The sequence below is a fragment of the Lissotriton helveticus genome, chromosome 4_1, assembly GCF_964261635.1.
Source record: "Lissotriton helveticus chromosome 4_1, aLisHel1.1, whole genome shotgun sequence".
Classification (NCBI taxonomy): Eukaryota; Metazoa; Chordata; class Amphibia; order Caudata; family Salamandridae; genus Lissotriton; species Lissotriton helveticus.
The window spans coordinates 1,043,774,618-1,043,918,796 of NC_136063.1; positions in this window are offsets into that span (position 1 = coordinate 1,043,774,618).

Sequence of the window (144,179 nt, forward strand, 5' to 3'; positions counted from 1 at the left end):
CATGTTGGCCCTAATTGCGACAGTCATTTGTTTCATACTGTCGTGTGCGCTGTTGCTGTTTTTTAATTAGGGGATGTGCCTTGTTCCTGTTAAAGAGTTTGTTTAGACACATCACCCTATTTTATACTCACCACCTTTTTGTATGTTGCACTGTGTTTCTACCACTTTTCACTAACCATCATAAATTGGCCAACAATTGGAGGTTCATATTTCACTGTGGACCGCACCCAGTACTTATGACTTACTGTGTGGCATGGGGTCTAGGCTATCTAAGGACGCGCCAGGCCACGGTGTGGACGGCCAAATGATAGGACGGATCACTTGGTTTGTTTGATGGTTATCCACAAATATTGTGTACTGGATTTGGTTGACCAGTTTGTGATCGAGTTTTAGATATCACCATTCTTGCTTCCTATACACGTGTCTCTCGTTCTTTTCCCTTCACCCTTTAGAATTTATTGTATGGTGACTGCAGCACCAACTGACATAGTGAAAGACTTGTCAGTTTGGCAAGTATTATGTTTGGCTTATAGACCTCCTAGGTTCTTGTTTGATATTCATTGCCAAAATCGTCCATGCATTGGGGGATAGGGCACTCGCAGGAGGGGTTGGGTCCAAGCTCTGCACCAAACCCCACATCCTGCACAACCAAAGGTTGTGTGCAGTGTAGAGCTGCTTGCCTGTGAGAGGTTGGCTTACTCAAGAGGTCGTATATGGGGCCGGGCCACAGAAGTGGGGTTGACTTCACGTATTGTAATAAAATATTATTTTATGTTCAAAAAGAAAAACTAGACATTAAATTGACATTATGGTTAGATTGAAAAGTTCAGCAACAAGTTAACATTTAAAGCTTAAAGAAACACTGAAATTCAGCACTTATAGTTATCTCAAGTAACTATAACTCATGCCTTAAAGTAGCTAAAAAACATGCCCCCGCCATGCACATTCTAGCCATCAGATATGTCATTTTAGATGTTGCAGTCATGCTATTAATAATGTCACAGAACATGTCATGAGTGATGTAATTTATAAGGAAATTAGCAATGCATGGCGAGGGTGCGAGTTATATTTACTTTAGGGCATGAGTTTTAGATAGATAGATAGATAGATAGATAGATAGATAGATAGATAGATAGATAGATAAATAAATAGATAGATTGTCAGAGAGAAATAGATGTGTATTTGCTATAAATTGCATTAAAGCCTTTTATCAGCGAACATATTTCACTTTGTTTTGTTGCATCAGTCATCTTCTGTGCATTGTCTTCAGCCATGGACCTCAGGGTTGAACATGACCTGCACCCAATCTCCCATTATCCCAGCCCGCTCTGTGCATGAATATTGTCTTGCACCTGCGTGACCAATTTCACTGTGCATTTGGTGTGCTACTGTGCTGCCACAGTGTGGACTTCAAAATATCGACCTGCATAAAGATTCACTCCAGGACCTCAACTTGCTGAAACTAAGATGTGGATTCAGAATGGTAAGTTTAGACTCCTCATGCATTCTTACTTTCATGATATTGTGTAAGTCAATATTTTGGAGCCTATGCTAATCCGGCTCTATAATATATAATAATATATATTGTAATGATCAATATTTCAATATACAAGAAACATGTGTTGGTTTGTGCAGGAAGGGTTGGCAAGGGCTGCATGTCCATTCCCCTGCACACCCAACCCCATCTGCTCCGTGTAAAAGACATGCGTGAACTCACAATTTGTAATGGGCTCTGGTGGCAGACCTGCACAAGTCCCTGCATCACTGATTCAGCTTTGTACAGCCTTGAGCAGTGCACTTCAAACTCTGGGCACACAATCTTGTCTGCAGCCTGTCTTGTGCCAGCCTCTGTGCCAACAAATCATGTATAGTGGACCACCAGTGAACAGCTGAGCACAAGGCTGGCCGAAGGATAGTTCCTTGACCAGCACTGAGGTTCACAGTCCATACTGTGCATAGTCTTTGTAATGCATTGTTCTACTATGATTCTTTTGCTGGTTTACCTTTTTTCTGCGGTACAGGAAAAAATATTGTTTTTTTCTAAATCACAGATCAACCCTTATATTGGCAGATATGTAAATTCCAAAGGAAAACTCAGTTTATTTTGCTGTATTTTTGGGGTAGTGGTGACTTCCCTGGGACATCCTACCTCGTGTAATGAAATGCTCCTGCCTCCCTCATAAACATTCTTTGTCATGTTTTGTCAAAATGCAGACTTAGGTGTCTGGCATCCCACAATGTCTATTGCCACAATGATTGTAAGTTGTTGCCAGCCAGTCTGATTGCCTGGCTCCTCAAATCCTCTGATGATGTTGGAGTCTGTGGAATCCACACTGGACAAAAAGAAAAAATTCTCTCTTACAATCAGTTTTATTTTAAAATATATTACGCTCAGAGGATTCACGGATCTGGATCCTCAAAGGAACTAATTGACATGATATCAAAGGTCTTTCTCAGTTTTACTCTTCGGAATCTGCCTAACCCTTTTCTGCAGTGCAAATTTTACAAAATCTACTGAGCTAAATTACAACAAACTAAGCAAAGACACTCCTCTGCGTAAACATTTAGCTTGATACCGCTTTCGAGGTAATTCCATTAGACAGGTTTTGCTGCAGCAGAGAGTGAATTGATTCTTTTCTTTATTCCTCCACCCCCAAATATATCTTCATGCAATTTGACATGCCAAAACGTAGGACCCGATTCACAGAACTAACTTAAGATAAAATCCTAAGCTTACTACCATTTTGGTATTCACAGAAGGCACCTACTCATTTTGGTATTCACAGAAGGCACTTACTCATTTCGGTATTCACAGAAGTTAGGAGTCCTAACTTTAGGACTTCTAAATGCCTTCTGTGGAGACCGAAAGTCTTAAAGTTAGGATTCTTTTCAGTTTAGGAGTAGTAAATTTAGGACTCCTAACTTTATGACTCCTAGATGCCGTCTGTGAATACCGAAAGTCTTAAAAATGTGATTTTTCTCAGTTTAGGAGTAGTAAAGTTAGGAGTCCTAACTTTAGGACTCCTAAACTGAGAAAAATCCTAACTTTAAGATTTTCGGTATTCACAGAAGGCATTTAGGAGTCCTAAAGTTGCAACCTCTCACCAGGTGACCCTGTGGGTAATATTGGTGAGAACAATCTGACAGCCCTATGCAGCAAATAGTTTTTAAAGATATGAGATGATGGCTCTCAGAGACCATAGCATGAACCACTAATGATGGAGCCGAGGTTGGTCTTGTTTGTGTTGAAGTCTAGGCATTAACTAGCCACTGTAAGGAAGATAAATACGACATGTTCACTGGGGCTTTTGTAATTCTGTAACAGAAACGTATGCTAGGCAAATATTATTCTATCCGAATTTTGAGCTCAGAATAGATGGTCTCAACTGTCCTAAACTCTATTTGGGCTTTAACCTGAAGTTTTTAAGGCTTATCAATCCTTAATGAGGAGAATTTGAATTTCCTTAAGAAGCACCAAATTTTATTTGTAACCATTTGTATCTTTGTGATTGCTTTTGTTTCATGCCTTCTACTTCAAAGGTTGAACCTATTTCGAAATTTGCATTTACAGTTCTGTTGTACTGTGTGTCATTGATATAATCATGACTTGCATAAATTCTGGACTAATTGTGAACTCATAATAAATCTACTAAACCTCATCCTCTGATTCCCAGCCAAATTAGTTGCACAAATGCAAATTTGTTTGATTGAATGTTGACTTTTTTTTGCCTCAATCAATCAGACAGTCCAGGTCTAAAAGAGAAGCAGGAGCTTCCCAAATTCCGCTCAGAAGCAGAAGATGGTTAGATTATTGACACAAAAGGAGTTAGAGGTGTCCCATTTAAAATTTTCCAAAGCTACAATCCCATCGTTGGGAGAAGGGTTAATGGAGTTCCAGCAGTAAAGGAGAGAGTTGTAGCAGCGGATGTGTGAGTATCAATAGGGTTGCGCATTGCAATTGCTTATGTTAAAAGTGTGGTGTTTTGTGGAGGTTGTGTGATAAGTTGTTGTGTGAGTATGGTGTTTACCGCAGAGAAGCTGAAGTGGTTATTGGGTGCCTCTTGGCCTAAGATCCCAGGATAGTATTAAAAAGTGTAGAAGACATATTTCATTTTTCTGCTGTATTTTGTGGTGCTAGTTGTGATACATTGTTATCAGCCCAATTGAGATAGGGATATTTCTTTGTGCGATAGTAAGGTGTTGTGGGTGCAGTGGATCCTTTGTGCGGGGATAAGCTTTTTATGGAAAGGGTAATTTCCAATATTATTTTTCGAATTATGATTTCGTCTATTCAGAAGTTCCTTTGCTGGAGCATTTGAATCATAAACTTGATACTAAAATATTGAAGATAGCTGTACATTTCTTTAAACCTACCATGACATTAGACACTGCATATGCCCTTAGACACAATTTTACTTGCAGTCTAACAGATATTGAGAACAAAATTGTGGATTCAGTGGAAGACAGAAGGAGAAACATAATGACTGGTTCTGCAAATCATGCTATTGCACCTAATTGGGCCAAAGATGAGATTGAGCATAAAATGGTACGAAATATGGCTCAGTTGGCATTAAATTGGCAGCACCAAGTAAAACTGTGCGTATGCACTAAGACATCAAAATTAGACACACATTTTGTGGGAAGGAGTGAATATATATGATCATATTTTTGAAACATGTGGGAACTGGGGATTGTATTTAGATGGAGAGAATCCCATTATTCCTGGAGTTTGTTTCATCTGTAGGAAAAATACTTATTATAGTTTACCCAGGAGATGATATGGGGCTAATTTTTCCCAAGATCTATCATGTGGGACATATTGATGACTCAGTAGGAGGAGAACATACCAGACCTAAAAAGGTGCAAGTGCTAGAGAAATTGTTGCACATATCTTTGGGGCAACTATTCCATCTGTAGAAGTGATACGAAATTTTCTTAAGATTAGAAAGCTGACAACTTAGGTTGATAAGTTATCTACTAATACAGCTTGAACATTTTTAGGTATAGATACTGAGATGGCTGCTATCAGATAAATGGTTTTGCAGAACACACTTGCATTCTCATTGCAAAGGAGGGTGGAGTCTGCAGGATGCTAAAGGTTCAGCAGTGTTGCACTTACATTCCTGACAAAAGTAAAGATTTGAAGAAGAATATTAAGAACATTACTGATCTGAAGAAAGATTTGAGCAGTGAGAAGTAACAGGTGCATGGGAAGCAATAGGGAATGAATTTACTGCTTTAGCAGATGGTTTCGAAACTTAGGGAATGGAATTGTAGGTAGCATCTTGAGACTCTAGTGATAAATGCTCGGTGTGGAGTATTCCTGCCTGTGATCTATAAGGGATACAAAGGATCAAGGCTGAGAGGGCAGTGAAGAGAAAGATAGCAGGCATAGAACTAGAAGACACATAGAGCAGATATAATGATGACATCAAATGTCTGGAGGAATCCAGATGAAAATGTATGAAGCCTATGACATTATGATTGGTCTATCTGAAAAAAGATCTTGATGTGATGGCTAGATTTGCCACCAGAGGGGAGATTGGAGCAGCATACATTTGGCTCCTCTCATACATGTCATAAAAGTGCATTATTTATGTGTACTTGACAACCAAACTGTGTGCTTTAACATTTTAATGAGAAATGTAACATGCAGTCTTTAATTAAAACCATCCTCACGCTAGAAGCATATTTCTTGATAGAAAAGAGAGATTCATTTATAAACATAACCACTAATGTTTTAAAAAGTAAGAAAGTAGTTCTCATTCACTTTTACGTTTGCATGGTTTGAATAACATGAAAGTTACTGAGAGTATAACTTTAAATAAATCCTGATTCATTAATAAAGTTTGCATTTATTTAGTTGTAAGTTAATTCATTACAATAAAACGTGCACATTTCATGTTCATTTCAATGTTAGCCTAACTAGGCCTATATTTCTTTAATGTGAAGATGCCTTTTTCTTTTTTGCTTGCAATAACCTTTTCTCTTGCAGGTGCCTTCTTGTGAATTCATTAGCAAGAGTTAGGAGAATTATGTACTTGTGATAGCCAGGCTGGGAAGAAAATCTTGGCAAGAACATGATGATCTAACATGTTACATAACTGCTTCCTGCTCATCCTGTAAAAGGAGTGACAAGTTGTTCAAGGCTGAGAACTGCTGTCTTAGCTGAGATGATGGGAATGAAGAGCCATGTTGTAAAGCACCTGAACACTGTTTTCTCATTGGATGAAAGTTGTGTGATCGAGATAACACCATCTGAATCTCATGTTTTTCGTATATCCTGGTGTTCACACAATTCACTGTAGAGCAGATTCATTGGACTTAAAGAGGTATAGACAACTCTGCTCCCTCATTCCTTTCTGAGTGTGGCTTTTTGTTAATATTTGTTCTCTTTTTGGAATAGTCCTACATATGTTTCTGTAATGCTGACACCTTTCCTTCATGCTCTGACTCTTTAGAGACTCATGTTTAGAACTTTCCCTATTCTAATTGAGAGTTTAGAGTAGATAGTCTCAACTGTCCTAAACTCTATTTAGACTTTAACCTGATTAATTTAAGGCTTATTCATGTTAATGAGGAGAATCGGAGTTTCCTTAAGGAGCACTGAATTTTATTTGTAACCATCTGTATATTGTTATTGCTTTGGTTTCATGCCTTCTACTTCAAAGGTTGAGCTAATTCCATAATCAGAATTTACCAATTGTAATTCTGTATGTCATTGATATAATCGTGACTTGCATAAATTCTGGAATGTAATGAATCTACTAAACCATATCCTCCAATTCCTCATCTTGTGTAGCCAAATTGGTTACACAAATGTTAATTTGTGCAGTTGAATGTTGACTACTTTTTGCCTCAATCAATCAGACGGTCCAGGTGGAAAGAGAAGCAGGATGCCCAAATTCTGCTCCAGCAATGGATGGATGTTACTAAACATAGCAGAAGGAAGAATCCAGTGAATTCTAGGAGAAGGGCTGAGCACCTCGTTGAAGGTCCATTTGCAGCACCCTATACACACTGGGTACAGACTATGGCAACAATGCATGGGTGCTGCATTGTACAGCACATATACAATGTGGGAAAAGCCTTAAAGCATAGTTTGTGTACCCCTTCCATTACAAAACCTATGCTTTAGAGAACACAAACACCTTGTTACCAGGGCCGGGAAGGCAAAGCCGGACCCGATGGTGGCCTGGGTCAAACGCCGTCCAGAGGCGGGAAACCTGCCCCCCCCCTCATTAGCATTATGGCTAGGCGGGGGAACCAGGATTGGCCCCCAAGCACAAGCACGAGCCCCCTCAATCAAGGGGCGAGTAGGCTAGGGAGGGGGGATAAAAGGGGCCAGCAGGGTCCAGGAAAACACATTCCACCTCCCGCCCTCGCAACGGGTAAACTAGAAGAATCGTGAGGATCATGCCGTGACCTACTCGGGAGCTTGAGGACTGCCACCGCTGAAGGACTGCCGCCGGAAGGATTGCCTTGAAGAAGCAGTGCCCGAGTCCGACACAATCACCGCCTGGATCCGACAGCCTGATCATTATTTTGGTTCCAGGCCTGACTGCAATTTTTGTTCAGCACACCAGCTGCACTATCCGGTTCAGCGAGAATCGAATGGGCAGGCAAAGGCCGATGAGAGCGGCGGGCTCCAAACGGCTTTCATGCCCCTTTTTGCTTGGACGAAAGGAAAACCATCCTGTAGCTGATCCGGGTGGAGAGAGGACTGCGGCGGCGGGGGGGGGGGCAATCAGGAGCAACACTGGCCTTAAAGGCACACAAGCCAAAAAAGGAAACTGACATCGCACGGCCCACGCAGCCAAAGGAGCATTGGAGGCTGAGGGGGAAAGCGTTTTTAAAGCCCACAGCAGCGGATTGCCGGAGAGAGCGGCGGTAAACACGTGCTGCGGTGAAGAACTGCTGGCAGCATTGGAGAATTTGTTTTTGGCTCTCAGCTGAGAAAGAAGTCCCCCGGTGACCGCCTAGAAGGAGTAAAAGACGCGAACAGCGCAGGGGGAACGATTGGACCTGTGACTTGCAGCTCGGGAGGATTTAACAAGGAGGACAACAGTGCGGGAACATTTTGGCGCTTTTTGCAATTGTGAACTTTTTGGGGACTATTTGCTTGATTCTATCTGGGTGGTTGGTCACACAAGTACGATGGATTGGGCCACTCAGCAGATCAGCTGGGGCTCAAATAAGCCTGGAGCAGCAGTAACAAGTCAGCTGGGCAGCAAAGCACCAAACCAGCAAAAAACAGAGGGCAGCATCAGTGTGTGCAGGAATGGCCAGCAAGCGGGGAGCAGCAGGGAGGAAAACCCAGCCCCTGGCCCACTTCAGGGAGAACCAGGAGCAACCGATGACGACGATAAAAGGAGAGAAGAGACGCGGACAAGACACGGGGCCCGAATTGGATGACGACTTGCAAGCCATGTTGGATTAGGCCAGGGCCCTGGTTGCCCGGAAGGGACAGAGCTGGGTGAACCAGCACACCAAGGATGGGGCTCTGGGGAAGGAGAAGAGGCCACAGTGTGCATCCCCAGCGCGGCCACTCCCTGATGAGGTTGGGGGTAAGGGGCCTGCATCTAAAACGGCGGCCCCTGCGAAGGCCAGGAAGGGAGCAGACCAGGGGGGAAAGAACCCCCTCCCCCCGAAGGCCATGAGCAGGAAGGCTGCATCACCGGGACAGGTGTCCAGCTCGGAAGCGGATGGGAGAAGCGATGACGAGGGGTCTGTAGCTAGCACGGCGGCCCCTCAGGAGAGACAAGGGAGACAAGGAAGATGGGGTGGTGGTGAGAATGGTAAGCATATCGCAACAAGCAAGCGAGGGCATGGGAGAGGGCAAAGGGCAGAGAGTACCCAAGGGCAAAACTTAAATATGGGCACTCAGCTAAGAGTAAACAATGTAGCAATGCAAGGACCGTGCCCACGCACCCCCGTGGCAGATGGGGACAGGACAAGGGTGGCAGGAGGTCCAGGGAGAGGCCCGGACTGTGGGGCAGCCCATCCTAAAGCATGGATGCCCTAGTGGCAATGGCCAGGGGTAGCCACCCCCATCACAGGGAACACACTATCGGGGACAGGGGGGCAAGGGGGCAGTCCGATGTCAGAACAAGGGGCAGACAAGAGAAGCCACACAAAAAAGGTGTCAAACAAGGAGTCAGGGGCAGCAAACTAGGCGCTGCAGGGGGAAGGGACAAGTACCGAGGCAAACCCACCAGAGGGTGTTGGGGCCACCAGGGGGGATAATTCACATACAAGCAAGACGGGCGAAGGGCCAGACACTAATAGTAAGTCGGCCAGTGAGTACCTGCGCCCCTCCCCGAGTGACTCCCTTCAACCACAAAGCTGCTAGGGCTGGCCAACCTCATCCCACTAACAGTGAATGAGAGGATATGGAGAAAGGAGTTCATAGACATCTTTTTTCTGCTTGAAGTGCGCCAGGCAGGCTTAGACCTAACAACACAGGACAAGAAAGACGATGACAGGAGGGCCACCCGTAAACCCAGGGTAGAAAGATCAATAGACAATTAGCTGAAAGCATTCAGAACACTAGCATGTGTATTCATAGAGAAATTCCCGGAAAGCACAGCAGCTCTGATCTTATATGAGCAAAAAGTACACGAGGTGCAGCAGCACTATCAGGGCAAGGCTTGGCTAAAATAAGACAAGGGTTTTAGGGAGAAGATGCAAGTGTGGCCAATCATGGGATGGGATTGTCAGGACATGTAGGGTTTCACGAAAAACATGGTAGCGGCCAGGGAGGGGGTCAGCACAAAAGAGAGTCATCTTCATCCCTACGGGAGTAAGGGCAAATTTGAGAGGCAAGGAAAAGATTCTAAGGGGAAGAACCAGACCAATAGCAAATCAAGTAAGCCATGTTGGAAACTGGACACAATGTAAGTGGGGGGGCGTCATGCAGATTCAAACATGCATGTGGGACATGCGTGTGAAACCATACCACCATACGCTGTAGATAGGCCACAGGACCATGAAAAACTGAGATAGAGGTGTACGGAGCGGGGGACAGATGCTACCAACACCCGTGAAAGCAAGCAGACTATCACATTTGCTAAAAGACTATCACACGATAACAGGCAGACAGCTGTTAGCTGAAGGCTTCACACAAGGTGTCCTGATTCCTTCACTAGGACCCAAGGGTGCCCGGGAAAACCTGAATCTGAAATCAGTGAGAAACAACCCTGGGGTGGCATGACAGAAGGTAGAGAAAGAAGTACAACTGGGGAGGGTGGCCGGCCTGTTCACTTCTCTCCCAATGAAAGATATGGTGGTATCACCGCTCGTCGTGGTGCCCAAAAAGGATCCGGGAAAATTCCGGCTGATCCATCACCTGTCGCACCCTGAGGGAGAGTCCATCAACAACTGATTAGAACAAGGGGCATGCACAGTAGCCTACGCATGGGTGTTTGATGCAGTGGATCTCATCAGACTAATAGTCGGACATAGAATCAGCATTCAGGTTGTTGCTGGTGCACCCAGACAGCTACCACCTGTTGGGTTTCAAACTAGAGGGGCAATACTACTATGACAAATGCTTACCAATGGGGTGCTCAATATCTTGCGTGCTCTTCAAGGCTTTCAGTAGCTTTCTGGAGTGGGAGCTGGGTTTGCGCTCTCCAAAGGGTGACCGGGTCCACTACCTAGATGATTTCCTCTTTATTGGGAGAGCAGGCATGGAGGGGGGCGCCAACCTTCTGAACAATTTCATAACACTGGCCCAGGAATTAGGAATCCCATTAGCACAGGATAAAACAGAGGGCCCAACCACAAAACTTTCCTTCCTGGGGATAGAACTGGACTCCATAGTCGGAACGTGCAGATTGCAGCCAGAGAAAGTAGCCGATTTGAGAGACACCATAGGAAGATTGAGGCAGCAAAAGAAAGTGAAGCTGGGCGAAATACAGCAGTTTCTAGGGAAATTGAATTTTTCCACTCGGGTGATCCCAGCGGGGTGAACCTTTGCTAGGCATCTGGCATTGTTGACCAGGGGCATGACACAGAAGCACCACAGGGTCTGCATCCCGCAAGGAGCGAGGACGGACCTGGGGCACTGTGCGAATTTCCTGTCAGAATTCAATGGCACCCTAATATGGCGAGACCCATGGGTGCAGGCAGATGAGTTAGAAATCTACACGACTCTGCAGGTGGTTTCAGTTTTGGAGCAATCCTCGGGACCGCATGGGCAGCGGGGGCCTGGCCAGCATCATGGTAGAGTGCTGGGCTTACCAAGAACATATCCTTATTGAAGTTGTTCCCAATAGTGTTGGCTTTCCACATCTGGCCACAGCATTAACTAAGAGGCAGATAATGCTATGGTCTGACAACCACGCATTTGTACAGGCAATTAACACAGGGTCAGCAAAATACCCAACGGTGGCAACTCTGCTGCAGAAAATAGTCACCTGCCAGCTAAGGGGCAATATCGCGCTTTGGGGTGAGCAACATCCCAGCGATAGACAACTCAGTGGCGGATATCATTTCTCGTTTTCTGTGGGAAAAATTCCAAGACCTTGCCCTGGACAAGAGAGATTACCCCAGTACCAGAGGAAGCGTGGTCATGGGTGGACCTGGGTTGAAGACACTGCTAAATAATGCACTGGCCGCTAAGATCGACAAACGGCACTGTAAGTGTTGGGAGACATTCATGGCCGGGGCAGGGATAGAAGGGGGCCAGTGGGTTACGCAGGAAGAAGTCCTAAGGTTCATTGAGTGGGCTTTCACGTCAGGTAGGACAAAAACCTGGGCTCAGGCACACTTAAACACAGTGGCCTACTACACAAAGATGGATGCAGGGGAGGACCCATCTAGGTCTTATCAATGCAGAATGGGAATTTTAGGTTGGGGCAGGTTGCAACAGGCAAAGAAAGACGCAAGGCGCCCCATCCACGTTAGCATGTTGCAGGGGATGCTGGGGACCTTGGCAGAGATATGCATCTTGAGGCATGAGACGACACTCTTTCGTGCAGCATTCACACAAGCTTTCTTTGGGGCCTACAGGGTCAGAGAGCTGGTAGCCCCATCAGCCAGTGACCAAGGACATAGAGACAGGCAGTGGGTGCATGGACATACTGCTGCAATGGTCCAAAATGGACCAGGCAGGAAGGGAAACCAGAATACACTGCATCAGGGATGCAGCCAACTGCCCGGTGTGCTTGCTACGAGAATACTTGGGTCCGTGGGAAGACAGCGATGGGCCTCTGTTCAAGCATAGGGATGGGTCATTCCTCAGCTGCATCCAGTTCATAACAGTGATGAGAAGGACCCTGGATGCGATGGGTCTCCCTGCCAAAGATCTTGGTTCCCACTGTTTTAGGATAGGGGGTGGCCACCACGGCTGCAGGACTGGGGTTGGGTAGTGAGCAGATCAAGGCAATAGGGCGCTGGGCATCCAGCGCTTTTAAGCGTTACGTACACCCCACAATGTACTGAGTCTGATTTCTCCTCCCCCCTCAGCCATTTAGGTCCGGATTATTCACGAAAGAAGGTGTGGATCATGGGGCACTCCTACGTGACATGGGCTGAGCACTGGGGGACAGCCAGATGCAAATTCGGTGGGATATAGCTGCGTGACACCAAAATGATCTGGTTGGGGTGCTCGGGAATGAAATGGGACCAACTGCTACCCATGGCATGAGAAGCATTGAGGCAAGGTGTCAGACCAGATGGGATGGTGGTCCGCCTGGGAGGAAATGACCTGGTGGCCTTAGGTAGGCGGGCTCTCTTAGAAAACATGCAGAAAAGCCTCAGGGCCTTGGCACGCCTGATACAGCCAGCCAAAGTAATTTTCTCAGAAATAATAGTGCAGAAAGCCTGCAGAGGGGCAGTGGACTTGGGGCCGGTGGAGAAGTCCACTCGAAACTCAATATTACCATGGCGAAGGTTTGTAGGGCCAATGGATGGGGGTTTGTTAGGCACAGATTCATAAACTTGAGATACCCGGGTTACCACCTGGAAGACGGGGTACACCTTACTGGGGTAGGAATGGACATATTCCTACTGAACATTGTAGGGGAGCTGGAACAGATGGGTTTCAAGTGAGAGCGAAGGGGAGGCCAGGTTAGGGGGAGCTCCTTCCGGTCAGGAACCGTAGGTAGCGTGGCAGTACAAATGCAAGGAAGGTAGTAAAAAGAAAGAACTTACTAAAAGATAGATGGAAGGGTCTCACAGGGTCCTTGGGATGCCTAACAGCAGGGGCACTGAGGGAACCAAGGGGCGGCGTGCCGCCATAGAAAGAGTAGATGTGATGCTCCTGCAGGATCCTTGGGATGCCTCACGGCAGGGGGACCGAGGGAGAAAGATGCAGGGACTCAGCCTCAGGTAAGTAGATGCTCAAGTAAGATCCTTGGGATGCCCCATGGCAGAGACCCCTGGTGAGCAGGAAGGGCCCACAAAAGGGCACAGGGTGAGCGGTACAGCACTTGCACCCCAGGCAGGTCCAGAAGGACAGTCTCCAAGTCGGTAGCAAGTTAAAGCCTAGACCCGTAAATCGGAGGCTCAGACAGGGGGTGCCTTCCCTCCCAGGAAATTGAGGAGGTTGGGTCCATACTGCGACTAAAATAAGGGTAAAGACCAGTAAATGTAAATGTGTAGCATGGGCAATAAATCAATCAGAGGCTCTGACCATGAACATTGAAAATGTATAAACATGTGATGTTAAATAAACTGAGACCTGTTATGGCACCAAAGCACGCTTGTCAGTGGTGATTTAATGAATTACAGGAACGCAGGTTGGTAGGAGGGGTATAGGAAAGGGGAGGGGGCAACTCACCACCTGGAAGGGGTTGCAACCCGGGCCGGGAAGGCGACACCGAACCCTATGGGGGCCTGGGTCAAACGCCGTTCGGAGGCGGGAAGCCTTACTCCCACATTAGTATTACGGCTAGGCAGGGGGAACCAGGATTGGCCCCTCAAGCACAAGCACGATCCCCCCCAATCAGAGGGTGAGTAGTCTAGGGAGAGGGGGGATAAAAGGGGCCAGCAGGGTCCAGGGAAACACATTCCACCTCCACCTCTCGCAGCGGGGAAGTTAGAAGAATCCCACCCACCCACACCTAAAAGAAAGCAGGCGGCACAGCCGCAAGGGTAGAGGGGAAGCAGGACAAATTCGAGGAAGGTAGTAAAAAGAGAGAATTTACTAAAAGATAGATGGAAGATTCTCACAGGGTCCTTGGGATGCCTAACGGCAGGGGCACTGAGGAAGCCAAGGGGTGGTGTGCCGCCATAGAAAGAGTAGATGTGATGCTCCCACAGGACTCTTGGGATGCCTTGCAGCAGGGGGAGATAGGGAGAAAGACACAGGGACTCAGGAAAAATAGAGTAGATGCTCAAGTAAGGTCCTTGGGATGCCGCACAGCAGGGACCCTTGGGAGCAGGGAGGGCCCACAAAAGGGCACAGGACGAGTAGGACGGCACTTGCAGCCCGGGCAAGTCCAGACGGACACCCTCCAAATTGGTACCAATTTAAAGCCTAGAACCGTAAATCGGAGGCCCAGACTGGGGGTCCCTCCCCTCCCGGGAAATTGAGGAGGCTGGGTCCATACTGCGAGCAAAACAAGGGCAAAGACCAGTAAATGTAAATGTGCAGCATGGGCAATAAAGCAATCAGAGGTTGTGACCATTACCGTTGAAAATGTATAAACATGTGATGTTAAATTAACTGCAACCTGTTATGGCACCAAAGCATGCTTGTCAGTGGTGATTTAAGGAATTACAGGAACGCAGATTGGTGGGAGGAAGGCAGGAAAATTGAGGGGGCGACTCGCCACCTGGAGGGGCAAGAGCTATGGCACTGCTTTGTTCTCTCCCTTTCAGATAACGCAGAGCAACAACTTTAGTTCTTAGTAAATGTGGCCATCATGGTCTAGAAAGATGGGCTAACTGAATGATAATACTAACAAATGTGTGATTGATAACCATGTTTCAAATTTTAAAACTCCCATGTTTTTCTAATACTATTCAAACTAACATGGACGAGAAAGAAAACTTTCCACTTCTCTGGTGCATGAGTTGCAATTGTGGCTGTGGGGGAGGGAAACCCTTACAAGGCTCCCTATGGGAGGAGGAAGGAAAAGTAGCATTAATCTGTGTACTTCTGTAAAAGAGCACTGCGTGCACATTTTCATAGCTAAGCAGGAGTAAAGTAGGAGTGATACAGGAGTGCCGTCTTTATGTTTAGTGCGATAACATTAGCAATAAAGGTAAATAAGCTAATGGAACAAGGGCGGGGATAAACACTATGGGCCCGATTCATAAAAGTAATCTGAGACGAAATCCTAACTTTACGACTTTCGGTCTTGACAAAAGGCATTTAGGAGTAGTAAAGTTAGGATTCCTAACTTTACTACTCCTAAATGCCTTTTGTGAATTCCTTAAGTCGTAAAGTTAGGATTTCGTCTCAGATCACTTTTGTAAATCGGGCCAATGGACTGGTAGTGGAGGGATTATGCTGAAGGCCTGATTCTATTGCTTGACCAAATGACAGCATAAGGTATGCAATGAAACTGCCTTGGCATAATTTAGGTTGAGTAAACTAATACAGCCATTCAGGTTGGAAGGCTGAAATATATAAAATACATTGTGTAGGGAATGGAATAATAAGTTAGGGATGTGTGATGAAAATGACCGAAGCCTTCTTGGTTTTTGTCCTGATATGCATATTATTTGCTAAGTTTATTATAATAATCATATTCATTCTGATATACTCTACATGTAGACAAGTACTACATAATAAATAACCATATAACATTTCAATCCGTGACTATGAGTATTGATTTAGTATATCGGCTGCATTCCATTCCATTAACACACTGAAGGTGCCAGGTTTACATGATTCCCAACACTTCCTGCCTTGCAGAACAGAACTCAGTATTAGGGAGGTGAAAGACACCTGCCTGTACTCCTTTTTGCTGGAAAAGGCAGTTTGCTTTCTGGGGCAAAAGGGGTTCAAACAGATTTCAACCATATAATTGTGGGGTGAACATAACAAGCCCTTTGTTTGTGGTAAAGTGTAGCATACTGTATTGGAATAAAACAAACGTAACCGAGCTGGGTTAGAAGATTAACTTTAAAAGATGCTGGTCCATTCTATGTAAAATATAGCACATACCCATTACTTTCACTAAATATTCATTTGGTGACAAAAGTCAATCTGGAAGACTGTTATATTTACAAGCTAGACCAATAAAATGTATTAAAATACAAAACCATATATCATATTCATAATACAACAGGATCAAAATTACCATTTTTTTTATTTATAAATCGGAAAATGGCTACCTTGCCTAGTGGCATTCTAGCATGACAGGGACACACGCATACGCACATGTCTTAAAGCAAAAGGCTTGCAGCAGTAAAGAAATATTAGAAGAAATGGTCAGTTGTTAGCAAATAAGTTTACCAGTCTCTGTTGTGTTCCAAAGGTGTGAAACCCCTACACGCCAGAGGCTTTAACCCTTCTTTTTGACGTAAGGTTTGGAACGATGCACACCACTGCACCCTGCAAAGGGGAGCCCTCGCTCATGGCGGCACAATGCTGACAGGGCAGCACGTGCATCTGTTAAGGGAATACTGCTTTGTATGCAGGATCCATGTTCTCCTTTCTAGCTTTAGTCTCTCCTCTTAAAAAGAGAGAGGCCCCAGAAGTTTGACTGACATGCGCATCAACTCTTGCAGCAGTAATGTTACATGGAGCCTACCCCCAGAAGAATTGATGGACTTATTCACTGAAGTTTTAAAAAATCGGCTCAATCCCATTTCGTGAAATTTCTCAGTCGCATCCTTTTAGTAAACAGGTGGTGTAGGCCTGACCCTTCTCCTCATTGCAAACAACCGAATTCCGAAAAGGTTGCTGTGTAGGGTTGGCGAGGGCAGGCACATTGTGCATGAAAACTCTTTTTATGTGTATCTCTGTGACGCATCTCAAATGATTTAGAAATACTTTTTGTATATAATATTTATTATATGTCTTAGCATGTGTATGAAACTTCCAATTTCTGTAGTATTGGAGCCTGGTGGGTACTGTAAGGTTGGCCTTCAGTTGTTCCAAACAGATAACGCAGATTTAGAATAATGAGACACACAGAGCCAGCAATAGATATAGGCAAAAAAACTTTGCAAAGTAAAAAGCATATTGTTATAAAAATGATTTGAAAATAACTTTTTGAAATGTAAATTTAAAAAATCAATGGTAGCATTTAACAGGGTAGATTTATACAGTAGCACCAATACAAATTTGGATTGTAGTTTATCATGTGTATTTTCCTCTAAAACACAACATTCCACTTTAGTTGACTGAAGTATCTATTTAAATTAAGCAAATGCCAGTACAGAAAAACCGTGAAACTGAAGCAACAATACGATGGAGAAAAAGGAAAAAGTACATGCAACGGAAGGAGTTGTTGACTCCACTAAATACCATCCAATACAAGCTGAAAATGTTAAACGAGTTCTCAGGAGAATATCCCAAAGTCATGTGACAAGCACTGAATTTCTCAGTTGTCGATTTTGGGTATCTTTTATGCTTTCTTCGGTTCTGTTTCCTTAAATTGGCTCCTTTATTCGATCCCACCCAACTGGTTTGCAGAGGAATAACCAATTTTGATTTTTCTGTCTTTATAGGCCAAGACCAACTCAATCCTACTTACACGACAAACTTAATTCCACCACAAGAATAAAGTGACTATAGCCCTATAGCCCACCGTAGTGGGCTATACCAGCCATTAAAGACCCGCTCAGCATTAAAAGCTTGAGACGAAGGCGAGGGGCTTTAACAAGGGAGCGGGACTTTAACACAGGTATAGTCCAGCTATGGAGATCTATAAGGCTATTGGAACATTCTGCCATTAGAGGGCAGAATGTTCTTACAAATAAAACAAAGCCTCACGAAGCCTGAGGGGATTGCAATCCCCTCAGGCTCTGTGAGACTTTTGTTCACAGCAACAGCTGTGAACCACTACATTGGAGTGTTGGAGCTCCAGGCTTCTACAGACCATTAAAAACCCAGAGAACTCCTTTGTTTTCAATGGCTCTCCCAACATTCCAATGTTCTAACATAGCATTATAGCTATACCAGCCATTAAAGGCCCGCTCCAGTGTTCGAGTTATGCCATTAACAAGAGAGCTGGACTTTAATTCGAGTATAACCCAGCTAGGGAGGGGTAAAAGGCTGTGAGAACATTCTGCTACTAGCAGGTAGAATGCTCTAACAAATAAAACAAATGCCTCACAGCGCCCACAGGTATTGAAATCCCCTCATGCTCTGTGAGGCATTTGTTCACAGCAACAGCTGTGAACAACAACTTTGGAATATTGGACCTCCGGGCTTCTACTGGCCATAAGAAGTCCAAAGCACTCCATTGTTTTCAATGGAGCCCCCACAATTCAAATGTTCCAATATATATTATATATACAGAATTATTGTACAATAGCAGGGTGATTTATTGTGTGATTTCCAGTGGTCACTAGAGTACTGTCCCGGTTATCCTGTCAGTTACCTAGAGTACACGGAGGAAAAAGAAAAAGAAAAATTAACAGCTTTCTGTGGTCATTCTGATAGCATGTGTTGCACTCACTCACCAACTTTACAAATCATACTAGTTCTAGTACGATATAGATTTTTTAGCTGCAGTGTGTTTTGCGTACTCTTCTGTATGATATGTCATGTTGTTTTCATGTATATAGCTCTAACTATCACTTACATGCCATGTAGCGCTTTCTCATGAGGCTTCCTTTAGGAAAAAACTGATTAGGCATCATAAAATTGTGGCTGATACTTGGTGTTTGAACAGTCGCGGCCCGTGCATGTAAGAGCAGTGGGGCCAGGTGGGGGGGGGGGGGGGGGTTTAGACGGACGATGATGAGGGAAAATTAAATAAATTATTAATTTCCCTTGTCATCGTAAGTCAAAATCCCCCCCTCCCCCTCAACCCCACTGTCCCACTGTTCTTACCTGCACTGGCCACAGCTGTGTTTGAATACGAGAGAGAATGTTCAGTGTTTAATTTATCAGTTCTGTCTTTAGGTTGGTTTGAAGGTGCCACTCATCTTAGGAGATCGTCATAGACCTTTATGCGTATGAAGGCCTCATGTGGTTTTGTGGTCTCGCTACAGGCACCATGTATCTTACAGCATGTAATCAAAGTGTGACTTCGAACCTCCCTTGGCTCCTGATTTGATATACATGCAAGCTTGCCATCCGGATTCTTGTGAAGTCTTGTCTGTTGTCCTCACTCTATCATTGCTCGCGCTCTCTGAGCTCCCGCTATGCTCCCATTCCACTGGGATCCAGCCCGCTGCAATCTGCCAGCGCCACAAACTGGCACTGCACTTTAATGCTGTCTGGTGTGCGAGGGAAATATTCTCCCTGGAGCTGCTGAAGGGCATCAACTGAAGTGCTTGGATGTAACAAGATGCACGGACCTGCTCACAACATAACAAGAGGAGTCCATATTTTAAATTATATTCTATCATATTTGGCCAACTTACAGGAGTGACTATTAAGGGTTTGCACCCAGGACATTACAACTCCTTCACCCTATCTGTGCTGTACCTAGAAAACATACCGTATCAGCTTTAGCAGACCATTCCAATTCTAATGTTCGAACATCTTAAAATTAATTTCTCTGAGGTTAATTTGTAATGGGATGGAATACATAAGGAACATTCATGCTAAAATGTCATAAGCTGAAAACACGACCCTTATTACGTCTTGAATCTTTAGAACCTGTTGTCTATGCTGAGGTTTGAAGTTCTCTCAGATATCTTACAAAGCGCCTCTTACTATCGAAATGTGTTACATAAATTATAAGGCTTTAAATACTTCTCTTAATCTGGGAATGTTTATAGAAGAATAGTCTATGAAACTTGGTGTCAGCATCTCAAATATTTGTACAAGTCTGGTCCGTGCAACTATGTGTTTGCTAGGACCTCCACAAATTACATGCCCAGCCCGGATTGACAAAGATAACCTGCTTGCTTTCATGAGTTCAAGCTGTATGACAGTCCGACACTGCACTGTCATGCTTCTCTACAGAAATGCGTCATCTGGTTGTTCAGCCGATCCACTGTTTTTACTGGATTTGATGCCTTTCTAAGATTTGTTACAAATATTTTACAAGTCCCACCACATGAAAATACTCAGCTTAGACTTGAGATTCAATGCCTTATGCCTTTGGGCTCATGTTTCCTCTGGTGATACAGTACAAATGTTTGTGTACATGGTGTGCGTGGGGGGAGAATGTCTGTGTATACCATGTGAGGAGCTCTCAAAAACTGCACAAGTGGCCAACCTTCGTTGTGTCACAGAGGTGCTCACTATAGGAAGCATGGCTTGAATTACTCCGCCTTTCACTTTTGGCTTAGCTGCTAACACGGGAACAGTGAGCACATTTGATCGCCAAGCAGAAAGCACCTTCCAGATACTGTCATTGTGAACACTGCGGCGTGATACTTTTCACGCTCTGGTGTCACAGCAGAGATTTTCCACCACGCAGGACTGAAGTCAGGTTGACAAATCACTCATCTTTCTTTATACCGCCTACCAAGAAATGTGATAAATGTATAAAAAAACAAAATACATATTTGGTGACTTAGAAGAGCCTCTGATAAGCAAACAGTTTATCTTCCTGCCTTGCCTTTTGTTTACTTCCATACAGGGTCAACAGAAGGGGTCAGCTTTAGTCCTTTAAATCTTCTCAATAAGGACATTGCACCTCGCATTGAACTTCTAAATAAGCATGAGAGCGCAATCCACAAGTTGTGGACTCTGTGATAGGCCTGAAGTCCAAGCTGCCTAGTACATAAAGACGGGAGCCAAGAGTCTGCAATCCTGTCAGAAGATGGTCGGACACTGATATGATCAGAGGGCTGCCCAGTATGGCTCTAGTTTGGTTTGCTGAGCCCGTAAAGCCCAAAGCCCTGCATGTGATGGGACTAAACTCTACACAGTGTTGGAAAAGATCAGTGACATTACCTTCCTTATTGATCCTCATCCTTATTGGTCCTCACATCCAAAACTAACACACAATGATCACTACGTAAAGATTGAAGCCCTGCTTCAGCTGTGCTGACATGGTCTTGCTTCATATGACAGATGTGGAAGAAAAAGAGGAAGGTGAGCCCCTTCTTTCATACCACTTTGGGAAAAATGATGGTGCAAGAGGAAGCAGTAATCCTCTCTTTTGTACCCACCTGAAACCAGAACATCAAAGGGACTATCACCAGGTGTTCCAGCAGTTCTCTGACCTGTTCCCTCCCTCCCTAAATATTTGTATCCATACAGGAGTAAAGGTACAGCCAAGGGCAAGCACTGCATTTAATTTTGAGGTGGGGGTGGCCTAATCTCTGCTGAGCTATGTAGAGATTAGTCTCCCCCATGGTGCCACGGTCTTCAATACAAAGGAGTAGGAGATCAACTTTAGGGCCTGGGAAAAAGCGAAACAGTTTTAGGAGACCCAAGACAGGACTCTGACACTGAGAACACTCTGAATCAGGGTGTTGAGGAGTCACAATAACACCTCATAGTGAGCCAAAGTCTCCACGCCTTCAACTAATCTTCTAAATCCAGTAGCATGAACCTTGCTAAATGACTCAACCCACTTGAACTAAAGTGGGAGAAGCTGCAACCATGGAAAAGTGGCTATCTGTTGCTGAGCAAAGAAAGAACAATGTGCAAGCTTATTTGGCACCACAAACTGGAACAAATATAGTGATTGGTACTCAAATGTCACTCAACACAGCACAGCTAAAGTAATTGATGCTCTGTATTCTGTGAAAGGAAGAGAGCAGAACTGCAACATATTTACAAAGATATGGAGCAGTTCAGCTCTCTCCTTGCGCTAGCGCACTTTGGGCTGCCTAGCACCTATGCAGACACTCTTGTGTCATGGCACAACAGTGCCTCTGTTAAGGTCAGGATAGTTTTTGTGCAGTAGGAGGCACATTTCTACACAAACATAATTTGCAGCATATTCCTCTTTGTAGTTAAGCTTGTAGTTAAGCTGAAGAATGTGGAACATGTGCAAACAGGAAGTAATAAGAGGAAATAAGGATATTTCTCATTGTTACACCAGCCTCTGGTAGGCACACCATTTTGGCGCAAACCCATGTTTACAATTCTTTGTAAATATAGCTTCTTGTCAAAATACATGGCAAACACAGGACAGGGATACTATGCTCAACGTTGATTTCTCTCTTTTTTTTAACAAAGCCAAGCAAATTGGGTTGTGTTTGGCTTTGTAAGTCCCAAAATAGATTTTGCGCCGGGACTGTGCTAAAAAAGTGAGGTACCCCAATTCAAAAATCTTAGTAAATCTGGACCTGGATTTATGGAGTTTCTATATGATAGTCAACCGATACATATGTCTTTCTGTATTAAAAATAAACACCTAGGGTCATATTTATGGACAAGTCACACAGTGTAGCACAGCAAATCCCCCTGTTGCACTGTACTGCGTGACAGGGCATAAATCCACCATATTTGAGGCAATACGGCACATTCCTGCCTTTTCCTCTGTGCTGGAGCTCTTTTGGCTGCCTAGCACTAATGCAGGTACCCATGCACCATGGTGCTATGGTGCCCGCATTGCAAGGATTGATTTTGTGCAGGGAGGGGTACCTCCTACACAAAAACAACCCCCTGAGGCTTTTTCCTCTTTCAATGCGTGCTGCAGAATGCAGCACACATAAAAAAAGGATAACATGAGGAGGAATAAACATATGCTCACCTGGGAAGGCATAGGTTCTTGGTGCATCCACAGGTCTACAACTTCTGGTAAATCTGGAAATGCATTAAAATCCATGGATGTTGCATTACTTGAGATTTATGAAGCCACTCAGGGCACACAAGGTGGCTTTGCTTGGCTTCATATATTTCATTTTTGATTAGCGTAACTCTTGCACCACGTTGCATGGTGCAAGAGTGACGCACAGGGGTTCATAAGTATACCCCTTAGAACTCTGCAAGGAGTACTGTCTGATAACAACAGAGGACATTCAGAGACAAAGACAGGTGGATGACATTGTCTTTATGCTCAGAGTAACTGTCAAAGAAATCCTCACTAGGCACCAGGGATTATTTTTTTACTGCATGGAAGCGACCCCTTGGGCAAGGGTCACTTCCAAGGGGGCAATAGTATTTTGGATGTTTTTCTGACCCCATGAGGGCAGATCGGCCTGTTTTTTTGGCCCTTCTGCCCACAGGAGGTTGCATAAATCCCGATTATGCACCGGGGATTATTTTTTTAATGCATGCAAGCGACACCTTGGGCAAGTGTTGCTTTCGAGGGGGCAATATTATTTTGGAAGCGACCACTTGGGCAAGGGTCACTTCCAAGGGGCCATTTAAATTTTGGATGTTTTTCTGCCCGTTTTTTGGGCATTTCAGCACCCGGGGGAGGATAAAACCCCACTAGGCACCAGGGATTTTGTTTGTTCTTGTATGAAAGCGACCCAAGGCTTTCATACATCAAAAAACAAGATCCTGGTCGCTTCCAAGGGCGTCAAATTAACTGGAGGATTTTTCTGCCCCCTCACCCCCCGGGCAGATCGACCCATTTCTTTGGCCTTTCTGCCCCCAGAGGAAGCAGAAACCCCTTTATGCACCAGGGTTTTTTGTTAATTGCAGATGGAAGCGACCCCTTGACCACGGGTTGCTTCCAAGGGGCTTAAGTTATGTTTATGTATTTTATGCCCCACCAGTTGGACAGATCTGCCTGTTTTTTGGGCCTTTCTGCCCCTAGGTGGGAGGGGGGGCAGAAAACCCAACTAGACACCGGGGATCTATTTCTTTTGGAAGGGGCACATTTCTGCCTTCGGTTTTCTCCCCGCCTGTGGACAGACCGGCCTGGCAGAAAACCCCACCAGATCCATTGGGCAAGAACACTCCCATTTTTCTCGCCCCTATTTGAAGGCCCATCTGTCAGATTGACCATTTAAGTAGTGACATAGCATGTTATAATCTTAATTGTTTTATTTCTTCTGAATTGCAATTTTAACATTTTATTTTTCCTTTTTATTCTAGTTCAAGGTTTTTGCTCTTTAGACTGATGTTCCAGGTTGCGGTTTTGTCACTGGTGGTTCTGCAGTTTGTGTAGTTGCATGTGTTAGGTAAGAAAATGTTATTGTACTATGTACTATTTACTCTAAATGAGTTTCATTTCCCTGCATGAATGTTTTTTGTAAATGGTGTAATAATAGCTGGATGTTTCTCTTCTGTTTTATTGAGTGTGAAAAAAGTTTTGCATTTGCGCTTGATGTGTATTTTGTGAGTAATTGGTTTTGTTTTTTCTTTCTAGTGGGATATCGTTGGTTTTTGCTGTGTCTCTCCAGAGTAGGGGCTGGTGAGTGTAGCTGTCTCTTGCAAGTGAATTGTGTAGTTTTTGAGTATATAGATCTTTGTGCTAAAGGCACACATTGTTTTTACTTACTTATTTTGCACAGTGTTGGTTGTTGTTGACTTGTTTCTGCAGTCTCTTTTCTTAGTAAGGATTATGGCTAGCTGTTGGATTACTGCTCAGCAGGTTGTTGGTATGCTTTTTGAGTCTTCCTCTGACCATGGTTCAGAGACTGACTGTGCATCTGAGGTAGAGGAGGGAGTGGAAGATTCAGGCAGTGAGTTTTCTGTTCACGAGGAATCATCGGAAGATGAAGCTACCCTCAGTGCAGATGAAGCTACTCTTAGTGTGGATGAAATGCCTGTTTTAGAGGAGGACATTGATGTGCCGATAGTGCAGCAAGAGGCATCTGGGCAGCAGCCTGGGCCTGCAAGGCTTCCTGTTGGAAGTGCTGACCTCTGAGTTGCTCCAGTCATGGTGCAGCGGCATTGCCAGACTTTACTGGTGTTTCAGGGTGTAGAGTGGATGCTGAAAACATTTTGCTGATAAATATTTTTCAGTTGTTTATGGACAATGTATTTTTATGGCAGAGATTGTTGAGCAGACAAATTTGTATGCTGAACAGTATTTGAGAGACAACAGTGCCAGCCTTAGGCCCCACTCTAGAGTCAACCGGTGGACGCCCGCAAATCTGGATGATTTGAAGAAGTTCTTGGGTTTAACTGTTTTGATGGGCTTGTTAAGGAAGCCAACAATGTCTTCATATTGGTCTACTAGTCCCTTGATGGCAAAACCTATATTTCCGGCAGTCATGAGTAGGGTTAGGTATTTGCTTCTGCTTTGGATTCTGCATTTTGTCGATAATGGTTTAGCGTTGCCACAAGATCACACTGATTGTGACCGTCTTGTTTAAGATTTGGCCTGTCATTGATCACTTTGTTGATCGATTTTCTGAGATCTATGCTCCAGGGAAAGAAATAGCAGTGGCTGAGTCTTTGGCCTTGTTCAAGGGCCGCTTTGTTTATAGGCAATACATTCCTAGTAATAGGGCACGCTGTGGAATTAAGATGTATATGCTGTGTGACAGTAGGACTGGATATGTCTCTAATTTCAGGGTGTACACTGGTAGGGATTCCAGGATTGACCCCACTGGTTTTCTGTCTACTTTTGGAGTGACTGAGAAAATTGTGCGGGAACTTGGTAGAGGACTATTTAACAAAGGTCACCATTTATATGTAGATAACTTCTACACTGGTGTGCAGTTGTTCAGGGAATTGGCCAAAGTGGACACTGTTGCTTGTGGCACAATCCGCTCTAACCGTAAAGGTTTCCCAAAAGAACTTGTTTGTCACAAGCTCATGCAGTGCTTTGCGTAGCGAGGAACTTCTAGCTGTGAAGTTTTTAGACAGGAGAGTTGTCTACTAGCTGAATACCATCCCTGATGAAAGTACTTCACCTGTCACTGTTTGGGGTCACGTTTCTGACGTGCACAAACCTGTGTGCATTTTAGACTATAATAGGCGCATGGGGGGTGTTGATAGAGTAGATCAGAGGTTGGAATCTTACACTGCTCTTTCTAAGGCTTACATTTAGTATAAGAAGTTGGCTATCCATCTTTTCCACTTGCAACCTTTAATGCTTTTGTTGTATTTAAGGACTGTTGTCCTGAGTCAAAGTTGACTTTTGCTAAGTTTCAGGAGTCTGAAATAGGCACACTTGCCTGTTTCTAGAGTTGGAGTGATGGAGGATGTGGCTAGATTAAACGATCACCACTTTCCTGATCACATTCCTCCCACGCCCTCAAAAGACTTTCCCAGTAGGAGATGTAGAGTCTGTTGGCAAGAGGTATGCGAAAGGAGACTCGTATGTACTGCCCCGTGTGTCCTTCTAACACTGTGTGTGCCTGATTGTTTTAGAATGTACCACAAGCATAAGAATTTTTGAGAGGGTCGATGAGTGGTAAAGTGAACTGCCTGGTCTGTATTGTTTTATATTTTTTGTTCAGTTTCAAGGTTGACATTTGTGCAATGTATTTAGTTTCAGATTTAGTGTTAGTAGATTTGTATCTATTTACAATGTATTTGTGATTTATTTCGTATTAAAAAACCCTAAATGTGATGGAGGTGTGTGTAGGCTGGCGCTTGGCTGGTGGTGTGCATGGAGTTGTGCTTGGCTTGCGGTGTGTGGGGTCTGGCGCTTGGCTGGCGGTATGCTTGGACTGGCGCTTGGCTGGCGCTGTGCACGGACTGGTGCTTGGCTGGTGGTGTGTGTGGACTGGTGCTCGGCTGGTGGTGTGAATAGACTGTCGCTTGGCTGCCAGTGTGTTTAGTCTGGCGCTTGGCTGGTGGTGTGCGTGGGTTGGCGCTTGGCTGGTGGTGTGGGTGACTTGCTGCTGGTCACTACACACACTGCTAGCCAAACACCAGTCCACACAATCATCATCTGGTGTGGTTGCTGTTTCAGGCATGTGGGTGTGTGAAAGTGATTGGCCCTTGAATGGCGCAGTCTGCTGGTGTGAGTGTTGTAATGTGATTGACCCGCAGCTGGCGGTGTGAATGGTTTTGTAAGTGTCACATGAATGAAAGGTGTATGAATGGCCTGTAAAGATGTTGGTGCCTTGTTGTGGCTTTACAGCTCACAAGTTGTGAGTCAATGGTTCAGTTTCTCTTCCTTTCAATTATGTTCAATGCAGAATGGACTAAAAACGTATTTTTCAAAAAATATAGCGAGCCCGGGGCCAAAACAAATGGTGCCCCCGAAAAAACAGGTAGTTTTGTGATAGGTAATTTGGAAGTCTCCACAATACGATTTTGGCCATTTCCTGTTGCAGCCAATCTGCCTACCCACACAAATGAGGTACCATTTCTATTGGGAGACGTGGGGAACGCTGGCTGGGAGGAAATTTGTGTCAGCCCAGTGATTTGAGGTTTGAAGGGGATTCTGGGTAAGGAAACGTTGGGGGATCCACACAAGCCAAACCACATTAGATTCCCCAGGGTGTCTAGTTTTCAGAAATGTGTGGGATTGGTACGTTTCCCTAGATGGCTCCCGAGCCCGGGGCCAAAAACCACCGGGACCCCTCTTGCAAAACCAGGTTGTTTTTGTGATAGGTATTTTTGATGTTTTCTCAATACGTTTTGGGCCCTTGCCTGTTGCGGGTACTTGACCCACCCACACAAGTGAGGTACCATTTATCTCGAAGGACTTTGGGAAATGCGGAGTGGGTGGAATTTTGTGGTTCCACACAGATTCCAGAACTTTCCACCACAGAAATTTGAGGAAATTGTGTTTTTATTGACGAATTTTAATGTTTGCAAGGGATTCTGGGTATCAGAACCTGGTGAGAGCCATACAAGTCACCCCATCCTGGATTCCCCTGGGTGTATAGTTTTCAGAAATGTATAGGTTTGCTAGGTTTCCTCAGGTGCCGACAGAGTTAGGGTTCAAAATTTAGTGCTAGGCACTTTGCAAAAAAAGGGTCCGTTGTTACTATGAAAATGTAGTGTGTCCATGTTGCGTTTTGGGATGTTTCCTGTCGCGGGCACTAGGTCTACCCACACAAGTGAGGTACCATTTTTCTCTGAGACTTTGGGGAATGCAGGGTGGGTGGAATTTTGTGGATGCACACAGTTTCCAGAACTTTCCACCACAGAAATGTGAGGAAAATCTTTTTTTCTTACAAAGTTTGAGGTTTGTATGGGATTCTGGGTAACAGAACCTGGTGAGAGCCAGACAAGTCACCCCATCCTCGTTTCCACTGGATGTCTAGTTTTAAAAAATGTATAGGTTTTCTAGGTTTCTCTAGGTGCTGGCTGAGCTAGGGTTCAAAATCTACTTTTCAAAAAAGGGGTCCTTTTTCACTGTACAAAATGTGGTGGGTCCATGTGGCGTTTTGGGCCGTTTCCTGTTGCGGGCACTTGGCCAACCCACACAAGGAGGTAACATTTTTATCAGAAGACTTGGGGGAATGCGGGGTGGGTGGAATTTTATGGATCCACGCAGATTCCAGAACTGTCCACTACAGGAATATGAGGAAAATGTGTTTTTTTAAACTAATTTTGAGGTTTGCGAGGGATTCTGGGTAACAGAACCTGGTGAGAGCCAGACAAGTCACCTCATCCTGGTTTCCACTGGATGTCTAGTTTCCAAAAATGTATAGGTTTTCTAGGTTTCCATAGGTGCCGCCAGAGCTAGGGTTCAAAATCTACTTTGCAAAAAGAGGGTACTTTTTCACTATGAAAATGTGGTGTGTCCATGTGGCATTTTGGGGCATTTTCTGTTGCCGGCACTAGGCCTACCCACACAAATGAGCTATAATTTTTCTCAGAAGACATTGGGGAATGCGAGGTAGGTAGAATTTTGTGGATCCACACAGATTCCAGGACTTTCCATCACAGAAATGTGAGTAAAATGTGTTTTTTGGACAAATGTTAAGGTTTGCAAGGGATTCTGGGTAAAAGAAACTGGTGAGAGCCAGACAAGTCAGTCCATCCTGGATTTCCCTGCGTGTCTAGTTTTAAAAATGTATAGGTCTTTTAGGTTTCCCTAGGTGCCGGCAAAGCTAGGGTTCAAAATCTACTTTGCAAAAAAAGGGTCCTTTTTCACTGTGATAATGTGGTGTCTCCACGTTGCATTTGGGCCGTTTCCTGTCAGGGGCACTAGGCCTACCCACACAAGTGAGGAACCATTTTTCTTGGAAGACTTGGGGATTGCGGAGGGGGTTGAATTGTGTGCATTCACGCAGATTCTAGAACTTTCCACTACGGAAATGTAAGAAGAATGTGTGTTTTTTTGTTTTTAAATGTTGACGTTTGCAAGGGATTCTGGGTAGCAAAACCTGGTGAGAGCCAGACAAGTCACCCCATTCTGGATTCCACTGGATGTCTAGGTTTAAAACAAACATTGATAGGTTTGCTAGGTATCCCTGATTTCCGGCAGAGCTAGCTGGTGTTCAAAATCTACAGCTAGGCACATTGTAAAAAAAGGGTCCATTTTCACTGTGAAAATGTGGTCTGTCGAAGTTGCATTTTGGGCCGTTTCCTGTCGTGGGCACTAGGGTACCCACACAAGTGAGGTACCATTTTTCTCTGAAGACTTTGGGGAATGCGGGGAGTGTGGAATTTTGTGGATCCGTGCATATTCCAGGACTTTCCACCACAGAAATGTGAGGAGAATGTGTTTTTTGGACAAATTTTGAGGTTTGTAAGGGATTCTGGGTAACAGAACTTGGTGAGATCCAGACAAGTCACCCCATTCTGGATTCCCCACGGTATCTAGTTTACAAAATTGTATAGATTTGATTTGCTAGGTCTCCCTAGGTGCCGGCAGAGGTAGGGTTCAAAATCTACTGCCAGGCACTTTGCAAAAAAAAGGTCAGTTTTCACTGTGAAAATGTGGTGTGTCCACATTGGGTTTTGGGCCGTTTCCTGTTGTGGGCACTAGTCCTTGCACACACAAGGGAGGTATCATTTTTCTTGGAAGACTTTGGGAAATGCGGAGTGGGTGTAATTTTGTGGATTCACGCAGATTCCAGAACGTTCCACCACTGAAATGTGAGGAAAATGTGGTTTTCTTGAAAACTTTTGAGATTTGCAAGGGATTCTGGGAAACAGACCCTGGTGACAGCCCAACAAGTCACCACATCCTGAATTACCCTGGGTGTCTATGTTTTAAAAATGTATAGGTTCTCTAGGTTTCCCTAGGTGCCGGCAGACCTAGGGTTGCAAAAAAAGGGTCCTTTTTCACTGTGCAAATTTGGTGTGTCCATGTTGTATTTTAGGCCGTTTCCTGTTGCGGGCACTAGGCCTACCCACACAATTGAGGTACAATTTTTCTCGGAAGACTTTGGGAAGTGCAGGCTGGTCAGAATTTTGTGGATCCACGCATATTCCAGAATTTCCCACAACAAAAATGTGAGGAAAATGTGTTTTCTTTACAAAGTTTGAGGTTTGCAAGGGATTCTGGGTGACAGAACCTGGTGAGAGCCAGACAAGTCACCCCATCCTGGTTTCCACTGGATGTCTAGCTTAAAAAAATGTATAGGTTCTCTAGGTTTCCCTAGGTGCCGGCAGACCTAGGGTTGCAAAAAAAGGGTCCTTTTTCACTGTGCAAATTTGGTGTGTCCATGTTGTATTTTAGGCCGTTTCCTGTTGCGGGCACTAGGCCTACTCACACAAGTGAGGCACCATTTTTCTCAGAATTTTGTGGATCTACGCAGATTCACGGACTTTCCACCAAAGAAATGTGAATAAAATGTGGGTTTTTTGACAAATGTTGAGGTTCGCAAGGGATTCTGGGAAAAAGACCCTGGTGAGAGCCAGACAAGTCAGCCCATCCTGGATTTCCCTGCGTGTCTAGTTTTAAAAAATGTATAGGTTTACTAGGTTTCCATAGGTGCAGGCAGAGCTAGGGTTCAAAATCTACAGCTAGGCACCTTGCAAAAAGAGGGTCCTTTTTCACTGTGAAAATGTGGTGTGTCCACGTTGCGTTTTGGGCCGTTTCCTGTCATGAGCACTTAGGCCTACCCAAACAAGTGAGGTACCATTTTTCTCGGAAGACTTTGGGGAATGCGGAGTGGTGGAATTGTGTGCATTCTTGCAGATTCCAGAACTTTCCACCACAGAAATGTAAGGGGAATATGTGTGTGTTTTTTTTTTAAAGTGACGTTTGCAAGGGATTCTGGGTAACAGAACATGGTGAGAGACAGACGAGTCACCCCATCCTGGATTTCACTGGGTGTCTAGTTTTAAAAAATGTATAGGTTTGCTAGGTTTCCCTTTTCTTGCAGAGCTAGTGTTCAAAATCCACAGCTAGGTACATTGTAAAAAAAAAGGGTCCGTTTTCACTGTGAGCACTAGGTGGCGTCGATGAGCAGAGCAGTGCCAGACCGAGATCAAGATTCAGAGAGAGCAGCGCCATGGAGGAGCCACGCATGCAGCTCTCTCCGCTCTACTAACCGCGTGCAACTCCGACCCCCCTCCTTCCCCTCCGCCGCAAGGGCAGCAGCGGCTGAGACAGAGACGGAGACGGGAGCACCGCGGGGGGCGAGCCACGAGCTGCGAGTACGAGCTGCGGCCGGCAATCTCTGGAAATCCTTGCGCCGTATCGTACAGCTCCATGAGCGGAGGCGAGGTGAGGAGCTGCGAGTGGGAGCTGCAGGAGATCCACCTGGGCTGAAACACCTGTGCGGAGACAGGGTGAAAGAGGGTGAAATAGTGCGGCGCGGGGCACCCGCCCATTGCATTCTGCTCCTTGCTCCTAGCTCCCACGCTCCCCTGCCCACCTGCAAGGCGTAAAGGAGTACGGCGCAAGAGATCAGACAACTAACATCCAGAGAGGCAGGCAGCCCTCAACTATCTTCGACCGTCAACCGTCTTTAGCTGCCCACCCGCCAAAATAAAGACCTCTAAAACCCCAATCAGAAAGAAATCCAAAGGTAGTCCTCCGAAAGGTAACACAAAGGAAACCAAAGTTGTGCCAAAGTTGTGCCTAACTGCTTAAAAAATCTGTCAACTGCCTCCAGCAGCCTCCAACAAACAACCCAAAACGGCATCACCATCAGCACCACTGCCAAAACCGCCAATCAATCGCCAACTGGGAGGAGGCGCAATGTTGAAAACACATACCAACACCCAGGAAAACTATTAGGGAAAAAAGGCAGCAAAGGACGCAAAGGACGAATCACCCGAAACCTGCCAATCACCCCAACCTAACCCATCGCACAGGGTGCCAAGCCAACAATGAGGTCCGGCAGGGTGAGGCGAGCGACAACTTCCACTACTAACACCAGGAAAAAGAAAACAAAGAACTCTAAGGTTCCAAATTAGCCGTTTGAGAACAATACCCAAACTCTGATCACTCCAACCACTCCGACTGGACGGGAGAATGTCTCTCGTACGGCTACTGCCGCCAACCCAGGAATGCCAGACATCCTGCTTGTAGACCTAGCTCAAGACTCAAGAGAGGTAGGAAAAGGGACTACTTGGAAGCAACCTCCACCCCAGGGGAAAAAAACATTTCCACCCAATATGTATTCAAAATTTTCCTTCATTAAAGACGCAGGTGCGTTACTCCACCTTAACATCAGCAACCAACCGAATCTTCCCTCCCCGTTACACCCCCAGCTATCAGAAGGCGCACCCGGATACCTTTCAGCCTCACCGGCCCTATCCGACATTGACACCGGCCTGCCCATTCTATCAACCGAACCAGGGGAGAGGAGACACAGCCCCTCAAACACGCCGACTAATTCAAATACAGGGTCCCCAAAAGACTTGACGGGACCATTATCATTTACTGTACCGCCCATAATCAACTCTGAAAAAACTACAGGGGGTCCCCCAGAAGAGGCCCTGCCAAAGGACGAAACCACGCTTTTACCAGCTCTACCAGCTTTACCAGCTTCCCAGTCTCCCCAAGAAAACTAAATGGAATTACCAGCAGATCCAGCCGGGATCCCCTTAGAGCCTGAAATTACAGTTCTTCATCGCCAGCATACAAGCCTCCCCCAGTCATAGGACCCCCTGCTTTTTCTCCCACAGTGTCAGATGTATTCCACTTCACAGGCCTCACGACTTCCCCACCTGAAGACAAAACTGACACAAAGGTAAACAATCCCCCCACAACCTCTGAAATCCTACTTTTTCAACCCCATTGATTGCAACCACGAACTCAATAAGTACAATCACAATCAGGAACGTAAAGACAACAAGAAAGAAACTGCCTACACACAGCATATGGCGAACCATTTACCCATCCGAAGCAGCTCAAATTACAAGCTCTCAAAGTCCACTCCGGTGGAACCCCACTCTGAAGTACCCTTACCCAAGCATTCCCCTACAACGACTAACACGGAGTGCGATCAAGACAACACAACTCTCAGAGGTACCAACCGCGCTTCCCTCACAAAGGAAGAATAGGAAAATCTTGTCACCACATACACATCTGAAGGAAGTGGCCCCACAAGGATCGGGAATTACTTCCAAAAAGCCTGACGCAAACACTCAGCCAAGCGAATCAGGATTATGGGCCTCCCTTTTAAACACCATGCAACTCTCCACCAAAGCTCTGGAATACCACTCTGACAAAATGGATATCCAGCTTACCCTCCTCAGTTGTCTTGCACTACACATTACCTGCATTGACAGCAAGCTCTCAGATATGAACAACTTTATCGAAAGGACCCAACGGGATGCAACCATACTTCCACCAAGCTGTACCTGCCACCTAATCGTGGAAAAAATCGCCACGCTACCCACAGTGATGAGTGACCTCCTCACCGACTTGAAAACCATAGGCTCCAGTTTGAAGTCCGAGACTGACAGCGCGAATACCAGCATCAGAGGACCAGCAGCCAACATCCAAACCGGCTCCAAGACGAGGACACACAAAGAAGCACAAGAATCAGCCACCCAAGACCTCAATCCACCCATCACCTGCAACTCTCTTAGCCTCAGCAAAAGGGAAAAGAACAAAGGGAGAAGCAATTAACCCGACGGACCAAACCCCCAAGAGGCTGGCAAAGACCTGGAACCCGGAACAAAAAGCTCCCACAAAGTACTCAACTCGTCTCCTTCAAAACCCCCAAGGAGTGTCGAGGTCAAGCATCTGGAATTAACGGCAGCAACCAACAGCCAGCTAAAAATGCAGGAAGCTACAACTTTAGAAGGCAAAGCTGAGCAGAGGAAACAAAGGAGGAAAGGGAAATACAAGAATTCACCTATAAAATCATACTTCCAAATTACATCAAACCCCCAGAATGGCCTTCTGCAGGAGCTTAAAGAATTCAGCATGCCAAAAAGCCAACAGCTGGATCAAGACTCAACCAGCACCCAGACATCAAGAAGCCCAGCACGAGTAGTAGAGGAGTCCCCCAAGGACCACAATCAACACCTAATAAATCTTCAGGAAAAAGCGACTTGCAGCCAAAAGCCTAGTACATATGGAAGCGACGACCCAAAAACGGGCAGACCCCCTCCAGTATGTGATACTAATCAACATCAACTCTCAACCGTACAACCAAATTTAGTTGCAACAACCGAGTCAATCACAACCCCCTTATCCAACATTGATGATCAACTTTACCACAGGGAGTGAACCCACGGAAACTAAAACAAAACAGAAAAAACCCAAATGAAACTCCAGACCGAAGAGCAAGGCCACAAGCACCTAGGCAGCAGCAATCCAGCAAACCAATGTCAACAAGCAACCTCACAAACAATCCTGTTTGTCCCTGAATACAAGTCCAAAGGTAGAAGGGGCATCCTAAATCGTGGCAATATTCTCCAAATTCTAAAAGCAACCAGAAGTCTGGCCGGGATTAAAACCCAAGACCTGCTGTCAGTAGAATTTGAAACCTTTAAGCATCTCTCGGACCAAGAGGCCACTAAGACCGAATGGGCAACACCCGAGCTAGCAGCAAGAATCCTCAGTGAAGATTTACAACTAGAAACTTGGGGGATCCGAGTGTACCAGCACCGACCAGTTGGGTACCCGACCCCGCTGCTCCAACACCAACTTCATTCCAACAAGAGGCCACCAAGTAGCCGGACTGAACGCAAACAAATCAGCACAGTCCTCAAGGGAGCCCGCAGCACCTCAGTCACAGGCCACGACGGACCCAGCCCCATAACCAGGAGGGGAAGGTGGCCAGAAGAAACCCACCCCCCAAACGACTGGTCTTGGATATCCAAAACTATACATTTACGAACTGACATTCCATGACCCAACCTTGAACAGGGAAACAAGGAAAGGAACTTAAAACTCTGCTCATGGAACATCAATGGCCTCTGGGCTAAAATCAAAGACCCCTCACTATTGTCATACTTTCAAAAGTTTGACCTAGTTCTCCTACAGGAAACCTGGCTGGGGGACCCCTTACATCTCCAAGGCTACAAGACCTACCATCTCCCTGCAGCCCGACAATCGAACTACGGTCACCGCAAAGGAGGACTAACCGTCTACGCCTCGATTGAAGCCATAACTGCAGAGAAAGAATGCACGAGCAAAAACACTACATCCCTTGAAATAATGGCAATACAATTTGAAATGCAGAGCCAAAGCAACCAACATCACATAACTCTGGTAAACATCTATATTCACCCCCAGAGCAAGAGAACCGGTGCAAGGCAGCTGATACTCGAACTTACCCAACTAATAACGGAGGACAAAGGTTCGAGCTACATCTTAACAGGAGATTTCAACATGTTCCTAGGGGAGGTAATGGACGACTGCAACTCAGAAGACGACAAACATCGAGCATTGGGGATCGCCTCCCAGGACAACTATAAGTGGGGCAAACCAACAAAAATCTCGAAGGATTTGCATAAAAAACTGGAAAGCCTCTCAACGGTAGCACTAAACGGTCGCATGCCAGGGGACAGACCTCACGCCCCAACTTTCCACGGAAACTCAGTTAACACTACAATCGATTATACCTTCCTCGCCCTCCCACTTCTTGGCTTAGTAAAAGACTTTAGGATTGGGGTGTCCGACTACAGCGACCATCAACCCCAAGAGCTCATTCTTGACATCCAGGGTTTCGCCACAACATACAAAAACTCAGAACTTCATTAAACCATGAGACACCAACACAAGAGAATTCGATGTAAAATACGCGACCCAGAAAAGCTATCAGTCGCTGCAAAAACATTGTGAGAAGAAATCAAACTCATCGAAGGAAGCACTGTCCACGCATGGGAAATCTTCTCCAAAGCTCTGGGCCAACCAGCCCCACCGGCCGTTACCTAACCAGCGCAAAAAGAGCCCCACCTAAAACAAAGTATCTGTGCGGGAACAAGCCAGTGCACCCACTTGTCATCAAGCCAGCACGCCGAATTAGGACAACTAAGGGGCGACATAAACAGAGCAATCCGCTCCATCCGCCAAAACAGCGCAACTGCCGGCACTGTAGATGCACTAAGAAATCTCCGAACAAGGAAAAAGAAAATCATTTGGAGCGCAAAAAAGAACTACACGGAATCACTATGGGCCAAACTACTCCACGACGCCAAAACGAATAATAGTGCTAGATTTTGGCAAACAGTCAAGAGCATTGAAAACCCATCAGCACCCAGGATCAACTCACACATAACGGAGGACGTTTGGACAATCCACCTGCAAACCTATTTCAACGGAGACCCCCAAAGCAATTTGCAAAAACCAGCTGAGTTTAATATCGCATTACCTCCACCTCCTTTTTACAGGAATAACCTACCACCTAGCTTCTCTCTAAAAACGATCGAGGGCAGAATTCAGCAAAGTCATCAAGAGGGTGCTCCTGGGCCAAACGGCTTGCAACCAATGTAATACAAACATGACCGAAAGTACTGGTCTGGTGCATTACTACCGCTCTTTGACAACATCACCACAACAGGAACAATCCCAGAATCCTGGAAAGGCTCCATCATCTCGCCTATTTACAAAAAAGGCTGTAAGAGCGACCCAAAAAACTACAGGCTCATCGCTCTTATTGACATCGAGGCCAAGTACTACGCGGGCCTTATCCTGGCCGAACTTCGGGAATGGGCAAGGGAAAAGTCCCTAATCCCAATTAACCAAACAGGGTTCCAGGAAAACCTGGGAACCACCACAAACACCCTGGCTCTTTCCCTTTTAGTCGACTCCACAAAAGCAGCAAGAAAACCATTATTTGTCTGCTTTATCGACTACAAAGCCGCCTTCGACAGCATAGATCGAGGAAAACTATGTTCAAAGTTAGCACAATGGGAAATACCTCCCGCCCTACTGAATCAACCCATCTTATTACATTCCGAGACATGGGTCCAAATAAAACTGGGGAGTGGCACAATCGTATCCAGGTGGATCCCAACCTCCAGAGGTTTAAAGCAGGGGTGCGTTTTGGCTCCCACCCTATTTAATCTCTTCGTGGCCGATCTCTCAACCGACTTAGACAATTGCAACCATCATGCACCAAAACTGGGAGGCCTCCCTCTTTCAAACTTACTGTATGCCGATGACTTGATCTTAATCAGCCAAACACCAGTCGGCTTACAACACTTGCTTCACACCACGATCAACTTCGCCTCAAAAAACGGGCTAGAAATCAACCTAGAAAAGTTGGAAATAATGGTGCTAAACCAGCGCAATCCAAAAAAGCGACTGAAGTGGCAGCTGGGCGAGAGAGAACTTGAAGTCGTCCAAGACTACAAATATCTAGGAATTATTTTTGACAAGAACGGGTCGTACGACCAACAAAAAGAGGCGATTCAGAGACGAGGAACCCTCCTAGCAATCAGCTTGAAAAATCTTAAAAGCAAAATAGCAGGCCTTAACCTGCTCCCGCTGCTTGAAGTGCTTCATGCAAAGCTGCTACCAACGATCACATATGGCAGTGAGGCCATGTGATGGACGGATGAAGAAACCCTGAATAAAATGGTTGCCAAAGCTCCAAGAATAATTTTCAAGCTTCCTAAATATACCTCCCCAACCCAATTAAGACTCAAATTTGGAATAGTAAACCAGACAATAAGCAGGAAGGCCGCGTATGTAAAAAGCTGGTATAAAATAAAGAGCGCAGAGGCGGGCTCGCTGAACTCATTCCTATGGAAGGAAATATTAAGGAAAAACGCCTCACCAACCAAAGCCTACCTTCAACCAGGGATTAGCATGTTAGCCCTGGACACCATTTGGGAGTCAGGACTTCCATTCAACAACGTCAAAGATCTGGTAAATAAGTCGACAAAGCTAGTCTCTACCGAAAACGATAAAGAATGCCTAAATAAGAGTGCCCACAGCTGGTTCGTGATACAAAGCTACCCAAAATGCTCACCACAATCGTATTTCGGCACCAGCTTTTCAGGACCATTAAAGGAAGGCTTATTGGCACTGAGGATGGGGATTTTACCTGTCAAACCCCACATGCCCCCCTGGAAAAATACATTTGTATCTACACTATGCAGATTATGTGGCGAAACTAAAGAAGATATGCTGCATCTTCTATGCATATGCAAGTTCCTAGACCGGGAGAGGAGAGAGCTGTTAAAACCGAATATAAATGAAATGCATATCCGGTCCTGCAAACAGGCAGTGAAGGCATGCTTCAGCGGGGCCAACGTTAAATTAACCTGCAGTTTCGTCCGCTTCATGAAAACTGCACAAACAAAGCTTTTCGCCGCAGCCTGAGTATAATTGCGCACGCCCAAGCCCTTCTGTCCGGTAACTCTCCCTGACTCCCACCACGCTCCGACTCTAAGTCCAGTCGATCACGACCATACAATAGATCATCAGATCTACGGACACTGGCTTCGCCCCCAGACCGGGACTCACCCACGGCCCTCACCCAAACTTTATACCTCTATCGCAAATATATTGTATGTATTTTTAACCAGCCAACTGCTCGATTTTAAAACATACCCACTACGTTTTTAAGGAAATATGAAATTATGTTCTATATGTATTCTTTATAAATTTTATACTGATGTGTGGACTGCTAAGATTTTAATTATCAAGCAATAAAAGAAACTGAAACCACTATGAAAATGTGGTGTGTCGATGTTGCGTTTTGGGGCATTTCCTGTCGCGGGCACTAGTCCAACCCACAAAAGTGAGGTGCCATTTTTCTCGGAAGACTTTGGGAAATGCTGGGCATGTGGAATTTTGTGGATCCTTGCATATTCCAGGACTTTACACACAGAAATGTGAGGAAAATGTGTTTTTTTGGACACATTTTGAGGTTTGTAAGGGATTCTGGGTAACAGAACCTGGTGAGAGCCAGACAAGTCACCCCATCCTAGATTCCCCTGGGTGTCTAATTTACAAAAGTATATAGATTTGCTAGGACTCGCTAGGTGCCGGCAGAGCTAGTGTTCAAAATCTACAGCCAGGCACTTTGCAAAAAAGTGTCAGTTTTCACTGTGAAAATGTGGTGTGTCCACGTTGGGGTTTGGGCCGTTTACTGTTGTGGACACTAGGCATACCCACACAAGTGAGGTGTCATTTCTCTTGGAAGACTTTGGGGAATGCGGGGTGGGTGTAATTTTGTGGCTTCACGCAGATTCCAGAACGATCCACCACTGAAATGTGAGGAAAATGTGGGTTTCTTGAAAAGTTTTGGGATTTGCAAGGGATTCTGGGGAACAGAACCTGGTGACAGCCCAACAAGTCACCCCATCCTGGATTACCCTGGGTGTCTAGGTTTAAGAAATGTATAGGAAAATCAACACCCCTAGTACCAAAATCAACACCCCTAGTACCACTCAGGATGGACTTAAATATCCTTCCAATTTCTGACGTAGTCGCAACCAGACCGCTGTTATACTGGCGGAGGCTATGGAGTACTCCTGAGTTGGGCTGCTATAGAGAAGAATTGAGAGTGGTAATGAAATTATTTGGGGCTGGCAGTATATCCTGGTTAGCTTTTATTAAGAACTCGCTTAGTACAATAGGCATGGAAAACCTCTGGATTAATCTGGAGGCTGCATGCATAATGACATCAAAATCCTCACTGAAAGCTGCAGCCAAGGAGTACAAACTGATGGAAATTTTAAGGTCAGTCAAAACAACAAGTCTCACATCTAAATTCCGTGCCACTTTGAATTTGAAAATGTATTAGATTCTATACATCCATTACTAGCAAAAAAGCTTTTCCTCCAATTTAGATATAGTACCCTACCTCTTTTTGCTCTAACCAATAAGTGGGCTGGAACATCAAAACGACTTTGCCCTGGATGCCACGAAAAGGAGGAAACAGCTGTGCATGTAGTCCTTTTCTGTGGGTCATATAATTTGCCAAGGCGGAAATGGATAATGCAATTGTGTAGGAACCTAGGAATTAGGAATCATTTGGACTTTTTTAGGATCTTAAGAACTGATCCTAATCCTTTAAATGTGGTTGCAATAGCGAAGTTCCTATTTTCCATGTGGCTGATTCGTAGAAATCTACTATAATAGTTTATGTCTCCAGTTTGGAATGGCACTGCTATTGGTAAAGGATTTATTGAGTGTCAACCCCTAACTGTTCCCATGAGAAGAGGAAGAATTAGTATTCCCCCTTTGCATTCAGTATGAGATTTGGCAATCACTCTCTTGCATTTAGGATTTAGAATTGTAAATATATTATATTTAAAAAAAAAAAGCTTTTATATTTATGTATTTTAACTTTTTAACGATGTTTGTTATTCTTTATGTATTATGCCCGAATTGCCTCTGTATGTGACAAATATCCTTCTTAAAATCTATAATGCTCCCGTAATTGTAGAATTTGATTGTTCTTTTATGGTTATAAAAAAGCCGCAATACCGTTTTTGAAACTGAACCTGAAAACTGAAATGTATAGGCTTGCTATCTTTCCCTATGTGCCGGCAGAGCAAGGGTTCAAAATCTACAGCTAGGCACTTTGCCGTTTCTTGTCAAGGGCACTAGGCCTACCCACACAAGTGGGGTACCATTTTTCTTGGAAGTCTTTGGGAAATGCAGGCTGGTCGGAATTTTGTGGATCCACGCATATTCCAGAACTTCCCACAACAGAAATGTGAGGACATTTGTTTTGACAAAGTTTGAGGTTTGCAAGGGATTCTGGGTAACAGAACATTGTGAGAGCCAGACAAGTCTCCCCATCTTGAATTTTCCTGGATGTCTAGTTTTAAAAAATGTATAGGCTTGCTAGGTTTCCCTCGGTCCTGGCAGAGCTAGGGTTCAAAATCTACAGCTTTGCACTTTGCCAAAAAAGGATCCGTTTTTACTGTGAAAATTTGGTGTGTCCACGTTGCGTTTTGGGCCGTTTCCTGTTGCGAGCACTCTACCTACCCACACAAGTGAGGTGCCATTTTTATCGGGAGACATAGGGAAACATAAAATTGTAGAGCAACTGTTATTACCTATTGACTTCCAATTCATTTCTGCCTTCCAATGTGTAAAACAGAAGCCACTTTTAAAAATGACCTATAATTCACATGCTGGTATGGGTACCCACAATTTTGGAGATATGCAAATAGCTACTGTTTGTAAACTCTATATTTTGTTTCCATTTCAGAAATACATAGGTGACTTTCATACCATTTTTTCCCTGTTGATATTTTTCCAAATGAATTGCTATATACCCGGTACACAATAAAAAAAGATTGCAAGACGCTGCTCAGTTATTGGCTCTGAGTTCCTCGGGTTCTTGGTGAAACTACAAGTCCTATATATCTCCACAACCAGAAGGGTACAGCTGATGTAACGATATATTGGCTTTAAACATCTGTCATACTTAGTAGAAGTTACTGGTGAAAACGTTGGCTCAAATGGCTGTTTTTTTAAACTCATTTTCAATTTGTTCTATTTTCAACTGTTAGTTTCTATATAAAGTCCTTGAAAGATCTACACAAATGACTCCTTGCTGTAGTCAAAATGGTGTTTTCTTTTCAGAAATGTATAGCTTTTCCAGGATCCATCATTGCTTTCATACCCATTTTTAGCATTAACTGGAAGGAGGGTAAAAGCACAAAAAATAGCAAAAATAGGCTATGCCCCAGAAAAATGCCAAAACTGTATAAAAGTTTTGGTTTTCTGACAAAAGTCTGCTTGTCCCTGAAAGCTAGGAAGCATGTAATTTTAGCACCACAACCCCTTTGTTGATACCGTTTGCAGGGGAAAAAACAGACGCTTTCATCTGTAGCCTTTTTTCCCATTTTTCCAAAAACAAAACCAAATGTAGCTGTATTTTGGCAAATCTCTGGGTCCTGCCACACCTCATTGGATATATTTGAAGTATAAGGAGACTGAGAATGAAGGGACAAGAAGATGCTGGTCCACGTTAGCGACATGACAGCTATTCATAAACTTGAGCTTTAGGGAGATATGTTTTTAAAGTTTATTGTTACTTGGTTTTAATGACTGTTTTGGTGCAATGTAGGTTAGAAAAACAGGCTAGCAAAATCAGCGTGTTGCTTACAAAGAATTTTCTTGTGTCCCACTGAATGTTGTAGCATTTCCTAGCCCTAAAGGCCCTTCCTGATTCAGGGGAGAAGAAGAGGCTGTTCTCCTGACAGCAGCATGGAAAGAACCAATTAAGAGAAGACTCCCAGCAGGTCTGATGACCTTGCATGGACTCTGGTCAGTGAGGGACACCTTTTGCTAGCTGGAGCTTTTCCAATTTTTTGTCTCCTTCACTCTGATAACCTAAAAAGAGCCCTGTATTGACTGGAGTGCTCATCAGAAGCCGCCCTGTTAAATAAAGTACTCTTCTTCCCCTGAAATAGTTATAAAGTAACTTTGTTTGCTGTGCCTAACCGTGGTTCTGTGTGAATGTATAAACTCAAGTCATTTTTTTCACCATTTTGACTCGTTTCCTGAGACATGCATTAAGTTTTGTATTAGACTATGCTAAAGGTTCCCGTAAAAAATTTTTTTTGCAAAGTTGTATGTGTTTTATTCTCCAAATATTACGGTGGTGAGTAGATCATAGGTTTCAGGTTAATTCCATATGATTGTTTTGGATCTTGCCTTCTTTATCCTCTAACTCTTTCATATTTGTATCCTTATAAACCTAAAAGTTTGACCCTGACCCACTCTACTAAATGGAGAAAAGAGTAACACAAAGCTACCTTAATTTGAGGTGAGGGTTTACGGTGCTCGGCACCAGCACTTAATTGACAACACCAAGACTTATGACAGCTACCTCATGGTGACGCTGTTTGTTTAAGAGGACCACAACAACAGCTGTTTATTAAGCAAATATATATCAAAACAACTAATCCCTCCCTCCCAAGCCATTTTTACAGCTTTGGGGGTGGGGGGCTCAAACACTCTGAATTTTCACACTTGTAGCAGTGTGATGGCTTGTAGTTTGGAAGTACTGTCATTGGCAGCAACGGCAGTAGCAATGGGTGGTACAAGCTGGGGTTGCCTCCTGACATGGGCCCAGACACTTATTTTGTTTTATAAATTAAGCACTGCTTTAATATTTCCCTGAAGGACTATGTTGTAATTGTTGTAATACAGTTTTAGCCATAGAACCTGAAGGGCGTCATTGCATGTGCCTTGGTGTGTGGGAGGTTAATTCCATACTCCCTGAGTTAACAATACTGGATATCCTGTTGATGATGTAGCCCAGATTTCATCTGGAGTCAGGCCTTGCTTTATTTTTGTGCTTCAGACAGACTGCATTTAAAATGACGCAGATATTGGTGCAAGTGGAAAACACATGGCACATGAAACATGAAATGAGGCCTAGTCAGTCTGAAATGCAAGTGCTGAATTAACATGTGTTTTTGCAGTGTAGAGAAAACTTGTGATTTCAGTGGCCTCTTTAGCTTTGAAAATAATCATGGAATGTGTTCTCTCTTCGCAGCTCATTTTCCTTGTAATCTACACTCCCTGTTCCTGTCGTAAAAGACTTTGGCTTTGTTGCATATTTAGACAATGCATATATAGTTCATAACACATCTTATAATGTGTATTAATTAACCATGCACCAACACTACACCGGGGGAAATGCATTTTGCATGAAAAGCTATCTAACACATTACAGCATGTTGCTATAAGCATGTATTAACTGGGTGCGCTTTGAAATGTACACTAGCGCATATTTTTGCTATGTTGTACATTGCACATTTTTGCATGTTGTGCACAAATGATAGAAACCCTGCTTTAAACTAATAGCTTTTGCTAGGTAATAACTAATACAGGGTACTAGTATGGGGGAGGTAAACATAATGGGTTTTAATTTCATAAATTAATACTCTTCTTGTGTTTATTTTGTTTATGGGCCCACCATTAAATGGCTGCCTAAGATTCCAGTATGGCTCAGAATTGAGCTGAAAGGAGAGACAGATGTGCAGGACTGCCAAGTGCCTCAAGTGGAGAAAGAAGTCAAGGCCAGAGTGAACAGTACATTCTTGTTATTGTGCCAATGTACCAGTGTTTGTAGAAACTATCCTTCCTGCGTTAGATGTGAAAGGAAGGAAGAAATGGACTGATACATTTTTCTGCCTTAATGTTGCATATTTGTATAATTATTGATGGTGAAACAATAAGACTGTATTAAGCATTAACGCTTCCTTTGTTAAAACTGGTATGGGTTGGATTTGCCATTGAGAACAGGATGGTGAGACCCTCATGTCATCTATGCTAACCAATCACAGTGCAAGCACTACTGAAAACTGAACATCATTAGTATAGTCAGCCAAGAATTAGAGTATAAATAATGACCTCTTAGGGGGTGTTTATGGTCGCTTTTTAAGCCTTGAGCCTCAGGGGGCCTCTGTCTGAGAGGGAGAAGAGGAGAAGAATCAGATGAGATCAGACATCATATAGGTTAGGTATGAGAACGTCGCAGTGCAGTCTGGGTGGAGATTTTGTCCGAGGAGAGATAGAGGGAGGTGGGGTCCATAGGCTAGCCTTGCTTATCATATTTATGACAAGGCAGATCACATTCCTCTGTGGTCTTGTGAAGGGCGTACTTTCTCGCTCCTTGTGAAGCATAGAAAGGCAGATTGAACAGACCAGGGCAGAAGGTTTAGATTTAGATGCTAAACCTTTTAAGTTTATGCTTTGACCAATTAATTAGTTTTGAAGAGATGTATTTGTCTTATGCATTTATTTATTTTTTTGGGAGATTTTTGCCAATTATTAATTATTGATTAGCCTTGCATAATTCACCCTTGAATTATGTTTCCTAAACTCTTTAAAGAATTCTGACTAACATTTGATTCCTCATTCCCTTCCTGTATGGAATGTTTTGTATGCAACCTAATACGTTCTGTATTCATTCTATTTTCCCTGTTTTCAATATTCTGTAACCTGATTGATATTTGACTAATGAATAAAGGGTCAGAGAAACTTAACTTTTGACTAGAAAATAAAACACTTTAAAATACTCACCAACTCTCTTTATTGGCTTAAATATTATTTGTAGTTAGATTTTTCATGTTTATGTAAAGTCTCCTGAAGGTAATACACAGTGTCAAGGGTCCTACACCTATTCAGCGGTAAAATAGAGGTATATGAGGTTTCGCATTGAGAAATTACCCTGAAATTACCGCTGGATCATTGACTATGAGAGTGTTGAATTTTAGGAGAATCCATGTGGAGCCCTGAGAATCCTTTTAGAAATGACCATTTAATGGGAGAATCTATAATTCTGTGTATGATTAGCCCAATAATGTATCCCTTTGGCCCAGTGTTTCACCCAAGTTTTTTTCTGCCTTTAGCAGACAAATTCACTCACTGACAGCACATAGAACTGCAATGTTTAAGTGGATCTCATGAGTCTGATAGGACTAGTAACTTCAGGAACTGGCTACATTAGAATTAAGCGGCCACTCATAAAGAGTGCCAACTTTTCTCCTAAACCACATCAAAAACTCTATTTTCCAGAAACTGAAGTCATCTTACACTGATTGCAGTTATTGCCTGAAAGTGGATTATTATTTTGGAAAGGGGGGACACCTACCATCTTAATACACATAATCTTATTAGGACTCAACTCAAGACCAGTGATATTCTGCTAACCCCAGTTAGCAGTGGCAGAAGCGGCAGGCAATTCTCTAGAAAAATGCATGTTACCTTCAAAAAGTAACAGCATTTTATAATAGGATAAATCAGCACAATAAAATTCCCAAATTAATTGTGGAATGTAGAGCAAAACGAAATGACTAAAATGGCACAATAATTATCAAAAGCAGATAAGGAGAACTGGATGTATGATTTTTTTTAATATTTAAGGCAAAAAGAACCTAGCAAAAGTAAAGCACCAGTGTACATTTTCTGTTTCTATTTAACCAAGCTCTAGGCAAGACTATTAGGCTGAAGAAGAGGTCAAATGCACAAAGAAAGTCAGCATGGTCAAAATTTTACCTCCTGTCTACTTTTTGGAGGTCACCATTTTCCAGTTGGGTAAGTTCCAAGGCTCAAGCTGGCAAGAGACTCCCAGACTCACATTAGTGTCAAACTCACACTGATGCTGTTGCTTTGGTGTCAAAAGCTCTGTGAGGGATAATGTTTGATATCATATCCACCGTTGTGTCACCTATAAGATAGATTTACTGCTTAGCTCTTGTCCTTGATTTTACATCAGATTTAGCCACATTTTTGGTTCTCAAAATATAACAGTGGGGCTAGGCTGGACGATGTAGCCAAACAGGGCTATACAAGGCTGGATACCTTAAATGCCAGGTTCAACTGAACCAGTTTCCTTGCTGGAGGAACAAGGTTTCCTTGCATGCCTTGGGTTCACCCTCCTTGAGTAACCCTCAGCACCATGTCCCAGACCTCTGGAGGTGGAAAAAAATGTTTTCTTCCACTGCTGGAAAAGTTCTCTGTAGGTACAGCCTGCAGACTTCTTGGCACCATATCTCTCTACAGCCCGGACTCCTGCTGCATCAACTCCTCTGTTGTCAGCTAGGCCCTCATGAAATCAGGACTCCTTCTGCTTTTGGTTTTCCTGGAGAAGGCTGAGAGAAGGTCAGCCACCTGTCCCTTTTAGAGCAGTTCTGGTACCTGGGTGAGAGTAAGAGTGCTTCAGTTCTTTTTTCCAGCAGGGATTTCTTTTTGCAGGTGACTGTGATGGAGCAGAGATGTTATCATTGTGACAATTTTGCAAAGAAATAGTTTGTGACACTATTTTACATGATAATGACAAAATGTGTATTAGGTTTCCATGTTTCAACAAAAACACAAGTGAAGTTCTGATTTAGCTAATGCATTGTAAAAGCATGCATAATGTTATAAATTAGATTTCTGATAACACCTAGCAGTCAATAAGCTGATGTGAAATGTTACATTTTAGTGACATGTACTCTTAAGCATGGATGAACATTGTAAATAAACGATAACACAGAACATTTCTATATAAGGATAAATCTGATCTATGTGTTGGGAAAACGGATGATAATACTAAAATTTGTAATGTGAGCACTGACATTGACAAGAGAAGTATATGTTACACGAGGCTATGTTATGAATTGCACTTCGTAAAAGTTGATTTCATATGTACTTTTAAATCCTGTATGATTTATCAACATATAAGGTGCAAAAGAGACACACATAATTATATGTGAATTGATAGTGAGCATTTACATTTTATGAGTACCCTGTTCTTACATGAATTAATGACATTTTTTAATGAAGTGATATTATTATGCTTAATTGAAGAATTAATTTGTTCTACGTAATTTGAGAATCATATTTCAACACACATTCATCGTACATGAGCTGTGTTTCACGAGGGCCTCAAGCTCTGCTTCTTTTCCTATTATGAGCTCATGAACTTCTTGTGAAGTTTCCACTTGCATTTTAACACTCAATCGTCTTCTTTCATGTTTGCAGATTACTTGACTAGACGTGCAACGAAAGTGTTACTTCCTATGGCAATGCTTTAGAATGGATTGACAAGAGATGAGAGCATGAACTCGCCAGATTTCTGAAATGCAACAATCGATCAAATGACAAAGCTAAAGTGGTCTTAAGGAAATTGCGAGTAATTGATTACTTAATTCCTCGGGATTTGTATACTTTTACTTACTTCATCATTTCATCCTATCGAGAGCAACCGATGGAACAGAGTGGTCTGACAAATTTGGTGATGTCAATTGGTGTAAACCTGGAATCGATGGAATATAATTGCCTAAACTTTGAACTAATGGGGGTCACCCCTCTGCCCATCTTGCGGTATGGAGACTGATGATTTGGGACTTCCAGAAACAACACAAACTGTGACAAAATACTGTGTTTGCTGCTGGTTGGTATGCTATTGTAGTGAAACCTTTTCGGCCGAAAGGGTTCATAACAGAGTAGCTGTGGCATTGACACCCCAGCGCAGACTGAGGCAGACGATTCTGTCTATGAACTCGAACTGGTCAGTCAATATTTGCTGAACTTTCCTAGAGGTTTGATATAAGATTAAACTCAATTCCTGCTAATTCATTATTCTGGAGTCAATAAAATCTCCCTCAGCTGAGGAAGATAGCTCTCTCAATTATGAATCGGGCAGCATTTGTGAATGCTTAATAAACCTGATCTAATTTGATATTGAGGTTGCATGCTAATCCTTTGATACGTAAACAGAAATATATTCTGATAATATAGTCTGCGGATGCTTCTTCATTTATTTGGTTGTGGCTAAATTCAAAATTGATTTGATGATCAACTAAATAAGGGTGTATTTACCTAAGAGATTGCTTTTATTATTGAATGTTAGCAATTATCTATTCCAGGTTCTCATATGATAATCGCTCATCCCCTAAATATTAAGGCTCCTTTCAGCACACAACAAGATCTATTGGATACCTAGGAGATTTGATAAGGTATCTGAGGTTATTCTGGGACAAGAGAAACTAAATTAAATAAGATAAATTGAGGCCCAACATGTTACAGCTACAATAACTGGTTCTGACTTTTATACCGCAAGTGCACTTTACTAAGCAGTTATCAACTGGCACTCTAGCTTTGATCAAGTGCAATGGGTGTTAAAACCTGCCCATGCATTGTTGGAATTGTGTGGGACAGAGAAAAGAGTAAAATAGTAGGAAAAGCCTGGTTCAGCATGCTTCATTCCCAATGGCCACCAAGGACTTCAAATGCCGATCGGCCTACAGAGTTGATCAACTGTTTCTGACTGGTTAACAGCATACGTTTGCTCTACTCAGCAGTTCCCACTTGGTACTAAAGTGTGGTTCTTTCCCCTTGGAGATAAAAGCCCATCCAAATGATGTTGGAACGAAGGTGCTTTTTTGAACAGTGGATTGCTCACCTGGCTGAATGCTTGATCTCTGGTCCCCCCTCCCGCCGCCGCAGTCACTATCATCACGGCCGCCGAGTGGAGGTGGGGGACTACCTTACCCAGGCTCCCTTGTGGCGGAAGCCCCCTACGACATTTCCGCGCCCGGAGGCGCATTTAACAGGAGGGCAGCCCCCGCGTCGCGGGATCGCGCGCGGGTCAAACCGGGCGAAGCCCGGGCAAAGGGCGGGCCATCTATGGCCATCCAAGGCAGGCCAAGACTGGGCTGGGCCACCCCCCTAACGGCCATCACAAAGCTGGTAAGACTATTCAGAGATTTGGGACAACCTATAGTGTGTGATCTAGGGTCCATTGGGTTTGACACGTACAAGAACTTTTTCACCCATATCCTGACTGAATATGTCTAAACCATCTGGAAAGGGGAAGAAGCCTGCAACCAGCCTAACTGGGACCCTTGACAACTTTATCACAAGGGCAGCTGTCGCGTTAGAGCGAGAAATAGCCCTTACAGAGAAACGCTATCTCTCGAACTCATAGGCTCTAAGCGATCCTCCCTAGGTGACATAAGGAATGCTGTCACACCGGCTCAAGCTGCCAGTCAAAGAACCACTGTAATTAGCACAAGTTCTCTAGGAAAAGGTCAAGATGGGTGCATCCCCATAACTTCCATGAATACCTCATATTGTAACAGCCTATCCTCTGATGATTTTCACCCTATTGTGCTTACTACCAAAAATGTTCAGGCCAATAATACCTCGAAAAATACAGTAATGGGTTTGAAGCAAATGGGTAAAAGAAAAAGGGGAGGGGGTCCTCAACCAGGCAGGAAACCTAAAGTACCCAAAATATTAAATAAATCTGTAAAGCCTATTCCCACGAAAGCAAATGAAACACCAAACATTACCATCACGAGTTTGCCCATACAAACAAAAACTTTAAATAGCCTTAGTCTTTTCCCTAAGACTCAGCTGTTCCTAGTGATGCTATAGGCACCTTATCCCAAGTGGAACAGCTACTTAAATCATTCATGCTATCACTTATCGAGAGATTAAAGGTAATAAACGATAAGATGGACAAACTCCAAAAGACAACTGCAGAGAACACTCACATCTTGGTAAACCTAGCACCTAGTCTGCAAAACGGTTGTATTGCTACAGACTTAAGTAAACAGGCCAAAACTCCTCGATCCACTGCTAGTTTGACTCCTACTAGTGTAGTTGAAAAACTGAGGACATCAAAAAATAAGGAGGATGTGATGAAGGGTGGCCCAGAAAAAGTCGATGTAGAGAAAAATAACATAAACTGTAGACAGAACACCCCACTATCAACTCTACCATCAATACAGGCTAAGGGGGAAAGATACCCCGTGGAATCCAACAAAAAGGTGGCTACTCTCCCTGTTATCAATTTACCCTCCCAATCTGCACCTTTGGTGCTGGTGTAGGAAATGTACCACCCCTCTCCATGGGAGTTAAGGAAGAGTATAGCCAATTAGAGAATAAGGTTGTCCACTGGCTGTCATGTAACACCTTAGAAGGCATTAGGGCAGGGCATAGTGTCATAGTGGCCCGACGGGTGTCCTGGCTGGGCAGGATGAAAAAAATCTAAAGAATGAGATTGCATCGTGATCAACTTTAACAGCCTAGCGCTAGTGGAAAGAATATTGAGGGAAGTTATGTACGGTGGGGGGTCTAGGGGTACGGGCATTGAGATTTTACCATTAGGTTTCTTTTATGGAGCATGGAATCATATACGAGTTGACACAAGGAATGAGTGGGAACATGTTAGGTTACCTTATCGTAGAAGTCAACAGGGACTGGGCCAATTACGGGTGAGGCCATCAGGTGAATCCAACTGGAGTGGTCAGAGACCTTTTTCTTCTTATGAGGGGCAAAACAGATTCGCAGTACTCTCAGGTTTAAATGACTGCGACTGACTACGTGGTAAAAATGTAGCTACCAGTTCTTATAGTAAAAGATATGGCTCGCTCCAAAGTCAGAGTACAGCGAATACAAAATGGGCTGATGAGCTAGATAAGGCCCCAATAGAAGCCCAAAATGTGCTTAACCTAGAAATGGAGAAAGCCCCCTTACTCTATAAAAATGTTGTAGGCTTTGATATAGATGAGAATATCAGTGCAAACCGGACAAGCCCCTGTATTAAACAAATGAGCCCTAAAGTTGATGATTGTAAGATTGTGATGGATGCAGCACATGTTGATGCACATGTTAAAAGTGTAACACCTATGCCCCCGGCTGAAAATGCTTGTTCCTCACCAGTCAGCCCACCATTATCCGGAGGACATATAAGGATAGTTTCTTGGAATATCTGTGGTTTGGAGAGCAAAGTATTAAATATTGTATGGGGGGAGTATATACAGAACTTTGATATATTATGCATCCAGGAAACCTGGCTTCTAACTGAAAAACACTTGGATGGCTAGAAGACCTTTCATATCCCAGCGGTCCGCTCTGTGCATGGAAGACATAAAGGGGGTATTTGTGTATATCTATCAAATCTGCTGAGGGTACAGAAAATCAAAATGTTGAAGTGCTCCCCTTATTACCAATTGGTATCTATTATTTTACACTCGGGTACAGAGTTGCTGATAGTAAATTTCTATAATAATATTAAAAATGCTGATTTTATGGAAGCGATGAAAAAGGAAGAGATGTAATTTTGGTATGGGGAGGGGATTTCAACATAAGTGTATGTAATTTGAATGTATGCAGCCCACGAGAAAAGGTCTGGGAAGAAAGTGGCGGCAAGAATCACTTTGTACATACAGTTAGAGGGGAAAAAATAAATGACATTATGGCCATATTCGATCTCGGTTTTGCAAACATGATGTGCTCCCCGAAAGTCGACTTTAGTTCAACCTTTATAGCAAGGGGTTTCCAATCTGTTATCGATTTTATCGTCTTACCTACAAGATATTCCAACTGGGTTGACAAATTTCTGATTCATTCAAATGGCCTTAGTGACCATTTGCCCCTTAGCTTATATTTAAATCTACCTGATTGTAATCATTCCGCTACCATTGAGTCCCTGGCAGGGTCGCAAGAAATTGTACTAGCACGCCAAAATGGCTATGCATTAAATAGGGAAAAAAAGACCCGACGAAAACTAATGCTGATATTATATCAAAGGCTTTGTCACCTATCCTGGTATGTTTGAGAGAGGAATCTACTAATGATGAAATCTTGGATGCTTTCGGGTATATTACCGCCGTCATCCAAGATTCTCTCGCTAAACCAAACTCTAAGAAAAATAACAAGAGCAATGGATGGTTTGACACGAAATGTACAAAAGCTTATGCACATCTTAAAGCTGCACTTAGCGCTAAACCAAGGGACTATGAATTAATTAGAGATTGTAGAAAGAACTATAACCTAACCCGGATTCTTTGAAAAAAAGAAATAAAAGAATTGGCTTGGCAAAACCTCCTGAAGGCCTCGCAATGCAGAGACTCGAAACTGTTCTGGCAGACAGTAAACGCACCCTACTTTACTAAAAAAGATATCGCTAGAATAGAAGTCGCCATAGATGATAAAACCTGGATAGACTATTTTTCGAACGTATATAAAAAAGATGCTGGGGAATCGGGAATGCCATTAGAGGTAAAGGAACTGGTGCACAAGAGCAGGATCCCTTTCCGAAAGCCATAGAGATTCCACTTGAGGAAGTCTTATGTGCAATAAATAAAAGCAAAGGAAATAAAGCTCCGGGCCTAGATGGAATCCCAAATGATATTTTTAAGATGACCACCGAATTATGGCCCCTATTTGCACACGCGTCATAGGGGCCTGCTGTGCTAAGGGATTTATTAAAACCTGGGCCGAATCGGTAATAATATTTATTTACAAAAAAGGGGACAGAGAGAGTCCAGCAAACTATAGGCCCATATCTCTTCTGGACTCTCTCATGAAAATTGCAGGCAGGGTGGTCTTAAATAAATTACAAATTTGGGTAAATGATAACAACATTCTGAGCCCGGTCCAGTATGGTTTTAGGGAGGGGATGGGCACTGTGGAGCAGGTTCTTAATTTTGTAATGCTTCAAGGGAAATATACTCAGGAAAAAATAGGATGTCTATATGCCATATTCATCGATCTCACAGCCGCCTTTGACTGTGTGGATCATGTCAAGTTGTGGCAAATACTGGAGGAAATTGGGGTGGAACCTGCGATAGGGCACTTCCTCCGACAGCTATACTCACGCGCAACTGCAAAGGTGAGACATGGGCTGAGGGGTGAATGTACAGGGTCTTTCCGCATAGAGAAGGGAGTTAGACAGGGCTGTGTTCTGGCCCCTTTCCTCTTCTCCATATACACGAACGCTTTGGAGAGGGAACTGGAGGCCAGTACTATCGATTCCCCTAGATATGGAAAAAAGCAGGTTGTCTCCCTTCTCTATGCGGATGACGCTGTGCTTATGGCCAGAACCAGGATAGGCGACCAGAATGCACTCTCCAAATACAAGGAGTTTATGGAAACAAGGGGTTTAAAAATGAATCTTAGAACAACAGAGTGGAGAAGGGCCCGAGGGGAATTCGTTTATAGACCTTGTGGTATCTTGTCCCCCAACTGTACAATTAAACACACGGAAGATGCCACAAGTCTTTGTTTAATCTAAACACAATGCAGAGCCTATAAAGTATTCTACAAAGGTAATTGGAACTAGAAGATTACTGTAGTACAGGAGACACACAGAGGAAAGTGAGTATTGAAATACAGTTCAGAATAAGAACCCAGTTCAGAATAAGAACCCATAAAAAGTACCCATCAGCCCACTCAATAGTGGAACTTCGTCATCTGGGATTTCATGTTCAGAAAATGGTGTCCAATCAGCCCTTCCTCAACAAGAACTTGAGGCTAGCTTAGGACCCAATGGTTGAACCCTCAACCAAAGAGGATGACAGAGTTTGAAGGCTGGTGAAGCTTAGTTGCAGTGCTCAAAGGAAGTGTAAAAGAAAATTTGAAACAGAAAGAATGGTAATCCAAGTGATTAAAAATGCCTATCTTGATGTCAATAAGGAAACTTTATTAGGTCTGCCCATCAAGATGGTATGATTAAAAGCAGAGTGATAATAGCAGAAAGAATAGTTTGCTATTTACCAGAGATGTTGTGTGGTCAACATGTTTCAGCCTATACAGGCTTTCGTCAGGACCTATAAATCACTACTGCAACACTTACTTTTTGTGCTGTGAAAGACAAACTACAAACATTCTTAAAAGTGGTGTATCATCTCCTGTAGAACAACATAAAAAACGTGAAGAAAAATGAAAATCACAGAGGAAACCACACAGCAGAAAGTCATGGTGATTACAATTATCATTTGTTTATGTATATGCATACATTTATACTCTGTGTTCTTATTTGTAACTTACCCAAATTGTTGGGATGAGAAACCTCACCTCACCTGGCAACGGCTCAGGATAAAGGAGGCCACGCACTAAAAAAAGGGAATTAATTCAAATGGTGTGTTTTAGTTCATCTCATTGATTGGATCAATACATCCAAATAATGTTCCAGTACAGATACAGAATTGGCAAGAAAAGCGGCCAAAGGAGGGATGACGTTTTATGGAAGGATACAGTTTTTTTTTAAAAAAAGGGGGGGACCTCCCTGTAGTCGATAGAAATGACAGAGATGTGTTCGTGGCCTTCCAAACCGAATGTAAATACCACGCTTAACACTAACTGCGTTTTATTTCTGCAGGCTGCGTATAGAATTTTTGTTTAGTTTACATTTTTCAGCATTACCAAACCGACAAGGGACACAAGGAGCGTACTATTTGGAGCTATGACAGCGCCCAATTCGTTCATTCCTCCAACGTGTAACATCGGTTTTTATTTCCGAAATGTCGGATTTCAGTAGAGATAAATGAGGTTAACTCAGCACATGCTCATGAAAAGAAATAAAACGCAGTTAGTGTTAAGCGTGGTATTTACATTTGGTTTGGAAGGCCACGAACACATCTCTGTCATTTCTATCGACTACAGGGAGGTCCCCCCCTTTTTAAAAAAAAAAAAACTGTATCCTTCCATAAAACGTCATCCCTCCTTTGGCCGCTTTTCTTGCCAATTCTGTATCTGTACTGGAACATTATTTGGATGTATTGATCCAATCAATGAGATGAACTAAAACACACCATTTGAATTAATTCCCTTTTTTTAGTGCGTGGCCTCCTTTATCCTGAGCCGTTGCCAGGTGAGGTGAGGTTTCTCATCCCAACAATTTGGGTAAGTTACAAATAAGAACACAGAGTATAAATGTATGCATATACATAAACAAATGATAATTGTTGTAATCACCATGACTTTCTGCTGTGTGGTTTCCTCTGTGATTTTCATTTTTCTTCACGTTTTTTATGTTGTTCTACAGGAGATGATACACCACTTTTAAGAATGTTTGTAGTTTGTCTTTCACAGCACAAAAAGTAAGTGTTGCAGTAGTGATTTATATGTCCTGACGAAAGCCTGTATAGGCTGAAACATGTTGACCACACAACATCTCTGGTAAATAGCAAACTATTCTTTCTGCTATTATCACTCTGCTTTTAATCATACCATCTTGATGGGCAGACCTAATAAAGTTTCCTTATTGACATCAAGATAGGCATTTTTAATCACTTGGATTACCATTCTTTCTGTTTCAAATTTTCTTTTACACTTCCTTTGAGCACTGCAACTAAGCTTCACCAGCCTTCAAACTCTGTCATCCTCTTTGGTTGAGGGTTCAACCATTGGGTCCTAAGCTAGCCTCAAGTTCTTGTTGAGGAAGGGCTGATTGGACACCATTTTCTGAACATGAAATCCCAGATGACGAAGTTCCACTATTGAGTGGGCTGATGGGTACTTTTTATGGGTTCTTATTCTGAACTGGGTTCTTATTCTGAACTGTATTTCAATACTCACTTTCCTCTGTGTGTCTCCTGTACTACAGTAATCTTCTAGTTCCAGTTACCTTTGTAGAATACTTTATAGGCTCTGCATTGTGTTTAGATTAAACAAAGACTTGTGGCATCTTCCGTGTGTTTAAAAGTTTAAAAATGAATGTCAAAAAATCCTTTGTGATGTTGTGCGGGAAAGGACGGGCTAAATGTAAAGCTATCAAGGTGGATGGCCTTGCAATTGAACACACAAAAACCTTTTCTTATCTGGGGGTGTTACTAGATGGATCTGGCTCGTGAGCTCCAGCGATAAAGAGTAGGACTTTATTGTTCAAACGTTCCATTGCGGCATTAATCAATTTTTCTAAAAAACTAGGGAAAAGACCTCCTGAAATTTTGTTAAAAATATATATGGCAAAATGTAGAAGCATTGCACTTTATGGGGCGGGTATTTGGGGCTTTCATGATGTAGCGTGCATCCAAATAGCAGAAAACTGTTTTTTAAGATATCTGTTAGCGCTTCCCCAGGGTATGTCAGTTTTTAATTGTCATGCATTACAACCAATCTTACTCTGGCAGAGAGTATGGGTCTCAGAAGAACTGGGCCTTAACCGGGAAATTATTAAAGATGTTGTGGCCCTGGATAACGTAAAACACATCCCATGGCTAGAGTACGTTAGAAAAACGCTAAATGATCTGCAAAGGCCGGATTTATATGATCGATTAGTAGGCTGCCTAGAAAAGAATTAAAAAGCCAATGTATGAATCATTTTGAGATGTTAAGATGTTCGGGTGAACTTACCAAAAAAACAGTAATTCAACATCAAATGTCCTTGGCCTGTTATGCGATCCAGCCATATATATCCCTTTGTCCAGTGGGTTTCGATTGCTTTATCCTGACTAGGTTTGGATTTGACTTATTTCATCGCCTGGTAACTTTTCCAACAAAAAATGATTGGTCAAGGAAGTTGGAACTATGCCCTTGCGACAACCTATCACTGCAATCTACATTTCATGTGATTTTATTCTGTAAATTTTATGAGAATGAACGCAGAAGATGGATTAAACCATATCTAAGACAAGGTTTGTGGCGGCAGTGCCGACCAGCGTCCTTAAGCTTACAACAACTGGTAAATGGGAAATGCGTTATGATCATGATTGTTTTTTTTTTAAATATCCTGAGGAAGCGGAATTTTATGATCTCTTAATATGTAAATGCTTTATGATTGGCAAATGTATCAATTTAATACTATTTTAATGTTTTGGCTGTTATTTATTTATTATGAAATGAAATGGTGTATATAACTTGTTGCTTTTATGGTTTTTCTATCTATTGTCAAATCGAATAAAGCTTTTTCTGATTCTGATTCTGATGTTGGAAGTGTACAGGATGTTGACAAGAAAGACAAGGGGAGGAATCCTGTGCAGCCTGCCTGGATCTCATTGGCTACCAAGGAATTCAAATACAACTTGGCTTCCGGAGGCAGCACTCATGAGGGGCAAGATGGCGTCCGCGGCATGGGCTGTGTGAGCAGCTCTTTCCTCCCCTCCCGTCTCCGGACCAAATTCAGGATGAACGGCGGTGCAGAATGACCAGTGTAAGGCGTGGCTTGCTGGAGACTCACCGGAGCTGAGTCGTTGGGGTTGCAAACATCGACTGGTCGATAGAGCCTGAGGAGTCTGCGCTCGAGCTTGGAGGAGAACTGGCGGCGGATTGAAGCGGGCCGCTCGGGTGGCTGGAGCGGACGCATTGACACGCCTGACCCCATGGCCGCGTTCAGGGCCCGGGGAATCGGAGAGCTTGACTCAGGTGCGGCTTGACTGATTGACAGAGCCTGCTCTCGTGTTCGTGCTGGGAGAAGAACCGGCGGCAGAGTGAAGCGGAATTGCTCGCGGCTTGACACGGCTGACCCCGAGGCTCAGAGCCCGGGGAATTGGAGAGCTTCATTCAGGTGCGGAGCGGTCTGAGTCATATGGGCTGTACGGCGTTCTGAAACAACCTGAGGAGGTGGACTGTTCTGGAAGAACCCGTGGCCGCATTTGGACTCAGAGATACAAGCTGGAAATAAAACGATAAAAGTGAGTAAACTCTGCGAACTTTGTAACAAATTGCAACAATTGTATCAGTCGGATAATTCGAATGCCGAGTGACTTAATCACGTTTTGGCGCAGGGCACCACTTTGGAGATCCCCCCTTTTGCTTTTATTCGGTGGATTTCAAAGCCGGGTAGTCCGTGGCCGAGGAGGCAGGGTCATAGAAAACAAGAAAATGCAGGCAAAAGGAGCAGAGAAAGGGAGTGAGACTGCGGCAGTGAAAGTGACTACACGTGGAGACAAAAATAAGGAGCCAGGCACGGGGGCTAATGTGGAGAACTCAAATGGTGCTGTTGAAAAGATTGTGAAGGCAACCACACGGAGAGACAAAACTAAGGACTCAAGTACAGTGGGAAATGTTGAATGGGAGAACAATGGGAGTGTAAGAGAATCTGAGGATATCTTTTGAACCAATTACTGATGTAGGCAACTGCAGTACTGTTAATACTATGGGAGCCCGGGAGAAAAAAACAGTGGAAAAAGGAAAGGGTCCCGTAGCTCCACGCTCTTTGAAGAAAGGGACTCAAAATCTTACTCTCCCTGCCATTTTTGAGCGGCAAAGTGCCCGGAATAATGACTGTTTAGTGGAAACAGCAACAGCAACAGTAGAAAGTGGGGCATCAGCTACAAACTTAGTAATAATATCAAGTTCCCTGGCGCAACATGAGGAAATACCCTCGAAGAGCATAGACATTCATGATACCGCACAAAATAATGTACAATCTGCACAATCTCAAGAGGCTCAGGAACAGGATATTGTCGAAGGTAATGCCCTGGGAGATGTAGCCTTAAGAGACTTTGATGTTGCAGCGACCCAATTTAATTTATTGGAAAAAGACCTTGGCTCACAAGGATCCTTGTCAGTACCAGAATCTGGTGAAAATTTCTACTCACTCTCTGAAAAATCGTCTGATGAGGATTGGGTGGATGATGCTAGCGAAGCTAGCAGTGGCGACGAGTCAACGGGGGAAAGCAGGACTTCGCCTAATTGCAGCCCCTCTACTATAAAGAAGAGAACCAAGAGGAAAAAAAAAGGCAACAGCATAAATTAGATAACCCTCAAGCATCTGGTTCGGTAACAGGGGAAACGTTAGAGGAGAGGCAAATGTTGAGTGAAACAAGAAGGATAGAGCCAAGCGCTTCGGAGATATCACCCCCGCAGGAAATTACCCTTGTTACGATATATGAAACCATAATGGGCCATAGAGCTGAGAGTAAAGTAGAAATCACACGTGTGCAAGCCACATGTAGTAAAGTGAAAAATACAGTAAGGTGGGCGATAAAATTGGGAACAGAAACTGCAGACAGAGTCACAGAAACAGAAGCGCGTATATCAGTACTTGACGACTATGCTGCAGCGCAGAAAGAAGAGTTGGAGAGCATTAAGGCAAACCGTGACGATCTGACCAATAAGTTGAGTGAACTTGAAAATCATGCCCGCAGACATAACTTACGCTTTCTTGGGATTCCGGAGGGATTGGAAGGGACAAATCCACGTAAGTTTATTGTAGAATTGCTGAAAGAAGCCTTTCCGGAATTGACTACGTGGGAATGGACACGAGAAGTACAGAGGGCACATAGGTTTCCTTTCAATGTGAGGAAACCCCGTCAAGGACAAGAGAACCTTCCAAGGGCAATATTAGTCTGCTTCAATAATTTTCTAGCACGTGAAGACATTTTTGACCTGGCTATACCAGATAAGAAGGCTAAAGCTAAGGGGTGCAACTTTTTTGTTAGACCGGATTTTTGTCAGGAAACAGTCTCTAAGAGATGGCATTTAAGGAAGTTAATTCCGGATTTTCAAAAGAGAGGTGCTGTTGTATATCGGAGGCAGCACTAATGTTTCATGTGCATTAACCCTCAAAGTGTGCAAAGTGCATCGTCATCATCATAATTTTGTCTAGCCAAAGGGCCGGTGGTAGGTTATGCTTGAACTTGCTATTCTATAAAACTGAGTTCTCTAAAGTCAGTCCCGGAGGGCTGGATCTATGCCAGATTTTTAAGATAACTACATTTATCTAAATGGGGATATGCTAAACATCTGGCATGGATCCGGCCCTCCACGACCGACTTTGGAGAACCCTGCTATAAAAGAAGACAGGCTCAATGTTCAGTGACAGATGATCCCTATGGTGAGTTTATTAAAAAAGGAAGAAATATATTGTTATGGATATCAGCCAAGCATAATGTTTTTTTTTAATAAGAAAGCGTATGGGAAAGCCTCCTCAATTTTCATGATCTATGTAGTCCCAAAAACAAAATAAAATGTTTTGTCTCCCAAAACAACCTTAATTTCAGCTAGGTATCCAATCTCCTTATTTGATAGCACATTGCCAGAATTTAGGCCAGTTTTGTACCAAAGGGACAAGGAAGACCCTGGAAAAATACACTGAGCGATGAGATCAAACCCTGGAAAAGCCCTATTATCTTTTAACACCCAGTCGTAAACATTAGTCTAACAGTCATGGAAGGGACTGTAATATACAAACCCGAGATTAACAGAGTTTAAGAATTGTTATAAATGCACTGTGTAATCACGTAAGATGAAAGTGAAATTAGAGTTATTATAAGTCACAGCAAACTACATCATTAGAATAAACACAAGAATAAGTGATCTAAATAGTCTTGACTGGGCTCAGAGAAAAACATAAAGCACAGTCCCAAATTATGCATGCCCGACAAATATTTACAATATGAGGAAACTGCAACATGTTATGCAGATATTAGTTAGAACTTAAAACTGAATGTGCTAAAATGCAGTGGCGGCTGGAATCTAGTGTGGGGAGGCAGACAAATGGGTGGGTGCACACCTGGGCAAACAAAGTAAAACAATTAATAAAAAAGGAAAACACTTACCTGATTGTGACAGATGGCGTCCTCCTCTCTCCGGACCTCTTCCGCTGGGACTGCAGTGGAGGCCCCAGGAGACTCCCATCAATCACTCCTAGCCTGCACACATGCTGTTAACCTGCATGTAACCAGCTCCCTGATTGTTGGGAGCGGCCTCTCTCGGCGTTCCCCAGTGCACTGGAGGCCTGCACTTGCTCCCAATTCAGCTATCTTAAGACAGCTTGGTTGAGAAGCTTAAAGTACGCATGTCTGGCGGGCCATCGCAAGATGGGCAGCTAAAGAGACATACACACTTTAAGCAGTGCAAAGGCAGCCCTCTGCAAACCCCTGTTCCCCGCTGTCACTCAGCTGGACCCAACTGTCCTGAGCTCGATTCAGGATGGGCTATCAAAAATAAAATGGTAATAATTGACCATTTTATTTTTCATCTCTGGGGCCTTTTGGGGCATTTAAGTGGGGCAACGCTCCTCCGCTCCAATGGAGGAGCCTTCCCCTGCTAAAATGTCAAGAAGGTCAGTTTGACAAGCTAAAAGAAAAAGAAGGTCAAGATTTAACTCAGATTTGAATAAAGTAGGGTGAAAGCTCCAAACTAGAGCACACTTGGATGGCATCAGCCTATTTTCCGGGTATTTGTTCAATAAATTACATGAGGCAAGCAAAGGCAAGGAGAAATAGCCAAAATGGGCATTCAAATAGGTGACGTGACGCTTGTCACTATTTTTCATTTCATTTCACACCTTGCTAACGCACATCACATATAATCATTGACTGCTTACATCCAAGTGTGACTTTATGTTTAGTTTGATCATAGTTAGTGATTCTTACGTTTGTGTTAAGTTAGCCATAATTGATGTAGGCTTCAGCAAAACAATTCATGTTCAATTTTCAAACCTGCCCTTGGCTACCATGTGCTATCAAATTCTTTCTTTCTTATCAGAAGATAAGCTGCAGTAGCTTTGGGTATCTAATTGTAGACAGTATGTTAGTTTCGATGTAAAATGTTCATACATTCAAGTGTCAATGAAACCAATTTAATGAGTATTTTGTACCTGTTTTGGGAATGGCCTGGCCATGAGGAACCAACCAGAACGAGTCCTGCAGCTGTAAGTCTCTTTTTCGTGATGCCTGAGAAAGGGGGGGCAACAAAACTTCATCCAAGTATTGATAAGATTTGATTGGTTCCTATCTTTTGTGAACTGTGGGATGTGTTGAAATGTGCAGAATACTATTTTATAATTTACTTTGATGAGTTAGAAGCTTGTAGTTTGTTCCTGTCTACTTCACAAGGGAGGTGCCCCCAATTTCTCTTTGGAGGGCAGATGCCTGGACCTCTACTGAGACCTTATGAGTTTAACTCTTCAGCATTTTTTTCCTTTGTCTGACTGAACCTAAAATTGGTTCTGCTGTTAAAAGCTTTATTTCCTGACACCTGCTTCTTGATTTTCCACCTACATCTGAACTTTAATTATGCTTTAGGGAACTTCTCTTCAACGGAACTGAATATGATTCAAATTGCATATGGCGGTCTTTAACCCCTTTGAGGCGGATGACGAGCTCAGCTCGTCATGAGTTACGCCTCTCGTACGCTCATGACGAGCTGAGCTCGTCATGAACCGCAGGTTTTTTAAAAACCCAGCGTGCAGCTGGAAAACCTCTAGCGCGCATGCGGTTAAGAAACTTGCTTTCGCGTTTGATATTTTGAGCTGATTTAAATTAAACTGAATCGTGCTGTAACCAGGTGATTACTGATTTATGATTAATCTGACAGATTTGACCTTGTCATTTTACTACTTTGCTAATAAATGCTTATGGCTTGCATATCTACTACTCTCTGTCATCCTTGTGGGGCAAAATATGCTTCACTGCTATTGACACACTATTAAACTGTTGATGTTAAGGTTCGATTTGAGTAAAAGATCCATCCACTCAAGTGCAGCTGGCACTTGAATTTCCAGCAAGGCTTTGCACTGTGCAAACCCCATCTCTCTCTCCATCAACAGTTAAAGCTAAAGAGGCATATGATTTTGGAAGGATCTGCACTAGACAGGAGCGGGGATGCATAAAAACCTAATTTGGGTTTAAATAGGGGTCAAATATTGAAATATTAGGCCTACTTAGGAGCCTTCATATGGAAATATCAGCTGAAGATTGGAGTGTAAAGCCATAGAAAACTATAATTGGTCCATGCAGGTTGCAGAATGTGGGAAGATCCAGCTAAGTCAAGGGCAAGGTTTTAGCAAAAAACTGCCCCAAGGAACTTTGAGCTACAGCAAAGACAGCCAAAGACAACAACCACTGATGCTCTCCTTATATCCATTGTCCCCAAGAGATGGAACAAGTGCAGCAGAAACCCTCTGGTATTTCGCCACGGCATCCTCATACTAACCGGTTCTATAATTAGAACATAAAGCAAATGTCGAAAATTGAGGGACATTACTTCCACACAATCTGGCACAGAGTGAAAAACTAAGCTTCAGCCAGGTGAGCATCATGCGGGATGACAGAAGCAGCCAATATGGCAAACACTGAATGAGTGGCACATAAGGAGGTAAGGAAGGATGAGCATTTTAAAAGAGAAACACATAGCAGATTTCATTCTGTGAAGCTAACCCCCAAGCTATATTTCATAACCCGATTTGAATCTAATGGGCAATTTAACATTCTAAATAGGGGAGACTAAGCCAAGGCTGCTCAAAGTGATGACCACTTTGGAAATGTTTATCACAGAATCTATAGAATGTATTTGTTTTAAGGCACCCCTACCAAGAGATAATTATGACACCCCACAGTAGCTACTTTTACTGATTTGAGGGATGCAGATCTTGCAAATGCTCACAACCAGACCTTTGAGTACTGGGTCATTTGCATTTTAGAACTTACTCCTGAAAACTACCCACCACCATTAGTCCTGAAAAAAAGAAAGAAGTACAGAGAGCTGCAGACACAGCAAATATAAACCTTAACTTTAATAAGTGTATTTTAAAGACTACAAAGGAGCCACCTGAACCTAGATACCAGGGAAGATGTGGGTTTGCAATAACTTGTAATGAAGTCCGGCTGTGCTTCTCACTAATAATGACTGGGGATGGCTGGCAGAAGCACTGTGTCAGAGTCAATAAACTGCCACACGGCCATGCCCCCTGTTAATTCCTAACAAAAAATACAACCCACCACATGACCCCATTGCCTCTGGGGAGTAAATGGATTATGATTCCATTCAGAGAATATAGGGAGTGAAAAAGGCTCAAGAATGACTATGAATGCAGCTCCTTTGTTATTTTTGCACATGATATTTTCTCCTCAAGAACCTTGGAGTGTAATCAAGGCAGCATATTTTGGATTTAAATCATTTGTAATTCTAACAATAAAACAAGCAAAGAAGTGTAGAGCGATGGCTGCCTTGGCTATCTGTGTGCCAACAAAACAGAAATGTAAGGTACAAGAGATCAAACTATAAATATTACAAACAGAAAGGGTAATCATTGATGCAGACGCAGCACCAAAAACTGATGGAATACTTCCTGTTATAAACAATTATATAAACCCAGCACCAATATGAAGAAATAATTGATACATAGTTTGGTAAATGTGCAGATCGACCTAAAACAGCATTTTTGAATTTACTATTAAGGGATATTGTTATTCTAACTTAAGTCACATCAGTCTGGAAGATGAAGAAGTGACTGCCCAGGATGTAAATTAGGGTATTCCACCACATTGAATGCCTTGTCAGTAACTATATAAATCAGGTTTTATGAGTTTAGATCGCCTACAGGCTTTAGGTCTCCAAGCATTAAATAGGATGGTGCAACTATGTCCAGCCAATTCATTGCACTCACATTGCAGTCTCTAAAACAGCTGTTAAGGATTATACATTAGTATCACTTCATAGTACAACTGGAACTTGAGGCTATGGATATCGTGATACAAGAATTTTGTGGACAAAATATTGGAGACTAACACACTGAGACTGAGAGCTGAGTGCATATAGAGGTTGTATCTATTCATGCCTCCCCAACTGCATGCCTTGAGCATATTTATATTGTTACGGTACATATATGTGGAGTTAGGTACAGAAAATGTATAGTTATTAACCGTTCAATATTTTGTCCTTGATATTTGTATACCATGAGATTCTTGAATCGATATTCATGGGACATACCATATGTAGAAAAGTAGTATCTGCTTCTTATGGATACCCCCACTTTTTGCTTTTGTCACACTGTTTTTGGCTTAGTCTGACTGGGATCCTGCTATCCAGGACCCCAGTGTATCTGCTTTCTCCCTTAATTTGCAATACATGTACTTTAGGTACACTCCACATTGGATTCTGGGGTACCCTTATCGGTCCCTAGTATATGGTACACCATGTACCCAGGGCATACATACCCCAGAGGCCTCCCATGGGCTGCAGCATGTATTATGCCACCCCTGAGAGGCCATCCAAATTGACACAACAGGCCTGCTACTGCAGAGTGAGTAAGATGGTGCTTGCACCACTTACTGAGATATAGGTTCAATACATCTCTCTAAATCACTACACTTAAATACCTATCAGTCACCCCTATGGCAGGCCTTATTAATCCTGAAGGCAGGCGGCTGGGTTTTACGTGAGAGGGTGCCCCGTGCATGGGTTGTCTGTGATGCAGCCAGACATACATGTTTAAGTGCATTATAACCTCGCGGTAAATGCTAAATTTAAAACGCTGCTTAGAAACATGTTGTGTTTGGAGTCAGACACCTTGGAATCATACCTCCACACCAGTAACTGGTGTGGGAGGTATGATTCCACCCTTCTAGAGGGACATATGTGGGACACCGTTAAACCTGGAACCAGCTTTCTTGACATGGGCAGCACAAAATGGATGCTGCCAGCCACAGACGCGGGTCTGCCCTCCTGCTGCTGAACGAAGCTCGTGCACAGGAAGGCATGACACTAGGCATCTTGTCACAGGGAGGTGTATCCACCTCCCAGACAGGATTTAGTGTATTGAGGTTGGCTGGGTGCACTCTCTGAGTGCCAGAAAGTCTGCACTGGGGGCACATTTGGTGTCCCTGTGCATAGTCCAGCTCAAACTAGTTCTGGGAGCCGTTGGCTCCTGCTCTGGCGCAAAACTGGACAAAGGACATGGGTGTAGCCATCCGTCTGTCCTGCACCGCCCCTAGGAGGGTCCACAGAATCTTTCCAACTCCTTCCCATGCGTATAAAGTGGGGTACCTGATCTCAGGACTTTTACCTGGACAAGATTCTGCGAAGAAGAAACCAAGTACTTCGACAGCCTGCACGACGCTGCACGACTGAAGAATCTCCCTTGGAGTAAAGGAGTGATTCCCCTGCAAAATGAGGCACCTAAATGCATCTACCCAGTTTGCTACTCCCAAGCTCCTGAGGACTCAGAAGATTTCAGCAACACAGGAGGTGGTTTTCCCAAGGTTTCTGAGGTCGATCTGTCCTCTCAGCGATTCTGAGACCAATATCCCTCGTCGGGACCGTGCAACCCGTACCCCTGTGCACTGCGTGGTTTTGCAGTTGCATATGCTTAGTGATGATTCCTGAGCCTGTGCTTCGGACTCTGTGTAGTCCTGACCCCGAGCAGTATTTGCACTGAAGATTTCCAGCCTCCACTTCACAAGTGTCCTGTGGGCTGGCCCTTTGCTTACTTGGTTGAGGTCTCCTCGTGATCCCTGGTCTGTTGGCCTGTGGGTCCTATCGAGGGTCACCTTGTAAATTTTTGGGCATACCTGGTTGCTCCAGATATCCCCTGGATCTCCATTTCTTTGGAGGGTCTCCTGGAACTTGCTGGTCCACCCCGTAACTTGTTTCCTCTGACCCCATGGGTTGCAGTTGCCAAGATTGTTTCTGCTCCAGCCAGACATCGACCCCTCAGCTCTCGACATCCTTTGTGGGAGAGTTCACCTACAGATTTGGGTTGTCCTAGACATCTCCGGGTCCCCATCGCAGCAGAGTCAAGCAACCCTTCTTTGCACCTGAAGCACCCGACATCGGTGGACATTTGACTACGGGGCCCCTGGTCTCCAGAAGTGACCCATACTCTGTCCCCTCTGCTTTCAGGTTCATCTCACCTTGAATCTAGGCTTGGATTCCACCGGACACTCTTAGCCTTCCTGGCAGCAGTATTTCTTTTAAGCTCTCCATTGAAAATGATTAAGGTTTCCGACACCACTTGACACCTATGCACCCGGCTCCTCTGGGATAGGTAACACGGGTACCTCTACACTCACTGGTGGGTTGGCCTTAGAACCTCCTATGTTCCAAGGGGTTTGCTTGAAGTCCTCTTAGAAGTGTCCTTAACTTGAAATTTTCCAACCGCGACTTTACCACAGAGTTGTAAGGAGCACGCGTCTGTGTTTTCTCACTACACCCGTCCTCCATGGGCTCCCTGTGTCACTCCTCTGGGTGGTTTCTTGGGGTCCCAGTGATTCTACGTGCTGTAGGCACCGTGGCTAGTCAAGTCGTTGTTGTTATACCAGTTTTTTTAGTATATGGTTCTGTCTCCCCCTGGACCCAACTGTGTGTTGTGCTATTTTCGAATGTTCTATTGATTCAGTATTCTTGACTGACTGACAGTATTGCGTGCTTTATATTCTAATCTCTTGTAGAGATTAGTATAGATAGTTATATTAATAAATACATATTTTTATATAACAACTGTGTGGTTCTGCTTTCAATTAGTCATTTAGGAGGTGATATTCTGGTAAAACAAGCTGCTTTACATTCCTTCAAGATTAGGCATGAAGGCTGCTCTCCATAGCTACTACTAGGATAGCTTTTAATAAAGGTTATCCTCGACCTCATACATCATAAGGGTCGTGTGGAGTGGTACAAGGTGCCCATTTTCATTAGTGGACAGCATATACCAACCCACATTCTCCCACCATATCACTATGATTATTAGCTATTTTTCAAGAGTTTAAGATAATTTGCAGGGTGTAGACTGACCACTTCCCATAGAATTAATTATTCAATCAATTAAAACAATTATTAGAGGATTCCAGAACCACGCACCTAATGAAATGGTTTTAAACCAGCCTCTAGTCCACTAGAATGGGGTTAAAAGGATCAAGCATTATATAAAAGGGACTTTACTTCCATCAAATAATCTTCTAGCACATTCTAGAGAAATTAGGAATAAATACTAGAGAGAAAAATGGTAAAACAAAGCATAACATAACATAACTTGTATTTTTTTTTATGCGTGCACGTTCACCCAGAAGGGTGTCTTGGCGATGAATAACAGGTGTTTACTGTTACCCAACTCAGTGGTACTCATTTCTTATAGTGACACATTTTAGGTTACCCCATTTGAGATTTGTAAATCTAAGACTGGAAGAACATTTTAGTCCTATATAAATGAGCACAATAGAAATCATAGAATTGAGGACAAACAAAAAAAAAGACGTAAGGCAGGAAATGGCAGATGAACCATGCAAATATTGGTAGCAAACTTTACGAAATGTGCAGTAATAATGAGCTTCTGCCAAAAGGACATAGCAAGTGATAATAAAGAGGCAGACCAGGTAGTGCTCCTGGTCTGAATGGGCACCCACCTGTTATTTTTAAATCCGATCCTACATATTGTGAGGGCTGGATGGTGACCCTTTTCAATATTTGTTTTCATCACACTGCAATAATATCGAACTCTTGGAGAGGTTTCATTCTATTCCCCGTTACAAAAAAAGGGCTCCCCTATGGAACAAAGTAACTACAGAACAATGGTCTGCTTTTAGAATAGCCAGTGGCATGAAGAAAACATTGTGGATGTTTAGGCAGATGACAGAACCCAGGATAATATTTTTGTATTGGTATTATTGGTGAATAAGAAATGCAAGCAGGCTCGAGTTTACTTCATACCTATTTCAAAGATTTTAAAACTGCCGTTGAAGGAATTAACAGGAACAGGTCACAGCATAAGTTAGAAGCTGTGTACATTCCAGATAAACTGATAGAGTCAATACAGAATTCCGGGTCCAGAATAAGATAGAGGATAACACTATTTTACAAATAGAATAGAGACTTGGAGGGAATTTAAATAGAGGTAAATGTTATCCCCCGTTATTTAACCCTTACTTTGCAAATATGGGGTATAGTGTGTCAAATACCAGGGCATGCTTCCCGAAGTTAGGCAGAAGGGCAATATGAACATTACTATTTGCCGATGATGATGCAGGACTACTAGTTGAATCAGCTTTTGGACTACAAAGGACATTCTACACTCTAGTCAATTATTGTTGTGGTTCAACAGTTTAACAATAGATACAACTAAATCTAATATTCTGTGGTTTGGGAAGGGATGAATTAGGAAAAGAAGTGTTTTCTGAACAGGAAGGAAATTAGAACCGTACATATGTACATGCATGCAAATATCATGGGCTTTGGTAATATGATAAAAGGTCACATTCGACACATCTAGGTTCATTGAGATCAAAAAAGGAATCATTAATATATCTTTTACTGTGTCTAGCTACAGAACTGATTGATCCAACTATTAAATCCCTGTCAGAGGTGGTTCAATTTAAATTCATGCTCCCTTTGGTCTATGGTTGTGAAATTTAAATGAACAAGCTGGATGGCTAGTTTGAAAAAGCAGTCTAATTTGTTCAAAAGACAATTAAATCTACCAATTGAAACTACACAAACACAGATACGGTTAGCATTTACCCTCTTGTGTCATTGTGTCAATCTCTAGTTTTTAAAGCCGCTGTGCTTTCCTTTGGGAATCACTGCAAACAGTCAGAGGGGGACTCAATAAAAATGTCCTTTTAAAAAGAATTGGAAGTAACCTAGAAAGTGCCCTTTATTCTACCTTCGAAAGCATCGTGAACCAACAGCTACTTGCAAAATCTTTTGAATTGGACCGGTGTGTATTCCCCACCAAGAAATAACTGCACCTGGTTATTCAGTCATGCTTAAATTGTCAAATACAACCCTACTTCCTGACATCAATCTCCATGAAAATTTTGAGAATATCTAAGGTTGCATTTTGGGATAGTCTATGAAGGAACTTTCATAAAAAAATAGAAACATCAGGCGGGGCTGAACAGTTGTAGATTTTGTGGTTATGTCTGAGAAAGTATGGCAAACATATGATATTTAAAGCCTTCTTCTTAGGTGTTTCTTTATTTATTGTTGTAATTGTCATTGTTGTAACAACATCATGGCACAATTGTTTCACAGTTCAGACATGCAATTCATTAGTAGTTTTAGTGAATTCACTAAAGTAGTCAGTGAAATATAAGGAAACAAATGTAAAGAATTCTAGGATTTTCTGTGTGACCATGGCGTCCTTGACTACCTTATTTTTACTTTCTGTATATTAAGGTAGAGGGAGCCTCACTTATACTTACAATATTTTAAGGAGATTTACATTTTATTTTTTATTAAACCTTGATATGATATTGTTCTGTAAATAATACCTCTATTGTAATTGTTAAGAAAACTAATGTTTTATTCTATTGGATTTTTTATTTGACTGTGTTTTTGACAATTGGGATTGAGGCCAAGAAGTTTCACCTGTCAAAGAAATGTATTCATAATTTTGTCTGTACTATCTTCCCAGGTAAAGAAGTGTTCTGAGGATGTGAGGGTGATGTTTGATTCTTCCTGTGCATGTATATTACTAAAAGTATGTAATTTTGTACATTACTTTGAATTTTATATAACATTCACAATAGCATAACTGATATATGCAAAAGTGACATAATAATATAAGACAAACACTGCATTTTCAATAAGCATTTTACACATATGTGAAGGGAAATGTGATAAATAGTTTACTAAAAGAGACAAGAATAAAACGTTCTTCGTAGAATAATGAAGCAAAGAGCAATTAACCATTTCAATTTTATGATTTTTAACAAATGCCATTCTACCATGCAAGAAAAGATAGATTAGAATTATGTTTACAGATAAATGTTATGTGCTGAAAATCTACCTTAAGGAATAAAATAAAATCATGGATATTTATTAAGTGCAGTACATCACCCAAAAGTCTCATGGCGCTTTGCTTGGTCTGGACATTTGCCGGCTAAGAATCGAACAACCAGGTTTTTAGTTCCCTACGGAAACAATTGTGATCTGAAATGACACGTAAGTGTAAAGGTAATTTGTTCCAAAAGGTAGGAGCAATAAAAGAAAGGGATCTCCCACCCATTCTAGTGGTATGAATTTTAATGGGTGTTAGAAGCGATTTACTGCTGGATCTTAAAGTCCTGCAGGGAAAGTACCAGGTAAGCTTCTTCCTCCAATATCCGGGGCCTTTGCCATATACATTCTTATGGGCTAGGCATAGGGTTTTAAAATGAGTCTGCTTCCTGACGGGAAACCAATGAAGGAGCCTTAGACTGGGAGCTGAAGGAGTTCTTGAAGGGAGATTCAGCACCAGTCTAGCAGCGGTATTCTGCAATACCTGTAGTTGGGTGAGAAGATCTTCATTTATTAAAGACAGCAGAGCGTTTCCATAGTTCATACGGTTTATGATCAAGCCCTGGACTAATGACCTTCCGATGGAAGCCATTTAAAAACTTAACGTACATTTTGCATGATGCCGAAACTAGAGACAATCAATTTGTTGTCTATTTGGATGCCTAAGTTCCGGACTGATTGCTTTGGTACTGGACAGAGTCCCAGGGATTGAGGCCACCACTCATTTGACCAATGTTCGAAAGCTTTGCCAAAAATAACTATTTAAGATTTTCCACTATTTAATTGTGATGGTTTGAATTCTTCCATCTATCAATGCGGCTCATGCAGTTTTGAAAACGTAATTTAGTGTTGTCTGAGTCTGGGCCTAAGTTGATCAAGATCTGAGTATCACCGGCATATGACACTACATCAATGCCGTAAGATTTGATCACCTTGGCCAGAGGGGTTACATAAAGATTAAAAAGTGTTGGGCTCAAGATAGAGCCCTGCGGCACTCCCAACCTTACTGGCCTATCGTTAGAGACGATGTCATCAATCTGGATTGCTGTGACTCGTTCAGTTAGATAGCTCCTCAGCCATTTGAGGGCTTTCCCATGGACACCAATCTCCCAGAGTCTCAGATCTTAAATACTGTGGGAGATGGTGTCAAAAGCTGCGGATAGATCACAAAAAGGAAAACATCTACTGATCTACCTGTAGTAGTAAGATATTGCCAGTCACTCAACAGACTATCTAATAGGATTGTGTGCTAGACTCCCTCTGATTCTATTACTTTCACTTCACACTTGAGATTTAAATAATAACATTTTCACATTCACAAATCATGTGAGTAGAGGCACTCATCTTCATTATATATTAAACAGAGAGTTTGCATAAAGTTTGCAGCTTGAAAGGTAGTATGTTTTTCTCCCTAAATGTGTTTTTGAGTTCGTATTGTTTAAGTGATATTTAGGTCATTTTCCCATTCTAGTCCTATTTCAGATTGAGGACCTGATTTATATCATGTCTGGTGGCCATTTCTCCATCAGTGAGATGAAGTAATTTACTACGTTGTCCTCAAGAAGTGCTGCCCGCCAAATTGAGAAATGCCCTGCAAGTAGGCAGCATTTTTCAAAGCATTGTCTTGAACTACTGTCATAACACTTCCTGTCAATACTTTGTGAAGTTTGGTGCACTACTTCATCAACATAACAGAGTCATGCACCAAACTGCTTTTTGGTTTCAAACAGGAAATCCTGAAACAGGATTGTCTTTTTGAAAATAAAATAGAGAATACCTCTCGCCATGGGAGTACTCTCCCTTGGCAAGGGGACCATTGATCAGTTTTCATGTCCTTACCGCCAAGGTTTTCCTGGTGGTCACGAGCAGTGAAAACTGACCTCTAATTCCGCCCATCTAAATCAGGTGGGAAGATTGAGAGGTCTGCCTACAACGATCCTTACTCTGTTGGGTCATCAGAGGGATTTATTCTGTAGTCTCCACCATGAATAATCCTTAGGTCCACCTGCATATAAATTTTGCGGGTAAACCACATTCTTGACAGTACATATACTCTGTTGCTGTTGAAACGTAGTATCTATACCGTCAACATATAAATCAGGCCCTTAGTTCTATTACTATTGAGATAGAACAGAACCAGAGAAGCAGGCAGTTATCCACGGCAAAATAGTGAAACGACTGTTTCCACCGGGAGGACATGACGAAAGCGCCCCTGGTTCCTTAAAAAGTTCTTAAAGATAAAAGACGTCATTAGACAAGGAATGATGTTTGAGACACAGCACGCCTATCCTACAGGACACCCAACAAACTAATGAAACAGACTGCTTATAATTAGGAGAGAAAAACGAAAAACGAAGCCAATCTCATATATTTGAGAAAAATACAACGTCAGAATAGACCCTCATTTGATCGTACTCAACGGATAGTTTTAAGGGTGATCTCACTGACCCCAGAAACTCGACAGACAGAACGTAGTGTCTTGACAAAGGTGGCCCAAAATCATATGTACCACCGAAACGCGTCGACGCATTTCAAAGTATAATTCTTCAACTCGGACACCTGTGTTGACACATTAACAGACTGTGCATAACATATGGGGGTTAGATAGAGCTTGAATATACACCCAGTATTGCACAATTGGATGTCTCACTGTTGTCTGTCCTTTTTATTTGTATCAATTTTGCTGGTCAATCTTGAACCCCATGTATTTTGATTATCTGTCTCACTTTTTTAACTGGTTTTATTTGTGTAAAATGGTGCTTTTGTCCGCTTGGTATTTTAATACATTGTATAATTTTAATAAATTGTAAAACATTTTTTGCAAAACTGTTGTTGATTTAATGTATTGTGCTATTTGCTTTGAGTTTTAAATTGTTCTATTGCACATTCTTCAAGGGAATATATTTTTTGTCGACTGGTTGGTTAACCCTACTTCCCTTGACTCTAGTTTAAGGGGTACCTCTCACATATATTTTTACCTATTACTATACAAGCCAGTTAATATAGAAAGCATTTCTTAGCAACCTTAGGAGGAACTGACATAGATTTAGGTCAGGATAGTTGTTAGAACAATTAATTGATTGGAAAATGTCATCACGTCTCCCAAAGCATTTCAGAGTTTATTCGATTTACTAGAAAAATGATTGGACCTATGATGAATTCCTTTCTAGCTATTTCTTCCAGTGAAAATGGTTCTTCCAATAATCTTTATCTGTTTATTGTACCGTAAAGGGAAAAAATTCAAACAATCTTCAACAGACAATTTGTTGGAAAGAATAGTATTTTAAATCCTACATCTGGAAAATCAGAACTGACAAAGAGGAAGGCTTTTGTCAAATAAACAACAGCTAATTAAAAGCAAATGATGTAGCAAAGGCCTTCTCAAATGTATCCCTTTAAAGATATTTTTAATTCCCTGTCTCCATCATCCTTTAACCGAAAACCAGCTCTGAGAGAATAAAATAGAGGATATAAAGAGAAATTCGGGAAATGAACTCTTTCATTTTCTTTTGATAATTTCAGTTAGTCAGTCAGTCAAAAAGCTTTATTATCGGTTAAAAACCATAAAAGCACATATATACAGAATTTAGAATAAAAACAAAATAACGGGCACAGTCCTAAAATAGTTTAAATTGCAATATTAAAAAGATGAAAAGGTCCTATACAAGTTAAAATAGAGCAATAGATGGGCAAATAAGTCGGTCCCTGGGTGTGTTAGTTTATCGGAACCTTTTGGATTGCAGTGGTTATGCTGGCTCAATTGAGGTAGTTTGACTTTCTTTAATTTTTGCGCCTCTTGCGCACCACATAGACAGAAGGTATCTGGCGGTTGCAAACACAATCAAAGGGTTAGTGTCATATTTAGTATTCTAAATACCTCCCTGTAATCCATGAGACCCCTGGACTTGCATAATTGAACGATCCATTTTGCTCTTGCCTTAGAATAGAAGGGACAGAAGAACAGAACGTGCAGATCCGTCTCTTCACTACCTTCACACCCTGGACAAGAACTCGATACGTGGGGAGCGTTTGACCACTTGTTTGTCTCAGCCCTCACTGGGAGAGTTCCATGTCTGAATTGGACATATAATTTCTTTGCCAGTAAGGGCTGGATATCATCCAGGAATTTCTCAAATTGATTAGTATCCTTAACCTCCAGGAAAGTGTAGGTCAGCCTACCCAAAGAAGGATTTGATAGTGTAAGGTCCTTTCGATATTCCTTAAGTGCAGCGCCCAACAACCTCTTGGTAATCAAGGGACAAGTTTCCTCGGGAGAGCACCACAAATCTCCCCTACCCAATGCATAGCAGAGCTGTTTAACATGTTTTAACCAGGAGATTTTTCCCACACCCCTTATGGTCAAAAGGTCCCTTAGGTCCTCCCTATAGCTTAGGAGCTCTGGAGTAGACCAGAGTCGCCTCCAATACAGCATTGAAATGACCTCCTGTATTGGGAGCAGGCCTAAGTCTAACCGTAAAGGGGTCAAAGGTGTGCTCTGAGGAAGTCTCAATAGACGCCTGATGAAACTATTCTCAGTGCTAGGCATAGAGGCGGCGCGATCGTGTCCCCAGAGGTCTGCTCCGTAGAGCGCCCCACCTCTCGCATGAGCTTTGTAAATTTCCACTGGCGGTCCCAGTGATTTAAATGAGCACTCATTATAAACCTTTAGAATGCCTCCAGAGGATTGGGCCAACTTCAGATTTGCCTTGGCCATATGCGATACCCAGTCCATCCTGTCATTTAGTGTTACCCCAAAGTAATCGAAGGTGGACACTCTTTCCAGCACCGAGCCATCCATTTGGGGGTGAGGGCAGTTGAATGATTTTGCGTGGTAGACCATATACTTGGTTTTGGAGAGGTTAATCTCCAAGTTTCTAGATCCACAGAAGGAGCAAAATGCCTCCAGCATTCGCTGAATACCCATGGAGGATTTTGATAGCAAAAGGGTATCATCAGCGAACATCAGGGCTGGTATCTTATGGCCTGCTAGACTAGGCGAGTCTAGATCCCTCGCTCCCATTAAATGTTCAATAAGTCCATTGAGGAACAGGGAGAAGAGCGTAGGGGCCAACACACACCCCTGCCTCACGCCCTTTTCCACCGGAAAGGGAGCCGAAAGCTCCCCATTCCTCCCATACCACACCCTTGCGTAGGTGCCTTGATGCATACATTTACACAACTGGCACAGATATACCGGAACACCCATCTCTGGTAGTATCACCCAAAGCTTATCCCTCTGGACCAAGTCAAATGTGGATCAAAGATCCACAAAGATCAGGTACAAACTACCTGCCCCCGTAGTCACCGTCTTCCAGTAGACCAACTGGAGTCTAAACAATTGGTGGATGGTAGAGGCCTTAGCGCGAAAACCCGCTTGGAGGGAGTTTAGGATGAGATGTTCGTCCATCCAGCTCTGCAACCCTGATAGTAAAAAGCGGGCAAACAATTTCTGGAAGACATCAATGAGACTAATAGGGTGGTTGTTGGCTGGGTCCAGTGGGGAAGCCTTTTTATGGATGGGGATAATCTCTGCGCCCAGCCAGGTTGGGGGGATCTCCATGCCATGTAAGATGGCATTAAAATATATCCAAATATAGGGGGGCATACCTTCTGCTCAGTCAAGAATAGATCTCCAGGGATCCTGTCTAGGCCCTGAGCTTTCCCCGAGGACAAGCTTCTAAGGGCCGCCTGAATTTCAGGCATAGTGCAAGGTGGACAATCAGGACCCTTTGCCTCTGATAGTACTAGAGCAGGTGTAATCTTCATTAATGGAGCTAGATCTGCTGGGGATGTGGTGTCAATGTGGGAATAGAGAGGCTTAAAGTGGGCTAACCAGACCTCTTCGCTCAGGTTAGGAGTTATGGCGGACGACCCCTCTGCCGAGCCTGATCTAACGAGGTACTCACGTCCGTCCAGGGCTTCTTTTATGCTTTCCCATTTCATAGCCTCCCATTCCGACCTAGACTCAGTGATCATACTTTTGTAGGTGTGTCTAGCCATTCTAATACTCAACAGAGACCCGGTTTTAACCTCCTTTACGAGAGCGCATTTAGCCACCCTACAATTTTTATTAAACCAATGGGCCAGTGTTTTTGGCCGTATCCTCTTGTTGTCTGTAGTGTGGAAATAATCGGCCAAAGTAGAAAAGAGCTTAGTGTGGATATGCTCTACCTCCCGGAAGTAGGTCAGATCATAGTTATCAACCTGGAGATCAAAAGCCTCCGCTAGAGAGCCGGCCGCGTGTTGGTATAGCTCAGCTACTTTGTCAGGGGCTGACTCGAACTTGGCCCACCTGATACGTCTGCCACCCGCCGCTATGACCAGGTTCGAGTCAGTGAAAGTCTCCAGTACCCCCAGTTCGTGTTGGTGTCCCAATGTAAAATTTAGTTCAAGTGACAAAAGATTGTGGTCACTATCTACCCTTTGGATTACAGTGAAGGCCCTCATTTGGTCCCAGAATTCCACATTAACCAAGATATAATCTATGGTTGTACTTTTCCCTACTCTATTATAAGTGCTTGTGCCTGGTACATCGGGAGGAAATCTACCGTTACAGGGCCTGAGGGAATGAGTTACTACCAACTTATTAATCTGGAGGGCCAAAGGTGTTATGCGCTTTGCCGGGTGCATGGAGCACTCCTAGATGTGCCATGTGGAATCCTCATCTAGGGTTACAGAGGGGATCCCAGCCAGGGTTTCCAAATGACAATTAAAGTCGCCCCGATAATTCTGTGTATCGGTGAGGGAAATGAAAAGAGGAGTTCCTCGAGGGCCTCGAGCACAGATAATACCATCTGGTGGGGCATAGGGCGTAAGTAGAAGTTGAACACCACCACCGTCGAACCATCTAAATGTTTGAGTACAATACAGAGGATATCCGGGGAGTGGGAATCTATTAGCTTAACTGAGTACCCCAGGTGTGTAGCTACCCAGATACACAGTTTCCCCGAAAGTCTTCCCCTGGATACCTGCACAGCCGGTGTAAAGAATGTTACAAAGCCCACCCTTGGAGGGGCAGTCAACAGCCAAGTCTCTTGGAACAAGCACAGGTCGTACCTGTCCATCAACTCCCCCCATTCTGGATTGGATAGCTTAGGACCTAACCCTGCTACGTTCCAGGACCCAATTAATGATCTACGGGACTCGGCCCTAGCAGAGCTGGCTATAGTGGATAGTAACACATTAGAAGGGGGAGATCCAATATGGGCACTCAGCTCTATTCCAACTCTTAGAAGCCTAGTATTTAGGTTTAGGCTTAGTGGGATTGTTGTCATATCATCATCCTTTGTCCTAATAGCCATGCGGGAAAAGCCCTTCTCAGCTCTCTCGCCCTCCTCCACCGAACACTTGGCTACACTGCGTACCATTTGATTGGGCCCAACTGGATAGGGTAGTCAATCCACATTATTCAGGGCACTAAACTATTGGCTACTGGTATGTTATATTCTAGTTACAGACCACCATGATGGAAATAAGATGGTGCAGGCCCGCCCAGAGCTAGATCTCGTGAGTAGAAATACCCCAGGTGGAGGGTATTAATTGAGCCCGGATTGCAGGGACCTCCCCATTCAAGGATGTGATTAACCACGCCGGGATCCCTAAAGTTAACAATCACACAGTCCCCTCTAATATCTTTGGATCTAGTCCCCAGCCAGCTAACTCATCTAGCAAATTAAATTTCCCCGTGGCCTGAACTCATCAAAGGTCTATGTCTGTTCAGCCAGAAAATGTTGTGTTCTTCAACTCGGGGAAAGTTTCGCCTAGCTCGCCTGCCAACAAAGGGACTCCTGTTAAAACCACCACAAAGGGAGAAGCCTCAGGTGGTTACTGGGGGCAGGGAGGAGGTTGTTGGATTCCAATGCCAGAGGATTTCATAGCAGGGTTTTGAAGCACCAAACCCAGTGCTGGCTGCTGCTTACTAGGGGCTTTTGAGGTAGAAGGTGGATCTCAGGGAATCAAGCTAGCTGTATCTAGGTGCGCCCTAGGTGGAATAGCTGGACCAGAAGCAATAGTGGCAGGGGTACGTTTATACGTGGTCGGAGCAACCAAACCCTGTGCCGGGTTGTCTAAACGAGGGCCTTCATTTAGACTATGGCCTTGTGTCGCCTGCTTAGTATTGCCTAAAGCTGCTTTCACGGTGTTATTCCCATTTGAAGAAGGTTGCTGTTCTCTTCCTCCACCTTTGGTATTTAACAAAGATACTACTTTATCAATTCTACACATCAAGATTTTAAAGTGAGAGTTGATAAGCTGTTCCATTTGGGCTTGGAGGTCAATTAATAAATGAGTAGCCCAGACCGGGGGTGCAAAAGAAGAACTAAGGGGGCCTGACTCTGGCTGTGGGGGATCAGGAGTAGGTATAGTTCTATTGGGTACCTTTTTAAGGGATTTCGGCTTCTTAGTTCTGGGACTAGGCTTAGATACCTTTTTACCTGCCTGGGGGAATGGAGAAGGTACAGGGTTAATAGAGGAGCTAGTATCTGGCACGAACTACGCAAATGGAAGCTCGGCAAAGGAAGACACTAGCATTGAATCAGGAGAATTTACAGTGACTAGGGATGCATCCCTAGTAGACAAAGGGGGGGTATAGCAGGTGTGAGTGAAAGGCGTCTTTCAGTATTCTCTATGGCCGACGCAACCACCCCTATTGTTTTTTGTAGCATTTTATCAATGGCTGTTAGTGTCGGTACTGGGGGTGTTGAGGCCGCTTTTTGCCTTGTATGGGGGAGAGAACTTGGGGGATTAGTTTTGCCCTTGTTGCTAGCGTGAAGTTCTTCTTAGTTTATTTTTACAGAAGCTCAAAATAATGTTTCTAAATGGATTAGATGTAATAGAGTAAACTAGTCGTTAAAAGATAATAGGACCCTTCAACAGAGTTTCAATAGTCAATAAAAGAATGTCACAGTAGGGTCTAGCTTTGACTGAATGAAATAAAATAGTAGGGGTTACCGCAACAGAAAAGTTCGGTCCATTCACTTCCAGAGGAGCCAATAGGGGTGGCCCTGCCTGGCCTCCTTCGGCCCCCGACGGCCACAGGCGGCCCGCCCTTTGCCCGGGCTTAGCCCGGCGCCGCCTGCGCGCGTCCCGCAAGGCAGAAGAGGGCTGCTGACTATATCCGGTGTCAGGGGCGGGGCTAGTATTCCGCGGCTGCCTCCTGGGGTGGAGAGTCCCGAGCGTTGTTTCCCCCGCTCTTCCTAGCGCCAAAGGTCCAGTACGCTGCATCTCCCGCGGAGCGGAAAGCGTGAGGTCTTTTCAAGCCCTGGTTCAGGGGGCAGGGCTGGTATTCCGCTGCTGCCTCCTGGGACGGAGAGTCCCGAGCGCTGTTTCCCTCGCTCTTCCTAGCGCCAACGGTCCGGTGCACTGTGTCTCCCGCGGAGCGGGAGGCGCGAGGTCTTTTCAAGCTCCAGTGTCAGGGGGCGGGGCTGGTATTCCACTGCTGCCTCCTGGGACGGAGAGTCCCGAGCGCTGTTTCCCCCGCTCTTCCTAGCGCCAAAGGTCCGGTGGCCTGCGTCTTTTCAGCTTAGGTAAGGATATTCCCAACTTTTCAGACTTCCACAAAAACATAGATATTATCGTATCAACTTTTTAAAATGAAAGTATTGTTGCAATTCATTATCAACATCGATAATGAATAAAGAATGATTTGAGTAATCATATTCTTAGAAGCTTCTAGGTAGCCCACCATGATAATTGTAAAGGATGCCAATTTTAAACTGAGGAATCAACTTTTAACTTTATACATTCTACAATAAGTTTTGTGGTCTTTACAAGTGAGTTTGAAAATCAAATTCCTATATATTTATTATTTTAACTACCCTGAATCGAATTGTATTCTTTAAAAATAGCTTTAAAGATACATGTATTTAGAGGATCAATGTCTGACTTAGTAACATTTAATGTAGAATTTGAACCGCTACAAAATAGGAAGTAAAGTGATTACTAGGGCACTAACGTTTTAAAGAATACCATCATGATAAGCCTGATATTTAATCTTTCCTTTCCAAACTGAAATCCGTTACTATTACTATCTTGATTTAATTTGTTTAAGAAGGGTTCTAAGGATAACATAAAAAGAAACTCCCCTTTCTATTGAACACTAGTAACAAACACAATTGCCCTTTAAGAGTCATATAAAATAGTTATAATGTTTATATAGTTGGGTCCTAAACCATTTCAGTTGCAGGGCTTAAAATAGTAAAAAAACAACCTAGTTTATTAAATGCTTTTTCATCATCTAAAATAATGGCTGCAAAAGGAAATTTAAAAAGGGAGGCTCTACTTATAATAACCTAAATGAATTTGGCATCACCTGAAGAAAGGCTTTCCTAAACAAAACCGGATTGCTAATTGATGATAAGCAAAGCAGGAAGGATTTTGTTAGATGGCAAGGACGTTTCATACATTTTTCAATCCAAAATATTCAAGATAATAGAAAAATAGCTTTTACAAAAAGTATAATATATACCAGGTTTCGAAATTAAACAGATTGCTGCTTCTAAAAATATACCTTTTGCCAGACCTGAATTGTGAAAGCAATTCATTAATTCAAATAATGTCAAAGATAGTAAAATGAAGAAATAGGAATAACATTCGACATAATTACCATTTGGACCAGGAGATTTTCCTTTCTTGAAAGACGAAATTGCATTACAAATATCATTGGCTTTCAGTTCTATGGAGATCTCAAAATAGAAGAAAATATAGCGAGATTCAGGAGTTTGCTATATATGGAGAGTACAGATCCTTATACAATTTATGAAGTCAACCTGCAATATCAGAATGGGAACTTTAACATTTAGGGCCCGATGTAGGTAATTCCGATTTACCGACTCCTAAATACCGAATCATAAAGATTCGGTATTTAAGAGTCGGTAAATTAGAAGTAGGCAGATGTAGGTAATTTTTCTTTTAAAATTACAGATCCTGTACGATTCGGTATTTACCGAATCTGTAAATACCGAATCGGTATTTCCCATTGATTCCTATGGGCCTTGAAGCCCATAGGAATCAAGGGGAAATACCGATTCGGTATTTACCGATTCGGAAAATACCGAATCCTGGCAGGGGGAACGGGGTGTCACTTTGACACCCTGTAGCACCCCAATGTCAGGCATGTGTGCCATGTGGCACACATACATGCCCTAAGGGCATGTCTGTGTGTCACATGGCATAGGTGTACATGCACAGATGTGCATGTACACCTGAATTCGTTATTTACCGTGCAATAGTATTACATGGTAAATAACGAATTCTTAGGGGCCTGTGGCACTGGTGAAAGCGCCACCTACATCTGCATTTACAGATTCGGTATTTTTTACCGAGTCTGTATTTACCAATTCGGAAATTTTACCGATTCGGTAAATACAGATTCGGTAAAAATACCGATTCTGTAAATACATGCCCCCATAGATTGGAAAAGGCATTTACCGGTCAGTAACGGCCGAATTCGGCCGTTACCGACCAGTAAATGCCTACCTACATCGGGCCCCAAATCTATAATCTTTAACATGTTTGATGAAAGATATATTTTATTTTTAAGTAATTAGTTAATAATTTAGCCATTTTTGCTCTTTGCTTAAATTTTTTCATTTTAGAAACAAAAGTAATTATACAATTTCTAGAAAGCACATTGTAAGCATATCAAATGTTATTGATTAAAGTGCATGAAGAAATATTACTTTTGAAGAACCCTTTTGTAACATGTTTAAATATTGAGTTAAAACCATCCTCTTTAAGCAAATCTATCTTATCCATCTGTTATTCTCTTAAGTGGAAAGACATAAAAATCTGAGACCACCGGCACATGATATGATGCAAGAATTGACCTACCCTAAGAATGCTACATTTTAGGGTGAAAAAATATAGTAAATATTTGAGAGTTAGTCATTCACCTGAGTATAAAAGAAATATTTTGCCTACAAATCGTCCAAGATTTGGAATTAAATACTTTAGTGATAATCCTTGCTAATTGTGTTTGCATTTTATTGAGTATATACCGATATGAAGACTTCCTATCTAAAATGGGGTCGGGTAAATTGATTAAAGCCTCTACTGCCAATCAAATTATCATTCTCACAAGAAATCTATATATCATTAAATCCACTGCAAAACTGCAAATGCACAACAATAGGACCACACAATTTAAGAGTAGAAAGATGAACATTGTGAACTTGTAAATGCAAAAAAACTATCCACCTTGCGAATCATTTTCTTGAGATATGATATTAACCTTTAAGGATTTTTCCATTCATTTTCCCTTTGGCCTGAAATGAGAAATATCCTCAATGCATACCGTTTTCAACTTTTGAGCTTCGCTAGCTGATAAGTGGTTCGCAAGAAGAACAATATTGTGTTCAATCTAGTTAAATGCCTTAAAATTATTTGTCTCTTAATAGGATGTCCTAATGCCTAGTCCCTTTGCATTCCATGATATTATTCATAACATTTAAAGCAAAATGAACAAAATATCAATGAACACACCAGTAGTCAGAATGGCAAACAATCCAACTTGAAATTACACCGAACCAGCACAAGAAAAGAGAAGAAAGTGGAGAGAAAGCAAAAAGAAGCAGACAAAAAGGGTGTAATTTATTCTTAGGCAAAACCATAAAGTAAAGTTGGTGAAAAAATCAAATTAAAGAGGAATCTTAAGAACATCAAAACAGGACAAACCGTCTCTACCATCGCATTCGAGGACAATCACAAACTCTGACATAAACACCAAAAAAAGACACACCAAGGGGCACACGCATGAAAAGACAAATTAGACCACAAATGAAAAGTACATCTGCTAGAATATTTGTGGAAAATGTTTAACACCTAACCATACATATGACACTTAGAAGAATGCATCACTAAACAATTAAGCAATGGTTAATCACAAAAACTCTATGATAAAAGATGGAGGCATTAAGCTTAGTTCGATCATCATCATTACTTTGTTTCGATCTAAAGGATCTTAAAAAGTACATCACAACCAAATACCTATATTTCATATGCCAGGGTTGTTATAAAATGCCAAAAAGTATAGCAGTCTATGAAAAGGACACTTAAAAATACCATACAAATATTCACCAGACACTTTGAACATCTAATCCATAGACCCAACAAGAATCTAGCTAGACCAAAAAACACTACTCTGTTAGTGTCTGTGCTAAGGAGTCTAAGCACCTATAAATAATGTCCAGGGCCAAAAAGCCTGCACAGGGGGATAATCCACGTGGCCCTCAAATTCTTATAGTAAGGGCAAAAAAACAGCAGATGAACTAAGGATTCAGGGCTTCCCTTGAAAGCCGGGCATAAAGCATCAGAAAGTACATTGCAACACCACTTGCTGCAAAACCATTTAGTGGGAAGAGTCTTATATCTACATTGGAGGAACAATTTCCTTGCAAGAGTTGGACAAATGTAATCAATAGTGTCCTCAAAGAGTTGGAAAAGTTTAACATCTACAAACTCTCAAGTGAGTGAGCCAATGGGATTTAATGCATCCTTCACCAGGATGGATTCCCAATAAATGGGCTTAACTCTACTCTTTGAAATCTTATTCAATTCCTCTGGATTTATCCAATATTCCTCCTGCCCCAATTGCCTCAATAGTTCCCTAAGGGAACAAAACCAGTAAGCTTTACTTATCCTGGGTTGTATCATCAAGTCCCTGACGACCACTCAATTGAGGCCAAGGTCCTCGGTTGTCCACAGGCGGTGCCAGATCAGTAAGTGCTTACAGTCCATCTTGTGGGCAATTTTTCTTTGGGCCAAGTGAAGCAGGCTAGAGGTCAATGAGGTTCTAACTGGTAGGTTGAGGAGTGATGTTATAAAACTATGTTCAGTCACAGAGAGACAATAAGTATTCCCACTCCCCCAAATTTCTGCATCGTATATTGCAGCTCCCAAGGCTTTTGTGTTATATATTTCTAGTGCTGGAGCCACTTCCCTAGACACCATAGTTCAATGGATCTTAGCTATATGGGCAGTCTGCTGAATTAGGGACAAATATGTTTTTTCTATATGGAGGGTCCAACACAAATTTGGGGTTGACCAAATCCCTAAATAATAAAATACAGGGACTAATTCAATAGTACGGTCCTCGACATATGTACATCTCTTGAGTGTCCTTTTGGTGCCCTTATAAATTACCATATACTTTGTTTTTGAGTTATTGAGCTCCAGAACACGCTTGTCACAAACAAATTTGAAATCATTTAATAACTTTTGTAGCCATTGGAGAGCCTTTGGTGTTAATAAGCTTAGTTGGATCATTGTATGTCACAGTTTAATTATTGTGTGTTACTCGAAATATGCAGGGGTTAATAGGGCCATAACAGGTATTCATGTTTTAAAATATGACACTGGTCTAGGAATTCCTTCCATCTAGCTGGAATGGCTTTTGCAACATTTTGAGAAAGGGAAGTATTATAAGAAGCCCAGATGAGATTTGTTTCCTCTTTTGATGCCTTACATTTTGTTTTACAAAATCATATAATGAACAATATTACCTCTGGGATCAACATCTTTCCAATCATGTGTTTCTGAAACATGTTTGTTCTAGAGATAGAAGATCAAGGAATAGCAGAGCTCTAATCTGACTTCAGAGAGTCAGCAATAAATGTTTCATTTTTTTGCTTATCAGACAAACCATTCAGAGATAATCTGGATGATAGATACAAGTACTATTAACAAGCCAAGAGTTAAATACCCATAGGGCTCCTTGGAACTTCCTAAAAAGCAATGAGATATCAGCTCTTGCAAGTATAATAGCACAGTTTCACCAAATGAATGGCCTAATACATTTTTAACAAGGCTTTACATAAAGGAATGAGCCATATCTCCATGAGTCATTCAAAGTCACAAATCTCGTACTTTCATGATAGACATTTAAGGAACATGTAAATAGAGACATTATTCTTAAGAACCTTGTTAGTCATTAATATGTGTATTCAAAATGGTCGCCCTATAATTGAGGAGATTTCTATGAATGTAAATAAGTAGGAATATCATATTTTTCTATGAAGGAAAATAGAAATTGAAAAACATAACAACAAAGTAATCGCTATAGGAAAAGTCTTCCGAGACATCAATCAGCACAGAAAAAAAACAAATAATGCACTCGTCTGAAGCTATAGAATTTAATTTATATAATTTAATTTCAATTATTTGTGCTCTTGGCCGCAATATTATTTTGTCATACATATAGGCGGTGTACATATACACTGCTTCCCACATATGACCTTTGCACTCAATTTGATTGGTGCATTTTCTGTGCCACCTACCATGGCCTTATAAAAAAGTTAAATAGTCCAGTCAAGTAAATCCAAAATTCAATACATGAGTTAGGAGAAAAGCACAGGTGCTACTACTGTTTAGAAATGACGCAGCAAACAGAGTCATGAGGTCAGCAAAACCACACCGGAGAAAATGGAGGGGGCCATACCAAAAATGATGTCCTTCCTTATAGTTATGACAATCAAGTTAAACACAGCTAAAAGTAATATGTGGTGGGAAGGCCGTACTGCTCAAAGCAATCCTTTTCCCTAAATTCTATCAACTTTCAAGTGCTGTCTGAATTTGTTTATTTGGGCATTAGATTTAATGAGTAAGGCATGCAAACATCTGAAGTGGCTAAAAGCATTCTAATTCTGTCTGACACAACTGGTTAGATCACATCACAGTAATAAAAACAATTACCACTGCCTGGCCCCGTGTCAACATTCTTGGACAGAACCGTAAAATGTGCACTTTACTGGGTACAAATGTGGATACTTTCAAAACTTAAACCAATAATTGGCCCCAAGATGAGTTTCCAAAAATGTTTTTGGGCCTTCAAACACTTAGAATTAGAACGAGGTTTCAGATGTGTTGTGCAGAAGGCAGCTATCAAGCCAGTGATCATCTAGACAAGACTAGGGGCCAATCCAGCACCCACATATTCCAAAAGTAACTGTCTGTTATGGTAAATCATAACTAAGCCCTATAATGGCCATAGGTATTACACATTTGGTCCTTGTTGGTGGACATTTAGTTGAATAATGAATGCTCTGAACATACCAAAATGAATAAGGCTGCCATTGCCATAATGAAGAATCATTACTGGCAAAAAGTCAGTGTGGATTATCTGAATCTAATGTGTAAAAGCATGACAGGCTTACGCTACATCCATTCTCAGACAGACCCTTGGAGGGAAGAAAATGTAGACTGGTTCCTCTTTATGTATGCACAGCATAACCTCTTTAACATTAACAACTTCAAGATTAGTAATTCTTCCCCAGAGAGCTATTCAGAAAAATAACAATCCCCCTGTTGAATTTGTAACTGTAACCTGAGGAAAGATAATTCACACTTTCTCTATTCTATTTTTTCTCTATACTACACACGTTTGCAAATCTGTTGACAAGGACAAATATTAAAAAAATTAGAATTGAGGAAGCAGATTATATGAATTGGGCGTTTGTAAGAAAACAATGTAATATATTTGAGTTCTTTGGGCACGCCAATTATATCCTTCATGCACGGAGAAAGAAGAAAATAATTCTACTGCGTAAACCAACTGAAGAGTAGATCCTAAATATTTACTGAGAAAATTACCTATCGCTGAAAACACAAAATAAATCATTTTGTTTCCAAAAGGGAGGAAAAACATATAAGGAACTGAAGGTCGAAACAGATAATTAAGTTAGCCCAAAAGTGTATAGTTGCTATGCTATTACTATTTGAAATTTGATGCAGGCAACAACTATGCAATTTATGTTTTATGTTAATGAGGATAGGAGTGTTATGGCAGATGAAGAATACTAGGGCTTGAAATTGAAGAGAGCGAATCTTGAGTTGTCTAAGATGTCACTCAGAACTCAAACATGAACAATATTCTGTAATTCATTTCTACCCAACTACAATCTTATATTATGAATGGCCCCCAAAATCATCTGCCAGTGCCAATGCTTCCAGCTACTACGCTCGGGCAGATGAGTAATTGGGAAGATGTTTATTACATGGACTCTCACTCTGAAATGTTAAAAGAAATACCTGGTCTCCTGCCCCCCCACCACTCTCTCTGCCTTTCCTTCGCACCCTGACGCTGTACTCCAAGCTCTCCAGCACTGCTCTGACAGCCTCTCATAGATCCCAGCCAGACCAGCCTGGATTTCCTATATGGTGCCGCAACTGCAATGAACACTTTCTGTTACCACCCCCCTCCCCCCCCCCCCCCCGTTGCTAGGTCATGACAGTGAAATTAGAATGTAGTTAGTCACACTATTGGCTCTCTGAAAGTCATGTCATACATTATATATAGAATTATAAATGAGCAATAGTGAATTAGGAGGGCTTTTTTCACATAGGGGTTCTGAGTGACTTCAAATAGACAACTTATGATAAAGTCAGTTTTTAAATCTTAATTCTGACATTACCACTTTTAGAAAATTGGCCTTTTCTTGCTGTAGCAATTTAATGCCTGAAACCTGCCTCTTGTCTCATGACTGGGTGTAACAGACAGTTGAGCTTTGTGTATTCCTCCTAAACAGCCACACACAACGGGGACCTTAGGTGTGACTTGATGGGCCATCATTGGCACGTTGGAGAGGGTCGCAGTGAGCAAGGAGAGCTTTGCGGGCTGTGGCACGATGAGCAGGCCCAGCCCTACTTACACATGAATAGGCAGGTTCCCGTCTCCACACAAAGGGTTGCATACCCCTTGTAGTTAGTGTGGAGCCAGGGCCAGGAAGGCATTGCATCTATGCACTTTAAAGTCATGCCTCTAGAAACTTCTCCCCACTTCAAAGGCACAACTGTGTATAAATACTGGACCTCATATACAACTCTTCAGTACACTTCTGGAGCTGTGGAGACTCTACCAGCAAGAAGGACTGCTGTGCTGCTACCAGGACTGCCACTCTCCTGGGGAAGAAGAACTGAACCTGCAACTTCATCTTGAACCCAGGACTCCAGAGTGACTCCAAGGACTAGTGTGCTGGCCTACTGATCTGAGCCTCAGGGACATAAAAGACTCCCCAATCAGCTCCTGGACTCAGCTGCAACGGGTTCCCAACCCCTAAGTGGTGCCTGGACCCTTTGTGTGGCTCATGGGCTCTTAAATCAAGCTTTTGGTATCTTTGCAGCCACAAACGGGCAGTTCACACGGCGGCCACAACACTTGCACTGAAAATCAGTGCAAACTGCCGCCAGCCCCTCTCTTCATACCTAACAAGCATCAATTGTATGACGGGGGACTGCCAACATGAAGCTCCAGCCCACGGGTCTACAATGCCCGGCCTGCTCTTCGTGCCACACTGGCCACCGACCGAAATGCTCTCCATGCTCCCCGTGACCATCTCCAACGTGAGGAGGACCCTTGACACAATACTTGAGAAGGTAAACCTTCAATGGGACTAATCTGGATCTGTATCTGACCTGCACTCTATTGCAGTCGGCCTGAACTTTTGAATTAGACCCAGTCCAACAACCAGATAGTCGCTGTTGGCGCTTTATGCTTTTAGGTGCTATTTTACACTTTATTCTTTAGAAATTCATAACTCTTGTTCTACTGATTGGAATTTTTTAATTTTGGTCTTGTTGTATTTATTAAAGTTTACTATATTTTCCTGACCTAGTGTGGGACCTTTTTGTGTGCTGTGTTCACAGTTTTACTGTTTGAAGTGTTGCACAAATACTTTACACATTGCCTCTAAGTTAAGCCTGGCTGCTTGGTGCCAAGTTACGAGGGGGCTGAGCACAGGTTAAGGTAATGTAATGCAATGTAATGTAAATGGGTCTTAAAAAGCGAAAATGTTACTCTGTAGAGTGTCATGACAGGTGTGACACCAAGGGACAGGACGAGAACAGATTAGTTGTTGGAAAAGAGCAACGTTATTAGCCTCTTCCTGAACACAATAGTGGATTTAAGACATCTTAGATCCAGTGGGGATTTATTTCACAGCAATGGTCCCAAAAACGAAAAATACCTGCCACCCATTCTGAATTTATGAATCCATGGAATTGTGCTAGAAAGAGGTTTGCCTAGCAAAGTTTTGTAGGAGGGATGTAGAGACCTATTCTTGCTTGCTTGGGGTTGGCTTGTGCCTTAACCTGAAAAAGATGATGGTGGTTGCTTGACCAGGGCTTACACCTCTGTCAACCAGTAACCCAATTTCTAACAGCTCTCAAAATCATCCACCCTTGCTTTCAACAGCTATGCATGAGCAGAGGAGCGATGGGAGAGCCATGCATAACATGGCCTCTCTTCCCTGTCCCAAATAAAAGAAACAAATATGTGGCCTCATGCCACCCATCCCTACCACTCTCTGTGCTTTCCCTTAGCTCCAAAAGCTGTACTCCCTGTTTGAGAGACCTACTCTTCAAAGACCCCTCAACCAGCGAGAGAACAAAGGAACGATAGGCAGAGAGGCATTGTGGATTACACTCTCCCAACCATAGGATGAACAAACAGAGAAGCAGTCCAAATAAAATCAGTAGTGTACTCAAGAATATCACCCATGATAATAAGTAAAATACAAAGGTCCTGTGTGGGTGTGTTGAGGAAAGAATAGACATATTAAAAAAAATGATGAGTGAACCCTCACCTACATATTCAGGTGTCATGCTTTAATCTCGGGCCTCATCAATCACCAAAAATGATCGTAATAGCAAATGATATTCCTAATTAGTATACAACGCTTTTTTAAATGGGATTCAGGTGGTGAAGCTAAAAAACTCCAAGGTGTCTCAAGTATTCCTTTAGTGACTGAGGACCAAATGTAGATGCCTAGAAAGCACATTGAGGATGCCTGGGAGATTTATTATTCCAGAATCTTTACAGTCAACATGTTTCTATGGGGTGGCCCCTTATTGATTCTGTGGTATTTATCAGGACTACAATCTCTGTAGTGTATATCTTATAGTGCCCACTTATTCAAACAGCTCTAATCTGACTCACAACCTGTGCATGTACAAGAAATGTGATGCATGCATTTTGAGGTTTCCTATGGAACCTGAAAGGAACAATAAAAGTGATAGAGAGAAACATAGGATAAAATCAAAAGAGAATAAATTATATATTGAAAGTATTAAGAATAGCATTCCAGTCTCAATCAAAGTGTTTAAATGATACAGCAAGTTCATATGTGAACAAAATCCACAGCACACATGGTGCAAGAAGCTGCTCATGGTGCCACTGGCATTACAATGGACTTTATTTGGGTCTTATCCTTAAGTGCAAATTGTGAGTGCCCAAAGAGGTACACACTGGAGATCCCATTGTAGTCACACACTAGGGAAAAGTGGTAAACCTTCCCATATGTGTGAGTGATTCATTAATGTTAGCACTGACCCCAGGCTCAGATTAACCCTAGCTATTTACATCATCAAAGGCAGATCCCTGCTCCTTAACCTAGACATCAGGCATATCCTGCTTATATTGCCAACTGCATGGTGGTGGTGGGCGAGGTCAAAGGTTATTCCATCCATACTCACAAGACGTCATAATTTAGGGTTCTATGTGAATACACCTCTCTCTCTTCATTATTGAATAATCACTGTGTAATGTTGAGGTGATTATTTCCTGATCTTTTCCAAAATTACCAGTTTCAAATAATTTTTATTATAGGGGTTTTCAAGATAATGTTTTGTCAATGTTGTGGAGCTCCACGTTCTGGTGGTGTTTGTTAATACAGATACATATCTTGTGTGTCGTCATTCCTATGTAGTACTGTCCACATGGGCATGTTATTATCTAAAATACATTCTCACTAGTACAACTGGTGAATGTCTTTATAACCCACGGTCTGTCCATGCCTATGTCTACTTCTTCGGTAGCATTGGTGAATGTGTTGACGGAACATTTCCCACAGGGTCTCACTACTGCGGGTAAACCCAAAAGCATGTTAATTGGTGCTGGTCTTTCCTTCTGCTCTTTAGTATGTACTAGGATGTCACTTTATATTGTTGGTACGCTTAAATGAAAAAAGGGCAATTCGCATTGTTTCCCTGAACTATTAAGGATATTCTAATGTTTAATAATGATTTTCTTAACTCTAGTTAGATGCAAGCGAGTAGTCAGACAAGTGATCTTTTCTGACTTAGGTTTGGGTCTTGTTTCTAGCAGGGCATCTTTGTTATTATTACTTGCACTTTATCTGGAGTTTTTCATGACCTTGCTGGAATAATGTCCGGTTGTGAGCTTATTGGCAAGAGCTAATACTTGTTCATCAAAGGACTTAATATCTGTACCATTCCAACTCAATCACAAGAATTGTCCAAAGGGGAGATTCTCCATTAGGGCCCAAGAATAGTGGCTGTCAAACAAGAGTAGGCTGTACTTGTCAGTAGGTTTATTATAAACCTTGGCTTCAAATTAATTATCTTTGATTTTTTTAGAAAGGTCAAAAAAGGATACCTCATTGTGGCTGATGAAATGGATCCCTGTCATTGATCTATGTAATAAACTCCTCAGCTGTGGAAGTTTCTATCTGCCAAATGAATAGAATGTTATCAATATATTGGCATACCAACATTTTGGGGCGACACACGCCCCAACTCAAAGGCACAGCTCACTGGTGCTTAAGTCCTTAGCTTGTATAGAAACAAATTGATCAAATATAATATTAATATTTGATCAATTTGTTTCTATACAAGCTAAGGACTCAAGCACTAGTGATCTGTGCCTTTGAGTTGGGGCGTATGTCGCCCCAAAATGTTGGTATTCTATTTTCAAGTGCCAATTGGGCGAGGCGCTTTTCCAAGGAGCACGCAACAATGTATTATTTGGATTATCAATGGATTACTATTTAAATAGGTGTGCATCCCCTACTGCCAATATGTATCAATATAATGGCACCACAGTTGTATGTGCTGTTTGTATGGATTATTTGCAGCATAGATAAAATCAGTCTCAATTTGGGTACATATAGTCAAGCAACACTGCATGCCCATCGGAGTCCCCTGTATCTGGTGCTACAGGTGTCATCATACACAAAAAGAAATTTCAGTAGAGACAGATGTGCATATTGAATTACAAACCTTCTAGGTGCCATAAATTCTCAGTCGCGCTGAGTATAGTCTCAAAAAATGTCAAGGGTACGGATCTGGGGAATACTGGTATATAATGACTCAATGTCCATGGTGATAAAGAGGTCTCTATCGGAATCAGTTGTGAGATTGTGCAGGAGCCAGAGTACGCCCTTTATATCCTTCAAGTAAGAAGACATTTCACTAATGAGGGGTCTGGGGCACCAGTCAAAAATGTGTATAGAGGTACAGGTGCGGAGTTTAGACCTTACACTATCGGATGTCGAGGAAACTTGGGTTTCTGGATTTTGGGAGGGTGTAAAATTGTAGTTTACATGGTAACTCTTTTGCAACTGAAGGGCGCCACCCCACCTAAGGGGCGTGGCGCCGTTAGTGGCAACAAAGGGCCGGACAGTGTAGGGATCCCTTCCGGGTCGCATGACCCGGAAGGGAATACCAACCTTCAAGCCGGAAGTGCGTCAGAAAGAAAGGAGGCTGACCCTAGAAGCAATCAGGGCTGGCGCGAGGCTTGAAAAGGCAGCTAGTCAGTAGACGCGCCCTCTTTTGTCCACTCTCCTGCCCAGGGTCGGAGGTCGCATCAGAAGTTCCTGCTGGGACCGCGTGCGGCATCTCGGACGTGAACGAGTCCAGGCGATTCTAGGAGCAGGTGAGTGGGCCTCACCGTGTGCTTTTGGGGGGAGGATTATATAACTTTATGCGATAGTAGGCTTATATTTTCATTATGGGGGGTGCCCAGGAGACTGCGTGGTTGAGTGCGGGTCGTTCGTGGCGCTCATGGTGATGATCAGAGCGATCGAAGAGTGCGGGTCATGGGTGGCGCTCATGGTGGTGATCAGAGCGATCGAAGAGTGCGGTTCGGGTGTGGTGCTCATGGTGGTGATCAGAGCGATCGGCGTTGTGGATCTAGAGCGGTGATTGGGCCTGAGAGATCGAGTTGAGAATTGTTATGAAATGGTTCACGGGCACTCTGGGGCGGTAAATACGAAGATTGCCAGTTCGCTGGCGGCATGGAATTTCCTTTTGTGCCCGATCTGTTTATATCTTAACCTAAGGTCTTTTGCGGCGTACTCGCCTTTAAGGGAGCATTGATCAACACCCCTTTTTTCGAGCCCGATCCTTTATTTAGCCTAAAATCACGTTGCGGCGCACTCGCCATTATGTAAAGAGTCCGATTAACATTAATGACGGTAAATAGGATCGATTACTGCCCGAAAGGGCAAGGGAATGCGGGTGAGTCACGGGATTACTTTGTGGGTACCATCAATCGGTTCTTTGAATCAATGGGATTGGGACAAAGTTTAATTACTGGAGGAGGTGCAAGCGTACAGATGGTACAAAGGTGTGCAATGGGCAAACAGGTTGCTAGTTCCATATGATATTGGGCAAATATAATGTGAGAATTAACTTTTCGATTTCATTAAGTGCAGAATGCCGCTAAAACTTGCAAAGAAGGGCACAGGGGCCCAGGCTAAAAGAGACGATTATCTGGCGTTGACGGAGCTGCTGGAGTTCACGAAGGAAAAAGGAGTCGATTGGGCGCTAAAGACATTAAAGAAAGGGGCAGGAACGGATGCCCAGGAGGAAACAGGGCGGGGCAAGCGAGCTCGGCGCACACCGGAAAGATTTAAAGAGGCGTCAAGGATAAAGCGTCCCAGAGCGGGGGATTCTCAGGCATCATCCTCAGGTGAGAAAGGGGTGCTTGAGACAACAGACTTGGTTTTGGACACAGTGCAAGAAAGTAATGTCCCGCCGGCAAGTACAAGTGGGGGAACCAACACACAAAATAACGTTTCGCAGGTGGGAGTGGCACCCGTCTCAAATCGGGAAACGCCGGGGGCACAGAGAGCCGCGCCTCCCGTGGTCGCACATCCAGGCAGCGGCATAGCACAAGTGTGGGTTCAGTCTGGGGGGGTAGCACATTCCCCAGATGTACTAGCAACAACATCACACGGGCAGGCACTTAATGATTGCCCAGCTAGCGCAATGGTGCCCACAGCAGCTTACCCTGGGTTTTTGGGGCCGGTTGTTATGGGGCAATCCCCAAGCGTAGTAATGGCAACGCCACAAGGGCAAATGGTCAGCAATGGCGCAACAGTTACAGGGGCCTCAGGATCTACGGTTCAAGGGTCAGTGGGGCCGGTGGTGATGGGGCAGCCTACACTAGCTTACAGCCCACTTATTTATGGATCCGAATTCTAGGCTCTATCGCCCTCAGCGGGGATCACATGGCATGTGCCCCTGGAATCCAAAGAGAAGATCTTGAAAGGAGAGTTTATAGACTTATTCGATCTCATTAATGCCGGGGTGGTCCCGGGTAAAGCCAGGGTAGGTAAGGAGGGGGAGTACAAACAGAAGAAAGTATGGGTGGACTGGTCAATAAAAAAATTGGATCACGGGATTCGCTATTTATGCGGCCATCATGGCAGAGAGGTACCCCGCAATGGCACCCCAGTTGATTAGTTATATATCCTTGATTCATGGGGCGGCGTCTGAGTTCCCAGGGACAGTATGGTTGCAATAAGACACCAAGTTTAGGCAAATGAAGGCAGTACACCCTGAGATATCATGGGACCAACGTGAAATTAATGTGTGGCATGATGTATTTTATTCGGCGGCACCCGTGAATAAGACTAGTTACCCGGGGGAGGAGCCTAGCTCGCGGCCGTAATGGTCGCCCTTTAGCTCGGCTCCCGCAGCCCTCCATTCTGATTGCTTATCCTGTCTTTTACCCTGTCCCGGGACGGCACATTTTTGGGGAATTGGAAACATAACGGCTTGTTTGTACTTACCATCTGACCCCGGGGTCTCGGCGTGCAGTGGCTCCGGAGTTGTGTCCTCCGAAGGATCGGGGCCTCCGCGGGACTTGGACCGGGACCTGGCTGGTGGGATCCGATGGCTCTCGGCCCCGGCCGAGAGCGAGAACCAGTGTTGGGAGCCGATGTGCGCAGATCCCGGCGATCCTGACCCGGGCCTGCCCTGGTGGCCGCGCGGCCGACGTGGGTGAGAAGCCCCGGGACCTGATTCTGAGAAGGGGTCTCCCCCCGCCGCTGTTTTGTCCGGCGGCCCTGGTCCTCGGGGCCCGGACTCCGCTTGTTTGGGACGCCGGTGCTGGCGCTGGCGGAGACCCGTTTTGGGCAGACATCCTTTTGGCATCGAGGCCGCCCTTGCTGGGGCCCCCGGCGCTTGTAAAGTCCTACATTTGAGAACTGTTATTTCCGGGGGTCCTCGTGGGCGGCGATTGGGCTGATTCACGAAATGGCGGCCGGCCCTCCGGAACGAGAGTCGCCCTGTGGCGGCGGGCTCGAGGTGCCTAATTGTGTGGGGATCGGATCTGGTGGGCGTGAGCCGACAGTCAGAGATATCCTGGAAGCCCTGAGATCTCTGCACGCTTCCCTGGCCCTGGGCGTCTCGATGGGTCCGCCACGATCTGCCGCCATTTTGGGCGGCCGTTTCTTCTTGTCGCCCTCTTGTTTCGATGACTTCATTGCCTCACCCCCCTCGATTGACCTGAGTGTCTCTACCACTGATCGAGGATCGTGTAGTGTGCTGGTGACTTTGGGGCGCCCTGCTTTTCAAGGTTCGGGCCCCGGGGACTTGGATGCTGTACTGCGACCCTGTTCGACATTGTTGCCTGAAACTATGGGTGGACTTCCTCCTGTGCCTGCTTCGATGACTTTGCCTGTGTCTATAATTGGGACCACCTCGCCCGCTCCAGTGGCGCAACTGAACTCCTGTTTTTCATGGCTCGTGCTTCGATTGTTGATGCATCGACACTTTCAGTTTGGACTACTGCTCACTTGTGGATCTATCTACCCCCCATGTAGCTATGCTAGTCACCATTCCACTCGATTATATGCTGATTTCGTATTTAGTATGTGGTTATACATTGCCATGTGGTGGGTGGGGTTTGTCGCTCGAAAGGGTTGGGGGTGAAATGTACGACTTCTGCTTGATTCCCGGTATATGATTTCGTTGCACAATGGTTTATGATCGTAGGAAGGTGGGAGGTCCCCTTCTCCTAATATTTTGTGGCGCGTGATGGGGTGTCGTCCTGGTCTGTTTTTGATTGTGCTTGTCGGGTTGGGCGGGGGGCTGCGGCCGACCGTTTGGATTATAGTTATTCTGCTTCTCCCTCCTGTCCTTTTTTTTTCTCCGCTTTTGTTGCCTTTTTGTCTTGTTTTTCTTTCTTTCTTCTCGCTATATTTCGGGTTCTGGTTTAGGGCGACAGGCACGCTGTTTGGAGGGTAGGCCATAGCCTTCTACAGGGGTGCAGGGTGGGACGGGTGGGTTGGGTTCTATTTTTTGTTTGTCTTCTGGTTCTATGGCCCTTTTGTATCTCTTTTTCGTGAGGCCGCGTCTGTCCCGACCTCCTATGGTGTGTTTCGGATGGGGGTATGGCGTCGTTACTCATCCTGCTATATTTCGGCTGTCTTTCTTCCCGATCGCCATGCCCCCACTTGGGCCGCTAATCCTTTTGTCTCCTGTCTTCCCATCATGGGGGGCCTGTGTCGGCGTGTCTTCTGCCTTTCTTTTTCATATTTCCTTATTCCCTTTTTATTGTTTTGTTTTTCTTCCCTCCGTTTTCCTTTCCCTTCCTCTCTCCCCCCCCTCCCTGCTTAGTCCCCAACCCCCCTTTTTTCCTTATTGTGTCCTAGACGGGTACTATGACGGGCGGGGTTTGCTGCATTATCTTTCCGATCCCTCTGTTCTGGCTTGGTAGTGTCTCGGGTGGCGGGCGTGTTACGAGGATAATGCTCAGGGGCTGACTGTGTCTCACATATCCTGATTTCTTGACTGCATTGTGTTGTCCCCCTGATATTTTGCCCCATGCCCCCTTCTTAATGTTGAGGTTGGTTACGAGATGTCGGATGCCTCCGTAGTGCAAGTGAGCCTGTCATACGTCCTCTCCCCATATTATAAAATTAAGCCTTATTTACTCCTGTGTTTTAGCCCTTTAGTTTCTGTATCTCTTCTCCCCTATTGCGATTGTACGGCCTCTGCTTGTGCTGATTGATTATGTAATATTTGCCTGTTGACTCCTGATTGTTTTGTACACTGCGGCCGGCCGGCTTGGTTGTGGGCCTCGACCTGTCTTCTTTTGATGTCAATACCCGACTCATAATCAGTTCTTTCGGGGTGACAAGGGAGCAGGAGATAAGAAACAGGCCTGCTGGCTGTATAATAAGAATGAGTGCACCAGGGGTGCAGCGTGCAGATACAAGCACTGTTGCTCCTTTTGTGGGGGGCCGCCTCACCCAGAAATCAGATGTTTCAAAAAGTCAAGAAGGCCAAAAGAGCAGCCGGCCCATACGGCAGCCAAAGGACGGCTCCTCAAACATCCGAAAGATCTGCCAACACCCATTAAGATACACGTGCTGACACACCTCCTTAGTAAGTATGACAAATTGCAAGATGCCCAGTTTTTACACAATGGTTTTATGTCTGGTTTCCGCATCCCATCCTCAGCTACCCCCTCCAATGCTCCCCAGCGCAACCAAAACTCAGTACTTCAGAACATGGAGGCGGCAGAGCAAAAAATCATGAAAGAAGTTGCCTTGGGGAGGGTGGCGGGACCCTTCAAGTAGTTGCCAAAGTCTGATCTGGTATGCTCACCTCTAGGGTTAGTACCTAAAAAAGAGAATGGGAAGTTCCGCTTGATTCACAATCTGTCAAGCCCTCCAGGTTTATCTGTCAATGACAAGCTTGACCCAGATCTATGCACTGTGCGTTATACAACGTTTGACACCGCAATCCAGAAATGACAGGCGCTGGCTGAGGGAGCCTTAATGGCTAAGTCAGATATTGAAGCAGCCTTTCGTCTCTTGCCAGTGCACCCTGAGGATACCAAGTTCTTGGGTTTTACTTTCAAGGGAGAGTATTTCATTGACCTTTGCATGCCCATGGGCTGTTCAATCGCTTGCGCAGTATTTGAGACTTTCGCCAGGTTCCTAGAATGGGCAGTGCAACAATTCCTAACAACAGCTACATCATATGGGGTGGTACACTACCTAGACGATTTTTTGTTCATGGGCCCCCAGGTATCGCAGTCATGCAGGAAGGCCCTGCTGGGCTTCCAGCATCAGGCAAAAGCACTGGGTGTGCCGCCGTCCGCAGAGAAGACGAAAGGGCCAACTACTTGCTTAACATTCCTAGGCATCGAAATAGATACTAGAGAAAGGGTATGTAGGCTCCCCAAGTCGAAGGTGACTGCGTTCAAGGCAGCCATCGACGCCTGTTTGGGGACACGGAAGGTGACGCTGCACCAATTGCAAGTCCTGGTGGGACAGTTGACCTTCGCCTTGAGAGTCATACCGATGGGCAGGACCTTCTCTAGGAGCATCTCAAGGGCAATGTCAGGGCTTCGCGCCAAACACCATCGCACTAGGTTGTCAGCAGAGGTAAGGAATGACTTGGCCACTTGGAAAGACTTCTTGGAAAACTTTAATGGGTCTGTAATATGGCAAATGCCGAGTAGCTCCAATGCCGAGCTGGAATTGTTCACGGATGCTGCAGGCAGCGTAGGTTTCGGGGCAGTTTTAGGCCATAAGTGGTGCATGCAGCACTGGCCTTAGGAATGGGCACGGCACGAATTGACACGGAATATCACCTTTTTAGAAATGTTTCCAATCGTTGTGGCTCTGCATTTGTGGGGGGATATGCTGGCAAATAGGCACATTGTATTCTGGTCTGACAGCATGTCGGTAGTGATGGCAATCAATAATCAGAGATAAAATGCACCTGGGTACTACGCCTTTTGAAGGAATTGGTGCTGCAATGTTTACGGCGCAATGTACTTTTTACGGCTAGGCATGTACCGGGGGTAGACAACTTAGCCGCTGATGCCTTGTCCCAGTTTAAGTTGACAGAGTTCCGCACCCACTGGCCGCAAGCAGACAGATAGATGACGAACTTCCCAGCGGGGCTATGGACGCTTGGTGCCCCACAGCCCCTGAATTGATAACAGCGTCACTGGTCCCCAAGACTAAGTGTATGTATGAGAGGTCGTGGCAGTTATACCAGGATTACTTGAAAGGGGCTGGGATAGTTGAGGTGTTCTCACCTGTGAGTGTCTTGAAGTTCATAGTACATCAGAAATCTAGCGGGAAGTCAGTAGCAATGATGAAAAGGCAACTGTCGGCAATAGCATACTATGCCGGGTTAGGGGGGGTGGCAGACCCAACCGAGGACCCGAGGGTGAGGAGAGCTCTGAAGGGCTGGGAACGTTTAACCCCGGGGGTGAAGGACAGTAGAAGACCCATAGATGTAAGCAGGTTAGTAAATATCCTGGAGATACTGCCCAAGATTTGCTTTTCACCTTACAAGACTCAATTATTCAGGGTAGCATACGCATTAGCCTTCTTTGGGGCATTCAGGATTTCAGAATTGCTTCCTGCCTCTAAGGCAGATAGGGAGGGGGGCATACGGTGCGAGGATTTAATTCTGTCAGGGGAAATTCTGCAAGTCAGGGTCCGGAGATCAAAGACAGACCCATTGGGTAAAGGTATATGGTCCCAATTAGGTACAGTAGTGGGGGTGACATATTGCCCGGTAAGACTGGCAAGGGATTTCCTGCAAATCAGGCCACAGGGAGGTGACAACAGAGTTCTGCTGCATAGCGACGGCAAGCGCCTCACTAGATTCCAGTTCACCAGGGTATGCAAGCTTGCGCTGATAAAGCTGGGCGAAGACTCAACCGATTTCACATCCCATTCATTCCGCATCGGGGCAGCCACGACAGCGGCGGGTTTGGGGCTCTAAGAAGAAACAATTAAGAAGTTAGGTCGTTGGAAGTCTGCGTGTTATGAGCGCTATGTCCGCCCGCAGTTAGTTTGAGTCTCGCAGTGTGCCGCCCCTGTCTTCCACCGTCCGTGTTGATTGTTTTCATCTTCAATTACTCTAGGTACCACGTCTCAGAGGCCCCAAATATGCTGGTGTGGCCACTCTTTTTTTCGCAGGGCGGGGCTGGCCTTTAGGAACTCACACAAGGAAAAAATGCAGGAGGCAAAAGGATTTTACCACCATTGGGTGGGAATAGGCAGACAACATTTAGCTGAAGTGCCCAGCGATTTGTGGGGGGTCTTGAACAGAGGCATGCCTACCCCTGATCTATTAGTGTTACATTCAGGAGGCAACGATATGATCCCGGCGGGAAGGACGGGCGTAAAAGAGTCGTTGTTCTCGGTACTGGCAGTGGTCAGGAATATGTTACCTAACACGATATTGCTGTGGTCTGAAGTTATACCAAGGCAAGTATGGGCGCGGGGAGCACCACCGAAGGCAGTGAATAAGTCAGTGAGGAGGTTAAATCAGTCAGTGGCGGAGAGCCTAAAGAAATTAAGCATCCGGACCATAAGGCACAAGTTGATACAAACATCACGGCTAGAACTATATTCTGCGGATGGGGTACATCTGTCCGAAGCAGGTAATGAGTGGTTCATACAGACAGTGCTAGGAGCCATCGCAGAAGCATCCGAGTGCGGGCGGGGAGGTCGAGTCCGCCAGTAAGCGCCTCGCCCTGTGGCGGGGTCCTGGGCAAGAGGAATGACAGGGACTCCTTTGGTCGGTGCCATCTTGTGACCCCAGAACAGGTCTTGGAAATCATATGGGGCTCCGGGCTGGCGAAAGATTTGGGGCTGACCTGCTGGTGGCTCTGGATTCTCTAGCTCTACCCTGGAAGCAGTTGGTTGTCACAAGTGGTGGCAGATTATTTACCTGCGGCTCTGTTGACCGGAGGGCGGTCAACTTAAGGAGAGCAGGCTATCTTGGTTGTGGCCTGCTGGCACAGCCCGAAGGTCAAGCAAAAAGGCCCCTTGGAGAGCGGGTTGTAAATATAATGACAATGTATAATTTTGAGGTTTGTTTGAATGCTGTGGTGTTTATAAGCAAATTAATTTTAAAGATTTTTACAATAAATAAGAGAGGCCAATGGAGTAATTGGCCAGAAATGTAATCTAATAAAAGTACACACTGTGAAGACCAAATCTGACTCAGGTGTCTCTATGAGAGGGTGGAGAATGGTGATTGGGGGCAAGTGCACTTTGTATGCCATCTATAAGAAGTCAGCTTCCTATTTGGTTGTCCAGTCCAGTGTGAGAGCTTCCTCAGCCATGTTGCTGATGGTAACCCTAACTCTAGGAGTGTGATCAGTTGAGATAATTTCATATCTGCCACCATTGGATGGTAATCTAAGACATGGCGTGTTATACATGATCTGGATTGCTTTTGACTTGTTCTTCTTAGGGAATCCAGTCAATTCCTTTATGAGGTAGCAACAGTGGTTGACAAGTTCTGTTGCCCACCAATGCTACGTCATAGCAAGGAATTAATGGAGTTATAATTCAGTCATTTATGTAAATGACTTCCTGTGTCAGCCATGCATAAGAAAGGCATTGAATAGAATTGTGTTGCACCCAGTGGTCGAAGTGGGGACAAAATAGTAGGGGAACTGTGGGCGGAGACTCAGGGGGCGGGAATAAGCAGAGGATTGGATTAGTGGACGGAGTCGGAGGTGTGGCTAAAAATAGCAAAACATACCAATTTTTTGTGCATTTGGCATTTCACTGACCAGTTACAGCATCTAACGTTATTTAATTCAAACAATCGATAAACATGTTCATTTGAGGTTTAATATATAAGTTGTTTATATTTAATTCATTTACAATGTGAGACATGTTTCCAATCACAGAATATTCCAAATACGCTTATAAGTGGAATCATAAGCCATTTGTCTCCGAGCCATGCAGTTTCTTTCATTGGCACTTCCTGCATTGCAAATCCCTGGTGAGTTTGCAATTTCAAAATGGAGGCATCAATGGGTGAGGTGGACTGGCCTCAAGGGTCCTGTGTATTATCCCCAGATCGACTCTCCCCTTCCCACCGTCATTCTGGCATCGATCAATACCCTGCTTTATACATACCCATGTTCTGTCCTCTCTTTGCCACCATTACTTCCTGGCATCGCTCATTACCGTACTTCTGGCATAGCAGGGTTGAGCCCTCCTCTTACCAACCTACATCTTGTCCTCACTCTTAACCCTGATTCCAGCAAACCCAGATCTAGCCCTCCCCAATTTTAATTCCTGCCATCGCATATTACTCTGCTTCTAACATAACCAGATCCAGCTTTGCTTTCGCCCACTCAAACTTCCTGGCATTGAACAAAATCCTGCTTCTGGCACAGCCAAGTTCAGCCCTACCCTTGCACCCTTAGCCCCTGGTATAGTCGTTAGTATGCTTCTACCATACTTAGATCCAACCCTCATCTCGTCACCCTTAGGTTCTGGCTTCGCTAATTACCCAACTCCTTGCATACAGGGTATATCCTTCCTGTCACCTTACTTCCTGGCATTGTCCTTTACCCTACTTCTAGCAGCCCAGGATCAAACCATTCTGTTGCCACTCCTATTTAAGGCAACGCTAATTACTTTACCTTTAGGATGTCAGGAGCCAGCTCTCCCCTCACCGTCCTCACTTTCTAGCATTGCTCATTACTATGCATCTAGCATACCCAAATACAGCCCTTCCATCACCACCCTTACTTCCTGGCACTCATTACCTTGCTTCTAGCATACCCAGCTTCAGCTCTTCCCTTACCGCCTTTACTTCATGTTATAGTTTATTACCATGCTTCTACCACACCTAGATCTAGCCTTCATCTCGTCCTGCTTAGTTTCTGAAATCACTACAAAACTTGGAGGATACCCAGGTACATCCTTCCTCTGACCACCCTTACTTCCTGGCATTGCTCTTTACCTTAGTTCTAGGAGTGATTCAGCCCTTCAGGTGCCATCACTACTTCCTGGCATTGCTAGTTACCTTGCTTATAGCATTACTAGAGTTAAACCCTATTTGCTAACCTTACTTCAAAGTATCCCAAATTACCTTACTTCTACCATACCCAGATCCAACCATCCCCTCACTACCCTTACTTTTTAGACATCATTACCCTGCTTCTACCATAGACAGGTTCAGCCCTTCCCTCGTCCTCTACCTCCTTGCACCGCTTATTATTACCCTACTCTAGAACACCCAGGTCCCACCCTTCTCTTGCCACCCTTACTGCCCGGAATCGTTCATTACCCTAGGTCTAGCCATAGTTTGATCTCGCCCTCCCTTCGGAACCCCCACTTCCTAGAATCATTCATTCCCCAGCTTCTAGCTTACATGGTTAATTTCTCCTCTTTCCACCCTTACTTCCTAGCACCACTCATTTCCATGCTTCTTCATACCCAGATTCAGCCCTTTCTTCACCCCTCTGTATCATGGCATCCCTCATTATCCAACTTCTAGCATACCAGATCCTGCAATCCCCCTCAACCTTACCTCGCGGCATCGCTCATTACCCTATATTTAGAGTACCCAACTCCAGCCCACCCTCCCCACCCAAACTTTCTGGCATCACTCACTACCCTACTTCTAGTATACCTGGATCCAGCCCTCCCTCGCCACCCAAACTTCCTGGTATCATCCATTACCTTGCTTCTAGCACACCCACTTGTTCACCCTTACTTCCTTGCATCGCTTATTACCATGCTTCTAGCATACCCACATCAAACCCTCCCTCGTCACCCATGCTCTCTGGAATTATCCTGCTTCCAGCATACCTACATCCAGCACTCCCCTCGCTCCCCTCACGTCCTGGCATATCATTACCCTGCTTCTAGTATACTCGGGCCCAGCCCTCCCTCGCCACCCTCATTTCCTGGCAACACTTATTACCCTGTTTCTAGCATAGCCACATCCTGTCCTCCTCTCGCTCCCCCTCACTTCCTGGCATCACTCATTACCCTGCTTCTAGCATACCCACATCCTGGCCTCCCCTCGCTCCCCCTCACTTCCAGGCATCACTCATTACCCTGCTTCTAGCATACCCACATCCTGGCCTCCCCTCTCTCCCCCTCACTTCCTGGCATCACTCATTACCCTGCTTCAAGCATACCCACATCCTGGCCTCCCCTTGCTCCCCCTCACTTCCTGGCATCACTCAGTACCCTGCTTCGAGCATACCCACATCCTGGCCTCCCCTCGCTCCCCCTCACTTCCTGGCATCACTCATTACCCTGCTTCTAGCATACCCACATCCTGCCCTCCCCTAGCTCCCCCTCACTTCCTGGCATCACTCATTACCCTGCTTCTAGCATACCCACATCCTGGCCTCCCCTTGCTCCCCCTCACTTCCTGGCATCACTCACTACCCTGCTTCTAGCATACCCACATCCTGCCCTCCCCTCGCTCCCCCCTCACTTCCTGACATCACTCATTACCCTGCTTCTAGCATACCCACATCCTGCCCTCCCCTAGCTCCCCCTCACTTCCAGGTATTTCTCAGTACCCTGCTTCTAGTATACCCACATCCTGGCCTCTCCTCGGTCCCCGTCACTTCCAGGCTTCACTCTTTACCCTGCTTCTAGCAAACCAACGTCCTGGCCTCCCCTCGCTCCCCCTCACTTCCTGGCATCACTCATTACCCTGCTTCTAGCATACCCACATACTGCCCTCCCCTAGCTCCCCCTCACTTCCTGGCATCACACATTACCCTGCTTCTATGGCATACCCACATCCTGGCCTCCCCTCGCTACCCCTCACTTCCTGGCATCACTCATTACCCTGCTTCTAGCATACCAACATCCTGGCCTCCCCTCGCTCCCCCTCACTTCCTGGCATCACTCATTACCCTGCTTCTAGCATACCCACATCCTGCCCTCCCCTCGCTCCCCCTCACTTCCTGGCATTACTCATTACCCTGCTTCTAGCATACCCACATCCTGCCCTCCCCTAGCTCCCCCTCACTTCCTGGTATTTCTCATTACCCTGCTTCTAGTATACCCACATCCTGGCCTCTCCTCGCTCCCTCTCACTTCCTGGCATCACTCATTACCCTGCTTCTAGCACACCCAAATCCTGGCCTCCCCTCGCTCCCCCTCACTTCCTGGCATCACTCATTACCCTGCTTCTAGCATACCCACATCCTGCCCTCCCCCAGCTCCCCCTCATTTCTTGGCATCACACATTACCCTGCTTCTACAGCATACCCACATCCTGGCCTCCCCTTGCTCCCCCTCACTTCCTGGCATCACTCATTACCCTGCTTCTAGCATACCCACATCCTGGCCTCCCCTCGCTCCCCCTCACTTCCTGGCATCACTCATTACCCTGCTTCTAGCATACCCACATCCTGGCCTCCCCTCGCTCCCCCTCACTTCCTGGCATCACTCATTACCCTGCTTCTAGCATACCCACATCCTGGCTTCCCCTCGCTCCCCCTCACTTCCTGGCTTCACTCATTACCCTGCTTCTAGCATACCCACATCCTGCCCTCCCCTAGCTCCCCCTCACTTCCTGATATTTCTCATTACCCTGCTTCTAGTATACCCAGATCCAGCCCTCCCTCACCACCCTCACTTCCAGGCATTTCATCCATAGACTGCAAACTGCCCAGGGGGCACATAGGGCGAGGGCATAAAAAAGACTTGAAGGGCATCAGCAGAGCCTCAGTACTGTAATTGCAGGTTAAGCTGCACGTTTGGATTGAGATAGGCAGGGACAGCAGTGTCGGGACCCTACCAGCAGCACAGAGAGCAGTGGCAGATCGGGATAGATGCCCTTCGGTGGAGCAAAATGCCAACATTTTAGAAGAGTAAAGAGGGAGATTTGTTTAAAATAAACGGAAGAATGGATTTCTCCCATTGACTTCTGCAGAAGCAGAGTCCGCAGGGTGCAGAAATAAAGCTGCTTTTGGCCTTAAAGATTGGGCGTCTCCCGCCCAAATCGGGCCTTTTGACTTGTATGAATTTTAAATGCCCGCAGTTAGCCTGGCATGGGTGGTGCCACCAACTGCACTGGCTTCTGAGCAGGGCACTACACATTGAAAAAAAACCCATAAAAAAACAGCAGATAAGAAAATTGACTTTTTCTGTTTATTAAACAAAATGCACCAGGTATTTTATTCCCCCCATTTACTTGATGTTTGTGGAGTTCTTTGTATATTTTTTCAATTTTTCACTTCTATTTTGATAGTGATTTCCACAAATTTGATACAAATATTAAAAATCTGGAGTGCACAACAAAAGTTATTTACAGTGATTACAAACACATTGTTTGCCAGTCAATCCTCATTCATACCTCACTCATCCCACGACAAAACAACAACTCACTATGAAAACATAAATGATTCAATAAATGCTGTTAACATAAACAGCAACAAAAGCCAATGTTGATTTCACAGTAAATTTGATATAAACTAATGCTTCTGTGTCAATTATTAATAAACCAATTTGGCTACTGGAAGGTCTACGCGTTTCGAACTAACATTATTACGTAGTTCTCATCAGGACCAATCTTGCACTTGGCTACAACAGCTGGGAAGTTCAGTGAAAGCTTGATTTCTGATTATTGCAAGACGTTTGGGTTCAGCCCGTCCCGCCTGTCTCTGCTGGCAAGTCGGGCGCTTTGTATTGTTAAAGGGGATTGCCGGTATCGCTGAAGGTGCTCCGTCGGCGGTTAGTGCGCGGTATGCTTGTGAAAGGGACGTTCTCCTTTGCCGGTCAGTGCGTCAGGAGATCGTCGTATGAGCCCATCTTGCTCCGGAGCCGTCCAAACGCTGCACTGAGTGTTTGCACTTCCTGGAAGTGAAGCACCTTCAGCGATACCGGCAATCCCCTTTAACAATACAAAGCGCCCGACTTGCCAGCAGAGAAAGGCGGGATGGGCTGAACCCAAACGTCTTGCAATAATCAGAAATCAAGCTTTCACTGAACTTCCCAGCTGTTGTAGCCAAGTGCAAGATTGGTCCTGATGAGAACTACGTAATAATGTTAGTTCGAAACGCGTAGACCTTCCAGTAGCCAAATTGGTTTATTAATAATTGACACAGAAGCATTAGTTTATATCAAATTTACTGTGAAATCAACATTGGCTTTTGTTGCTGTTTATGTTAACAGCATTTATTGAATCATTTATGTTTTCATAGTGAGTTGTTGTTTTGTCGTGGGATGAGTGAGGTATGAATGAGGATTGACTGGCAAACAATGTGTTTGTAATCACTGTAAATAACTTTTGTTGTGCACTCCAGATGTTTAATATTTGTATCAAATTTGTGGAAATCACTATCAAAATAGAAGTGAAAAATTGAAAAAATATACAAAAATCAGTTTTGATCCATTCAATAAACATATTGTTAAAATCGTATGTTTAGACAAAAAAGTTTGTATTTTTGAATTTTGCGGCATTTGCACTGTTTTTGTTCATTATATGCTTTTGGCAAGCGATGCCGGTGGGAGCCCAGACCCAGTGGTTTTGTTTTCGTTTGTGGAGTTCAGCTTCAGAGGCAGTCCAGGCTCCTCGTGCAGGCCCTGGTTCAGAGAAAAGGGCAGAGCTGTAAAGAAGGGGTCGGGGACCTCTGGGCAGGCACGGAGAGTAATTTCTAGGAGAGGCTGGTGGGGCTGGGTCAGCTTTTCAGTGAGTGGCTGGCTGGAGAGCAGATTTATAGCAAGTCACAAAGTCCCCCAGGTGGCGTCCATCAGTCTGCTTAACACCAAAGAATCCTGATGTGACCATTGTCATAGGTCACAGTGGGGGCAGGTAGGCAGTGTCCTCACAAATGAGGTGTGAATCACAGGCTCACGGCAGCCGCAGGGCCATCAGAGGTAGCCGCTTTCGCGCTATGCTACACTGCTGGCCCTTTCAGTCTCACTTTGCAGGCCCCTAGACACAGAGGGGAAGGGGAGGAGGTCGGGCGCCCTGCACAGGTCTTCGTCAATATTCACGTTGAGTGGAATATGCCTATTCCTACAGTCCCGGTACGCTCTTTCAAAACCAAGAAGTAGGGGCACGGACTGGCATAATTTTTAGAAGTAGGGGCACGCCGTGCCCTTCCGTTCCCGCCCACTTCTAACACTGGTTGCACCTTGAATGGTTTCTCCTCTAACCAGCCGTGGCCCGTGGAGGGAGTTACGGTGGGGCAGGGAGGCAGGGAGGCGGGGAGGGGGAGGGGCGGGGTGGAGGGTGCTAAAACCGGCATATGGTTAATTGCAGGTAAGTAAACAATTTAATTAATACAACGAATTTCGTAGCGCACTGCATCGCATTTTGCGATGCAAGTCGCGCTACCAAATTCGTTTTATTAGATAAATTGTTTACTTACCTGCGATTATCCATATGCCGGTTTTTAGCACCCTCCACCCTGCCCCTCCCCCTCCCCGCACCACCGTAACTCCCTCCACGGGCCGTGGCTGCTATAGTGCTGTTAGCACTCTAGTTGACGCACGCACGCACCCCTACATCCGCAGGCCAGGCGTGGCCTGCGGGGAAGAATAAATGGAGGGCGTGCGCTCGGGCACGTCACTTCCGACTGGCACCGAGTGTGTGGCTGAGTCGTTCCTGCTGCGCGAGTCCACCCCTGCGCAAGCGGCCAACCCACAATTGGGCCACACACCCTGCCACACAACATTGGCGACGAGCGGAGGGGGCCCAACCCTCGCCCGTGCACCTGCACCCCACGGAGCGCTCTGCTCCCGTTCCGCGGTGTCTACCGCGTGCGGCCCGACTCCTGCCGCTGTCTTCACTGGAGCCGGCGCGCTCCTCTCTGCCTTTGTCCCGCCTGGTGGGACGTGTTCTTCACCCTGTGACTGCCCTGCGAGGAGGGTGCGTGTCACCGCTGGCCGCCGCCGTGCCTCCGGCTCGCGTACGGCGACAGCCTGCCATATATCACGCATCTCACGTGGTCCGCGATACCGGCGCACCCTGCCGTTCCTCACGCATCTCGCGTGAGAAGCGGGAAAACACCGGCAAAGTCTCACGCATCTCGCGTGCAACGCGTTTTCGGCCTGCTGAGGCCCACAGAAGCGTACCGACGCCTGGAGGGGAAACGACCAGTGCCCCGGGAGACCTGGGAAGACACCCTGGTGAAATCTTGACTATCCCGCGTCGGGCCAGACGCGGGGCACGTGGTGCAGGCGGAAGACGCTGCGTGAGGTGGACAGTTGGAGCGTATTTCCACACAGGTACGCGTGCTGCTGCGACCTCCCTAGGGGACTGACTGAACTTGAGGCCTACCCTCACTTTAATTGGGAGTTGCCGCCATGGGGGACGGAGACGGTGCAGCACCTTTCATCAACATCCCCTTCCAGCACGCTGCAGCCGGGGTCTTGCCACCCTTCAGCGAAGCGGCCGACCCGGCCACGGCCTCACCTCGATGGAAAATTTGGCTAGAAAGATTGGAAAACTACTTCGTGGTCACGAGGGAAACGGATGACGCAGTGAAAAGGTCCCTACTGCTCCACTACGCTGGGGACAAAATGTTCAGACTTTTCAAACATCTCCCTAATACGGGCGCAGCAGCCAGCTATGCCGCCGCGGTTGCCGCCCTCAATGGCCATTTTGATCCTCAATTGAATGTGGATTTTGAGGTTTTCAAGTTGGGACAGGCACGTCAACGGGACGGAGAGTCCATGTACCAGTTCCACACACGCGTCAGGGAGTTGGCCAGTTCCACCGACGAGGACCAGCCGAGGGCCATACGGAGACAACAGATCCAGGGGTGCCGGGACAAGACATTGAGAGGCCAAATCCTACGCAAACCGGGGATCTCGCTGGAAGACATCCTCATCTTGGCAAGATCGCACGAGCTCTCGGACGTCAGAGCCACGGCCATGGAACAGGCCCTACATAAAACCCCGTCAAGACCGAAAACATCAAAGTAGAACGCGCCGACGTCGTGCGGCCCCGGAAACGTGGTCAGGCACAGAAAGGATACCAAAGAAAATCACCTCAGGCCCGCTGTGGATACTGCGGCCATGTACCCCACGCGGCCAAGGACTGCCCGGCCCAAGGACAGACCTGTGGGAACTGTGGAATCCCAAACCACTTCGCATCGGTTTGCCGCAGGAAGAACCAGTCCAGGAACCCCAAGAAATCATGGACGCCCACGAAAGCCGTCCGCCAATTGTCACTGTCCGACCCAGCCCCGGAGAAGACAGAGAAGCACCTACCCACGGTCTATGATGATTCGGACTCGGAAGATGAGGAGGCGTACGTCGTCTTTTTTGCCCGGGAGCTCAAGCAGAGGCGACGGCCACAACCGACATGCGTGGTGCAAATGGGACAAAGCGAAGTGAAAGCCATCATCGACACGGGGGCCACTGTCAATGTCATAGGACTGCAACAATTCAACCAGCTACGCCCCCGCCCCGAGGTCCTACGGTCCAAAACGAGAATCTTCGCCTACGGAGCGGATACACCACTACCCCTCAAAGGAAAAATCGTGATACCTATCCGAGCGGATGAGGCGGAAATCATGGCAACAGTCCACATCATCGACCGGGAGGCCGACACCCTGCTGAGTAGCCACACCGCAGAGGATCTAAACCTGATAGCGTTCGCTAATCGGATCCGAGCCCACCAAGTGGAGGAATTGCTGGAGCGGTTTCCTGAACTGTTCAAGGGACTAGGGTGCATTAAATGCGACCCCATTAAACTTCATATTGATAAATCCATCTCCCCCACAGCTTTGCGCCACCGCCGGATACCTTTCCACCTCCGCCCACTGGTGGAGAAGGAGCTTGAGAAACTTTTGAACCTCGGTGTTATAGAAAAAGTGACGGGGCCTACCCCGTGGGTCTCGCCCATGGTCATTGTCGAAAAGCCCAAGCAGCCGGGCGAAATTCGCTTGTGCATTGATATGCGGTTACCAAACACAGCCATCCGGAGGGAAAGACATCTGACGCCCACGATGGATGACATAGTGGCCGACGTAAATGGATCGAAATGGTTCTCTAAAATTGATCTCAATGCTGGATACCATCAATTGCCCCTTGCGGAGGAGAGCCGATTCATCACCACATTCAGCACTCATCTCGGCCTCAGGCGGTACAAACGCCTCAATTTCGGCATATCATCAGCAGCTGAGGTGTTTCAAAACACCATCAGAGAACTCCTATCTGGGCTGCCAGGGGTCATCAATGTCAGCGACGACATTTTAATCCACTCTGCCACCGCATCTGAACACTACAAGCATCTCCGGGACGTCCTGAAGAGATTGAGCACATACGGAGCGACGCTCCACAAAGACAAATGCCAATTCTTTCAGTCATCTATTGAATTCTTCGGCTACGTCTTCAACCAGGAAGGAATTCAGATCGATCCGAGGAAATCCAAATCCATTAAGGACGCCCCAGGACCTAAATCACCAACTGAGGTGAGAAGTTTCCTTGGGATGGCCACCTACTGTGGCCGATTCATACCGGGCCTAGCCACGAGAAGCGAACCCCTACGGGCACTCACCAAAACGGATGTCACCTGGCAGTGGGGCCCAAAAGAAAACGAAGCATTCCAGAGCATCAAGGACGCCCTCCTGGAGAACGCCACGTTGTCCTACTTGGACCCTGAGAAGCGTACCGAGGTGATTGTCGACGCAAGCCCGGTGGGTCTGGGAGCAGTCCTGACCCAGGAGCACGAGCCCGGCCAATGGACAGCATTAGCCTTTGCCAGCAAGGCTATGACCCCCACCAAGACCAGGTACGCCCAAATTGAGCGGGAGGCCCTGGCAATCAAATGGGCCTGCAGTCATTTCCACCTTTACTTACAAGGCCACCCATTCGTCATGGTTACAGATCATCAACCCCTCGTATCACTCTTCAAGGGCACAGCCCCGCACCCACCACCACGCATCGAGAGGTGGGTGATCCAGCTTCAATCGTATGGAATGGAGGTAGTGTATCGACCAGGGGCCAAAAACCCGGCTGACTATCTGTCGCGCCATCCAGTACCTCAAGAGCTGGCGTCCACCGATGACGACTGTGAAGAATACGCCCAGTGGATAGCACTCACGTCCTGCTCCCAATGCATGACGATTGATGAAATCAAAGAAGCGGCAGCTGATGACAACCTGTACATGCGATCGCTGCAAGCCGTTCAGGAAGGAACCTGGGCCAACTACCTACACCCTCCCATCACGTGGTCGGCAGCGGATAAACAGACTCTCACCAAATTCTGGCACGTCCGCCATGAACTCAGTGCCACAGATGAAGGTGTGCTGTTAAGAGGGACACGGCTGGTAATACCGCAGCGCCTTAGGTATCGAGCAACGCAACTCGCCCACGGTGGCCATCAAGGCACCACGAAGATGAAGGCCCGCATGCGAGAGAAGGTGTGGTTCCCTGAGCTAGAGGCTATGGTGGAAGAGTATGTAGAGAACTGCATGTCTTGTCAACTGACGGGTGATCCAGAGAGGCCGGCCCCGATCATCACGGAGGACGCCTGCACGACACCGTGGACAAAAATCAGCTTAGACTTCGGGAGTTTCCCGGGAGAAGGACACACTCTGGTGGCCATTGACTCATACTCGAAGTACCCGTTCGTTGAGAGGGTCAGCTCCACGGCCTTCACACACGTGGGGCCAGCCCTAGAGAAACTGTTCTCCATGTTCGGTTATCCGGAAGAGATAAAGAGCGACAATGGACCACCGTTCCAGGGGGCAGAGTTCGCCACCTTCCTGAAGACCAGAGGCATCGCACACCGGCGCATAACACCACAGTGGGCGCAAGCGAATGGCGAGGCCGAAAGGTTTATGCGCACTCTCAATAAGATGTTCAGGATAGCGATGGTAGAGCAAGCTGACCCCGAACAAAGACTACATGACTTCTTACGGGAATATCGAGGGACCCCTCACTGCACCACCCAGAAGAGCCCGTGGGCCCTCATGTTTCAAGGCCAACGCAGAGATCTCCTTCCTGCTGTCCCGGGAACGGTGGCAGTCCGTAACAACACGGATGAGACCCAGGAGCGGAGGCGACAAAACAACCAGCGAGCAAGCCAGCGTCGGAGAGCAACACCACGGCGACTGTGCCAGGGAGATCAAGTGGTTATACGGAATAGACGCCCTGGAGGGAAGTTCCAGACCTTCTACGAACCGGGACCATGGACTGTAACAGCCACGAAAGGAACTATGGTGACCGCACGAAAGGAGGGAGAGGAAGTGTCGAGGAACATCTCCTGGTTCAAGGTGGTGTCCCCTGGTCTGAGGGATAACCCAGAAGTCTTGGACAGAACCAGTGAATCACCCAGAGCCATGACGCAAGAAGCCGACAGCAACTCGCCAGCAGCGACCCGAGAGGGGTTACCGGAGCCAGGGGGTGTATCCCCAGCCATGCAAACCCCCATTAGGAATACCCCACATAGTAGAGAACATGGCAGAGGCAACATCCCGAGATACAACCTGCGGCCCAATCCCCCCCCAAGTCAGATGTTAAAGAACTATTCCTGTCAGCTGAGACCCTGAAGCCGTCATCAAGGGACACGCAAGTACAGAGCATCATATTTAAACTGTAATATATTGAATTCATAATGCTGGGACATTGTGAAGAAAAGAAAAAGTTTATATAGTTGGATAGGGATGTAGTGCTGTTAGCACTCTAGTTGACGCACGCACGCACCCCTACATCCGCAGGCCAGGCGTGGCCTGCGGGGAAGAATAAATGGAGGGCGTGCGCTCGGGCACGTCACTTCCAACTGGCACCGAGTGTGTGGCTGAGTCGTTCCTGCTGCGCGAGTCCACCCCTGCGCAAGCGGCCAACCCACAAATGGGCCACACACCCTGCCACACAACAGCTGCCTCAAACTCTCAATCTGAGCTCAGCTGACAGTGTAACACACGGCGCCTCGCTTTACATTGAGCCCTATTGTCAGTTTTACATAAATGGAGCTCATTGTCGAGTTTTTTACACCCACAAGGTATTTATTGCCTTAAGAAAATTATGCTGGCAAAAAAGTACGGTATGCCAAGTATCGTGCACAAAACCGTCGCTGTTATTATACCCAGTGCACTGCTCAAAATTTGCATTTCAGCGCAAAAAGCAAATCGATATTGGGAGCAAATGTGAGACTACAAGTCATATTTCTAAGCACAGAGACCAACTTCTTTCCTTTTCTATTAATAGTCAATTAGATGTAAGAAGTACATTGTGCTTTTAATATTATGCGATTTCCTAGAACTGCAGGAACGGTTGCCAATGTTTTTCAAGCCGCAAAGCACTTGAAACCTTGAACACATTAAAAAACAAGACTCACAATAAATTTCAGAAAACCCGTCTGGATATGTGCTCTATGACCCAGGTCATGACAGCTCGAAGCGAAGGCCGAGCTGACTGCGGATTTATTGAATAGTCTGCCAGAAATTGAAGAGGAAATGAATACAAATAATTACAGTTGAACAATTCATGTTTACTCTTTGGTTATTGAGAGAACATGCGGGCCGCCCACACACACATACACAGGAGTTGGAGAGAGAGAGAGAACGCGAGAGAATGTGAGATAAAGAGAGTAACTATTGCTGTAAATTGCGGGATTTTTACTGGAGCTGTTGAAATTGCATATACATTGTAATGGATAATTGTACTATATAAGGTTAAACTCATTCAAAAGTGTGTTGCTTAAGTCAGGTGCTTAGGCCATTTAGAGGGGGACAGAAACAGAACATCCAAAAACTGACCCCTCTTGGTTAGGGATGGACGAGGGTCCCACTTCTTTTTTGAAAGCAGAGCTTCAGCTGGCTAAAGCATCTGAAACCCATTGCCAAAGGCCATCCACCACAGTATCCCTGATTGACACTTGCACTACCGAGCCTCTTTGGGGTGAATCTTCCGGTGCTGTGTGTTCATGACGTCACTGTCGGAGGAGGAACACTGCAGGCATGCCCCGCCCATACTGAGCCAAACCACTCAGCGACTCAGGGGTATTTCTTTTTCATCTTTTAGGGATAGCCCCCTCCTTTGGGCATTTATTTCTCAAAACTAGGAACAATGGCAAGAAGTCTTTTAAGATATGGTAGCACGCCTGGTAATTCTATTTTTGACATAGTACTCCACTTGTTGCAGCTAGAGCACTGCCAGCAATAATCCAAGCTAACATGAGAGGGATTTCTAAATACAGCAGGCTGGACTCTGCAGGGCTGCAAAGACTGGGCCTCTCCTGCCACAGAAGTTTGGCAGTTGGCCCATCAACCTAGATGATGCTTGCTCTGAGGATGATGCTTGCTCTGGCATGCACGTCCTTTACCTCTTAGGAGTATTCGGAACCACTGGCCCTTCATGAAATCCTTGAAGACCTGGCTGTTTTCCAACTAAGGACTCTGTGGGGAACCTTTCCATCTGGTCATCAACTGCAGTTGGGTTTTTCTGAGACTAGCGCTGGGAGCCCCGTTGCTGGGGCAACCATGCGCTCTACAAATCCCTATAACAAACTCCTTATAATATAACATGCTTGCTCTAAGCTAAGTCTATTTTTAGTAAGATGCTGTCTCATGATTGCCATGAGGCTGTGCAAATACTTGTTGTAGACGGTGAAGAGCAGTATAAAATTACAATCCTGAAAAGATTGTCATCAAACATGCACCAAATAGTATTTGTGTTGATCAATGTGATCCGTTATGGTGGTTAGATGATTACTAGACAAACACTGACTATAAACGACAACATGGTTGCACAAGAATTTCGAGTCTTCTAATGCCAAACTACAGTTTAATCAAATTCACCTTTTAGATTCAGTTCTTGAAGTTTCTCCTTTCTTATGATGTCTGCAAATGCAGCAAGAACCTTTTCTCCTACATTCACAACACATCCTCCACTCATGTATGAAGCTCATCGGTGAAGTGAAAATAAAGCGCTGAAATGAGGAACACGTTTTGTTTTATAATCTTTATTTCCGCAGTTAGACACAGCCATAAAAGTGCTGAGCAATCATATAAAACATCCTTGACATAGATAAAAAAGCACACCTAATCATTAGTGAAAAACAAAGAAATACACACTAAAATACTCCAAAGAAAAGCGTGCAAAGTGCCAACAGATACAGTAGTAATCTTTCAGAAAGCCATTTGTTTTCTCATACTGAAAGCATATGTTGAGAAGGACCAAATGGAAAAGCAGAGAGTGGGCTTATACAATGATTGTTGGTATGTTAAGGCCTCTGTCCAGCTTCTTATACCACAGGATCTAATTAATGGAACAAAAAAAAACTTTTGGGAGCAGGCTCTATAATATTTACAAAACAATATGATTGACCCAATGGAAAGCTTTGTTACAACCTATCTAGGCCCAGCCTAAATCTAGTTAACAGGACTCTGTCCCATGTTGTGTCCATCCAGGACAAGTATGGTTCCATATGGGGAGTAGATTGCAGACTAGTATATTATCTAACGGAAATGTTGGCTACTTCAGCTCAGGTTCCCCAAATTTATAATTTCCTATTTAACATAAGTCAACCATGCGATACCTTGGCCTCTTTCACAGGCAAGGCAATTGAGGATCACCTTCCTGTTCAAGCCTGCATGCTGGGTCGCCCAGATGGCACCCAATGATGAGAGGTTGGTGAAGGTTTCAAAAACCTTCATTTATCATGAAGTTATAACCTCTAATTATCTTTATTCAGTTTTGTAAGTTTACAGAAATATAAAATAGATGTGGTTAGAAGGCAGCATTAGAGAATTATGCAGTGTTCTATAAAGAACCCCCGGAACCTATTCTAAAATGCAACCCATTAAGTGTTCCTCTGGAGAAGATCAAGTACGAGATTAACTTCTCATAAAGAGTAGTTCTGGAAACTCAGCCGAGTTCCCTACAGCTGCAGCGCCAACTGTAGATAAAAGTACAATCCCTGCAGTAGCATTGATCACTGATAATTAAAAAGTCGTCACCTCTGGGAAATAGCAAAGGTAATTAACTCTTCATAAATAAGACTTTCCGGGCAAGGAAAGATCCAGCAGCAGAACCACAGGAAAAGTCGAAAGAACAAAATGACGGATAAGAGTAGGGATAAGTATGAGAGAATTAGGATGAGGTAATGTGTGCTAACTACCTAGGAACAATCATGAATATAGATTCATACTTTTGTAACAGTTCTGTAGGTGTCCGTTGTCGATATCCAATAAATATAGTTCATGTGGTGGTGTAATCAACATACAATGCGGCTTCTTCTAATTCCCACAGTCTGCACTCTTGTCCCCATGATTGATATAATTGTTACAGTCTTTGTTACATCAGGGAAGGTTCTCGTGAGAACCATCTTACCTAAACTAACGATGCACTATGAGCTAGATGTGTAAACAATGGCTTGTCAGTAATATGAAAGCAACTATCAATGTTATTCAGAAACAGCATTCATGAAAGTCTATAAGTCATTGTTCAACATAAGCAGTTTTAATAAGCTCTTTGTATTATAACATATGACCTAACATGACGGGAGGAGCTGGATGAACACAGTGTTATAGTTAGCATATTTCTAAAGGATGGCACTAATACTAAGCAGTTTTACTAAATGCCTTATGCATGTGACCATGAGCACGAGGTGAGTGAAAAGACTTTGCGCCTTGTTCATATACACATTAAGAAATGGTTGTGTGGTGAAATAAAATTGAAACACAAATTAATTTACAGACATTCTAAGAACATTCTCAATCCTACATGTGATTAACTAATGTATTTTCACATTTTATTTACTAGGATTCTAAATATTTTTTGTTTTACAGTTTTTCATACAAGTCATTTTCTAACAAATATTTCTACAGCATTTGATTTATTTTTTTAAGTGAAACACAGTGAGAAAGTCGTTTTTCAAAATTCATGCTCATTTATCCAAATCACGTCATCCACATAAAGTAGCGCAGGGATTTCTTTGCTGCCCACCATCGATACGTCTGCAACACTGGTGGATAGAGCCTCCTCAAAATCATTAATATACAGTAGGAGGAGTATGGGAGCCAGTACACATCTCTGGTGGATGCCCTTCCCCAGCGGAAAACCGGGTGTGTGCTCACCAGCAGGCCTGTACCTAACAGATGCTGATAAGTCAAAGTAAAGGGCACTCAAGAATTAAACTAGTCCAAGGTCCACCCATAGATCGCTCAACATGTCCCACACCCTGGACCTAACCATACTGTTAAAGGCAGTAGATAGGTCCATGAAGGCCAGCAAGATGGAGACCTGCTTAGCGATGGTATACTTGCTAAAAAGCAGGTGTAAATTAAGACACTGCTCCACCATGCCCAGCCCCTCATGGAAGCCATACTGAACCTCTGACAGTGTGTTAGACTGATCGACCCAGGCCATCAAACAGTCCAATACACCTTTTCTAGCAATTTTTATAGTAGAGTCCAGCAGAGATTTTGGATGGTAAAAGCTGGGGCACTGTGGGTTGCCTTTTTAAAAATGGGGACAATGGTGGTGCCATGAGTCTGGAAGAACACAGTAAAGTTGTTAAAGCAATTGGAAAGCAATGGGGCTCACAGTTCCTGGGCAGACTTATACATGTCCATAGGGACCCCATCCGGGCCTGGGGCCTTATTAGATGGAGACCTTTTCCGGAGTATATCTAATGGAGATTGGGTAGGTAACCTCAGCCTTCTGAGATACCAATGGCGTTACAGAATGATATAAAGCACAGAGGTGGCCCTCCCAAGCCTTTGAGCTGATGGTTGTAATGGCTGAGTTGCCACTGGACCCCAAGGAACTGATATCCTTTATGACCCTCCAGAAGGATGTAGAGACCTTTTCCTGTATGATTGTACCAACCTCCCCTAGTGCACGATTTTTATTTCTTTATGTATGTATATCAAAGCCCTTTGTACACTTCAATCAATCAATCAATCAGAGTACTTGTAAAGCATGCTACTTACCCGTGAGGGTCTCAAGGCGCTGAGGGGAGGCGGGTGCCTCTACTGCTCGAAGAGCCAGGTCTTGAGGAGTCTTCTGAAGGCAAGTAGGTCTTGGGTCTGCCGTAGGTGGGCAGGGAGGGTGTTCCAGGTCTTGGCGGCGAGGTAGGAGAAGGGTCTGCTGCCGGAGGTTGTTCGTTGGATGCGGGGGACAGCGGCGAGGGCGAGGCTGACGGTGCAGAGCTGGCGGGTGGGGGTGTAGAAGCTGAGTCTGCTGTTCAGGTAGGCTGGTCCGGCGTTGTGGAGTGCTTTGTGTGCGTGGGTGAGGAGCTTGAAGGTGATCCTCTTGTCGACGGGGAGCCAGTGTAGGGCTCTCAGGTGGGGGGCGATGTTGCTGCGGCGGGGGACGTTGACGATCAGTCGAGCGGAGGTGTTTTGGATGCGTTGTAGTCGCCGTAGGTGTTTGGCTGGGATTCCTGCGTAGAGTGCATTGCCGTAGTCCAGTCTGCTGCTGACGAGGGCCTGTGTTACCGTTCTTCTTGTTTCGGTTGGGATCCACTTGTAGATCCTGCGGAGCATGCGGAGGGTGTTGTAGCAGGAGGAGGAGACGGCGTCGACCTGTTTAGACATGGAGAGAGAGGAGTCAAGGATTCCGGCTTCTAGGAGGCATGTCTTTAGAGCGCGAAGGCAGACTGTGTCCAAGGCAGCTGACAGGTCCAGGAGGATGAGGGCTGAAGTTTTGCCGTTGTCGAGCTGGCGCCTGATGTCGTCTGTGGGGCAATGAGGGCTGTCTCAGTGCTGTGGTTTCATCTGAACCCGGACTGGGACGGGTCCAAGATGTTGTTGTCTTCCAGGTGGCAGACCAGTTGCATGTTGACAATTTTCTCGATGACCTTCGCCGGGAACGGGAGCAGGGAGCTGGGCCGGAAGTTCTTGAGGTCCTTGGGGTCCACCTTGGGCTTCTTGAGGAGAGCGTTGATTTCGGCATGCTTCCAGCTTTCCGGGAATGTCGCTGTTTCGAAGGAGATGTTGATGACCTTCCGTAGATGGGGTGCGATGGCTGTGTCTGCTTTGTTGAATACGTGGTGTGGGCACGGGTCTGACGGATATCCTGAGCGGATGAAGTTCATGACCTTGCGTGTCTCGTTGTCGTTGACGTTGGACCAGGAGGTCAGACGGTTGGCGCTGGTGGGGTTCACAGGGGAGGTGGGCTCTGGCGTAGTCGGGACGGTTGTGGTGTTGAAGCTGTCATGGATGTCAGCGATCTTGCGGTGGAAGAAGATAGCTTGTGAGTCACACAGTTCTTGTGAGGGCGGTATGTCGTTGGTGTTGGCGCTTGGGTTGGAGAGTTCCTTTACGATGCTGAAGAGCTCTTTGTTGTCGTGTGCGTTGTTATCCAGGCGGTCTTTGAGGGAGGATCTCTTGGCTACTCTGATGAGGTGGTGATGTCTGCGGGTGGCGTCCTTGTGGGCTGCGTGGTTGTCCGGTGTGCGTTCGTGGAGCCATATCTTCTCCAGTTTCCGGCATGCGCATTTGGAGGTCTGAAGCTCGTCGGTGAACCAGGTGGCTCTCTTGCTGGCATGGTTGTTGGAGGGTTTCTTCAGCAGGGTGAGGGTGTTGGCGCAGTCGTCGATCCACTGTCTGAGGTTGCGGGCTGCGGTGTCTGGGTTGGTGGGGTCAGTGGGTGGGTTCTGGGCAAGGGTGGTGATCAGCTGTTCTTCAGTGACTTTGCGTTCTTTGATTTTTTCTGATGGTCTCTAGGTAACTTCCTTAGGGCCGTATGCAGTGTTGTAGAAGTCTTTCTAAAAGGAGGGGTCGAACCAGTTTGCCCCATTTCATAAACAGGCCAGTAATGGCAGCCCCCAGACAAACAAAGCTATTGGCCATTAGACATGGATCAGTCGGGTAAGTTAGACAAATATGTGTAATGTCAAGATGAATAATAGCATTAGTAGCAATATTCACCATTACCACCTGGTTCATGTTCCTCCAGGCTTAGGCTGAAACCTAACTGATAAAGAAGAAGAGGGGATACCACCTGGCCTAGCCTTCCCCTTGGGGAAGCCAATGCCTAACCATAAGGGATTATGATCACTCAGTGCAGTGACAATAGTGCCTTACATGTGATCCACTTCCTAAGGGACCTATAGGCAAAAATAAAGTCAATAATGGACCCATAGCCACTCCTCGAGCAGTAAGTTGGATCAAAGACTTCACAAGCATTAAAGAGGTCAAATCTGTTGACAACATTCAAGAGAGCCCTGCTTTTGCGACCCCTGACTCAAGGGCACCCCTCATTCAAGTTGCATTCAAGATGACTCACTCATCTGCCTGGGACAAAGAACCAAGCTGAATGTTGAAATCTTCCCCAACCACAATGTGGAACCCTGAGTTCAAGTATGCTAGTTCCGATTCGAGCCCTAAGTAAAGCTTGACAGCTTAAAGATATTATCACATGCCTCAGCTGAACAAAGACCATTATAAAAATGAATGACAACCAGATGGATAACATTAGGCCAAGTTAATGAAAGGGCTTGGATAGCAGGGCACTCACAGTGAAGCTGACAGATTTTACAACCCTCACAGGTAAGCCATCAAACCCCCCTTGGCCCAATCAGCAGGTGATGGAGTTGCCGATACCATATATGCACAAACCCATCTATACTAACAAGATCCAAGGGCTATGTGTCTTGCAAAGAAATAAGGTAATGGCTGGCCGTAAGCGCAGCCCAATTATCATCAACCATTTCATTATATAAACCTGTAATATTCCAAAACAAGATTTTAACCTGGGGGTGGAATCATCCGGTGTTGCCAAGACACCCTTGGTGTGGAATGCCAAATTAGCAAGGGAGGTGGGGAAACTAATACAGTCAGCCCCTGGGTAGAGGGCCATCAATAGCCACAGGAGGGATAGAGACAATAGGTTTATTAGGGTGAGCTACTTCCCAGCCACGCCCAGTAGTTTGTTTGCCTGCATCTAGACCTTCCTCTAGCGGAGATAACGGGACTAGCATGGCCATTCCTCAGCCAATTCACATCTGTCAAGCTGCCCAGAAGCCCAAAACGATTCCCCACACTAATGCTATAGAGATTAGCACAAGGCCTCGACTATGTTTCAGGGTGTCAGCGGGGGTCTGATGGGTAGACAGTGGCCTATAAAAAAGCTGAGTAGTAACAGTTTGATGTTGCAGGGCTTGTGCCAGCCTTGAGAGAAAGCCTAAGCAATCTCCCTGCTACTCTGGGGTTTAGGAATTAAATAATAACACAGTCACCTGAGTATGCCTTTTGTGACTTCCCTACGCATCCCACCCTTATAGCCATGAAAACTACATTGAATAGTAAGTCCTGGCACCAAATATTGTCATGAATCCAATGGATGGATTTTGAGATTAAGTACTGACTTTTTAGCCCCAGGGCGCAGGATTGTTACCGCTGCTAGCACGATGACATAGGGAGAAGCAGCAGGTGGCAGGTCACATCTCGATGAGGAAGCAATGGTTGGACCAACATGGTTGATGGCAGTGCAAAAAGTAAGAATGTGTTTGTGGGGAAAAGAGAGGATCATCGGTGGCGCTCAGCCGGAGATGCTGGAGCAGTGTGGGTAGTGGGGCAAGATGCAACAGATAACTCAGTGGCAGCTCCCTCCCCTGGGTCCGGTCCTTCCCTTGGGTTCACGGCATCAAGCTGGCAGGGATCTTGTTGACCCCTTACAGTGCAGTTACGAAGGGATGTAGAAGTGAAACTGGGGGGCCAGTGTCTTTATTAGAAAGCACCTTAGATAATTTTGTCCCAAAGGATTCAAGATGAGCAGTCAGTGTTTTCAACTTGCCACCCTAGATTGATTAAAATATTTTGACCACACCTCAAAGTAGTAAACTCGGGGCCTGGTAGACGTCCCATTTGAGCTAACAGAAACATGTCCCCTCTGCGCCTGGCGAGATCTGGAGTGGCAAGATTTGCGGTTGATTGTCTTTTTTTACTTACTGCAAGTGGGTTTAGGGGCTTTAGGAGCAGAACTGATAGGCAGGGCGGCGCAAGAGGGAGATGAAGCCACAAGAGAGGGAACTAAAAGATGCTGATGGTCCCCCACATCACTACCCTCAGCCGCAACAGCTACTAACTGTGGTGTGTGCTCAGGGGGCTGTTATGTGTGGAGACCACTTCACCACAGTAGGCTGTAGGGACAATAGGGAGCCTTCTTTTCACTTATAGTATTTGTTTATCAATTTTTCCCTCAACCTTTTCGATGTAACCATTAAGCGTGGAGGTATTTATTTTGGCCAGGGATCCCCGATTCTCAACTCTTATTTCCATTATAACATATTCCAAGGAGGTCTGACACTCTGTTAAGGAGAAACCATCGTACCCTGCACACAGTCAAGCAACGTCCTAAAAAATGGGTTCTGCTCTCTCGGCTAGCAGCCTGCTAACAATGGGGACAACTTAATGCAGTGGATATCAGGCAAAATGTAAGAAAAGCTTACCCCGTGAGGCAGGTGTCAGAAGGGTGGTCCAGCCTAGCCTCATTTGGCAGCGGATGGCCGCAGATGGGCCTGCCTTCCGCTCAGGATTAGCCCGGGCAGGCCAGCGCGCATCCAGTGGTGTGGGAGTGCTGCAGGGAACAAGAGCACCCGCTGGGCAAATCAGAACAACCTGGCCACCTCCTCCTGGCAGAAGATTGCTGCTCTGAATGCTGATTTAAGTAGTTTGCCCCATATAGGGTCCAGCGCCCAGCACACACAAACAGAAGACACTGGATTCTGCACTGCGGGAGTGCTGCAGGATTGCTGCAGAGAATAAGAGCACCCAATGTGCCAATCAGAGCAACCTGGCAGCCTCCTACTGGAGGGGTTTGCCACTCTGAATGCTGGTGGAAGTGGTCTACCCGATAGAGTGCCTAGAGCACACAAACAGAAGTCATTGGTTTCCATGCTGTGGGAGCCCTGCAGGGAATAAGAACACCTGCTAGGTGAATGAAAGCAGCCTGGCCATCTCCACAAGGCTGGAGAGTGCCGCTTTGAATACTGCTGGATGTAGTCTGCCCCGTAAAGCACCCAGCGCCCAGCACACACAAACAGAAGACATCAAGTTGTTTAAGCAGACTAAAAAGATTATATTACACCAACAGAATACTGATAAGGTACACTAAAGGGAGTGAACTGGAAGAACAGAGACATTTGAGATGAAATGTTGCTGTGTTTAAAATATTGCAAAAAAAGCATTGGATTCACTTGAATGGTCCTTTTCATATGCAACATCACAGAGGCTCGTGGTTCCAATGAGCTTTTACGATCTTATCCGCCTCTTGTATGCTATCTCACTGGCCCTGCTTTGGGTGAACAGCATCTTAACTGAACAATTTATGCTCTCTTGCGGTACCAGACAGGGGTGCCCCCTGTCACCTTTACTATTCATCATTGCTGTGGATCCCCTTGTGGGGCATTTTCAGAAGCACCATTTATCGCGCTGGCTATGGTTTCACTACGGCCTTCTTTTAGCTTCTTTGTACGCAGATCACGTGATGCTATTCGTAAAAGACCCTGAAACCAATCTCCTTCCCCTTCTTCATGAAATTGTGTGCTTCGTGGCGTTCTCTGGACTCATCATCAAATGGAATAAATCTGAAATATTTCCATTGGCTGGCTCCACAGCCCCCTTCTCTCTTGACTTCCCCCTGCATGGGTGCCTGGACCCCCGCCCGCAGGTACTTGGGCGTCTTTCTACATCATAGCGCTGAGGAGGGTATCTGTCTCAACTACAGACCTGCGATTGACAGATTCTCAACACAATTTGATAATTAGATTCAACTCCCCCTATCGATTGCTGGTAGAATTGCCACCATCTAAATGGTGGTGCTACCCCATTTTTAAAAATCTTTTTCTCGACATTCCCATAGTTTTGTGGGCACACTCCACAGCATGCTTATTAGACTTGTCTGGGCCAGTAAGCAACAGAGAATCACTCTGCAAACATTGAGTATGCTGTATCTACGTGGGGAGTTTGGTGTCCCAGATTTTTATCTTTACTACCTAGTTGCACAGGCACATTTCGTGTACTATTGGTACCATCCTGACGCTTGGCTACCATACTTGAAACTGAAATGGAGTCAGATTTGCCCATTCTCACTTTCCACTATCATACCACAAGGCCTACCTAGGACTCCCTCAGGAATACAAACACTCCTAACAACATACTGGGCCTGGGTTAAGCTACAACGGTATCTGGGCACAGACCTCCTTTATTCCCCACACATATAGCTTTTCGACAGCCCTTGGCTTCCACTAACCACATAGACTTCAACCAAACAAACCATAGCCTGCGTAAACTCCGCACTCTGGGTGACCTCTTTGAGGATGCCCAGCTGCACTCTGTAGGCCCCCAATCCGAAGGACACGATGTGTCCTATATGGACAGATTTATCTTTCATAGACTACATAAAACAGGCGTGGCTTAGGCGCCAGTGGGAATGGCGGCTTTCCCGGAGAGCTCCTCGACGACATAGCCGGCCGGAACTTTTCCGGGTGCTACCAACGCTCGTAGGACCTGCCGCATCACTTGTATCTACGGCGGAATATCTGCTGCCTCTTTGGAGCCACTTACCGACATATGGGGTGAGCGGAAACAAGATTTCTGAGCATTTTTTCATCTCAGCGTTTCGCGTCTTAGCGCGGCCGCCATTTTGTGATGCTCCCCACCACAAAAACTACCGCTCTTCTTCAGTAATATGGATTTTGAGCGCCTTTTTACCAGGAGGTGTACTCATCCCCTCCAAATTTTAACTTTACTTTTGTCCTCTACGCCTGACTTGTGGAATATTGGATTTCGGCTCTTATTTTTGATTTATTCAACCCACATAGTCACTATGGCCGCCATTTTGAGCTGCTGCTCTCTTCACGACTCTACAACTCATTCCCTCATGTGAATTCTTCCCTCTTCTCAACTTTATCTTCCTCAAACAGCCTTTTGTGGATTTCTTCATGATTTTTCCAGCATTTTATACCTGCATATTTTTGTAATTCCTTTCTCCTCTCTGGATATTGAGGTTGGGTGCCATTCTTTTTTCTTGTATAGTGGTGATTGCGATTTAAGCTTTATTACTCATACCTTTTTGCTCTCACTTAAGTACGAATTGTGTACCTGGTGCATTTTACTTCCTTACTGACAATGGCGCGCCAGAACCGCACTCCGCCTCAACCAATTCCACAATCCATGGCTGATGTTAACCCCTTTAGTGTTTTGCAGGACACTTCTGAAGATATCACAAATGATTCTCTTCTCACGAACAATTCCCCTGTGCCTTCTTCTCGCTCTAATACAAAACTCATTACTAAAGGGTCCTCTACAACATCCTCTACTGAGAAGAGAGTGAAGGCGAACCCTCCATCGCCTACCAACACATCTTCGTCCATTTCCATGGAACTTATATTGGAAGAGATACGCTCATTGAAACCTTTTATGGAAGAAACCCGTTCACTTAAACCATATTTGGCTAATACCAATGCTCACCTTCAAAGCTTGGAAGATAACTGGTCCCATACAGAACAAAAAGTGGATCACTTAGAGAAATCTCTCCCCTCAGTCCAATCTTTTACAGCGGTAGTTCCTGACATGCAGAAGGAAATTCAGAATCTTAAACAACAGGTGGAAAATTTGGAAAATCGAAATAGACGCAATAATCTTCGCATTTATGGTCTTGCTGAGGGCCTTGAAGGATCCAATCCTATAACCTTTTTTCAATCCTTTTTACCTCAGCTTTTAGGCCTTCCGGACTCTCCACCACTTAACATCCAACGAGCACACCGTTTAGGTCCTCCTCCTCGCATCTCTACTTCTTCATCGTCTACCATAAAACCCAGAGGTGTCATTTTGTATTTTTTAGAATACACAGACTTACTTAAAGTTCTTCAGTCTGCTAAAAAAGAAGGGTAAGATCTCTTGGAATGGCTCCAATCTCTTCTTTGCACAAGACTATGCTAAAACTACGGCGGACCGTCGCAAGATGTTCTTGCAGATGAGATCAGCACTTCGTTCCTTGAATGCTTGTTATGGTTTATTTCATCCGTGCCTGTTCAAAGTGACTCACAACAATAAGACGACGAATTACAAAGACCCGGACCAGCTTCAAAAGTTTCTTGACTCCACACCACCGATTCTATGGACATTCCTCATCAATGACTACTGTGCAGGTCGATTAATATGAATGCTGTCCCCTGTTTGTAGAATGTCTCTCATCGAGGCGTTCTCTTTCCATTTTTGTCCCCTTCTGTATCCATTTTGTACTTTTTCCTCTGTATTTTATTATGTATAGTAACTCAGTATTTAATATTGTATCTCGTCCTTATACTTTTGTGATAGTTTAACGATATTTTCTTTGCTCCCCTCTAGATGCGGATTATGGTCCCTCTCATTTTTTACCTCTCGTCTTCACCTGGAGATTGTTTCGCCCTACGTGCGTCTCTGTGATCCCTCCGGTTTGGCCCTGTCGTCTCCCCTTATGGCTCCACCACCCCCTACCTCCTTGTCTTCCTGTGGTATGTCTCCTTCTTATTATCTTCCATGTTGCATATCATGTTTTTTATGCATTTTTGTTCTCTGCTTCTCCTCCTTCTCCTTTTTTCTTTCTTTACTTTTCTTCTTTCCTCCTCTTTTCTCTTGTTCTACCTTTCTGGTCTTTTATTACACTTATCTCTTTTCTTTCACCCTATACATACCTTCTTTTCTCTTCTTTTACTTAATTATACCTCTTCTTTATTTCTTTACTCTGTTTTTTCTACTTGATATTAGTACTACTGTTTTGCATTGTTTTATTGTTCTCTTATCCATTTCTTACAATATAATTCATAGTTTATCTTCATATGTTTTTCGACAAGTTGTGCTTATTTTTGCTTCTGATAATAGCTTCAGTATTTTGACACTTATTCTCAAATATGCTTTTGTTCTTATTCGAATTGATACTTTTTATCTTGCTTCTATTAGTATCATATGTACATGTTCTACCTTATTCGTTTTATAACCCTATAAAACTGCAACATGTCTTAAGTCATTTAGCTTAATTAAATGCTGATATTGTTTTTATCCAGAAAACTCATTTATCAGAGATTGAAGGGAATAAATTGAAGAGAGGTTGGGTAGGTCATGTCTTCTCCTCTCCTGCTCTTGGGAGGAAAATGGTCTATCTATCCTATGCCACACAAACATAACATTACTGTACTACATCAAGAAAACGATCTAGAGGGTCGTTGGGTAATTGTCAAATTACTTATTGATCAAATACCTTTAGTATTGTTTAATATATATGCTTCTGTTTCTATTGACAATTTGTTTTGGACTTCAATCTCTGATAAGCTTGTTACATTCAACGATGATTATATCATCTTTGGAGGTGATTGTAACCAAGTTTTTGATTCCGTTTTAGATAGATGCTCCACAGTTAAATTCTCCTATACTAGAATGCACTCACAATTCACCTCTGCCATTCGTCGCAAAGTCTTGTCTGATATCTGGAGGCTCTACAATCCTGATCTACAGGAATATACTTTTTATTCTCCCCCTCATAATTCACAGTCCAGAATAGACTATCTTTTCCTTAGTAAACCTCTATCCCAACTTGTCGCACACTCTGAAATTGGTTCTATCCATATTTCCGACCATGCTCCCGTCTTTGCTCCCCTTCTCTCCTCATTCTGGTAGATGGCGTTTTAACAATACATTACTTTCAGATCCTAACTTCACAGGCCAATTCACTTCTTTCGCGACTGAATTCTTCTCTCCTAACTCTACCCCAGACTCCTCTCCAGTAATGATTTGGGATTCTTTCAAGGCGGCGGCTAGGGGTTTTATTATCAACTGCGTTTTGCGGAAAATAATTTTTTTTGAAAAACAACATACTCAACTGTTAGCTGAAATTAAACATCTGGAATACTCTTATTACCGTACAAATTCTGACACTTCCTTAAAAAAGCTTATTGCAGCTAAAATATCCTTTAATAAATCTTCCACAGAAGCTGCTTCCTCTTACCTTCTGAAAAGTAGTGCCCGGTACTATGGAGGACAAAACAAGATGGGCAAATTGCTTGCAAAATATTTAAAAATTCGTATAGAACGGACAAAAATTGAATCCATTCGTAATACTGCTGGTGACTCATTTTTTAAAGACGAGGACATTCTCAATTAATTTGTTTCTTTTTATAAGACTTTATACATACCAGAACAATGCCCTTCTTCCGTTGCGCTCTCCTCCTTTTTTGACTCACTTCTTCCCCCTTCACATTCGACCTTGGACTTATCCTCTTTGGTTTCTGACGTCTCTTTATCCGAAATTAACACAGCTGTTTCCAAACTAAAAAGGGGTAAAGCACCTGGCCCGGATGGCTTTACTATTGAATTCCATCATCATTTTTCCTCTTTATTACTTCCTCATCTTCTATCGCTCTATCGATACTTTATACAATGTAACTCTTCTTCTGGTTCTTTTCAAGAAGCAGTGATTTGTTTAATCCCCAAAGAAAATAAGGACCCTTATTTATGTAAAAATTACCGCCCAATTTCCTTGGTCAATTTGGATTATAAGATTTTTGCTAAGATCCTTGCTCTTCGTATTGACCCCATTCTACCATATGTTATTGGACTGGAACAATCTGGCTTTGTTAAAGGTCGCCTGTCTTCAGATAATTTCAGAGTCTTTTTTAATATACTCAGTAAAGCCTTTTTCCTTGATCATCCCATTGCTGCTATAGCATTAGATGCTGAGAAAGCTTTCGATAGAATTGGGAGGGACTTTATGTTTCAAGCTCTTAAATGGATTGGTTTTCCTCCCAATTTGATTTCTCTCATCTCATTATTATATTCAGATCCGAAAGCCTCTATATTTGTCAATTGGAAAACTTTGTCTTCCTTTTCTCTGTTTAGAGGCGTTCACCAAGGCTGCCCCCTCTCCCCTCTTTTATTTATAGTTGCCTTAGAACCCTTCTTAATGAAAATTAGACTAGATGATAGAATTTCCGGTTTCAAACTTGGTACTTCACAAGTCAAATTGTCGGTATACGCTGATGATATCCTTCTTTACTGTTCCAACCCCTCTACTTCTCTTCCGGCTTTCCTATCCCAAGTTGACACTTTTTCCCAGCTCTCTGGTTATCGTCTGAACTCAGATAAATGTGAGGTTCTTCCCTTAAATGTTCTTTGCCTAAAACAAGATTTTATCTCAACTGTTTTTTCTTGGAAAACAACTAAGATTAAATACTTAGGCTTATGGTTCTCTTCTTCCATCCCTGACACACTGAAAGAAAATTTTGATGCTCTTTCCAAAACGTTATCTTCTTCCATTGACCGTTGGCATCCACTCTTTCTCTCCTGGTGTGGACGCTTAGACTCCATCAAGATGATGCTCTCTCCACTCATCCTTTATCTCTTATCCATGATTCCAGTTCATATTTCTAATTTTTATTTTAAAAAGATTGACTCCATTTTAAACAAATTTCTTTGGAAAAATAAATCTCCTCGTATTTCTCTTGCTGCTCTTAAAGCTGATAAAATTTCTGGTGGTCTTAAATTTCCAGATTTCAAATCCTATCATCTTGCTTTTTCACTTCGTCAAGCCTCTCGTTGGATTTCTTCTTCTGACCAGGATCATGATTCTCATCCTCCTCTTTGGTTGGAAATTGAAAAATATTTCATAGCCCCTTTCCATTTTGATGAATCTCTTGCTTTTACTAAAACCATTTATTCCTTTCGTCCTCAAGTTATTTCTCATACTCGTAATATACTAATGCCTCTTCTTCCATCCTTCTTCCCTGCTACCTCATCGCTGGACCTTCAACCCATTTGGAGTAATCATTTATTACGCATTAAAGGTAGAACATTTTACTGGAAAGAATGCAGATCCAAAGGGTTACTATGGATTTCTCAATTGGTATCTAATAATCTTCCACGTTCTTTTCTAGATCTTCAATCGTCCTTCTCTCTAGCTTCCTCCTGTAGATCTCAGTATGATTTACTCCTTCTCTCCCTCCAGCAATACCTTCTCTCCTTACCTTCTAGTCCCACTATTCCTAACAAATGTGCAACATTCTTTCCTTTACTATCTTCCTCTACTTCCGCCTCATCACTTTATCGTCATTTTTTTTTCTCTTCGGATGGACCCAAAAGTAAATGTGAATTGGCCTAGGAAAAAGATCTCGCGGATTGTTGGAGTACTCCCTTTTGGGATAAATTATGGTTAAAGATTCATAAGACGTCCAGAACAGCCAGTACTTCTCAAACTTTATACTTCTTATACAAACGCCTTCTCTTCACTCCGATGAAACTAGCCTCCTTCTCTTCTGACCTTTCCTCCCATTGCTGGTCATGCAAACATCCCTCAGCAGATTTAAAATATATGTTATTTGATTGCCCTTTCCTTTCCCGCGTTTGGCTTTTGATTTGGTTCCATATTAATAAAATCTTTCACACCCAAATTCCTTTTTCCATTTCTAACATTTTCCTGGGCTCCCTTTCACCGTTATGGCTGATCCCTTCCTTCACTCCCACACTATTAGATTTGCTTATCGCAATAGCCCTACACCTAATTACTTCTAATTGGAAGCAAGCTGAGAAACTCACCTTTAAGGCCTGGTGGAATGCTGTCTGTTTCCACCACAGATTAGTCACCAGTAACGTTTCCCCTATTTCTTTAGGTATTAAGAGAGATCTTTTGTGGCTTCCTTTATCATCCTACTTATCCTCCTCAGCTTTAGCATCCACTTCTTTACTCACCTCAGAGGAGATTAGGAAACCTCCATGACCTCTAATTTTGCCTATGCCTTATATATGTTTTAATATATGCTTTCCGTTATAACTCCTTTTTCCTTACTGTGATTATTACAACCTGGATGTTCATATTCAATTTATTGTTACAAATGATACCTTTACTAGACTTACTAGACTTGCTAGACTTGTAATTTGGGTAATATTTTGACCCTCCTTTTTTCTTCATTTCCCCCTCTTTCTCTTCTCTTCTCCCTTCCTTCTCCCCCTCTCCCTTCTTCTCCTCTCCTTTTCTTTTCTTCTTTTCTCCATATTATGGTTATAATTGACTTCCAATGTAACATATGTATGTTATTGCATATTCTTTCTTGTTATGTCTCTATTTTCTTCAATAAAGTTCAAACAAAAAAAAGACTACATAACACCATTCGCACCACACTTCAATCTTCCCATGCGGAGTCAGAGCACTTTCCCCCGCTCACTTTGGTCATCACATAGACCAGCAGGGCCCATTTAGTCTCCTGGATACTATATCACTTGTCCTTGACACTTAGACCTGCTGTGGGGTGTGGGTGGGGGTGGGGCATCGGGCGGCATGGGAGAGGGATCTGGGCTACCCCCCGCCGGACACAACATGGCTCTATTGCTGTGAATAAACACGGTTTGTATCTGACAATCACCAGCATAAATTATTACATTTTAAATATTTACACAGGGCATACACTACGCCACACCTGCTAGCGAAAATGGATCCCACCAAATCACACTGCTGCTCTAGGTGTGCAGTGGAACATGCCGATTTTTAACATCTGGTGTGCAACTGTGCATCAATACTAGAATATTGGGAGGAAGTTTTTCGGCAACTCTCTTGGATGATTGAGTCCGAGCTCAGCCCGGCCCCACTGATGGCACTGTTGGGCTATGTCAAGCCGCAAGCTACGGGAGTTGAGAGTTATGCCGCCATTGAATTGTTTCTTGCTAAATGTCAGGTCTCTCTACACTGGAGTAGAGCCACTGTCCCAAAAGTGAAGGCTTGTATTCGGGACATGATTTATTGTGATGTTACGAGCGACATGAATGCTGCATTTGCAACCACCAACCTCCAGACCCAAAAACATATGGCAGCAGCCATTGAGGAACTATTTACTTCTTTACCCAGATGAGAATGGGGGAGCATGTTGTACTTGAAGCATGGCCAATTATTGAGCTACATGTGAGCACACACTTACAAATCCTTTTTTACTATTGTACCCCTGGACACCCTCCCAGTAAGGCACTGCTGCCCTACTCTTCAATGTAGACCAACAGTCCTGCTATTCAACTATCCCCATAGTCGCATCTCTGGTTCCCTATTCCTTTCTTCCCACTGTCGCGCCCAACGTAACTGGTGCCGTCTATTCCTCTATGAATATTCTGTATTTTTGTTATTGATGATGCATGTGCTGATGATTATTTTGTTGCATTCATGTCCCCCTTGTCTATCTCTTTGTTCCTCTCCCCTCTCTTCCTTTTAGTATCCATTGTTGTAAAACTCTGTAAATAAAGTATTTAAAAAAATATATTTACAATAGTGTGATTATTTTGGGATTCTAGAGCCTGACTCCAAAACATCATCATAGAAGTGGGGCCTGTCAAGTCCAGAATCCTTGGTGTGGCTCACGAGCTCTGAATCAAGTTTTTGGGCTACTCGCAACTGCAAACAGTACCGCTCTCACAGAGGCATTGTCCCTTGCACCGAAATCGGCATGAGCTGCTGTCAGCCCGTCTATTCACACATCATTGACCGTCCTTGGGGGACCTCCAATGCGCAACTCCATCTTGCATTTCCATGATGCCTGGCCTGCTCTTCACGCCACACCGACAATCACCTGGAAAGCTCTTCTTGCTCTTCACAACCCTCTCCAACACGACTGGGACTCTTGCCACCAAACTTGAGACAGTAAAACCTCAGCAGGGCTAATCTGGGACTGTATCTAACCTGTGCACCTTTGTGGCAAGCATGAGCATTTGACTTTGACCTGGTCTATCACGAACAGATAGATAATGTTGGAATTTTCTGCTTTCAGATGCTATTTTTCACTTCATTCTTTGGGGCCAGTTGGTTGCTTCCTTATTGGTACAAAAAGGGGTGGTGATGGACGGAGCATCTGAACCAATCAAACACTCACACCCAGTCAAAAGATCTGGGTTTGATCCATCACCGTTCTTTAGCCCACTCTGCCACCCCAGTTCAGACATGGCTATATGCAAATCAGTCTGACCCTGTGCCTCATGGGAACAGTCCAGCCTGAACTGCCAAGCCATGCCTTCCCTGGACCGGAAACAAGCTTCCGAGGACCGGTTTCTGGCATTACAGCCGTCTTCAGTCCGGCTTGCTTGAATCCAGTGGCAAAGTGAGCAAGGGACTCAAGTCTGAGCATACCCTGCCACACTTATGGCGGCCAAAGTTGTACAAAAGGGGGTGGTGATGGACGGAGCATCTGAACCAATCAAACACTCACACTAAAGATACAGCACCCTCACATCTGACATCTAGTTAGGCATAAAGGCAAAGGATAAATACCTCACAGCCATCTGGCAAATGCCCACAATTGATATTCATTTGGCCCTGGTCCAAGCAACAGTTGTATCCCTGGGGGTTCTACCCTAGGGCAGATCCCAATCAGACTTTTTGCAGGTGAAAGTAACAGTTCTCTTCCTCCAACAACTCAGTGTAACAGAAAACAGATGGAGACTCAACAGAGATGCACCAAATGTAATGAAGAATGGCTTAATGGTGGAAAAGTCCAAATAAATGCTGACCTCCCTACAAATTTCTACCAAATGCATGACCGCCTTCAGAGGGAACACTGTGACAGAAAGAACAGAGACAGCACAGTTTCAGTATTTAGATAAAATGTAATTGCCTCCTTAAACGAGAATTTCAGACCAAATGCAAGGACCACATGTTCCAGAAATACCCTAAGACTGGAGAAGGGCACACCAGGAACACCAGCTCACCCAACCTACTGACTGATGATTATCAAAGTCAAAAAAGTATTAAGAGACATACGTTTTAGAGAACCCTCCCGTTAGGGCCTAAAAGCAGCAGACTGAATGGCAGCCAAAACCAAAGACAAGTCCAAGAGACTTTTCCCACAAGAATTTCTAAACAAGCCCATAAAATTGCTAAGAAGCTTAAAGGCAAATTACTCTAACACCTCCACAACCCCCATAGGCTTTCTATAGGACTTGATGGCCTCCATTAGGTCTTCGAGTGGAAGCCGACTAGCTCCAAGCAAACCTGTCCTGTAGAAGTCACATCAGCTGCCACTCCCAATTAATATTACTTTGCACACCATCTCTGGATCACTGTCCTTTGATGATTTTAGACATCTTCTGAATAGATGACCACATAGAGTCCTTCTCAGGCACAAAGGCCTTCCAAGCCATCTCAAGCAGTGCATCCTCTAGAGTAACAGTGCATAGAAATAAGAATGGAGGGGAGACTTAACCACTTATGGGCTAACTCTGAGCAGCAGCTCTTTGCCAAAGTACTGAGAGCAAGTCCTTCTAGGGCCACCAACAGACTATCGCAACCAAATTACTCACAGTTACCCAAAGCACAAGCCAGTACTTGGCACCACTGACGAGGAAGCTTAGAGTCCCTTACAGGCGCATACCACCACTTCTATCTCTACCTTCTGTCAGGATAGGGAGTAGGCTAGCCAATCATTTAGGTCATGCAGTACCCACTGTGTTGCATCACCTTGAAGAAAACTTTCAGAGATGACTTCATGCCAGGGGGAAGGGGAACAGCAAACTGCAGAAATTGACAACAGGCAAGTGTTAATATAAGTATCCTCTAAATGCAGGTCTGCCATGAACTCCCTAGGCAGAGCAGAGTAATGATACCCTGAATGCTGTCCATTTTGAAGTAGAGAGCCTACACAAACGTATTCATTCACTTCAAGCTGACGATCAGCCAGAATCCATCTGTAAATTTAGTAACAATTGACATGGGAGCAGACCACGACCCTTTGCTGTTAGAAGAACTGGAGAGACAGTCTTCAAGTTCAATGTAGATGGCCTACAGTGCATCCTGCCTGTCCACGGTCAGGCCATGGAGTTTTCACTTCACTGAGAGGCGAACTCAATCTTCTCTCTTACTCACAATTTGTTTGTTACTAAATTATTCATTATCAGGTCCATCCACTGACTTAGGAATCCTTGAATTCTGCCACCCACTGGAGGATCAGATGAATCCAGAGGACAGCCAGGAAGACTAAAAAGACATGGATTGAAGAATCCCAAAAGAAGACCTGTAATCCTAGACCCAGAGTATACTCTTAGTCCAATTCTCCCACCCTTTCCAAGACCTGATGTAGGCTGATGCTTAAATCTTTAAAACCCTGTCGGACATAGTAATAATGCCCATCCAAATGTCTGGATCTCTAAGAGGAGAACCATGCAAAAAAACTAAAAACGAAATTCTCTCAAGGCATTCCACCATCCACTAATAGGTCCAGAACAACACAATTGTCCAAGAAGCATTGACCACAGTGTGCACCACCTGAAAGGAGGCATTAGCAGGGAACAACACCTGCAATTCTACCCTATTAAGTAAATCATAAAAGTCCTCTCCAACCAGCATAGCTATCTATAGGTGACTGAAGATCGTTCTCCTGGCTCTACTGGGCATATGTTGAGTGTGGCAGTCCTCAGTGCTAGGTGATCTAAATTTGGTTTACGGAGAGTCCCATCCACTTCCCTTTCAACCACATTGGGAGATGTAATCTCCAGGAACCAACTTGAAATTACCTGCCAGGTACAAAATATTAAACCTATCTCCATTTAGGGTCCCAATAAGGCCAGCTGGATTTATATCTGGGGATAAAGGGTAGCTGAAATTAACATTTTCAGCCAGTGCTCACACTCTTTAATCTGGCTATTTTGAATTCTTCTTCACTTAATTAGGAATATCATACAGACCTGGTTTATGGTTAACAAAAGCATGCAGGTCCATTTTCTGGTTGGAATAACAGGTTCTTTTAGGGAGGAGTGAGCATTCCATGCTCTCATGTTGTAGAAGGGGTATAGGTGAATCTCAGACTGTGTTTTTGTCCACGGCTACAGTACTTGATTTTACCAGGTGCGTTTTGTCCTGGTAAAATTAGGCCCATTGTTCTTGCGCCCAGTAAACCAAGGTGCAGGAGCATCAGAGAGGCCAGAGAGGTATCCATCCTATGGGATACCGTTCTGGCAGATATGTAATCAGGGGCCTAAAAGAGGAAGATCTGGATCTTCTATTTGAAACATAGTGGTCAACATAAATGCTTCCTAAACCATGGAAGAGCCGTAATGAATTTTGGAGCAGGACAACAAACTTGCATTAAGGGTGCAGCACTGCTATTGGAAACATCCACTGTGTCATCAGTCAGACCAAGGTATTTGTTGTAGTCTTACTCTACTGGATGCAATCCCTCTATGGTGTCTCTCTGCATTGCCTGCTCAACCTGCTATGATGTCATATAGAATGTTAGGGTGGTTTTGTATGTGGCAAGATCAGTTGGTGAGATGGGCTGAGCAGAGAGGACCTTGCTCCTGGTGGGGCAAATAGCAAATACCTAGGCATATACTTAAGTGTTCATATAAGCTAATACTGATGTATTGATTAGACTTACCATCTTTCTATACTTATAAATAAATATACTTAATGGACTAATAGACTATGACTACCCTGCATCTTTGATTACAATACTGGCGACGACGAGGAGAACCTACGTGATCTACATTGATTGAACTTGAACATATGGAACTGGAGAATCACAGGAAAAGACGAAGCTGAAACTCCCAGAATTAAAGAAACATAAGAAAAGAAGTAACGCGCAAAGTAGAAGCAAACTGGCTCTCCACATGCCCCACCAGTGACCAAAGACCGGTCGGCCCAACGTGGATGTGCCAGTGATCTCCAAAGCAGACAGGGTAAGCGCAACATCGTTTTATTTGGGAAATATTAACTGCAGCAAATGTTTACCTTTTTGGAAAGCACACGCAGCTTTTGATCGTTTAGAAGAAGAGTTAATCTGATGTTCACTGACTTGAAAAAAAACACACAACAGATTAAAACGGCGCATGAAGTAATTATTTCAAAGTACAGCAGCACCGTGTGACCAAAAGCGCTGTGGGAGCGTAGCGCTGTGTGTGCTGAAGCGCTGTGGATTATATTCAAAGTACAACAGCGCCGTGAGACCTGAAGCACTGAGGGAGCGTAGCGCAGTGTGTGCTGAAGCGCTGAGGAAGCGTAGCGCTATGTAAGCTGAAGCGTTGTGGGAGCGAAACACTGTGTGAGCTGATTTCAATTGCCTCCACAAAGATTTGGGTTTCTTGACTTTCATTGCCGGTAGAGAGATTTTACACCTTGCAAACGTATACGCATCAGTGATTGTGGCGTCCTGACATTGGAATAGACTTTGTATCGTAATATTGGGCCAGCGTTTCTTTCAAGTCCACCAACTCACCTTCTCTCGAGTCGGTGACGGTTGGTCAGCGGAGCTTCTCCTCCTTCCCCTGTTAGAATCCATCTGATGACGTCTTTGCGGTTCATCAGAGTGTTAGTGATGGGGATTCATGGGTAAAAACGAGACCCATTTCCTATATAAAGCGACGCTCAACGACGCTATGGCGGCCATTTTGGGACGTTGGGATGGATTCCTTTTGTCATCCTCAGTTCACGACGTTTCACATCCAAGCTTGACTAGCAGATACATCGCAAGCGCATCTCATTTACGTGAAGGCTAACTCTATTATAGTTGTGGCAAACTTGTTTTACATGCGCAAATCCAGATTTACAAGCGCTAATGAGGATTTCATGATGATTCTACACTTCCCGTGTTGATGATGCTGCTTGTGGCGCAATTCTCTACCTACGCTGGATTTTACCTGCAACATTTTAATTTTAGATAAATGAATAGTGAATTAGACTTCCATGGATTTGATTTTCTGTTTTGCTGACTGGACTTTCGGGTGAGGTATCACTCATCTTCATGGACTGGACTTTCGGGTGAGGTATCGCTCATCTAAGACTACGGTGACCACGTTTATTGTTTTAGTTTGTTATGTTCTATTTACCATGTGATTTTAATATCTGGATGGGGTCATGTTGCAATTATATGTTTGTTGTGACGTTGGTAGTAGTGTTGTTGTTTTCGTGGAGGAAGTCGCGAATCTTCCCGTATTCACAACATCCCTTTTTGTCGACAGCTCAATGGAACATGAGACATTCTTAATTTGCTGGTCAAATGTAGTTTGTTTTTTTGTTTCCTGGAGTTGTAGTTGTTAAGTGTTTGTGCGATATATATTGACTTTGGTGGAGTGTCCCTCATCCAGTTGAACATGTGTATCACAAATTTTAAAGTTTCCTTATTTTAGCATGTCGTAGGTCTTTTGTATCCACATTTGGTTTTCCTAGGGTTCAGTTTTCCCTAAATATGTTTGCTCTAGGTTGAAAGAAATCTATCTGATGTTTGCCATGGGCATGGCGATTTTCAAATTTTGTTTCCTTTGGGTGTTACAATCCCCAAAATTTAGAATAACTTGGAATTGTTTTTTTTTCTCTTATTTTGTTGTCCTTCGGGTGAAGGAGTGCCCAGAGTGGGTTACCTTTGGGCTGATATAGCTCGCTGTATGTTTGTTTGAGTAATTGTTTTTCCATTTATAGTTGGCATGGCATGTTTGTTTTGTTTTAGGGTGACCCGTGTCACGTTTGCCGTGAGTTTTAGTACCCAAAAATTTAACAGTTTTTGTTTTACTGTTACCTTTCTATGGGTGATGGACCTGTCATGTGGCGTTTTTTTTTACACCATGTGGTGTGTTGCATTTTAAAAACGCCGTTGTTTTTAGTTTTTTGATTGTATCTTTTGTCTAACATTCCTTGTTTTTCCTTATCTTATCTGAGAATAGAGTGTTCTAATTGTTTTAGTAGTGCATCCTCCTTTCTGTCTTGTGCATTTTACCACCTCAATGCATGTTGAGTAAGGGGGAAGTATAAGTGTATGTGCGTTATCAAAGGAGAAGGATGAGTTGTATGGTATATTTTAATTCAAGCAATTTTCCTCTCTTTTGTTGTTCCACTACACTATTTTGTTCCACTATATTATTACCTTACGTTTAACTGTTATTACTTCTTATGCTTCACATGTGTCCTACAGTTTCACACTCTCTCTCTTTGTTTTCCATTATTATAATGGGGGAGATGTGTTGTAGTCTTACTCTACTGGATGCAATCCCTCTATGGTGTCTCTCTGCATTGCCTGCTCAACCTGCTATGATGTCATATAGAATGTTAGGGTGGTTTTGTATGTGGCAAGATCAGTTGGTGAGATGGGCTGAGCAGAGAGGACCTTGCTCCTGGTGGGGCAAATAGCAAATACCTAGGCATATACTTAAGTGTTCATATAAGCTAATACTGATGTATTGATTAGACTTACCATCTTTCTATACTTATAAATAAATATACTTAATGGACTAATAGACTATGACTACCCAGCATCATTGATTACAATAGTATTCTACTGTGAAGTCCAACACCATGGCAAATACCTCAATATACATTAGTTTCACGCTAGAGTCAGGGAGAAATGATACATCCAAGCCATGTGATGCTCCAGAGACAACTGTGTAAAAGAAAGAGATACAGAAAAAACCAACAACAAATCTTCTCTCACAGAGCTCCCTCAATCTATTGCCACAATCTCATTCTTTTGTCTGAACAGCCCAACCTGGGAGATCAATGGCACTTAAGGTGCAATACCAGTGCCAATCAAACCACCATGTCAGAGGAATCAATTATACCCTTCTAGAGTTTTGTGAATGCTTTGCAAAAGATTAACACAATTATAATTGCGGACAAGGAAGAAACATTCAGCTGAAGAAGAAGCCTACCTCTCTTTCAAGCATTACCCAATCACAACAATAATTCAGGGGTGGATTTATCTCAGCAGCCCACAATCCAAATGCAAATAGCCCAATACAGGGTGGCCAATATTAGGAGCAGGCCCATAGGAAGCTAGTCCACATATGACCTGCAACAAACATCTACAAGCGTAGCAAAACCCAAAGTGAAACAGCCCATTTTATGATAGCTTATATATCAGTAGGTAGGGTGACTGGATTGTCGGGCTGCAGAAGACAGACATCAACAGAAACAAGTGACAACTCACCCAGGCTCCATGATCTGGCAATAAAATACGACGTCCATGTGATCACCAAGCCATGAAAACACCAAGGGCAGGTCTCAGTGTGAGCACTAATTCCCACCGTCACAAGCATCCTTAAGGAGAGGAATGACACTTAACCAGGACAATGCAATACCCATAGGTGGGCCTAAGCCTGGAAAGAAATATCTACTCAGGGAAGAAATACTGCAGTGTACGCTCTCTTTCAGGGGGGACTGCTGGAAGGTATTTCAAAAAACTACTTTAGGCTGTCTAAGAGGGGGTTTTGCCTCATATTGAAGGATGGGGATGGAAATGGGGATGAGGAATGTAAATGAGAGGATAATAACTTTTATACTGGACTGTGTTGCCCTCCATCATGATTACTCTCTTTATACAACCAAATAAATTATTCTTAGGTACCTACGTTTTAGCTGCTATTGCTACTGAAATCAATTTTACTCATGTAATTGTTCCTAGAAACAACAAGGGTAGTTATCATACAGTTTCAGGGCAATTAGACAAACATAAATGGCATATGCACAATAAAAGATATGCATTTTCTCAAACAAGAGTATAACAGGTTGTGTTTCGATTGTGCACAACGCCTCTATAATTTCATCAAAAGAACCATGTTCGAGCAGCCAGGGATCAGGAACACATAGCATAAATTATGGGCAGTCATACACATTACAAAGTCTACATCCACAGACCCCATACCCTATAATGTGTATACGGATACCCTCTTGCCTTATATTTCGCCTTTTCAAGGATGCAACAGTGGCCCATACCTTTGTGCCATTCTTTCCCATCCAATTCTTTGCTATATCATGTTGGCCACCAAGTAGTGAAGGTCAATGAAGGTTTGTTGGGCCAACGTACCTCCATTCCCTCCATGAACCGCAAGTTGGCAATTTTGGGTGATAAATCAATAGGAAAGCTCAACACTGAGAGCATCTCTCATTAGATTAGTTTCTAGTATTGTTGAATAGCAAAGCACTCAGAAACTATATAAAAAAGGGATCCTTGTGAGGAACGACACCTAGTGCAGGTTGGAGGAAGGATTGCATATAGACATTCTGAGGTGTAATATATTCTGTGGAGATAGTGACGTTGAATGAGCCAGAGCCTATCTGATGTAGCAAATGTGCCAGCAGCCATTTTGTCTTCTATATAGTCATCAACGTCCAGGGAGCCCAAGTCTGTATTCCACGCTTCTTGAAAGAGCAGGATTAGGTTAGAGGTATTGGCCAATAGTGTGTGGTAAATTTCTACAATATGTTTCTCACTCAGGTGTTCAACCTGGCCTTTAGTAAGATGTATTCTGGGTGCTGTCCTAAGTGAGTATGTAGGGGTGTAGTGTAAAAAAATGAGATTTGTGTATCTAAAATTCCTTTTGTAATCCTTCAAAGTATTTCATATTGTCAGCTTTTCCAAATGTCTCCTAGTTTTGAGATCCCAATAACGTTCACAATTTGGTAGTCAGGAGCTTTACCTCTACTGGGGAGCCAGTCCCCCAAACAAAGCAGAGTTTCCTGTGACAACCTACTTTGTCATTAGATCACTTTCAATGTGCTGTACCAATCAGCCGGTGTTGTGGTGGTTACCATGGAGAGGTCCAGAGAGGCTTAAGTATGATAAAGATAAAGGTGGTGCAATGGAAAATGTTGAACTCCAGTTAATATGCTGGATCCTCCCTGCCCCCAAATGACCATTCATTAAAGACTGATAGTTGGGCAGCTCAAAAACAGAGCCTTATATCAGCCATGACAAGGCTACCATCATGAAGTAAATGTGTGCACTTGGACTTAGATATCCTCAATTGCTTACCCTGATAGAGATGTGCATGTAGGGCATTGAAAAACGACTCTGGGATGTTCTGCTGAAATATTTTAAAGTTTATAGAATTTTAGGGGGTAGTTTCCTTTTAATAAGTGCTATTCTTCCCACAGTTGATTTTTTTTCAATTTTCGAAGATAATCACTGGTTTGGGTTATGAGTGGTGGATCCAGTGCCATTGAGTCCCCAGGTATATAAAGCTAGTGCATACAATGTGGATTGGTGGTTGCCATGGCGTCTCTTCAACAACTTCTGCAAGAGTGTGAGATATAGGGGCATATTAAGTGATGTGCTCGGATGAAGAGGGGCCTGTGAGCCGCGAAGAAAGATACTCAGTATTCTAGCAGACTGTTTCACTCCAATACCCAGATGAATAAATCCCTGCATACCCATTTAGCCAGGGGTTCAATAGCCAGAGCCAAAAGGAGAGAGGACAGAAGCATCCCTGTCTGGTCCATCATCAAATGGGGAACGGGTCAGAGAGGGATCTGTTCACCCCCCCTTGCTGCAAGTATAACATTTTTACATATGATAGGAAATCCAATCACATATTCATGAGCGGATCTCTAATTTTTTCTAAAATTAAATATAACTAAGCGGTAGCAATTTGCACTCCAAACATTAGGCAAGCAGCCAATAGAAACGTCTCAAGATGTCCATCATCCTGTGGGTTAACATACATATTAATATAAAATGTAATAACAGATTTTTAGAAACCTTTCTGGGGACCCAAAAGTGAGTCCCCTAAATAAGAAATGATTGTCTAAAATGGCAAACAATATTTAACACAATCATCTCTCCATCTGCCTAAATAATCACCAAATGTGGGGTCAGTGCAAATAACAGTATTGCACCTTTTATCAGTGTAGGAAAAATTCCACTTTTTGTATGGACAGTTTGTTTTTACCTGTTTGTTTGTTTTTTACTATGAGCACC